Raw genomic sequence first — 123,941 nt, 5'->3', positions numbered from 1 at the left:
CGCACAGTTAACTTTATCAGAGCCAAAGGTTTGAATCACCGCCAGTTCAAGGCATTTCTGACGGAGTTAGAAACGGAGCATGGTGATTTGCCTTATCACACAGAGGTGCGATGGCTAAGCCAGGGAAAGGTGCTTCAAAGATGTTTCGAGCTTCGTGAGGAGATTTGTCTGTTCTTGGACAGCAAAGGGAAAGACACAACACAACTCCGAGACAGAAATGTTTCTGTGTGAAATGGCTTTTCTGTGTGACATTACGAGTCATCTGAATGCAATGAACTTGCAGCTGCAGGGTCGGGATCGTGTCATCTCTGATATGTACAGTACAGTGAAGGCATTTAAAACCAAACTGACTCTGTGGGAGACGCAGATGCGGAAAGAAAATTTGAGCCACTTTCCCAGCTGCCAGACCATGAAAGAGAAGCTCTCTACCAGTGCGTTCCCGAGCGCACAGTTGGCTGATAAAATAGGTATGCTTGCCGCTGACTTTCGACGCCGATTTGCTGACTTTGAAGCACAAAAAAGCAGGTTGGAACTGCTCGGTAACCCATTTGCTGTTGACGTGGAAAGCTCACCACCAAACCTCCAAATGGAGTTGATTGACCTCAATGCAATGATGCACTGAGGGCAAAATATGCGGCAGTGGGTGCTGCGGGTTCGCCCGTTTCCTCCCCGACACAATGCCCCAGCTGCGCATCCAGGCTGCTCAAACGTTGTCTATGTTTGGCAGCACATACCTGTGTGAACAACTGTTTTCTTTGATGAACTTGAACAAAACATCACACAGAAGTCGACTTACTGCTGAACACCTCCACTCAATTCTGAGGATTTCCTCAGCTCAGAGCCTTACCCCGAACATTGATGAACTTGTGGAAAAGATGGGACACCACCAAGTATCACCCTCAACCTCAAACAAGTGAACATTACTGTGCAATCACATATTTAGAGTTTTTACTCAGTTCAAGTTTAAAAGTTAAAGTTTAATATTTGTTTTCACTGCATGTTACTTCTCCTTAAACAAAGTGTTGTTTTTGATTAATAGATTTTTGCACTTTATTTTATTGTATTTCAATCCAATTATATTTTAAAAATATTTCAGTTGAGTGGATGATAGAAAATTGCTATTATTGTTTTTTTCTTTGAAGTAAATTTAGCCCACTTTTGCTAAAATAGAAAATATAGGCTACTGATGGTGCCTTGAATACCGGTTTCTTTCATTTAATGTTCATGTTATGGGGATTTTTATATAAAGGAAATTTGTCTTTTGTGTCTGTTGAAAATTAAAGATTACTGACAGAGCCATAAGAAAATATTGCTTTATTTATCTGATCATATTGGAATATATTTGTTAGGTTTTCAGTAGGTTCAATTAGGTTCACTAGACTATATGCGTCATTTAAAATTTTTTCAATGAACATTCGAACAGTCCGGCCCTCGGCTTGTAGCTAAATTTTTTATTTGGCCCTCCGTCCATTTGACTTTGACACCCCTGACTTAGTGTATGTAAACTTCTGACCCACTGGAATTGTGATACAGTGAATTATAAGTGAAATAATCTGTTTGTAAACAATTGTTGGAAAAATAACATGTGTCATGCACAAAGTAGAAGCCCTAACTGACCTTCCAAAACTATAGTTTGTTAACAAGAAATTTGCGGAGTGGTTGAAAAATGAGTTTTAATGACTCCAACCTAAGTGTATGTAAACTTCTGACTTCAACTGTATATACACACAGTACCAACAAAAGTTTGGACACACCTACTCATTCAAGTTTTTTTCTACTTCGTTGAATATTGAAGACATCAAAACTATGAAATAACACATATGGAATCATGTAGTAACCAAAAACATCTTCCAAGTACTACTTCTTCCAAGTAGCCTCCCTGTCACGGAATACCCGATACTGCTGCTCATTCCGTGTTTACCAGCTCCGGAGGTCTACCTCACTGGCCTTCTAGGAGTCACTGAACTGGATCATTACCACCAACCCCAGACTGTCTTGTCTCATTACGCACACTTGGTTCCCATTCCCCCTGATTAGTGTGTATATGTGCCCGTTGTTCCCCATTGTCCATGTTGATTATTGTTTCATGTCTGTTCGTCTTGTGAGTACCTGTGCTCTGTTGTATCGGCTTGCATGTTACCATGTTAGTGTGAACTTGTTATTACGGGTCTCGTTCCATATTTTTATTAGAGGTTTACACCTCACTCTTTGTTTGGGTTACAGCCCTGTCTTATATATATACATGTGTTTGTTTTGGGCTTCGTCTATGTCATGTTCAAGATGTACACTATTTTGGGTAGAGAAATAACACCTATTTCGTATTCCTGCGCCTATCTCCTATCATTATACAACGTGACACACCCTTTCCCTTGCTTTCCACACTCTTGCCATTTTCTCCAACAGCTTCATGAATGCTTTTCCAACAGTCTTGAAGGAGTTCCCACATATGCTGAGCACTTGTTAGCTGCTTTTCCTTCACTCCGCCGTCCAACTCATCCCAAACCATCTCAACTGGGTTGAGGTCGGGTTATTGTGGAGGACCGGTCATCTGATGCAGCCCTCCATCACTCTCCTTCTTGGTAAAATCACCCTTACACAGCCTGGAGGTGTGTATTGGGTCATTGTCTTGTTGAAAAACAAATGATAGTCCCACTGAGCGCAAACCAGATGTAATGGCGTATCGATGCAGAATGCTGTAGTAGCCATGCTGGTTAAGTGTGCCTTGAATTCTAAATAAAACACAGACAGTGTCACCAACAAAGCCCCCCACACCATCACACCTCCTCCTCCATGCTTCACAGTGCGAACCACACATGCGGAGATCATCACGTTGAAACCAAAAATCTCAAATTTGTACTCATCAGACCAAAGGACAGATTTCCACCGGTCCAATGTTAATTTCTCGTGTTTCTTGGCCCAAGCTTCTTATGTGTGTCCTTTAGTAGTGTTTTTTTTTCAGCAGCAATTTGACCATGAAGGCCTGATTCACGCAGTCTCTTCTGAACAGTTGATGCTTATGTTTCTGTTACTTGAACTCTGTGAAGCATTTAATTGGGCTGCAATTTCTGAGGCTGGTAACTCTAATGAACTTATCCTGCAGCAGAGGTAACTCTGGGTCTTCCATTCTTGTGGCGGTCCTCATGAGATCCAGTTTCATCATAGCGCTTGATGGTTTTTGGGACTACGCTTGAAGAATCTTTCAAAGTTCTTGACATTTTCCATATTGACTGACCTTCATGTCTTTAAGTAATGATGGACTGTTATTTTTCTTTGCTTATTTGAGCTGTTCATAATATTGCAAATAGGGCTATATTAGGTCTACCCCCCCTACCTTGTCACAACACAACTGATTGGCTCAAATGCATAGAGAAGGAAATAAATTCCACAAATTAACTTTTAACAAGGCACACCTGTTAATTGAAATGCATTCTACCTCATGAAGCTGGTTGAGAGAATGCAAATAGTGTACAAAGCTGTCATCAAGGCAAAGCGTAGCTTCTTTGAATAATCTCAACTATAAAATATATTTTGATTTGTTTAACACTTTTTTGGTTATTACATGATTCCATATGTGTTAGTTTTGATGTTTTCAGTATTATTTCACGATGTAAAAATGTGTAAAAATAAAGAGAATCCTTTGAATGAATAGGCGTTCTGGGACAATGTATAGTGTAAAAAGTACATTATTTTCTTTAGGAATGTAGTGAAGTAAAAGTTGTCAAAAATATAAAAAGTAAAGTACAGACAGCCAAGAAAACTACTTAAGTAGTACTTTAAAGTAATTATACTTTAGTACTTTACACCACTGCCATCAACATGTTTTCTGTCTGAGTTAGAATCAGGGGTGGACTGGGAGCAATAACAATCTCTGGCATTTCTGACAAACGGGCCAATTTTTTTCCCCCCTTGAGGCCCCCACACTGGCCCATTTTGTTCCTTGAGGCCCTGATTATTAGCCAGATAATGATTATTTTGTGCAAAAAAAACAAAACATGTTAAGACAGGCCTAGTAGGCAAAAAATGTAGCAGCCCATCTGGCATTTGCACGAAATGCCTATGGCCAGTCCAATCCTGTTTTCAAGGAAGAATAACAGAGCTTGCCTATCTTGTGTCAATGAACTCAAACATAAATACATAATTCAAGTTTCCATCTCCAATAGAATGTCCTCCCCTCAAAACATATGAAGGAAAAGAGGAAGGGGATGTAGTGGGTAGAAGTGTCAAAGAGTTTAACTGTCAAAGGCAAACTTGCATCAATAATTCTGCAAAGTTGCCTTGCACGCCTGCAGCACGAATCCATTGGGTGGGCTCTCCCATTAAGTACGTTTAGACGAATCAAGATCGTGCTGTTCCAGCGAAGCGTAGCAGTGTACTCTACGGATGAGACCTCGCTGAAGACGAAGCTTTCCTTTTACTCAATCTTACATTTTACACACTGTTAGTGTATTGAATTTTCTAACAGCCTGCCAATTTCTGAACCCCATTAACCCAATGATGGAGTTATCGTTGATGTCAGCGCAGGTAAGAAAACCTCTGCTCTAATTGTAATATTTCAGAGCTCAACGACATCACGTTGTTAAGGCTACAATTACGCTAATCAAGTAATGTAGTGAACACTTACTTATTATGAGATTTCGGACAGACTAGTGTTTTTCAAAGTATGCTACTGTTTTATCAAGGTAGCCTACGTCATAGCACGTGTGGCGCAACAGTTGCCTGCGTCTCACGTACTTCAGCACAGGTGAATGGCATTTGGATGCAGACAGGTGACCGACATGATGCGCGCTGTTGCGTCGGGTAGGCTATCAGGTGCAGCAGAGAGGAGCTGAAATGGATTCGGTTATTTCTTGCTGTTGTTAAATGAATGACTGCAGGAAAATGATCACCTCTGGCAAATGGTTCCATCTAGAATATTGTGCTTTTTTTTATTGAGTATAAACCTGGCAACTTAGTACTTTTACTAGCCTCCCTCAATCACTACTAATAACAGACTAATAATAAGCATAATCATTGTCATACATTTATAATGAGATGGAAATTATAGCCTAATGATCATGCAGATTTGTCACTGCGTTTACCTTTCACTGACATCCATGTGTGTAGGTACCCAGTGCTATTGCATTATTCCTTTTGAAGTTGAGAGGTTTCCTGGACTCCGGCTGGTTATTGCAACAATTTACATTACCTACTTCATCGTTTCTTTGAAAGGTTATGTACACAGAACAAACATAAACACGACATGCAACAATTTCAAATATTTTACAGCATTACAGTTCATATAAGGAAACCAGTCAATTTAAATAAATCCATTAGGCCCTGATCTATGGATTTCACATGAGTGGGAATACAGACATGCATCTGTTGGTCACAGTTACCTTGAAAAAAGAAGTAGGGGTGTGGATTAGAAAACCAGTCAGTATCTGGTGTGACCACCTGTGACACATCTTTGCATAGAGTTGATCAGGCTGTTGATTGTGGAATGTTGTCCCACTCCTCTTCAATGGCTGTGTGAAGTTATTGGTGGGAACTGGAACACACTGTTGTACAAGTCAATCCAGAGCATCCCAAACATGCTCAATCAATGGGTTACATATCTAGTGAGTATGGCCATGGAAGAACTGGGACATTTTCAGTTTCCAGGAAATGTGTACAGATCTTTGCGACATGGGCCGTGCATTATCATGCTGAAACATGAGGTGATGATGGCGGATGAATGGTACGACAATGGGCCTCAGGATCTCGTCACAGTATCTCTGTGCATTCAAATTGCTTATGCCTGCCTGCCTGCCCATACCATAACCCCACCGTCAGCATGGGGCACTCTGTTCACAACATTATCTGCAAACCGCTCGCCCACACAAGTCTGTCGTCTGCCCGGTACAGTTAAAACCTGGATTAATCCGTGAAGAACACACATCTCCAGCATACCATTGGCCAATGAAGGTGAGCATTTTCTCACTGAAGTCTCTTACGACGTCGAACTGCAGTCAGGTCAAGACCCTGGTGAGGACGACAAGCAGGCAGATGCACTTCACTGCGACGGTTTCTGACAGTTTGTGCAGAAATTCTTCAGTTGTGCAAACCCACAGTTTTATCAGCTGTCTGGGTGGCTGGTCTCAGACGATCCCGCAGGTGAAGAAGCTGGATGTGGACGTCCTGGGCTGGCGTGGTTACAAGTGGTCTGCAGTTTTAAGGCCAGTTGGACGTACTGCCAAATTCTCTAAAATGACATTGGAGGTGGCTTATGGTAGAGAAATGAACTTTTGAAAGAAATGCGAAAAGATGTATCCATTAAAATAACATCAAATTGATCAGAAATACAGTGTAGACATTGTCAATGTTGTAAATTACTGTTGAAGCTGGAAACGGCTGATTTCTAATGGAATATCTACATAGACGTACAGAGGCCCATTATCAGCAACCATCACTCCTGTGTTTCAATGGCACGTTGTGTTAGCTAATCCACGTTGATAATTATAAAACCCTGTTGCAGTTATGTTAGCACAGCTGACAACTGTTGTTATGATTAAAGAAGCAATAAAACTGGCCTTATTTGAACTAGTTGAGTATCTGGAGCTTCAGCATTTGTGGGTTCGATTACAGGCTCAAAATGGCCAGAAATAAAGACCTTTCTTCTGAAACTCGTCAGTGTATTCTTGTTCTGAGAAATGAAGGCTATCCCGTGCGAGAAATTGCAAAGAAACTGAAGAGCTCATACAACGCTGTGTAGTACTCACAGAACAGAACAGCGCAAACTGTCTCTAACCAGAATAGAAAGAGGAGTGGGAGGCCCTGGTGCACAACTGAGCAAGAGTACAAGTACATTAGAGTGTCTAGTTTGAGAAACAGATGCCTCTCAAGTCTGGCAGCTGGCAGCTTCATTAAGTAGTACCTGCAAAACACTGTCTCGGAGCTCTACGGACAATTACTTCAACCTCATGTCTTGGTTTTTGCTCTGACATGCACTGTCAACTGTGGGACCTAATATAGACAACAGGTGTTTGCTTTTCCAAATCATGCCCAATTAATTGAATTTACTACAGGTGGACTCCAATACAGTTGTAGAAACATCTCAAGGATGATCAATGGAAACAGGATACACCTTGGTTTAACTCCCAAAAAAGTGTTAAACAAATCACAATATATTTGATATATGAGATACTTCAAAGTAGCCACCCTTTGCCTTGATGACAGCTTTGCACACTCTTGGCATTCTCTCAACCAGCTTCACTTGGAATGCTTTTCCAACAGTCTTGAAGGAGTTCCCACACATGCTGAGCACTTGTTGGCTGCTTTTCCTTCTCTCTGCGCTTCAACTCATTCCAAACAATCTCGTTTGGGTTGAGGTTGAGGGATTGTTGAGGCCAGGTCATCTAATGCAGCACTCCATAGTTTTGATGTCTTCACTCTGAATACCAGACCTGGTTTCCTAGAGTGATCTATTGTTTCAAGGACTTGTCTTATATTATCTTCAATGTATCTTCCATTTAAAAAAAAACCTGTCTGATCAGGATGAATAATATCCGACAACACTTTTTAAAAAATTGTATGTGCTGTGCATTTTGCGAGGATGTCTGCATTACAACACTCAAGTGGCCTCCAGTTTTTTTTTGGACTGGATCTTTATACTTACCACCTCTGTCCTGTTTCAGTAATAGTGAAATCAAACCTTCTTGCTGAGTACCTGATAGTTTAGCATTTTTATAGCAGTGGTTAAATCATGCTAATAATGGATCTTTGAGTAGTTAAAAAAAAGGGTTCATATACCTCCGCTGGTATGCCATCCAGCCCTGGATTTCCCCCTGGCCTAAAGGCTTTAATTGCATCAAGAAGTTCCTCCCCTGCAATTTGGCCCTCACACAAATCTTTGTGTACAGGTCTATTATTAGGAAAAACATCCTTACAGTTAACTATAGTTAGTGGAAATGGAGGAGGCTGAAAAGAGAACATATGCTTAAAGAACTTTGCTTCTTCTTTCAAAATAATTATTTGCTTTGATAAACGTTTTGTAAAAGTTTTGAATTTTCAAAAGTTAATGCATATTAGCTCAAACAATCTCCTCCATTATTTTGATTATTTTACAGCTGAGTAAACTTGATGGAAGGGCATAAGCAGCTGGTAATAGTTTAATTAACTTCTTTATTTTGCTTTTCTTTTTAATCAAGTGGCAGAATGTCAATGAGATGCCTGAAGTAGGGCACAGGCTTGCATGTACTGAGCATCTGCTCCATTGCCAAACTGGTATAGTTATACTGTAGAAACACAATATTTGACAGTAAAAGCCACCGAGGGCTATGCTTATTTAAATGTCCATGGACACAATTTCTAACTGATTTTAGTATGTAGTCCTCATTCTTGACCTGGAAGTGAGGAAATGTTTTGGGTTTTCTTTTTTCAATATGTTTTTCTCCACGTGTGCGCACACGAGGAACAGTGGCATTGTTTTTGTATTGACAAATTGTGCTTGTATTGACAGATCATGCCAAAGTCTGATGGAAGGAAGGAATAAAGTTGAGCCAAAGAGTTTCACCATAACGTCTGTGGCACAACAAGACACACAGTAGATAAAGGTGGAGGATGATGGTAGCTGACAGAGACTGTCAAGTGCAGTGGAGTCGCTGCACTAGGTCATCCTCTTTCAAGAGATTTACTGTCACAGGCCAACAATCCCCTTCAGAATGTGCTTGCGTGCACAGATGCTTGCATTTGCGTGCATGTACATGCACATGACCAAATAAGTGCATGAGAGTGCAGAGCGTATGTGAATGAGGTTGAGTAAATAAGAAGGCAACAGCGAGGATGTGTATGTTTCAGTGTGCCGTTATCTCTCGGGTTTATGTGAACTTCTGGTCAGCTTCGTCTGTCCTTAGTTCTCAGTCCTCTGGCCATCACAGCAGATGGAGTCAATTATTGTGGCTTACAAGCATTGGACCAGACATCCCTGTTTTTGTAAGTTTTCTTTTTTGTACCATATACATCCTCTGTCCAGACTGTCATTCCTCTATGTTCCATGGACTTTTGGATGGGGGGCATAATTGAGAGGGTGGGGGAATGGGGGTGGAGGGGGTGATGAAGCATTAATAATGGAACAAAATGAGTCACATTGCAGCTGAGAAGTATTGGGATACATAGTGGCTGAACTACTGTTATCCTAATGGCCATGTAACCGGGACTCTTGAGTTAGTCATAACAGCTAATACAAATGCATCAGGGGGTGGGTTACCAGATCATAGAAATGTTTAGTGTCCACATTAACAGTGGAAATGTTCACTTGTGGTAATATCCTACTTTAAATAATAATAATTTATTCTTTATGGTCCAGTTTGACAACGACACATCCGAGTCTCCATAGAAAATGTAATTGGTTGCACTTTAAATGCTTCCGCAAGCTAATCTCATGCAAAATGACTCAGATGTTCCTATAATAACTTTAGTAAAAGAGAGCTTTGCTACTTTCAACTCGATTTGGTTAATGTCTTTGTTTTCTGGGAGCTGAACCAAGGCCATTTCCAATTTGAATAATAATGAAAAGTAAACCGCTTACGGCAATCTAACAAATCAGCCAATACAATTTTTATATTCTACCTTTTGGGAACTGTTTTATCTGAGAGTTTAACGTCTCCAGATTATTTGTAGTGGATAAAATGGTGAGAACTTCTTCAATCGAAAAAGAATGTCTGAAAGTTGTGTATTATCCACCGACTCACTGGAGAAGGGTTGGGTGACGTTGATGGGAGTGGGGGGCCACAAAAAATATGAACTCGTCATGAAGGGCTGTAGTGGTTTGCTGGTTCTGCGTACCCACATCCATACCCACGCATACTGTCGGAGCCAGCCCTACCCTTTTGGGGGCCCTAACCTCCAAGAGTGATAAAAAAAGTGTCCCCCCTCCAGTCGGTAATTCGACCACGATTGCTACAAATTTAGATTAGAGGTCGACCGATTTAGGATTTTTCAACGCCGATACCGATTATTGTAGGACCAAAAAAAGCCTATACCAATTAATTGGCCGATTTAAAAAAATATTTATATATATTTGTAATAATGACAATTTCAACAATACTGAATAAACAATGAACACAATGTTTTAGTTAATATAATACATAAATAAAATCTATTTAGTCTCAAATAAATAATGAACCTTGGCCCCTTGCTGCACTCGCGTAACAGGTGGTCAGCCTGCCTTGCAGTGTCCTCGTGGACTGCAATGTAATAGGCCATATTCGGCGTCCGATTACCGATTGTTATGAAAACTTGAAATCGGCTCTAATTATGATTAATCGGTCGACCTCTAGTTTAGATAGCTGGCTAGACTAATTTACCAATCAAAAAAAGGTTTTGCTGACATAGGCTAATTGAGTGGCTGTCAGTGACTGACATAACAACAGAAACATGATGAAATTACACCTGTGTATTCTACTATTCTAGCTCTGTTCAGAGTTTCAATAAATCAAATCAAATTTTATTCGTCACATGCACCGAATACAATAGCTGTAGACCTTACAGTGAAATGCTTAATTACAAGCCCCTAACCAACAATGCAGTTTGAAAAATATGAATAAGAATTAGAAATAAAAGTAACAAGTAGTTAAAGAGCAGCAGTAAAATAACAGAGTCAATGTGCGGGGGCACCGATTAGTCGAGGTAATTGAGGTAATATGTACATATAGGTAGAGTTATTAAATTGACGATGCATAGATAATAACAGAGCGTAGCAGCTGCGTAAAAGAGGGAGGGGGGGGCACTGGAAATAGTCTTGGTAGCCATTTGATTAGATGTTCAGGAGTCTAATGTGTTTGGGGTAGAAACTATTTAGAAGCCTCTTGGACCTAGACTTGGTGCTCCGCTTGCTGTGTTGTAGCAGATAGAACAGTCTATGACTAGGGTGGCTGCAGTCTTTGACAATTCTTAGGGCCTTTCTCTGACACCACCTGGTATAGAGGTCCTGGATGGCACGAAGCTTGGCCCTAGTGATGTACTGGGCCATATGCACTACCCTCTGTAGTGCCTTGTGGTCGGAGGCCGAGCAGTTGCCATTACCAGGCAGTGATGCAACCAGTCAGGATGCTCTCGATGGGTGCAGCTGTAGAACCTTTTGAGGATTTGAGGACCCATGCCAAATCTTTTCAGTCTCCTGAGGGGGAATAGGTTTTGTCGTGCCCTCTTCATGGCTGACTGTCTTGGTGTGCTTTGACCATGTTAGTTTGTTGGTGATGTGGACACCAAGGAACTTGAAGCTCTCAACCTGCTACGCTATAGCCCCATCGATGAGAATGGGGGCATGCTTGGTCCTCCTTTTTCTGTAGTCCACAATCATCTCCTTTGCCTTGATCACATTGAGGGAGAGGTTGTCGTCTTGGCACCACACGGCCAGGTCTCTGACCTCCTCCCTATAGGCTGTGTTGTCATTGATCATACCTACCACTGTTGTGTTATCGGCAAACTTATTGATGGTGTTGGAGTCGTGCCTGGCTGTGCAGTCATGAGTGAACAAGGAGTACAGGAAGGGACTGAGCACGCACCCCCGAGGGGCCCCGGTGTTGAGGATCAGCTTTGCAGATGTTGTTGCCTACCCTTACCACCTGGGGCGGCCCATCAGGAAGTCCAGGATCCAGTTACAGAGGGAAGTGTTTAGTCCCAGGGTCCATAGCTTATTGATGAGCTTTGTGGGCACTATGGTGTTGAGGGCTGAGCTGTAGTCAATGAATAGCATTCTCACGTAGGTGTTCCTTGTTGTCCAGATGGGAAAGGGCAGTGTCGAGTGCAATAGAGATTGCATCATCTGTGGATCTGTTAGGGCGGTATGCAAATTGGAGTGGGTGTAGGGTTTCTGGGATAATGATGTTGATGTACAATATATATTGTTTTCCTTTTTTTTGTGATATTGATCCGCGGGCAAACAAAAGGGGAGCATGGCCCGCAGGCTGACAGTTGCCCATCCCTACACTAGAGGAACCAAAGGAGACTTTTACATCCCTCTACTCTTATTGAAAACAGTCAGATGACATGCAAAGTGCCTCCCTCCCCTAAGCCACCCAGTGAGAAGAGCCCTGTTCCATCTTACCTCCAAGGGCACTGGCGCATCCGAGTTTGACGGATCCCGTCACTTTGGGATCCAAACAATGGCAATCAAATAAATACGCTCTCTCATGTCATCTGGGACGATAGTATGGCAAACCTGTCCAATTAATAGGGGATAACATAGAGGAGCAGATGAAGTTACTTATATAACCCAGAGCCCTGTTTTGAGGCGATGACAAACCCCTGTGTTAACAAAAATAATCTATGGTTAATTCCCTCTCGAAAAAAAGGATCATCCATCCACACACACACCAGATAATCTGACAGTGGCGGAGCAATGGACACAATGCTTTGTGCTGCTCACTGGGATGAGAGAAGAGATGGAGGATTTAAGAGCTATTCAGGCGTTGAAAAGATGAGGGTGCATTAGGGGAATCTGATGCCCTCAGAATGGACATTCTATCCCAGTGCTTAATACTGACCATAGGTTTACATACACACCAATAATCGAGGAGAGCTACTTTAGTACAGGATAATCACCATGGTTATCCACCATCACATGGAACAACAATTGGACATCATCACATCCTCCTTTTGAACGCACAACGTCTCCTGACCTGGAAATCAAGGGACCGTAGTGTTCCGTTCAATTATGACTAGATGAAACTCAAAACAATGCTTGTGTAGCGGCCTCATCTCCCACCAATGAAATGTATACATGTATACAAATAAGTTTCCTGCAATGCTCTCAACTCAGCCGTTCTCTCAAGCATGATCAACATACATGTGTGGAAAAGCTTAACAGTGCTGACATGTCAATTCAACAGAGGAGGGTGTAAGCAAATTGAGCTGAATAGACCATGTTCAGGGCAAGCGTGATCAAAGTGAGAGGAAAGACTGTGTGTGCGTGCGTGTGCAGAGAGCGTACTGTGAGTGTATGTGTGTGTGTGTATGGGTGTGCAGTTGAAGTCCAAGGTATAATAGCACAGTGCGTTTTTAGAAGCGGGGTAAAGCAAGTCAGACAGTTAGCACAGTGTACCCCTTCCTTTCTCCCCTCGCTCCAGGCCAAATCCAACCACTTTTTATGTTTGTAGTGCATTTCTCTTCAACTTGTCAGGGGCTCTTCAATAAAAGAGAACACACGTCCATTTGATTGTTTTTCTCAATGAATGTTCTGAAAAATAATTGCAGACAATATGGCTCACTACAAAGAGTAGGCCACACACTTGCTCTCAGTAGGGAGAACAAGTATTTGATACACTGCCGATTTTGCAGGTTTCCCTACTTACAAAGCATGTAGAGGTCTGTAATCTTTATCAAAGGTAAACTTAAACTGTAACGACGTTCGTCTGTTGTAAGAAGAGAGTCAGACCGAAATGCAGCGTGTAGGTTACTCATGACTTTAATGAATGACAACGGTACATGAAATAACTGAATTACGAAAACAACAAACGAAACAAGAACTAATTACAGCCTATCTGGTGACAAACACAGAGACAGGAACAAACACCCACAAAATACAACGCGAACTCAGGCTACCTAAATACGGTTCCCAATCCGAGACAACGAGAATCACCTGACTCCAATTGAGAATCGCCTCAGGCAGCCAAGCCTAACTAGACACACCCCTAATCATACACAATCCCAATTAATACAAACCCCAATATGAATACAACATATAAACCCATGTCACACCATGGCCTACCCAAACATATAATAAAAACACAAAATACAGTGACATAAAATGTGAGAGACGGAATCTAAAATAAACATCCAGAAAATTACACTGTATGATTTTTAAGTAATTAATTAGCATTTTATTGCATGACATAATTATTTGATACATCAGAAAAGCCGGACTTAATATTTGGTACATAAACTTTTGTTTGCAATTACAGAGATCATACATTTCCTGTAGTTCATGACCAGGTTTGCACACACTGCAGCAGGGATTTTGGCTCACTCCTCCATACAGACCTTCTCCAGATCCTTCAGGTTTTGGGGCTGTCGCTGGGCAATGCAGACTTTCAGCTCCCTCTGAAGATTTTCTATTGGGTTCAGGTCTGGAGACTGGCTAGGCCACTCCAGGACCTTGAGATGCTTCTTACGGAGCCACTCCGTAGTTGCCCTGGCAGTGTGTTTCGAGTCGTTGTCATGCTGGAAGACCCAGCCTCGACCCATCTTCAATGCTCTTACTGAGGGAAGGAGGTTGTTGGCCAAGATCTCGCGATACATGGCCCCATCCATCCTCCCCTCAATGCGGTGCAGTCATCCTGTCCCCTTTGCAGAACAGCATCCCCAAAGAATGATGTTTCCACCTCCATGCTTCACGGTTGGGATGATGATCTTGGGGTTGTACTCATCCGTCTTCTTCCTCCAAACACGGCAAGTGGAGTTTAGACCAAAAAGCTATATTTTTGTCTCATCAGACCACATGACCTTCTCCCATTCCTCCTCTGGATCATCCAGATGGTCATTGGCAAACTTTAGACGGGCCTGGACATGTGCTGGCTTGAGCAGGGGGACCTTGTGTGCGCTGCAGGATTTTAATCCATGACGGCGTAGTGTGTTACTAATGGTTTTCTTTGAGACTGTGGTACCAGCTCTCTTCAGGTCATTGACCAGGTCCTGCCGTGTAGTTCTGGGCTAATCCCTCACCTTCCTCATGATCATTGATGGACATGCTATAACAGTGAGTTTGGACTTTAAGTGGATGGAGAGACTGGTGTGATGTAGAAAAGCCCATTGTTGTGTCTGTCTGTCACCTCATGAAGACAATCCTTCACCCCCAGGGATAATTAGATGTACAATTATAATCCCCCCAAAATCAGTTTAGATCAGTGTTGGAAACTCATCACTCCGAATAGTACTTTAGACTTGTGATCTGGGATAATCTATCTGAAGGAAACATTCTGTTCTCTGAAGTAAGGAGCAAGGGACAGTATAACATGTTATGGGAAGTCAACCACCAATCATATTTAGCCGAAGATGGGCCAATGGATGCCGAGCCCGCCCTCGGAAGCCCCGCCTTCCTGGCCAAACCCCTTGATGGTGCAGGGCCAAAATGTGTTATACCCCGTTCCCTTCAGGGAACAGTAGTTATATTCATAACTGTATGTTCCCTTTCAGTTGGTCACTATGTATAACATACTATGTGGACATACAATCATGCCCCATGATGGCTCAGAGGCTACCAAACTAGGAGGCCCACAGCAGCCCAAGCACACACAGATTCCACCGGCTCCAATAAGGGTTTTACAGAAGACACATTTTCCCCTAATACTCACCCAAGAAGCCTGAACTGTCAGAGCTCCATATAGGGAACCATAACCTGCTACTTCATGGCTATACACACTGACAAGCTGCCAATAGACCCCACTGTTCCAAGAACATTACTTACCTTGTGAGCCTGAAATGTCAGAACTCGTACAAGGAACTGCAAGTCCAAAATAACAGAACTCCTGACTTGGTGAAGTGCACGGCAGCCCGAGGCTCAAACCCACTGGAAACCTGCAGTAACCCAGAAACTGTGTACTCACACATTGCCACGGCAGCCCGAGGCTCAAACCCACAGGAAACTGTGGTAACCCTGATAATGCACACATTACGCTGTGCCACACCTCAAGTCAGCCCAAGGCGCAAATCCACAGGGAACTGTGGTAACCCAGATAAGTCCGCAACCTGGAAGCTGCCTAACACATACTCCCGGACTCAGCCATAAGAACACTATGAGCCACACTGGGAGCAGTTACATTCAAGCGATTAAAATCCCACAAAGGAATGTGGGGAACCCCAACTCGCTGCGAAACAGACATCTGAACAATGCCCAATAAGCTGCCACACCCCAAGTGGAGTGGGCACGCACACTGCTAGGCAACCCTTGTCCTTTGCTGTCACGTGACAGGGAGATAGCCTCCACAATCCAATGAGAAAGTGCCCTACACCGAGCTGGATTAGCGAAAGAGACAAAAAGCTGGGCACAAACGTAGATATCCTTGTTCCTATCCATATACGCGCCTAAAGCGCTCACCGGACACAGGCGGGTTGTTCACTGGAAGCAAACGGAGGGGTGGGAAAGGGAACATCTTGACAGTCAGGTAAGACACCTGTAAGACATGGCTATTAACTTGGGAACAAAGCTGGATTCAGAAGTAACATCACTTTGAAGTTGCCAAGCGCAAACTCCAAACAGGAAGGGTGTACTGATAGTGTTGAGATATATGGAGATTCCCTACGTTCTTGGCTGACACCAAGGCCATGAGCAGGGCAGTTTTGAAGGAATGTCCTTTAGGTCCACAGACTCCAATGGTTCAAACGGAGGCTCACACAGAGTGTCCACCACCAATGCCACGGCCAAGGTCAGTGCCATAGGCTGAGACACTGGTCTGAGCCGACGAACACCTTTCAGAAACCGGACCACCAGAGGATGAGTCCCTGGGGTAGAGCCATCAAGCCCAGCATGACACGTCGAGATGGCTGCCATATAAAACTTCAATGTGGAAAAAGAAAGGCCTTGCTCAAAAAGCTCTTGCAAGAACATCAACATTACCACCAAAGTGTTCTGAAAATGAGAAACGCCTTTTACGTAACACCAACCCTCAAACGTGCGCCACTTATATACACTGCTCAAAAAAATAAAGGGAACACTAAAATAACACATCCTAGATCTTAACCTCTTGCTTCTACCTGGCACGCAGGCGTCCCATCTAGAGCTCTGGAAATGCAAATGCGCTACGCTAAATGCTAATAGTATTAGTTAAAACTCAAACGTTCATTAAACTACACATGCAGGGTATTGAATTAAAGCTACACTCGTTGTGAATCCAGGCAACAAGTCAGATTTCTAAAATGTTTTACGGCGAAAACATAGCACATATTTATGTCAAACCACCACCGCAGACATAGCTCATTAGCATAGCCAAGTAGGAAAAAATATGCAATCAACAAACGCAGGATTAAAAATAAAATCATTTCACTAACCTTTTGAAATCTTCATCAGATGACAGTAATATAACATGTTACACAGTACATTCATTTTTTTTCAATAATCTGCAATATATATCCATAAATCTCTGTTTACAATGACGCATCGTTCAAAAAAATGCTACTAAAATGTCAGGAGAAATTAAATAGCTCCGGCAGATAACGTCAGCTAACAAGGAATACACATCATAAACTTTGACTAAATATGCATGTTTTACATATGTATAGGAAGATACACTTCTTCTAAATGCAAACGCTGTGTTACATTTATTTTTAACGTTACAGTTTGCGTTTACTAGGCTATACTAGGAGTCAGCGCTCCAAATGTATCATTATGCCTCCTACATCTTGGAGTCGACAGAAACCCAAAATTAACACATAAATATTCCCTTACCTTTGCTGTTCTTCCATCAAAAGACCTGGAAGGGATTATACTTACCAAAACAGCATTTAGTTTTCAAGTCTGCGTCTTTCGGTTCTCAAAATAGCCACTTTTCGGTCGAAATGTAGGCAAAATTCACGTGGATGCGCACCAAAACGTCAAAATTATATATTATATGTCGAGTAAACTTGTCAAACTATGTTCATAATTAAGCTTTAACATGTTATAAAGGTGTACAGCAATTGTGAGGACGAAGCGAAACACACACGTCTTGTAATTGATCCTGAAGAAAAGAGAGCGCGGGAGCAGAGCGCGCATATACGTACACCTTTTTTTCGCGTGACCGAGACCTTTCGGCACGCTCAACGTCTCGTGAGCACGCGACTCACACAATGAGAAGCCCCATTGAAAGCAGGCTTCGCGCTGAACACGTAGGAACTGTTCCCAGAGCGGTAGTTGTTTGGGAAGGCGTTTAAGATGACGTCAAAGTTGGGCCAACTTTTTCCATGACAAGAGAGATTTTGGGAGAATGCATGCCCTGAGACTTCTGCTTTACATAGAGACAAAATTTAAACGGTTTTAGAAGCTTTAGAGTGTTTTCTATTCAATAATATTTTTTATATGCATATATTAGCAACTTTTAACAAAAATGTATCCTGTTTTATATGGGTACCCAATTCCTCCATTAGGGGCAGTAAACAGGGCTAGGCTTAAGAGGTTAATGAATGAAATATTCTTATTAAATACTTTTTTCTTTACATAGTTGAATGTGCTGACAACAAAATCACAAAATAATTATCAATGGAAATCAAATGTATCAACCCATGGAAGTCAGGATTTGGAGTCCTCTGATGAGGACCACCACAGGAAAGGAAGACCCTGATTTACCTTTGCTGCAGAAGATAAGTTTATTAGAGTTACCAGCCTCAGAAATTGCAGCCCAATAAATGCTTCACAGAGTTCATGTAGCAGACACATCTCAACATCAACTGTTCAGAGGGGACTGCGTGAATCAGGCCTTCATGGTCGAATTTCTGCAAAGAAACCACTACTAAAGGACACAGATAAGAACACAAGCAATGACATTAGACCAGTGAAAATCTGTCTTTTGGTCTGATGAGTCCAATTTTTTTATTTTTGGTTCCAAACTCCATTTCTTTGTGAGATGCAGAGTAGGTGTACGGAATATCTACGCATGTGTAGTTTCCACCATAAAACATGGAAGAGTGGTGGGGGTAATTTGCTGGTGACACTGTCTGTGATTTATTTAGAATTCAAGGCACACTTAACCAGCATGGCTACCACAGCATTCTGCAGCAATACGCCATCCCATCTGGCTTGCGTTTAGTGGGAGTATCATTTGTTTTTCAAAAGGACAATGACCAAGAAGGAAAGTGACGGGAGTGCTGCATCAGATGACCTGGCCTCCACAATTACCCGACCTCAACCTCAAACCAACTGAGACCGCAGAGTGAAGGAAAAGCAGCCAACAAGTGCTCAGCTAATGTGGAACTACTTCAAGACTGTTGGAAAAGCATTCCACGTGAAGCTGATTGAGAGAATGCAAAGAGTGTGCAAAGCTGTCATCAAGGCAAAGTGTGGCCAGAATCTAAAATATATTATCATTTGTTTAACACTGTTTTGGTTACTACATGATTCCATTTGTGATATCTCATAGTGTTGATGTCTTCACTATTATTCTACAATGTAGAAAATAGTAAAAATAAAGAAAAGTCCTGACTCAGTGGTTGTGTCCAAACTTTTAACTGGTACTTTGTATACTGTATATTTCTTTTTTTTTGGTGAGGGGAATTGATTGGCCGGCCTACAGAAGGGGGACATGGCCCCGGCCCACCAGTTGCCCATCCCTATACTCGAGAAACCAAAGGAGACTTAGATAATATATGATATCCCTGTAGTCTTATTGAAAACAGTCAGATGGTGTGCTCAGTGCCTTCCCTAAGCCACCCAGTGAGAAATGAAGAGCCTTGTAGCATCTTACCTCCTGTGGCACTGGTGTATCAGTTTGATGGATCCCATACAAACAATGGCAGGGCGAATAGACGAAGCTTGTTCTCATTGGACTTGCATGGCAATAAAATAAATGTGCTCTCTCATGTGACCGGGGACGATAGCATGGCAAACCAGTCCAATTAATAGGGGATAACATAGAGGAGCAGATGAAGTTACTTATATAACCCAGAGCCCTGTTTTGAGGCGATGACAAACCCCTGTGTTAACAAAAATAATCTACGGTTAATTCCCTCACGAAAAAAAAGGGATTGTCCATCCACACACACACCAGATAATCTGACAGTGGCGGAGCAATGGACACACTGCTTTGTGCTGCTCACTGGGATGAGAGAAGAGATGGAGGATTTAAGAGCTATTCAGGCGTTGAAAAGATGAGGGTGCATTAGGGGAATCTGATGCCCTCAGAATGGACATTCTATCCCAGTGCTTAATACTGACCATAGGTTTACATACACACCAATAATCGAGGAGAGCTACTTTAGTACAGGATAATCACCATGGTTATCCACCATCACATGGAACAACAATTGGACATCATCACATCCTCCTTTTGAACGCACAACGTCTCCTGACCTGGAAATCAAGGGACCGTAGTGTTCCTTTCAATTATGACTAGATGAAACTCAAAACAATGCTTGTGTAGCGGTCTCATCTCCCACCAATGAAATGTATACATGTATACAAATACGTCTCATGCGATGCTCTCAACTCAGCCGTTCTCTCAAGCATGATCAACATACATGTGTGGAAAAGCTTAACAGTGCTGGTATATCAGTTCAACAGAGGAGGGTGTAAGCAAATTGAGCTGGATAGACCATGTTCAGGGCAAGAGTGATAAAAGTGAGTGGAATTGTGTGTGTGTGTGTGTGTGTGTGTGTGTGTGTGTGTGTGTGTGTGTGTGTGTGTGTGTGTGTGTGTGTGTGTGTGTGTGTGTGTGTGTGTGTGTGTGTGTGTGTGTGTGTGTGTGTGTGTGTGTGTGTGTGTGTGTGTGTGTGTGTGTGTGTGTGTGTGTGTGTGTGTGGTTGACATTTTTAGAAGTGGGGTAAAACAAGTCTGTGTGTGTGTGTGTGTGTGTGTGTGTGTGTGTGTGTGTGTGTGTGTGTGTGTGTGTGTGTGTGTGTGTGTGTGTGTGTGTGTGTGTGTGTGTGTGTGTGTGTGTGTGTGTGTGTGTGTGTGTGTGTGTGTGTGTAAGAGCGAGTATGTGAGCAATGGTTGAAAATGTACACAGTTGTCATACTTGAGTGGAAGTAAAGATACCTTAATAGAAAATGACTAAGAAGTCTAAAACTATTTGGTTTTAAATATACTTAAGTAAGTATTAAAAGTAAATGTAATTTCAAAAATATACTTGGGTATCGAAAGTAAACATAAAAGTATAAATAATTTCAAATTGCTAATATTAAGCAAATCAGACGGCACAATTTTCTTGTTCTTTATTTATTTACAGATAGCCAACGACACACTCCAACACTCAGACATAATTTACAAACAAAGCATTTGTGTTTAGTGAGTCCACCAGATCAGAGGCAGTATGGATGTGCAGAGGTGTTCACTTGATAAGTGGTAAATTGGACCATTGTCCTGTCCTGTTAAGCATTCAAAATGTAACGAGCACTTTTAAGTGTCGGGGAAAATATACAGTGAAAAGTACATTTATTCTCTTTAGGAATGTGGGGAAGTAAAAGTTGTACAAAATATAAATAGTAAAGTACAGACACCAACAAAATACCACAAATTTCTTGTTAACAAACTATAGTTTTGGAAGGTCGGTTAGGACGTCTACTTTGTGCATGACACAAGTCATTTTTTCCAACAATTGTTTACAGACATATTATTTCACTTATAATTTGCTGTATCACAATTCCAGTGGGTCAGAAGTTTACATACACTAAGTTGACTGTGATTTAAACAGCTTGGAAAATTCCAGAAAATGATGTCATGGCTTTTTGACATAATTTGAATCAATTGGAGGTGTACATGTGGATGTATTCCAAGGCCTACCTCCAAACTTAGTGCTTCTTTGCTTGACATCATGGGAAAGTCAAAAGAAATCAGCCAAGGCCTAAGAAAAACAACTTGTAGACCTCCACAAGTCTGGTTCATCCTTGGGAGCAATTTCCAAACGCTTGAAGGTACCACGTTCATCTGTACAAACAATAGTACGTAAGTATAAACACCATGGGACCACGCAGCCATCATACCACTCAGGAAGGAGATGCTTTCTGTCTCCTAGAGATTAATGTAGTTTGGTGCGAAAAGTGCAAATCAATCCCAGAACGACAGAAAAGGACCTTGTGACGATGCTGGAGGAAACCGGTACAAAAGCAGCTATATCCACAGTAAAACTAGTCCTATATAGACATAACCACAAAAGGCCGCTCAGCAAGGAAGAAGCCACTGCTCTAAAACCGCCATAAAAAAGCCAGACTACGGTTTGCAACTGCACATGGGGACAAAGAATGTACTTTTTGGAGAAATGTCCTCTGGTCTGATGAAACGAAAATAGAACTGTTTGGCCATAATGACCATTGTTATGTTTGGAGGCTTGCAAGCGGAAGAACACCATCCCAACCGTGAAGCACGGGGGTGGCAGCATTATGTTGTGTGGGTGCTTTGCTGCAGGAGGGACTGGTGCACTTCACAAAATAGATGGCATCATGAGGAAAGAAAATTATGTGGATATATTGAAGCAACATCTCAAGACATCAGTCAGGAAGTTAAAACTTGGTCACAAATGGGTCTTTCGAATGGACAATGACCCCCAAGCATACTTCCAAAGTTGTGGCTTAAGGACAACAAAGTCAAGGTATTGGAGTGGCCATCACAAAGCCCTGACCTAAATCCTATAGAAAATTTGTGGGCAGAACTGAAAAAAGCGTGTGCAAGCAAGGAGGCCTATAAAACCTGACTCAGTTACACCAGCTCTGTCAGGAGCCAAAATTCACCCAACTTATTGTGGTAAGCTTGTGGAAGGCTACCTGAAACGTTTGACCCGAGTTGAACTATTTAAAGGCAATGCTACCAAATACTAATTGAGTGTACGTAAACTTCTGAGCCACTGGGAATGTAATGAAATAATTAAAAGTTGAAATAAATCATTCTCTCTACTATTATTCTGACATTTCACATTCTTAAACTAAAGTAGTGATCCTAACTGACCTAAGACAGGGAATTTTTACTAGGATTAAATGTCATGAATTGTGAAATACTGAGTTTAAATGTATTTGTTTCAGGTGTATGTAAACTTCTGAATTCAACTGTAAGTAGTACTTTAAAGTATTTTCACTTTAGTACATTACACCACTGACTGTGTGTGTGTGTGTGTGTGTGTGTGTGTGTGTGTGTGTGTGTGTGTGTGTGTGTGTGTGTGTGTGTGTGTGTGTGTGTGTGTGTGTGTGTGTGTGTGTGTGTGTGTGTGTGTGTGTGTGTGTGTGTGTGTGTGTGTGTGTGTGTGCAGTTGACATTTTTAGAAGTGAGGTAAAACACGTCTATGTACCCCGTCCTTTTTGCCCTCGCTCCAGGCCAAATCCAGCCACTTGTCATGTTCTGAGTGTATTTCCCTGGTCAGGGGCTCTTCAATAAAAGATAACACACGCCCATTTATTTTTCCTGTACGTTTTTGCCAGTGAATGTTCTGAAAACAAATTGTGGTCAATATAGCTCACCTCAAGAGTAGGCTACACACCGAGACATGCCAAATCAGTGAGATTGGACTTTAAGTGGGTGGATAGACTGGTGTGATGTAGAAAAGTCCACTGTTGTCTCTGTCACTTCATGAATACATCCGTTCAATTCAATTCAAGGGGCTTTATTGGCATGGGAAACGTGTTAACATTGCCAAAGCAAATGAGGACACCCTCACTGACATTTAGATGGACAATTATAATCCCCCACAAAATCTGTTTAGGTCAATGTTGGAAACTCATCACTACATATAGTACTTTACACTTGTCATTGGGGTAATCTATCTGTAGAAAACTGGGTCTGCGCTTTTCCCTATTTGTTTTGTGTATACTTTCTGTCACATTGACAGTTTAGACAACAGAATGCCACACTATTCGCCCCACGGCTTATCTCTTTCTAGCTGAAGCTGCTTGAAACATACAATATTTATATTCCACATTTTTCAACAATAAATATGCCAAAGACTCTATTGTAGACTGATGCCTTTTCTCTTGCTGATGCTCTTACCTTTAAAATGAAACATCTGCTTGCTCTGCAGCCTTTTCCCCTCGCTTCTCAGAAGGGGCAGGGGAGACAAGCCACAGCCCCTTCAATTTCTTCTACATAACAGCACTTTAGAGCTGGCTAATTACACTGTAAACTGTCTGGTTTCGGTCAAAGGGCTCTGTACTGTAGCAAATTGGGCTTGTTTTTGTGGTTGTCAATGTATTTTTAACACACGTCATAAATGTACGAGGGGTAGGAGCTGTGATGATGCTGTTCATGTGAGAGAGTTGGTCCATTGTTCCCCCAGCGTAGAATGTCATTACATAATTGGTACCTTTTGAATATTTTAGCTTCTTTGTGATGGCATCCATAATTCATGTTAATGCAGGCGCAACAGGCTGGTGGTTACATATATACAAGTCCTTATTTTCTTGTTTTGCTTCTCTCCCTCTTTTAAACACAATCTTTTACTAAATAATAGTAAAAGATTTACAAAATACAATTACAATGTACCCTAAAGCCTAATGTTTCAAAATAAAATACAAAATACTTTTGCAAGTACAGTATCTATTTTCAAAATACATTTGCAATTTTCCCCCTTAACCTCAAAAATATTCCCAGTAATGGTAGCAAAAATGTTTGACTTGCTATGACTGTGATCTGTGGTTGTTTATCTACTTTAGTTGAATGCACTGGATGTAAATCGCTCTGGATGCTAAATTAATGTAAAAATAACCAAGCTAAGCGTCAGCATAGAGACAAAGTAGAGTCGCAATTCAACGGCTCAGACACGAGGTATGTGGCAGGGTCTACAGTCAATCACGGATTACAAAAAGAAAACCAGCCCCATCGCGGACCAGGATGTCTTGCTCCTAGACAGATTAAACAACTTCTTCGCTCACTTTGAGGACAATACAGTGCCACTGACACGTCCTGCTACCAAAATCTGCGGACTCTCCTTCACTGTAGCCGACGTGAGTAAAACATTTAAACGTGTTAACCCTCGCAAGGCTGCTGTTCCCACATGCTTCAAGAGGGCCACCATTGTTCCTGTTCCCAAGAAAGCTAAGGTAACTGAGCTAAACGACTACCGCCCCGTAGCACTCACTTCCGTCATCGTGAAATGCTTTGAGAGACTAGTCAAGGACCATATTACCTCCACCCTACCTGACACCCTAGATCCACTCCAATTTTCTTACCGCCCCCATAGGTCCACAGACGACACAATCTCAGCCACACTGCACACGGCCCTAACCCATCTGGACAAAATACCTACGTGAGAATGCTTTTCATCGACTACAGCTCAGCATTTAACACCACAGTACCCTCCAAACTCGTCATCAAGCTTGAGACCCTGGGTTTCGACCCCGCCCTGTGCAACTGGGTACTGGACTTCCTGACGGGCCGCCCCCAGGTGGTGAGGGTAGATAATAACATCTCCACCCTGCTGATCCTCAACACTGGGGCCCCACAAGGGTGCGTTCTGAGCCCTTTCCTGTACTCCCTGTTCACCCACGACTGCGTGGCCATGCACTCCTCCAACTCAATCATCAAGTTTGCAGTTGACACCAAATGTGGTAGGCTTGATTACCAACAACGACGAGACGGCCTACAGGGAGGTGGTGAGGGTCCTCAGAGTGTGGTGTCAGGAAAATAACCTCACACTCAATGTCAGCAAAACAAAGGAGATGATCGTGGACTTCAGGAAACAACAGAGGGAGCACCCCCTATCCACATCGACGGGACAGTAGTGGAGAGGGTGGAAAGTTTTAAGTTCCTCGGCATACACATCACCGACAAACTGAATTGGTCCACCCACACAGACAGCGTGGTGAAGAAGGCGCAGCAGTGCCTCTTCAACCTCAGGAGGCTGAAGAAATTTGGCTCGTCACCAAAAGCACTCACAAACTTTTACAGATGCACAATCGAGAGCATCCTGTCGAGCTGTATCAACGCCTGGTACGGCAGCTTCTCCACCCACAACCGTAAGGCTCTCTAGAGGGTAGTGAGGTCTGCACAACCATCACTGGGGGCAAACTACCTGCCCTCCAGGACACCTACACCACCCGATGTCACAGGATCTTTATGATCATCAAGGACAACAACCACCACTGCCTGTTCACCCTGTTATCATCCAGAAGGCGATGTCAGTACAGATGCATCAAAGCAGGGTCCGAGAGACTGAAAAACAGCTTCTATCTCAAGGCCATCAGACTGTTAAACAGCCACCACTAACATTGAGTGGCTGCTGCCATACATGTAAAAAATGTATCACTAGCCACTTTAAACAATGCCACTTAATATAATGTTTACATATCCTACATGACTCATCTCATATGTATATACTGTACTCGATACTATCTACTGCATCTTGCCTATGCCGTTCTGTACCATCACTCATTCATATATCTTTATGTACATATTCTTCATCCCTTTACACTTGTTTGCATAAGGTAGCTGTGGTGAAATTGTTAGGTTAGATTACTCATTGGTTATTACTGCATTGTCGGAACTAGAAGCACAAGCATTTCGCTACACTCGCATTAACATCTGCTAACCATGTGTATATGACCAATAAAATTGGATTTGATTTGAATTGACCACTTTCAAAGCATGCTGGGTATTATTGTTCTAATGAGCTCCACCCCCAAATAAGTATACATTTGAATGACTAGAGATGGGCAAAGATAAATCAAAATGTATCTTATAAAATACCATAAAGAAATTATAAAAATAAAATACTAAATATTGTTGTCAACAATACATTTTTAAAATACAGAAAATATATTTAAAGTAGGCATAAAAATATAAAATAAAATATATAAAAATAATAGACTATTTAAGTAAAATATCCTCTGCAGTTGTCAAGGGAACAAATACATCAATTTCAACTTATTTTAGAAATAGACCATACATTTTTTTATCAGGACTGCTGAAAAGTATTTAGAAAATACAAAATACAGTTCTCTAGTGTATATTGTTACAAAATAAACTGAACTGTAGTTCAAGCCAGTGAATTAAAAATGGCAAAATACTCAAGTTATTTAAATACGGATTTCAAATACATAACATTCAAATACGTAGCATAATACTCCCCATCTCTGATTAGTATGACCCCACACCTTCTGCAAGATGAGCTCCCTTCATCCCTCGATTCACGATCGGCTCTTTTCATGTGTCTCCATCTCCTCTCAACCAAGTAATATTACATAAGATCATAATGCAACTACCGCTCCATTGCCTGATTAGCCACCTTCTCTCCCCTTCCCTGAATGGAACCGAGAGTTTAAACTTATTAGTCCATCAGAGCCAAGGCCCACAGGCATGTCAGGAGTCCATCGTGTCAACTGTCTTTGCAGGGTTTTGCACATTAGTGTAATAATGATATTATTTGCAAAGGGGGAGGCTGCTGGGGAAATGGTGACTTAGTGTGGCTGTACCCAGGTTAGATCCAAGGTTGGGACTGGGACCAGGTGGACTTTGTTTGTTGGGGCTTTAGATTCCCAGAGAGTTAGCTCTAAGCGACCGCATCATTCTAGATTGACCTTAATCTGTTTACTGAAGTCCCACTGCTAAATGATAGACTCACCCCTGTTTCTCTGCATCCCTTGCCCCTCCCTCATGCAGACCAGACCAACACAACCATGACTTAGTCTCTCTGCACTGGTCCAATCGCTGCTCAGTGCCGTCTGAGTAGAGCGCTCTCCTTTTAAATCCCCCTCTCTGTGGTGAATCAGCACTCGCAGCGCAGCCCTCCGGTGATACAGCAGGTGGTAGAGGAGCATACTGAAACAGCCTACAGTAGGTACTCACACCTTCTCTCTCTTCCTTTTTCCCCACTCTCTCCCCCTCCTCAAATATTACGTCTCGTCCCCATCACCCGTTCCCCTGGGTCGACTCTCGACTTTGTGTGTGTCTTTCGTTGTCCCTGCATCCTCTAACGTAGCTCAACTTTGCACTTTGCTTGTTTGGCTGAGAGTGTGGCGAATGCGGTTCACGGTGCAGTCAGTTTCACTTGAAGCGGCTCTTGCACTTTCAATCACCTTGCCTAGTGATTGTAATGCACATTGAAGAACGAACACATGGGCAGAGATTGTTTGGGACATGCTAAACAAAGTACGATTGGTGCATGTGACTTGTGAAATGCATTGAAAAGTTAATGGTGCATGGCAAAATGACCTAGGCTTTTAGCCTTCTGAGCTGGTTGACTGACTCATGACGGACTTTACATGGTTGTATTAACATTTAAGCTGATATTACCGTCACTTTCATTTTTGCTGGGTTGACAACAGCCCCATTTATGTCAGTCGTTTCTCTCCCGTGTGAGTGGAGACGTGGTAAATAAATCATTAGACCAGGGATTAAATGTTGTTCTCAGAATTATTCTGACACATCCCTATGTCTTAAGATGTTTTGGAATCGGAAGCATGACTTTGCATACAAAATGTCAACAAACAAGACCAATAGGTCACAACTGCTAGTTGTCTTACTCATTAGTTATTTCTGTCTCTTTCTTGACTACGAAAACAAAAAGGGGAACTACAGGCACTCAAATCTCTTAAACGGCCTTCCTTTATTCTCTGGAAAATCTTGGCACTAATAAAAAAAAAACATTTTAAGAGGTTTATGGAGATTTCAAACATTTTTATGTAAATGGAATGTTATACAAGGGTCCAGAAATAGTTTTGTTTTGCAATTTCACTTGTTTTTAAGAATCTTAAACACAACCAGCAATACATTTTCTCATCGTCGTTGTGCGTTATGGGGGCTCTGAAAAACCATGAACAAAGGCTCCAAAAACACGCAAATACACCTCACTCAAAAAAGCTCTCAATATAGTGATGCAGGTCTTTACATGTTGTTCACATCAAATTGTGTCATTCCAAACATTTTCCGCAACGTTATATCCATTTTGTTCGACGCAAGCCGTGACCAGCTGTCCATTCTCAGAGTAACCTGCTGCTACAGGTAACTGCCAAAATAAAGGAAACACCAACATGAAGTATCTTAATACGTTGGGCTACCATGAGCTACCAGAACAGCTTCAATGTACCTTGGCATCGATTCTACAAATGTCTGGAACTTCCTGTGTGGATGCGTCTGCTTTTCATATACTTTGTATCCCTCATTTACTCAAGTGTTTCCTTTATTTTGGCAGTAACCTGTAGACCGGACAGAGAGGTATCACTCGAGTCGCAACTAAATTGAATATAACGTCGCAGATAAGGTTTGTAATGACACAATTTCATGTGTACATCTAAAGACCTGCATCACTATACTGAGAGTGTTTTTGTTTCTAAAATGACATATTTGGGTGTTTTTGGAGCATTTGTTAATTTCTTTTCAGAGCCTCCGTTTATGAGGAAATGAATCGCTGGTTAGGGTAAGTTCCTGGAAAACAAGTGAAAGCAACAACAACAAAAAGTGGCTGGACCCCCTCATTCACTCAATTGTTTCCTTTATTTTGGCAGTTACCTGTAGACTGAACGGAGAGGTATTGCTCGAGTCACAACAAAAATAGAGATGTGGTAGTGAAAAAGCAAACGTCTCCTTTAAAGGTGGCTTAGAAATGATTGTTCCTAGTCTAAATTGCATTTTAGTTCTTCTTCTTCCCTGTCATCACTATTGGAATAAAGAGTATCTGGAGCACAGCAATTGAGTGGAGAAAAATGATGAAACTCTGTTGTAAGAGATCACTTAAGTGCTGCTATGCATACGTGAATAACTGTGACGTTCAGGATGTTTCATAGATATGTTCTCTCATCCTTCACACAGGCATCCTCTGTGTGACCATGTGAGTTGATATTTTCTATTCTCTCTTAGAAGATGATACCTAAACCATCTGGATTTTGGATATCATAATACAAATAATTTTCCACTGTGAGAAAGGTCCTTGTTTAGAACTTTCGCTTTGACACCCTGGGCTGTACCCGAGCCTTAGATTAGGTTTCGTTATCTGCACTGATAATTGGTGAGGTGAGGGAGACTTTATTTCAACCCTGCGGGCGCGACACATAACGCAGGAATAAAAAATATAATTCATGCCTTACCTTTGATGAGCTTCTTTTGTTGGCACTCCAATATGTCCCTTAAACATCACAAATGGTCCTTTTGTTCGATTAATTCCGTCAATATATATCCAAAATGTCCATTTATTTGGCGCGTTTGATCCAGAAAAACACCGGTTCAAACTTGAGCAACTTGACTACAAAATATCTCAAAAGTTACCTGGAAACTTTGCCAAAACATTTCATACTACTTTTTTAATACAACTTTAGGTATTTTTTAACGTAAATAATCTATACAATTGAAGACGGGATGATCTGTGTTCAATACAGGAAGAAAACAAACTGAAGCATGCTTTCTGGTCACGCGCCTCTATCTAACAGTACACTTCAAGTGACCCTCATTCAAGATGGCCGTACTTCTTCATTACACAAAGGAATAACCTCAACCAATTTCTAAAGACTGTTGACATCCAGTGGAACCGATAGGAACTGAAATCTGGATTCCCAATGAAATCCCATTGAAAAGAGAGTGACCTCAAAAAAACAAATCTGAATAGTTTGTCCTCTGGGTTTCGCCTGCTAAATAAGTTCTGTTGTACTCACAGACATGATTCAAACAGTTTTAAAAACTTCAGAGTGTTTTCCATCCAATACTAATAATAATATGCATATCTTACCTTCTGGGGATGAGTAGTAGGCAGTTGAATTTGGGCATGCATTTTATCCGGACGTGAAAATACTGCCCCCTGTCACCAAGAAGTTAAGTAAAATCATGAAAAACAACACAGTCGCGGAGCCTGTATGTTATTAACTTCAACATTTATTGTCCCTGTCATAACACTAGAGGTCGACCGATTATGATTTATCAACGCCGATACCGCTACCGATTTATTGGAGGACCAAAAAAGCCGATACGATTAATCGGCTGATTTCTTTTATTTATTTGTAATAATGACAATTACAACAATACTGAATGAACACTTATTTTAACTTAATATAATACATCAATAAAATAAATTTAGCCTCAAATAAATAATCAAACATGTTCAATTTGGTTAAAATAATGCAAAAACAAAGTGTTGGAGAAGAAAGTAAAAGTGCAATATGTGTCATGTAAGAAAGCTAACATTTAAGTTCCTTGCTCAGAACATGAGAACATATGAAAGCTGGTGGTTCCTTTTAACATGAGTCTTCAATATTCCCAGGTAAGAAGTTTTAGGTTGTAGTTATTATAGGACTAGGACTTTCTCTCTATACCATTTGTATTTCAAATACCTTTGACTATTGGATGTTCTTATAGGCACTTTAGTATTGCCAGTGTAACAGTATAGCTTCTGTCCCTCTCCTCGCCCCTACCTGGGCTCGAACCAGGAACACATCGACAACAGCCACCCTCGAAGCAGCGTTACCCATGCAGAGCAAGGGGAATACCTACTCCAAGTCTCAGAGCGAGTGACGTTTGAAACGCTATTAGCGTGCACCCCGCTAACTAGCTAGCCATTTCACATCTGTTACACCAGCCTAATCTCGGAAATTGATGGGATTGAAATCATAAACAGCGCAATGCTTGAAGCACAGCAAAGAGCTGCTGGCAAAACGCACGAAAGTGCTGTTTGAATGAATGTTTACGAGCCTGCTGGTGCCTACCATCGCTCAGTCAGACTGCTCTATCAAATCATAGACTTAATTATAACATAATAACACACAGAAATACGAGCCTTCCGTCATTAATATGGTCAAATCTGGAAACTATCATCTCGAAAACAAGACGTTTATTCTTTCAGTGAAATACGGAACCGTTATGTATTTTATCTAATGGGTGGCATCCATAAGTCTAAATATTCTTGTTACATTGCACAACCTTCAATGTTATGTCATAATTACGTAAAATTCTGGCAAATTAGGTGGCCCAAACTGTTGCATATACCCTGACTCTGCGTGCAATGAACGCAAGAGAAGTGACACGATTTCACCTGGTTAATATTGCCTGCTAACCTGGATTTATTTTAGCTAAATATGCAGGTTTAAAAATATATACTTCTGTGTATTGATTTTAAGAATGGCATTGATGTTTATGGTTAGGTACACATTGGAGCAAGGACAGTCCTTTTTTGCAAATACGCACCGCATCGATTATATGCAACACAGGACACGCTAGATAAACTAGTAATATCATCAACCATGTGTAGTTAACTAGTGATTATGATTGATTGGTTGATTGTTTTTATAAGATAAGTTTAATGCTAGCTAACAACTTACCTTGGCTTACTGCATTCGCGTAACAGGCAGGCTCCTCTTGGAGTGCAATGAGAGGCAGGTTGTTAGAGCGTTGGACTAGTTAACTGTAAGGTTGCAAGATTGAATCCCCGAGCTGACAAGGTAAAAATCTGTCGTTCTGCCCCTGCACAAGGAAGTTAACCCACCGTTCCATGGCCGTCATTGAAAATAAGAATGTGTTCTTAACGGACTTGCCTAGTTAAATAAAGGTGTAAACAAATATATAATTAAAACATTTTTAAATTGGCCAAATCGGTGTCCAAAAATACCAATTTCCGATTGTTATGAAAACTTGAAAACGGCCCTAATTAATCGGTCGACCTCTACATGACAACACACGTCTCTGGTGGCCCTGGGGTGCCCTTACCTGTGTGTTCCTCCCAGGGTTTAATAGCACACTGAAATAGAACTGGGATGACATAATCAAAGATTTTTAATTTTATTTATTTTTATTTAGCTGGGATCTCCTCTCGTGTTGTGACAGGAAACAGAAGCTTGTCAGTTAGGCTTCCCATCCTGCCAGTGAATGCTTGGCTCTTTTCCCATTGCCTCGTTACAGAGTATTAATTACAACTCCTAACAGCGATCGCTATTGATGAACCTCAAGTCTTAATTTGCTCCTTCCTTCTGTCTGTTTCAATGGGTTTCTCATTGGCCTCTAGGGACAGACAGAGCTCATTGTGAGCCAATCAAAGTAATTTGTGTCATTCCCTCACTGGGCCTGTGTCTCTAACAGTCTTTCACAGTAGCTCAGGGCCTTAGACACATCCTCACCATTGAGAGGCATTGGGCAGGTTTCCATTAACCCGGGTTTATTTGACAGAAGCAATCATTGCAACCCGTGTAATGGAAACGGCAGATATAGGAGACATTTTCTAAAGATTGACGACATTTGTTGTCTAACTATTTATTGTGACAAATTATAATGGAAACTGTTTTTCGAATACATTATGATTATCAAATACTTTTGAAGGTAGGTTGGGCATGTGATGTCATAACATAATTATTAGCAAATTTACCAGATATTGAAAACCAGTCTATAACTGGTGTGACCAACATTTGCCTCATGCAGCACGACTCATATCCTTTGCATAGAGTTGATCAGGCTGTTGATCATGGCCTGTGGAACGTTGTCCCATTCCGCTTCAATGGCTATGCGAAGTTGCTGGATATTGGCGGGAACTGGAACACGCTGTTGTACACATTGATCCAGAGCATCCCAAAATTACTCAATGAGTGACATGTCCAGTGAGTACAGTGGCTTGCGAAAATATTCACCCCCCTTGGCATTTTTCCTTTTTTTTGCCTTACAACCTGGAATTAAAATGTATTTTTGGGAGCTTTGTATCATTTAATTTACACAACATGCCTACAGCTTTGAAGATGCAAAATATTTTGTATTGTGAAACAAACAAAAAATAAGCCCCCAAAAAACTGAAAACTTGAGCGTGCATAACTATTCACCCCCCCCAAAAGTCAACACTTTGTAGAGCCACCTTTTCCGGCAATTACAGCTGCAAGTCTCTTGGGGTATGAGTATCTAGACTGAAACAGAATTTCCATGTATTTAGCATCATCCATCATTCTTTCAATTCTGACCAGTTTCCCAGTCCCTGCAGATGAAAAATATACCCACCACATGGTGCTGCAACCACCATGCTTCACTGTGGGGATGGAATTCTCGGAGTGATGAGAGGTGTTGGGTTTGATCCAGGCATAGCGTTTTCCTTGATGGCCAAAAAGCTCAATTTTAGTCTCATCTGACCAGAGTACCTTCTTCCATATGTTTGAGGAGTCTCCCACATTCCTTTTGGCGAACAACCATACGTGTTTGCTTATTTCTTTCTATAAGCAATGGCTTTTTTCTGTCCACTCTTCCGTTAAGCCCAGCTCTGTGGAGTGTACTGCTTAAAGTGGTCCTATGGACAGATACTCCAACCTCCGCTGTGGCGCTTTGCAGCTCCTTCAGAGTTATCTTTGGTCTCTTTGTTGCCTCTCTGATTAATGCCCTCCTTGCCTAGTCCGTAAGTTTTGGTGGGCGGCCCTCTCATGGCAGGTTTGTTGTGGTGCTATATTCTTTCCATTTTTTAATAATGGATTTAATGTTGCTCTGTGGGATGTTCAAAGTTTTGGATCTTTTTTTTTTATAACCAAACCCTGATCTGTACTTCTCCACAACTCTGTCCCTGACCTGTTTGGAGAGCTCCTTTGTCTTCATGGTTCCCCTTGCTTATTGGTGTTGCAGACTCTCGGGCCTTTCAGAACAGGTGTATATATACTGTAATCTGTGACAGATCATGTGACACGTAGATTGCACACAGGTGGACTTTATTTAAGTAATTATGTGACTTCTGAAGGTAATTGGTTTCACCAGATCATATTTAGGGGCTTCATAGCAAAGGGGGGTGAATACATATGCACCACCACTTTTCCATTTTCAATGTTTTATATATATATATATTTTTTTCTTTCTCATTTCACTTCACAAATTTGGACTATTTTGTGTATGTCCATTTACATAATAAAAATCCATTTAAATACAGGTTGTAATGCAACGAAAAACACCAAGGGGGATTAATACATTTGCAAGGCACTGTATACAGGCCATGTAAGAACTGGGACATTTTGAGCTACCAGGAATTGTGTACACATCCTTGCGACATGGGGCAATGCTTTATCATGCTGAGGTGATGGCGACAGATGAATGGCTCGACAATGGGCCTCAGGATCTCTGTGCATTCAAATTGCCATCGATAAAATGCTATTGTGTACTTTGTCCCTAGCTTATACCTGCCCATACCATAACCCCATCGCCATCATGGGGCACTCTGTTCACAACGTTGAAGTTGAGTCATCCGTAAAAAGCACACTTCACTAGCGTGCCAGTGGCAATCGAAGGTGAGCATTTGCACACTGAAGTCAGTTATGACACCAAACTGCAGTCAAGTCAAGATCCTGGTGAAGACGACGAGCACGCAGATGAGCTTCCCTGATACGGTTTCTGACCGTTTGTGACAACTCTACACAACTTTAACTGTTGATCAATTGAAACTTTGGTGGACACCAAGTTCTCCCTGATCACTCGTTATGATAGGAGGTGTAGTGGAGGGAGCCCGGTGGTTCCTCCTGGTTCCTCTCTCTTCTTATCAGTGGCAGATGGGAGTAAGAGAATGATGACCGTGTCCCCTCCTGATGGATTGAGCCTGTCCCTGTGGAGACTGTGGGGGCAATGAGGCGCGGGGACAAGGAACAGCTAAATGATTGAGCCATCACTACGTGCAGTTGTCCCGTCTGGCTGGTCCAGCCATATGTTAGAGCTGGGTGGGCCAAGTCAGACTTTAGCTGATAAATGGGTGTGTGTTTTAAGCCAGGCAAGGTGAAGAGGGGTGAAGAAAACAAACCTGGCCGTGTCCTCCGAACGTTCCTCAGAATAACAACAGGAACACTCTTGTCTGGTGAATCATTTAGCTAGTTCAAGGCTGCACATTTGCAAGGATCACAAAGAAAAAGCCACAGCAAATATATTTTCTTATCATATTGTATATGGTTATGAAATCCCGTAGGTGGTTTACTGCACCTTTTCAAAATTGTTCATGGATTTTAATCGTGAGTGTTACAGTTTGACTCGGTAAGTTATTTGAGGACGTCTTCCGTACAAACATTGGTGAGTCCCATAGGAGAGAGGGAGACGATGCCTGACTGTGTTGTACAATATAGGTCATGCAGCTGTGATCGTCAGAATAGGACACAGGGTAGAAATGCCACAGTGACTAACCAGATGCTCTGGATTGTTCTTGTTCCCCCTTCTGCCCTCACAGCACTCAGGGTATTCCCGTTCACATCATACAGTTCACATTGTACATGGCATGTTCCCATAGTAGCTACATGCACATGTCTCTCCGACGCGTTTCTATTCTCATCTCCCTCTATCGATTCCACTTGATATACCCTTTTAAAACACATTTAGTGTTCAGTACTTCATTAACTGAGTGGTGGACCATTTTATCAACCTTATGATACCTGTTACCCTCCAGATGCTATTTTTGGACAAAGGGTTTACAGAGCTACTGTACATATAGCCTGTCTCTGATATGCTATTATCCTGGCCTCGATCCAAGTCATCTTCTCATCTCGCTCTTTCTTTTGTCCCTCAGCATTTTCCGGCTGTGAGTGGGGCCTTCATGGATTCCCCGTACAATGGCAACACGTCCCTCCAGACCTCCACCTCTAACCTCAACGCCAACTTCTCCCGGCCGACCGAGGCGGAAGAGGAGGGCAAGTACTCCAGCGACGCCATCTGGCTTTGGGTGGCCGTCATTGCAACCATCGGCAACATAGTAGTGGTAGCAGTGGTTTGCGCCTGTGCCTTCTAAGACCCGTTAGTTACAAGCACACAGCCGAACCTCCCTCTTGCCACCTTTTCCCCCTCCACTTTAACCTGTCCCCTGTATTCGTTTTCATCTGGTATGTGTCCATCCGTAATATTAAAGCCAAGGGCCTGTTCGGAGGGTCGACGGAGTATGATCGTGAAAATATAGGGATTGATTTAACTGATGTTCTGTAGGACTATGAATGCGTTTGTCAGTCTAGGAATGAGAGAGAGAGACAATCCTCTGGAGTTACCATACCGTATCTTACCTAAAGCCTGTCTCCCACTGTGTTTTTTGGGGGTATTTTTATGATAAACGGGGAAGTGAGCTGATGTGGGCTGTGCCTTTGTATAATGAACATTTTGTAAATGATTTATGGAAATGGGCATTGTATAAAGCAGCCTCCCTTCTGCTTTCCAATCGGTGGGATCACCAGAGGTCAGCCTAAAGGAAGGGAAGTGGAAGTGTAGGGAAGTGGGAAGTGCACAGAGAACGTGTACAGCTGTGAGATCCCCTCTGCCTATGAACCTGAACCGAACACCACCCCATATATCTTTGTCTGGTTGATGTCATGTGCCTGTTTGTCTGAAATGAATGTGTTGATGCTGCTGTCTTGGTCCAGGTCTCTCTTGAAAATATATATTTTTTTTTTGGGGGGGGGGGGGGGTCTCAATGAGACCAACCTGGTTAAATAAGGGTGATATAAATAAACACGGAATCAGCAGTTCCCGTTGTGGTTGGCCACTGTCTCGGAGACCAGTGGAGAGATATGTGACAGATGGTGGCTGGTAGGAGTGCTGAGGGGACAGCAGAGGGGCCCAGGGCAGACTTGGCAGTACCCCCAGTACTCGGTGTTCTTTCCTGTGACTGCTGCAACACTGCACTACCATTCACCATTACTGCTCTGTCCTGTCCTCATCGGCCTCTCTGATAGAAATCTCCCGAAGCACTTTATAAAAACCCAATAAACTGAGGAGTTTTCTTCCGTCTTAACTGCAGTGTTCTGGGCTCACCTGTTGCATCTCTGCAGTGGCTGTAGACCTGTGCCAGTTGAACTATGCAGTGATGGCATCCCACTGGGCACACACTGGTTGAATATGGCACGTCATTTCAATGAAATGTTCCCCGTGGGATAGCTGTGGATAATGTTTTATAAGTGAGACCGATGTACACAAACACAGTATCACCCACAAGCCAAATGAGGGAATTAAGTTGTCAGCACACATCTTATGTTATACCACCCCTGCTGACATTATCTGCAATTACGGAGCCACCAATTACATCGCACTAAATCATTGAGCCGCCCACCATAACCAGACTATCCCAAATGACCAGACCGCCGCTACGAAGGCCCCACGCTGTTGAGCTAGCAATGAAATGGTTTCGCTCCTGTCATAAGAAACCCCATTGCTGTTAACGTTAGTTTTTTGTTGTTGTTGTGCCAGGCGGGCAGAATCTCACATTCACCTCAGATTGTCTCTCAGTAGACTAGTGTGTGTAGGTGGCAGCCTCCCCAGTAGTTCTGTGCTGTGCTGTCTCCCACCCAGCGGAGTGGGGCCACAGACTTGTCAAGCGGCAGGGCTGTAATGAGACGTAATCCCTTTCTCTCTCTCTCTCTCTATCTCTATCTCTTTCCTAAAGCGAACACTGACCTCTCAGTTGCTCTGCGGTGATCAGAGCAGATCTGATCCCCGCTGCACTGGGCTGCGCTGAACAAGGATAGTGCTTCAAAGTGCATTTTTAGTGTGTGACTTCCTCGCTTAATCAGCACTCGTTGTGATTGAAAGGGAGGGGAGGAGAAGAGAGGAGTGACCGCATGGGATTGGATTTGTAACTTCCATGTCATCGCTTTGAATTACAGGACTTTTTTTGAAGTACAACGGAAAATATATCTATTTTTTTATTGAAACCAACGAAGTGGAATAAAAGGTTTTAAGATGGAGAGATTTAGGATCAAAAGTCAGGCTGAGACATCACTCATCACAGCTAATTGCCCTGATCTCACTGTACAGTAGAGTTAATGAAAACAAGAGACAGATTCATCATGGCGTCTCTGAGCGGTCCTTTTCAGGTTCCTTAGAGAGCTTAGTCTGAAGAAACCTGAGGGAACAGTAATGCATCGTCTCTTAACCATAAACAACAACAAACCAAAAAAACGCTAGTTTCTCTATTGCACAGTATGGGGCGTCATAAGTATCTGCTGGCAATAACTCAAGATGACGCTAACAAGTTAGTATTATACATCCCCACTATATGTAGTTACTTTAATACAGTAACTATTCTGAAACAACATGCATAAGAACTAGGTGAGGAATCCCAAGTTAGCTATAATATGAATTTCTTCTACCCTTGTGTCGGCTGTGTGCTTTGACATGGGACTGGTTAAGGCTCAGGTGCCCACTGTCTACGGCTCGAATTATGTGTCTGAGCTGACTAACACAACACCTCCCCGTCAACTGCTTATTGACCATGGACGCCCCTTGACCACCATGGGACGATGGTCCTCCTCCACACGACGGGACGTCATCACAGCCTCAAGCCCAGGTACCGCGTGACCCCGTTTGCAACGCCACGTAGGCGCAGTTCACCGCACACAGGCGAATAAAAGCTAATCCTGTACTCCAAAAAACATTCCGATGGAGATTCTCTATTGAGCCTAATGTTTAATTCCAACACAAGGCTTAACTAGTGTCCGGGAAACCCTGCCCTTTTACTGTTTTTAAGATTTGTTTTTAATTACCACCTCCAGGTAAAAAAGTGAATTGTTGAGCAATACAGTATGCATCTGCCTGTTAAAGGGAACAGTTCTTTTTTTAGTGTTGGGGAACTTGGAGTGAAGCTTCATTCATGATCACATTTGTTTTCACGTACTGTTTTTTTATTTCTACAAGTCAACATTACTTCAGTCGTACTAAGTCTACTGTAGATCTTGAGTTTAAACATTCCGCTAAGCATGTCGTCTCCTTCTTCCTTCTAATGGATTAGTAGTGCGTCTCAGTGCGGTGTTAACTGAGAGCATGTGTAGACTTGTCCTCATGTATCCTCTACTGCATTATATGATAAATGTCACATTCGTAAAGAAATACTACTATGACAAAACTCATGCAGTTACAGCTGTTAAATGGGGGAGACGTGGCCATAGGGTGCTCCCTCCACCAACAGATGCATTTCACCACGTTTGACTTCCTCCCTCCATAGGCCCGGAGGGGACTGCTTAATTACAGCCCAAAGAGCACTGCACGTTCCATCCTCCTTCTCCTTTCCCCTCTGTTCTCTCTTCTTCCACCCCTCCATCCATCCATCCATCCATCCATCCATCCATCCATCCATCCATCCATCCATCCATCCATCCATGCAGAGCACTAGACCGTGGTGTCTGCGTTGGCACTGACCTCTGACTCGAGGCAGGGCACCTTATGCCCACATGCCTCTTCCTTCCCAGGCAGCAAGAAATAGTCCGGCCGTTGCTGGGGAAATGGACGAGTCACTCCTACGAGAGGAGAATTGTAGGAGCAAGGGAGCAGCTGGGTATATAAGCGAACACACACACAATGTAAATGTACCTTTCCGTAACATGGTTGTGATGACAATGCTATGATGTCATTATGTGCTCTCAGGGTTTGTATTTGTTCGTATCTTTCAATAGACTTGAAATTTTTACACCATTTTTCTCACCATGGTCCTAATTTTTCTCAGCATGGTCCTAATTTTTCTCACCATGGTCCTAATTTTTCTCACCATGGTCCTAATTTTTCTCACCATGGTCCTAATTAGCAATGAGAACATTTTATAGGGGCCATTCCAAAAAGTGGAGCAAGTCTTCCTGGGCTAAATGAGTTACGCTTCAATTTTGGGCTCTAATTCAATCTTTATCTCTGAAGCGGTACAGATTGCGCAACAGAAATGTAAAGGTCATTTCCATATGAGCCAACGTATGCAGCCTTTACCAAGAATACAGTCGCCACTAACATTGCCTTTAAATTTCAAGCACACTGCAACGCTGAACTTCCCCGATACGGATTGAATAGAGCTCTGAGGCGAATATTCTCTCCAATTACACTAGTTATAATTTCGCTTTAATTAATAAGCACTGTATTGCCTAATGTCATAGTTATTCACACACAGTCAAACATGCTTTCTGCTGAGGTATAGCCCTAGACTATGTTGCATAAATATGCTGCCCCACACTAACTTGGAAGTTCTATAATTCATAAGCATGATAGTCTTTGTAAATATTTAATAGCTTATGAATACAACAGTTCACATATCGTGATATACCCATGTATGAATTGACAAATGACCTAGCTAGCGGGGTAATGAAAATATGGTGTTGCTATGGTAACACCCTCCATAGATCACCTCACTTTTGTGGTGATCTATTGCTCTGGGGTCCTAAGCATCCCGGCCTCTCATCCTCGGCGGAGTGTTGCATTATGCAACGAGGATACTCTGCATGTTTGTTCAGTCGGAGGTATGAGAATGCTTCTTGACTTGAATGCTGCCGGACATCATATGCACTCCCTTCCCTCCTGATTCACAGCGGCTCCCTTAACCCGTGGCTTGTTTGTGTTTTTGTCTCTGCAGACTCCCAGGAATTGTCCATCCTTCCTCTGCCCCCAGGAACACATAGGCTCATTAAAGCAGACTTCCTGTATCCTCAGTACAGCAGAGACAGTATGGGTGACTAGGGGCTGTGACTTTTTTAAAAGCACATACAGGGAACCCATAAAGACTACATGGGGGCTAGGAGGGATATTTTGAGAGGTGGGACTTGAGAGGTGACGGACATCATATTCATGACTTCAGCAAATAATAGCATATCTTATCCAAGGTTACTTAGTAGTTGACTTTCTTTTAGAATGTGCTGTGACTCATAACACTCAAAAGAACGTAGAAAGTGAAACTACAGTAGGAAAGAGCAAGATCCTTCTGGAGTCCTATACGTCTTCTTTTAGAAATGGATACCTGACAGCGATTCACACATTCATTACAACGAATGGAGATGGATATACATCGACGTTGTCGACTCTGAACAGTTGGATTCTACTTTTCTGTGCATCCAGTTCCAGGGTTATACGTTCTGATTACCTCCCTGTAGGTGTCAGGGTTACCGCTATGAAATACTGATTATCAAAAGGCTATTGGCTTAATACAGTCACTGTGTTTGTTAAATTAATTCACAATGTTCATTCACAAAAGCATTCTATAACAATTACTTCATGCAAAATACTGCACAGAGTCACATTACTGCAATGTGTTGTAAATGATATTTCCCGGGGGGACCTACATTCCTTGTTTACAAAAGGAAATGAAACATTTTGGGATTTCTTTAATTTCAGTGTGTGTAATCATGATTGCAGTGTACAGTATAAGCACTATGAGAGTTATTGAAACCAGTTTTATTTTAAACCTGATATTTGAGGCTCGTTATTATTTTGTTCCCATGCTAGATTAACCAAAATACACACACACACACACACACACACACACACACACACACACACACACACACACACACACACACACACACACACACACACACACACACACACACACACACACACACACACACACACACACACACACACACACACACACACACACACACACACACACACATTGTGGCTTGCATTATATGAGCCAGGATTCAATATGATTACCTTTTTATAAGGAGAATGGTTGTGTGCACGTCAGTAAATTAGACCAGCTCTGTTGTTCATATGCTCCTCATTAGTCCCAACATCCAAGCCGTGTGTGCATGCTCATCGGAAAGACATCTTAATAGGGAAAACACTTAAATGCAGCTGGCGCGAGACCACGTGACAGTTCAACAATGATCATTTTTTTTGTGTTTTCAATTTCTATTGTGATATTTTGATTTAGTATAAGCTTACTTTCCTAGCTTGTTTGCATGTGTTGGGTTATTTTCATCCCAACATTTTGTCCGTTGACTACTCTGCAAGCTGCGTTCCAGTAAGGGATATGTAAAAAAATCATGATCTTATTTGATGGAATATTGATTGAATGATGAATTACTTTGTACATGAACAATTATGTACAACTAATGTTTATTCCTTTTGAGGAATATTTTTTTTGTAAACTTTTTATCAATCGTGTATTTTTTCCCAATGTTTTAGTAATTCAGTCCGTGCAGAAACATTGCTGCTAAAAGCCTTGATGTATTTTTTTTTTATTTTTACACACTTGCAAGCGAACAGAAAAGCGTAGAAGTAGATGTGTTTTTACCTGCATAATTCAAAATCTATATTGTCTGTTAACCTCATGGTTTTACCATCCTTTATAATTCAATTAAATTGATATGAATGTGAAAATGATGGGCTGTCCTGTTAGGTTATTCTTCATATGAATGTGAAAATGATGGGCTGTCCTGTTAGGAATTAAAATGATGGGCTGTCCTGTTAGGTTATTCTTCATATGAATGTGAAAATGATGGGCTGTCCTGTTAGGTTATTCTTCATATGAATGTGAAAATGATGGGCTGTCCTGTTAGGTTATTCTTCATATGAATGTGAAAATGATGGGCTGTCCTGTTAGGTTATTCTTCATATGAATGTGAATAATATCACAAATTCTGTCAACGTCATGCTCATATCGGGTTGAATCCACAGTGGACTAATTTCATCCTTTGAACACATGTTTTTCCCCAAAATCATTGTAATGGGTTACTCATCAGAATCTAAAGAGGGGACATGTTCTTGTTCTTTCAGAATTAGCTCTGTAATGGCAACTCCAGTTCAAAACTGAAATCAGCTTATTCATTCTGGCACATCCACACTCAAGTGGCCATCTGGAGATATGGAGTGTTATAATGCAATATGAAATTAATGTGGCTTTTTCGATTTCTCATATATACAATTAAAACGGCAATCAATTAGTGTCAGTAGCAATTTGACTGAAAATTTAATCCTGGGCTTTTTCATGGCCATTTGAGCATTTTGTCAAATATTTTTTTCTCTGAGAGCAACTGGGGTAAATCACGAGGTAAAAGCACTAAATCCAACTCAGGTTTTAGAGCTGGAACCACCTTGGATTGTGGGAACTAACTTTGCTTGGCTGATAGGTTACATAATATGTCAGGAAATGGATTTACATAGGAATTAGGAATATTAATGCCAAAAGTATTGGTGTCGACCTGACTCTGTTAGTCCACTGGAAAACCAATAAATCATCAGGATAAAGGCTAATATTAATTTGGCAACAATATCTCGATAGGTGGTAAGAATGTACAGAGTGTATATTAGATTTGAAATGCATGCTTGGATAGTTTTATAGTACTGTAAGCAATTGATGTGTATACGTAAGAGACACTGGGTGTGTGTTTCGTACTGTTTGGGATGTTTTGGCTCCTGGCAATCCATGATATATGTGTAGTCACGCCATTATGTGTCTTTGGGGAGAGAATATGCACACATTGGGAATACAATGTTAGTCCACTGGGCATTCTAAAGCTTAACAAAACATGTTCATTTGCTGCCATCCCCATGATGTCACAGCAATGTACTGTAAAGTGCCATCCTCAACCCTCAATACAGCCTCCACTGGTCCACAATGAAATATCTGTCCTTTTGTTGATTTTACCACTGAAAGGTACCTTGTAATTCAGGTCAGAGTATCTGGATTGCTACAGTCTACACAGGCACAGTAAAACCATACGTAGCTAAAAATGTTCAGTCGCTGGAGCCGGGTTCGAGACCCTGTCGGAGCTACTCCCGAACTCGCTACATTGACGTCAGAAGTCGGGATGGTGCCTGGGAGGCCATCGCAGAGGCGTGTTCACGTGGGGAACTTGGTATAGAGAAGCTTGGGGACACAGTCTCTCGAAGGAAGTGGGGGTAGTGTAGTATGATTGATCGAGACACACAAATGAACTCTAAAGGTTAATACAGTCAGTCGTCTCATACCTTTTTATCACCACTTTTATCAAGTGTTGGAATTGTGTAACAATCATGCAGTCACTGTTAATCAAACCAAAAATGTAACTTCATTAGAAATAATTGTTAGTGATGCTAAACTAAAGGGTGGATTTGGCTGTGTATCATTCTGAAAAAGCAGCGCAGTATACTGGTTTCCCCTGAACGACCCCAGACACATGACTTTCCTGTGCGAGCCGAATGCACCCTCTCCCTCCTTCACTCACACGGTCTGGCTCTTAGGTTGGAGATGGAGGGAAGCGTCAGAGCATGAAATGCACTGCTCCAGCGTTGTCTCTGGAGTTAATGGATACTCAACCCTGAGATGATACTCTGAGGCAGGCAAGGAGAGGAAGAGGGCGATAGCAAGATATACACTGAGTGTACAAAACATTAGGAACACCTTCCTAATATTGAGTTGCACACCCTTTTGGCCTCAGATCAGACTCAATTCGTCGGGTGCATGGACTCTAGAATGTGTTGAAAGTGTTCCACAGGGATGCTGGCCCATTTTGACTCCAATGCTTCCCACAGTTGTGTCAAGTTGTCTGGATGTGCTTTGGGTTGTGGACTATTCTTGATACACACTGGAAACTGTTGGGTATGAAAAATCCAGCAGTGTTACAATTCTTAACACAAACTGGTGCACCTGGCACCTTCTACCATATCCCATTCAAAGGCACTTAAATCTTTTGTCTTGCCCATTCACCCTCTAAATGGCACACATACACCATCCATGTCCCAATTGTCTCGAGGCTTAAAAATTCTAATTAAAAAAAAAACATTTTTTATAATATGTTTATTATTTTCCAATAGATTACCGGCCAAAAAAATCCTTCTTTCACCGGTCTCCTCCCCTTCATCTACACTGATTGAAGTAGATTTAATAAGTGACAATAAGGGATCACAGCTTTCACCTGGATTCAGCTGGTCAGTCTATGTCATGGAAAGAGCAGGTGTTCTTGATGTTTTGTACACTTCAGGGCAGTCTAGAGCCCCACCTGTTTAGCAAAAAAAAAAACACAACAAATAATTGTTTGCCTGTTATTTTGGCATTAATACGTGTCACATATCATTGTGCAAACAATGAACATTGAGTTATTAAAGCCGCATACAAACTCAGTCTCGTTTTTGCTTTATTGAGGAAAGCTGCTCCAAAATGCCGGTGTGTCAGCCGAGCTCAGTGCTTTCTGTGGTCCTGGGGCAGCCAGCGGAAAATATGTAGTGTAGGGGTTGGTAATGTTCTCTACTTGCGCCGTGATTGGCTCAGTATTCTGTCACTCATGGGGACACTACGTCACCGCAAGATATATGTGTAGACCTAAACTAATTCAAGCCCCTTGGATGCTGTTATAGAGTTACATTAGAAGTGTCCATCCAAGAAGGCTCAAGGTCAATGGCCATAGGTAAAATTATGTCAAATCACATTATATAATAATAATAATAATATATGCCATTTAGCAGACGCTTTTATCCAAAGTGACTTACAGTCATGTGTGCATACATTCTATGTATGGGTGGTCCCGGGGATCGAACCCACTACCCTGGCGTTACAAACGCCATGCTCTACCTATATCTACAGTAGCTTTGATTGGAATGATCATGTCAACATCATACTTTCAAAATCTTAGCTAGCAAGCTAGCAGTCATCACGAATCAAGTCAACAATCTACTGGCAAATCCTTTTCATATGACGAGAAATAATTAAGTTAAATGATAGATTAAACGTATCCGTGCTTATCGCCCATTGAACATGAACATTACACAAGTTGGAAATGGAAAATTCAATGAGTGGTTTGGAAGGAATCAGTGGCTAACTGCAAGCATCGCAAAGCAATTACTAGCCTGCTATTCAGTGCAGTGGGTGTGTGGTCCAAGTCTGGGTTTAAGGGTCTCTTTTCCAAGCTTAAAAGGAAAAACAGTCAACATTGGCCATGCTGTCAATTCAGCATGACTTCTGCCTCGCTCAAAACAACTGGAAACTCAGAACTGGGAATTGTCAGACCTTAGTGAGTTCAAGACAACTGGGAACTCCTATTTGGAAAATACGTTTTGAATGGTCATCCAACTCGGAATTTCAAGTCGGGAACTCGGGCCTCATTCTAGAGCTCCGAACTGAAGATCACTGACGTCATCATGATTCGACCTTGTTTTTTCAGAGTTCCCAATTGTCCCTGCCTTTTTTTTCACCCCCCTTTGTTGCTATAACAGCCTCTACTCTTCTGGGAAGGCTTTCCACTAGATGTTGGAAAATTACTGCGGGGACGTGCTTCTATTATTCCTCCTCCACCAAACTTTATAGTTGGTACTATGCACTGGGGCAGGTTACGTTCTCCTGGTATCCGCCAAACCCAGATTCGCCTGTCGGACTGCCAGATGGTCAAACATTATAAAACACTCCTAGAGAACACGTTTCCACTGCTCCAGAGTCCAATGGCGGTAAGCTTTACACCACTCCAGCCAAAGTTTGGCATTGCCTATGGTGATCTTAGGCCTGTGTGCGGCTGCTCGGCCATGGAAACCCATTTCATGAAGCTCCCGACGAACAGTTATTGTGCTGACCTTGCTTCCAGAGGCAGTTTGAAACTCAGTGGTGAGTGACACAGACAACCAGAGACAGACAACATTTACACGCTACGTGCTTCAGCACTCTGCGAAACAGTTCTGTGAGCTTGTGTGGCCTACCACATCGTGGCTGAGCCGTTGCTGCTCCTAGACATTTCCACTTCACAATAACAGCACTTACAGTTGATCAGGGAGCTCTAGCAGGGCAGAAATTTGACCAACTGACTTGTTGGAAAGGTGGCATCCTATGACGGTGCCATGTTGAAGGTCACTAAGCTCTTCAGTATGGCCATTGAGCATGGTGGAGTTATTATTTACACTCTGGGTGGTGGATCAATACACCCAGTCCCTACAAAGATACAGGCGTTCTTTCAAACTGATTTGCCGGAGAGGAAGGAAACCGCTCATAGATTACGCCATGAGGCCAATGGTGACTTTAAAACAGATACAGAGTTTAATGTTTGTGATAAGAGAAAACTGAGGATGGATCAACAACATTGTAGTTACTCCACAATACCAGTAGTTTAAAGTACATAAGTAAAAATAATTGAAAATACTACATACTACTAATTTAATATTTATATTTTGGACAACTTTTACTTTTACTTCACTATATTCCTAAATGTCAGGTGTGATCCCTCTCCGGCCTCTAGGTCACCAGGCTGCTCGTTTATGGCGCAAACCTGTCACCAGCGCCACGTCCATTTGCGCATAATGACACTCACCTGGACTCCATCACCTCATTGATTACCTGCCCTTTATATGTCACTACATTTGGTTTCTTCCCCAGTCGTCATTGTTTCTGTTCCTGTTCCATGTCAGTGCGCTATTTTGTTCATTTTTTAATTAAATGTATTCACTCCCTGAACTTGCTTCCTGACTCTCTGTGTACATCGTTACAGATGTACTTTTTACTCCATATATTTTCCCTGACACTCAAAAGTACTCAATACATTTTGAATGCATAGTTGGACAATAAAATGGTCTAATTCACACACTTGTCAAAAGAACATCCCTAGTCATCCCTACAACCAATTATTTAGCGAACTCACTAAACACATGCTTCGATTGTAAATTATGCCCATGGCTATCCATAAATAAATAAAAACCAAGAAGATGATGCCGCCTGGTTTGCTGTCACGATTTTCATATGATGAAGGAGAGTCGGACCAAACTGCAGCGTGTCGATTGCGATCAATGTTTATTGAAAATAAACGTAAACACGACTAAACACAAATACTACAAAACAAATCAACTAAACGAAAACCGAAAACAGCCTATACCTGTGTCAACTAACATCGAACAAGGACATCAAGACACTCAGGACAATCACCCACAATACAACCAAAGAATATGGCTGCCTAAATATGGTTCCCAATCAGAGACAACGATAAACACCTGCCTCTGATTGAGAACCACTTCAGACAGCCATAGACTAACCTAGAACACCCCACTAAGCTACAATCCCACTATCGACACACCACATACAAAAACCCATGTCACACCCTGGCCTGACCAAATACATGAAGAAAAACACAAAATACTACGATCAGGGCGTGACAGAACCCCCCCCCCCCCTAAGGTGCGGACTCCCGAATGCACCTCAAATCAATAGGGAGGGTCCGGGTGGGCGTCTGTCCATGGTTGCGGCTGCGGCGCGGGACGTGGACCCCACTTCACAATTGTCTTAGTCCGCCTTATTGTCCGCCTCCATGGCTTTCTCACCAAGGTCACCCTTATCAATGACCCCACTGGACAGAGGGGCAGAAGCTCTGGAGAGAGGGGCAGAAGCTCTGGACAGAGGGGCAGAAGCTCTGGACAGAGGGGCAGAAGCTCTGGACAGAGGGGCAGAAGCTCTGGACAGAGGGGCAGAAGCTCTGGACAGAGGGGCTCTGGCGCCGGACAGGCGGGAGACTCCGGCAGCAGCGCCGGACAGGCGGGAGACTCCGGCAGCAGCGCCGGACAGGCGGGAGACTCCGGCAGCTCAGGAGAGGCGAGGCGCACTGTAGGCCTGATGCGTGGTGCTGGCACTGGTGGTACTGGACCGAGGACACGCACAGGAAGCCTGGTGCGGGGAGCTGCTACCGGAGGGCTGGGGTGTGGAGGTGGTACTGGATAGACCGGACTGTGCAGGCGCACTGGAGCTCTTGAGCACCTTACCTGGTTGAATACTCTCGGTCGCCCTGCCAGTGCGGCGAGGTGGAATAGCCCGCACTGGGCTATGTAGGCGAACCGGAGCCACTGAGCGCAAGGCCTGTGCCATGTAAGCCGGCCCAAGGAGACGCACTGGGGACCAGATGCGTAGAGCCGGCTTCATGGCATTTGGCTCGACACTCAATCTAGCCCGGCCGATACCTGGAGCTGGAATATACCGCACCGGGCTATGCACCCGCACTGGGGACACCGTGCGCGCACCACTGCATAACACAGTGCCTGCCCGGTCTTTCTAGCCCCCCGGTAAGCACAGGGAGTTTGCGCAGGTCTCCTACCTGGCGTAGCCATACTCCCTGTAAGCCTCCCCCCAATACATTTTTGGGGCTGATTCCCGGGCTTCCATCCACGTCGCCGTGCTGCCTCCTCATACCAGCGCCTCTCCACTTTTCCGCCTCGAGTTCCTCCTTGGGGCGGCGATATTCCCCTGGTTTAGCCCAGGGTCCTCTCCCGTCGAGGATTTCCTCCCATGTCCAGAAATCATTATTGCGCTTCTCCTCTTTGGGCTGCTCCTGCCTGTTGACACGCTGCTTGGTCCTGTGGTGGGTGATTCTGTCACGGTTTTCATATGGTGAAGGAGAGTCGGACCAAACTGCAGCGTGTCGATTGCGATCCATGTTTATTGAAAATAAACGTAAACACGACTAAACACAAATACTACAAAACAAATAAACTAAACGAAAACTGAAAACAGCCTATACTTGTGTCAACTAACATCGAACAAGGACATCAAGACACTCAGGACAATCACCCACAATACAACCAAAGAATATGGCTGCCTAAATATGGTTCCCAATCAGAGACAACGATAAACACCTGCCTCTGATTGAGAACCACTTCAGACAGCCATAGACTAACCTAGAACACCCCACTAAGCTACAATCCCACTATCGACACACCACATACAAAAACCCATGTCACACCCTGGCCTGACCAAATACATAAAGAAAAACACAAAATACTACGACCAGGGCGTGACAGAACCCCCTCCCTAAGGTGCGGACTCCCGAGCGCACCTCAAATCAATAGGGAGGGTCCGGGTGGGCGTGGACCCCACTTCACAATTGTCTTAGTCCGCCTTATTGTCCACCTCCATGGCTTTCTCACCATGGACACCCTTATCAATGACCCCACTGGACAGAGGGGCAGAAGCTCTGGACAGAGGGGCAGAAGCTCTGGACAGAGGGGCTCTGGCGCCGGACTGGCGGGAGACTCCGCGAGCAGTGTCGGACAGGCGGGAGACTCTGGCAGCAGCGCCGGACAGGCGGGAGACTCCGGCTGCAGCGCCGGACAGGCGGGAGACTCCGGCAGCAGCGCCGGATAGGCGGGAGACTCCGGCAGCTCAGGAGAGGCAAGGCGCTCTGTAGGCCTGATGCATGGTGCTGGCACTGGTGGTACTGGACCGAGGACACGCACAGGAAGCCTGACGCTCAATCTAGCCCGGCCGATACCTAGAGCTGGAATATACCGCACCGGGCTATGCACCCGCACTGGGGACACCGTGCGCACCACTGCATAACACAGTGCCTGCCCAGTCTTTCTAGCCCCCCGGTAAGCACAAAATACTACGACCAGGGCGTGACATTTGCTTGGGATGAGGACTTTTAAATGATTTATACTTTTACATTTGATACTTAAGTATATAATACTTTTAGACTTTTACTCAAGTAGTATTTTACTGGGTGACTTTCACTTTTACTTGAGTCATTTTCTATCTTCTATCTATCTTTACTTTTACTCAAGTTTGGCAATTGGCTACTTTTTCCGCCACTGCACAATACTAACCTAATTGACAGAGTGAAACGGAGGAAGCTTGTACAGAGTAAAAATATTCTAAAACATACATCCTGTATGCAACAACACTAAAGTAATACTGCTAAAAGAAATGTGGCAAAGCAAATACAAAGTGTTATGTTTGGGGCAAATCTAATACAACACATTACTGAGTACCACTTTCCATATTTGTATTAATAGTGGTGGCTGCATCATGTTATGGGTAAGCTTGTAATTGTTAAGAACTGGGGAGTTTTTCAGGATAAAAAAGAAACAGAATGGAGCTAAGCACAGGCAAAATCCTAGAGGAAAACCTGGTTCAGTCTGCTTTCCACCAGACACTGGGAGATTCATTCACCTTTCAGCAGGACAATAACCTAAACACAAGGCCAAATCTACACTGGAGTTGTGTACCAAGAAGACAGTGAATGTTCCTGAGTGGAAGAGTTACAGTTTTGACTTAAATCTGCTTGAAAATATATGGCGAGACCTGAAAATGGTTGTCTAGCAAAGATGAACAACCAATTTGACAGAGCTTGAATAATTTTGAAACAAATAAGGATGAGACATAACTTTTTATCTAAAAATAGCATTCTGTGGTATTTAACTAATTCCCAGAAAGCAGATGAACTCACTTACTCTGTCTCGCAACCATTTCACCTCAATAAAGCACGAAACACGGACGACAATGCAAGGTCTGAAAACATCCTAGAAGGAATTAAAAATGATGATACCGATTTGAATAACCAATATTTGATCAATGAGCTTGTCCTCTAATTATATGGGGCTGTATTTATATCTTGGGATGCATATGGTTTAATATCCACATGTTCAAAATGTGTAATTGAAAGCGGAAATATAAACAGTTCCTAAGTTGTTACCAGAGTGTGCTCTGCAAATGTGTCACATCTGAAGCCAAGTACATGAGAGGGAGGTGGCTGAGTCAAAATGAAAGACATACAACAGTGGTATTTGTATACCCTGTAGGTCTGGGACACAACCCTTAGGAACTGTAGCAAGTCAATTCAAATGCTGTCTTGCCCCTTATCGCTCGCCTCAATTCACTTTAGGGTGGATTTTCAGTTTCAGTTGGAACCAAGTGGTTCACAAATGCCTGTTGAATAACGGCAGAAGCCTATATCAGACAGCGTTATCCATGTGTACTCCATCGTATACATACAGTTTCGTATAGGCTATGCCATTGTTTGTGGTGTGTGGAGGATCCATTGCTCTCCTCTTTCAGCACAAGGTCCCGAGTCATTCAACCACACACACCCCAAGTCTATTCCCCTCAGTGAGGCAGGGGAGAGAGGTGTGTGGGAAGTAGAGAAAAGGCGGAGTATGTAGAGGGGGAGGGAAGCTACAGCAGGGTGATAAAGATAGGCTGCAATGGGAAAGAATGCCATGTGTCTGTGGAGGACAGACAGAGAGCGAGGGAGGGAGAGTAAGGGGAGGAGGGAGCAGAGGGAGGGATGGGAATAGGATCTGAGTGGAGAGTGGAAGCAGCGTGGCTGGCCGGGTCTGACTGCTGAATGAAAGGGCCTGTTGCTCTCCACCACCGTTCGTTTTTTTTGTCCCACAAAAGAGCACATGTCCAGAGCAAACATAGGAAGGCTCTCCAACAGTCAAGCACCAGGGGGAAGGGACAGAATCACCACTATACACAGACCTTTTGGAATTCTGCATCACTCCATTACTTAGCCCTACAGGTGGCAGGGTGAACTACCATTGCTATGAGCGGGGTAAGTGTAATGGGAGTTGAGCTGATGTCCCGGTGGCTGTTGGTCCTACTGGTCCTACTCGCACCCCGACATGGGAACACACACCCCCAGTGCTTGGATTACAAGCCCCCCTTCCAGCCACGGGAGCCTCTGGTCTTCTGTAAGGAGTATGCCAAGTTTGGCTGCTGTGACCTGGAGAAAGATGACAAGATCTCCCAGAACTTCTACAAGATCATGGACTACTTTGACTACTTGGGTTACGTGACCTGTGCGAAATACATACGCACCATCCTCTGTCAGGTAAATTGAAGTCTGTCAGTAGTCAGATGTTAGCTAATGACTCCTTCTCTAAAACAGTCCACAAAATTGCAGGATATTTGTAGAATGGATTACCTTCTTGCACGGTTTTAAAACCTTTTCACTTGTTATAAAATTCTAATTCATCACAGGACATGAAAAATGTATACAGATTAAGCTATCGCATTTCATGAAACTATATTTAATTCAGATTTGTACACGCCTGCGCTAGTGAAATGTATGTGGACATCATGATAATAACATACCCCAGGCCTTTCCAAATGTGCACGCTGTAGATTGGAACAAATTATAGTTGGAGGTATTATGTAAGACCTTGAGTTGACTGTTCGAGCATGAGAAACGACAGCACTGTTAACAATGGTGGATTTAGGGTCCTGAACCACAGTACCACAACATCACTACTGTAAACAGATTACTTGTTTCTCCTCTCCAATGATGAGAATCACAGCCCCTCACAGGAGGTCGGTGGCACCTTAGCTGGGGAGGACGCGATCGTGGGAATGGCTGGAATTAGTGGAATGGTATCAAATACATGGTTTCCATGTGTTTGACGCCATTCCATGTACTCCGTTCCAGCCATTATTATGAGCCGTCCTCCCCTCAGCAGCCTCCATTGGTGGAAGTGAGCTGTTGTGCTTGGCTCTCAGCTCTCCTATCAGCCATGCTGAGATACAGGCAGCGTGGTCAGTGGCTGGAGACCCAATGCCTATGGCCACTTAGCCAGGGTAAACTCTGCTCAATGATGCCCTTTGTCCGAACAGTTATCATAGATACAGGGGGCTGCTTGTGATCTGTCAAGAGGTCCACTGACCACCAGCGAAACGTTGATTTCCTGTCTGGCCACTGAACAGGATATACAGTATCATATTTTCACTGGAGGGAGGGAGGGCAGGAGGGAGGGAGGGAGAAGCAGGTGAGGAGTTGAATCCAGCTGAAGTAGTTGAAGGAACTATACTGTCTACTTGTAGTGGGATTAAGGCTGACTATTGGAATACAAAACAATTAGTAACATTGACGTCAACCATTTAACTCAATATAGCCTTTCCTATACCTCCTTCCCAACGTTGGAAGCTGAGAAGTCTCACATTTACCGTGATCGTGGAACGTGGAACTCTGAAGGTTTGTCCTATACGATGTGGCACATGTGCACTCTCTCATTTACCGCCCACCTCTTTTGGAAGGAGGGCCTTTTTAGAGTGTTCTTTGAGTGTATTTGTGTTGACTTTTGGTGACTTATGGAGGAAAGGAAACCAACACACACAGCATTAACCCTACCAGCTCATCCTGCACTGTGTAGTTAAGCTTCTTTACAATCACAGTGTTTGTGAGTGTGCTAATCTAGGTTTGTTTCCCATGCTAAACTGTACAAATTCTAATGCCACATCTGGTTGTCATCTCTGTGAACAAAAGGCACGTGGATTTAAGTTTGACGGATTGCTGTTGTCAGAACTCCCTATCCCATCCAACGCCGGCCTAATTTACAGTATTTCCGAAGGATTTAAACAGAACGTTATAGTTCTGCATTATCAGGGCTGCCTACAGTAGAGGCCAGAGGAGTCAACACCCATTTGATGAAACGAGATGAAACAGGGCAAAGAACAATGACCAGGGTGCAGTTGTTCAAAAGTTATCTATCTGGATTAGGATTACATGCATAGAAATAGAATGGCTAGAACTGTCAAATCATTGACTTGAATGTGGACTCCAGTTCTGCTCATTCTATTTTATATGCATAGATTTTTTTATATGCATTTAACATTTTTTAAAACTTGGCCCTGTTGATTTTGGGCTGAATTACACAATAAATTATATGGTTAAGGGTAGCGCTGGTATGTTTATTACACAGAGTCATAGAAGGGTAATTGCCACCTAGAGGTTTGTGTCTCCAGTGCCTTGCAAAAGTATTCATCCCCGTTGGCGTTTTTCCTATATTGTTGCATAACAATCTGTAATTTACATTTATTTTAATTTTATGTAATGGACATACACAAAATAGTCCAAATTGGTGAAGTGAAATTTTAAAAATTACTTAAAAAACAGAAAAGTGGTGGTGCATATGTATCACACCTTTTGCTATGAAGCCCCTAAATAAGATCTGGTGCAACCAATTACCTTCAGAAGTCACATAATTAAATAAAGTCCACCTGTGTGCAATCTAAGTGTCACATGATCTGTCACATGATCGCAGTATATATACACCTGTTCTGAAAGACCCCAGAGTCTGCAACACCACCAAGCAAACGACACCATGAAGACAAAGGAGCTCGCCAAACAGGTCAGGGACAAAGTTGTGGAGAAGTACAAATGAGAGTTGGGTTATAAAAAAATATCTGAAGCTTTGAATATCCTACAGAGCACCATTAAATTAATTATTCAAAAATTGAAAGAATATGGTACCACAACAAACCTGCCATGAGAGGGCTGCCCACCAAAACTCACGAACCAAGCAAGGAGGGCATTAATCAGAGAGGCAATAAAGCCCAGACCTCACTCCAATTGAGACTCTGTGGTATGACTTAAAGATTGCAGTATACCAGCGGAACCCATCCAACTTGAAGAAGCTGGAGCAGTTTTGCCTTGAAGAATGGCAAAAATTCCAGTGGCTAGATGTGCCAAGCTTTTATAGAGACATACCCCAAGAGACTTGCAACTATAGTTGAGGCAAAAGGTGGCTCTACAAAGTTGTGACTTTTGGGGTGGTGAATAGTTATGCACGCTCAAATTTTCAGTTTTGTGTCTTATTTCTTGCTCTTTTTAAAAAATTCCAGGTTGTAAGGCAACAAAATAGGAAAAATGCCAAGGGGGATGAATAAATTCGCAAGCCACTGTATGTTTGGCGTAGTTCAATAGCATCTTAGATTCAGACTCAGATTCCCTTTTTCACCTTGGATTGAAATTGAACCAAATAAGCATGGCATGATATTAACCCTGCTTTGCTTAGCTTCACTGAACACTGGGCTCTTTGATACAATTTTATCTGGATAGTTCCAAAACATGTACAAAGGAAATGGGACTCACCATGGCCGGGTTTGTTTGTAAAGACATGAAAGGGATTGCACCCTGCTGGGAGATAGCTGGGAAACTATTTCAGATCTGCAGAAACAAATAAACCCCTCAACAAGAGCCAAATCTAGATATTTTAAGATCTAACAGAAATGATGTAAGTAAAAAAAAAAAACATTTACCACAAGGTGCTATGATGTGATATATCATACATTTTGTATATAATCAAGCATGCATGCTTTTATGTTCTTTTTAGTGGCTATATGCCCACATTTGTCAGCTCTTACCTACTAGTTTTTACTGTACCCCCAACTCAAACACACAGTGTGGCTGTGTGCATAACACATACCACCTCCAGATTGTCCCCTTTTGTTTACATTTACATTTTTTTACATTTAAGTCATTTACCGCTCTTACCTCAAATTGGTGCAGACATTGTCCCAATAGTGCATCTTTTAGTTTTACTTAACCTATCCTAGGTCTTCCTTAAAGAGGTGGGGTTTCTGCCTGACATCATGTGACTGCATAATCCACCTAACAATTTATGGTCAGCTACAGATTTCAGCCCAGAGTTGTCCAGTGCTGTTGATTTTAAAAGCTTTGATATTGAGTTTTTGAGCAGTGGTTTGAGGGTACCTTTGAGAGAGCATATCCCAGATTTAAATATAAAGAAGTAAATAAATACTCAGCAGAACTCATTATGCCCACTTTGCCTTAGACTTGGAATCATATGATATATCATTCATCAGAGTCTTTGTAACAGAACTGTCTTTTTCAGTACCAGTCTTTAAGGTGGTTTATATGTTTTGCATAATTGTCCCAACGGTTTACCAGTGTTATAAAATGAGTGTAATTTTGTGTCTTTGACTTAATAAGGGATTGGACGTTCCAAGATGCATTTAAACAGGCCTTATTTATTTTGAGAATAGTTATTACTAGCTGATCTGGTTAGTACTGGGATGAGAAGACGACATGCTGAATTACAAATGTTTTCAAGCTTAGGGAGAGTACATCATGAAAATAGCTGCACAGTATCACGAACAGACATGGCATAGTATTAACCTGTGGACTATACTTTTGAAGATTATATACGACATTACACAAATCAAGTGGCTATATACTACGGCTTAAGTGGTAGCTCATTATGAAAGTTATCAGCCGATAAGGTAGGTCTACTGATCATGAAGTTTTGCTCAAAAGCGTGTGTCGTCCAAGCCCCAAAAGCTCTGCCATTTTCAAACAAGGTTTCCTTATCCTTGCAGGAGTGCTCACCCTACTCTGCCCACCTGTATGATGCTGAGGATGCCAACACGCCCATGAGGGAGTTGCCAGGCCTGTGCGGAGGTTACTGCTCTGAGTTCTGGCACCAGTGCCGCTACACCATTAGCCTGCTCACCGATAACAACGCCACGGTGGGCATAGAGGAGGACCGCAATAAGTTCTGTAACTTCCTGGAGCTCAAAGACAGGGAGTACTGCTACCCCAACGTGCTCTCCGACGACAAACTCAATGCCAACCTGGGAGATGTTCGGGCGGACCCCGAGGGCTGTCTGCAGCTGTGTCTGCAGGAGGTGGCCAACGGCCTGAGGAACCCGGTGGCAATGGTCCATGCCGACGACGGTACCCACCGCTTCTTTGTGGCCGAGCAGCTGGGCTACGTGTGGGCGTACCTGGCCAACGGCTCCCGTATTGACCGGCCCTTCCTCAACCTGACCAAGGCAGTGCTCACCTCGCCCTGGGCGGGGGATGAGAGAGGCTTCCTCTGCATGGCCCTCCACCCGCGCTTCACGGTGGTGCGGAAGGCCTATGTCTACTACTCTGTGTCTGTGAAGAAGGAGGAGAGGATCCGCATTAGTGAGTTCACACTGTCCGCTGATGATATGAACCAACTAGACCACTCCTCAGAGAGGTAAGAGAAGTATCACCAAATGGCATGGACTGAATCAGAACCTGTGGTGTCATCGGCTCCATTCACATGAATGCATTTGACATTTTGAAACAAATCTGAACGAACCAGCTGATTTGAAATAGAGATCTGCAACTACACTCATCCCATCAGATGTCTAATTCAGTGATGTTTAGTCATGAGTGGTTTTCTTTGTAGAACTATTTTGGAAGTGGTGGAACCTGCCTCGAACCACAACGGGGGCCAGCTTCTCTTCGGGCACGATGGCTACCTCTATATCTTCATCGGTGATGGCGGAAGAGCAGGGGACCCCTTTGGCAAGTTTGGGAACTCCCAGAATAAGTGAGTCCCCGTGCTCTATACATTTCAAACACATTCAGGGGAAACAAATTAGTGGATGACATTTTAGTAATTTAGTGTATTTCTAGCCTTCACCCCATGTTGATGTTTTTGGAAGGTCAGAATGATATGTTTGCTTTGGAGACGTCCATTTTTCAAGTGTTGAAGGTACAGTTATCATTCAACTAAGGACACCTAAACAGTAGTGTTGGAGTATTAGAGATAGTAGTGGATGGAAACGCTTAATGTGATGCGCTGGCTCTTTAAAGTATACTTATTTACAGACAAGAAATTACGGGAAAAATAAGGGTTCAAAACATTCAACCTATAGCGTGACATATTTTTTTATGCCAGGAGAGTTCTAAAGCTACAGTAAAGGGACCATAGGGCACAGTTAGTATTTTAGTGTGTTTGTAAACTGTAGTACTCAACTCTCACACTATGTGACCTTCTCATATGATACTACAGTGATACATGATTCTATAATTAGGGCTAGGCGTCCCGCTAGTGGGACAACTTCCGGTGAAACTGGAGGACGGCGCAATTCAAATAAGTAATCATAAAAATCATGGATTTTAAAAATGTAGGTACATACAAGTGTCTTATATCGGTTTAAGTCTTGAATTCTTGTTAATCTAACTGCACTGTCCGATATACTGTAGCTATTACAGCGAAAGCATGCCATGCGATTATTTGAGGATGGCGCCCCACATCAAAATATTTTTCCACAGGCACAGGTTTCATAAATTCACAAATAGCGATGAAATATTCACTTACTTTTTGAAAAATGTCCTCTGATTTGTCATCCAAAGGGTCCCAGCTATAACATGTAGTGTCATTTTGTTAGATTAAATCCTTATTTATATCCCAAAAAGTCAGTTTAGTTGGCGCCATCGATTTTACTAATCCACTCGTTCAACCTGCAGAGAAAAGAATCCGAAAATCTACCCCTGATCTTTGTTTCAACATGTCAAAATACATTTCTATTCACTCCTCAGATACTCTAAAATGTAATCAAACTATAATATTTCTTATGGAAAGAAGTATGTTCAATAGGAAATCAATTTTAGCAGGTGTGTCTTGTCTTCATGGCGCGCCCAAACACAAATTGCCAGGATTGTGTCCCTGTACTAAAACTGATATTTCTTATTCGTTTTGGAAGTTACAAGCCTGAAACCTTGAACATAGACTGCTGACATCCTGTGGAAGCAATAGGAATTGCATAATGGGAGCTAGAATTCAGTATGCCCCTATACTTTCCATTGTAAGAGCATGATCTCTCAAAAACAAAAAGGATTCCGGTTGGTTTTTCTTTGGATTTTCTCCTACCGTATCTATTGTGTTATATTCTCCTACATTATTTTAACATTTCTACAAACTCCGAAGTGTTTTCTTTCCAATGGTACCAATTATATGCATATCCTGGCTTCAGGGCCTGAGCAACAGGCAGTTTACTTTGGACACGTCAATCAGACAGGAAGTGGAGAAAAAAGGGGCCTAGCCCAAAGAAGTTTTTTAAAGAATGGAAAATCCTGTTGCCATGGTAAATGTCTAGTAATTATTATATTTATGGTTGACTAATACACATCATAGATTAACTTTATGTCTGAGTTGTCACAAGTTTAATATTACAGAATATTAATTGACTCCAGAGGGTAGAAGAATATTTTACTAGAAACTTTGACGAGACATTTCTCTAGGCCTTGAGGGAGTGACACATTTATGGATTTAAGCTCAACATTTTCCAATTAAATTTATACAGGACCTTCAGCAATGCCACTCAGCAGCTATTCATGAAAGTGCGATTTTTATGACGGTACTTGTCAGTGGTGCCAACGCTTTGGCAAAATTGGGAGAGAATCGCCATGTATGACCTCAACCCCCAAGCATTTGACATGACAAACATTCAGCTCAACGTTATGTGTGCATTTATGCAGACAGAGACGGTACAGTTGTTCAAAATATTAGCCTTGTAGGTTTAGCTTTCTCCTGGCAGGGGCAGGGGTTGGCTGTGCCCAGAGTCTACAGAGTGTCGCAGGGCCATTCAGAAATGACTCAAAGCCTCTATAGTTATAACACAATGGCAGAATTGTAAACACAGTGATATTATGAAAAAAACATCACTGAGCTTTGGACAGTCTGTGTCTTAGAAAGCATTTTTATTTTGAACCATGGGTAAGGACAGGGCATAACATTGCCAGTCAGGTTCTAAGGGAGTGCCACCCCCACAGAGGTCAGTGGCCAGTGTCTGGACCTGCAGTGCCAGGCCAAAAATAATACTTATGGGGAATGTTGTCAGACGATGTCTGGCCTTTTCGTACCATGTGATAATCACTACAGTCTTGTGTAGTTGAGCTTTGAAAGGGAAGTTTACCTCTCCTTTCAAAGACCTGAGTGGAGGTAAAATATCTGCTGGAATGGAATAAATGGAACAGTATCAAACAAATCACAAAAAATATGGAAAATGCATGATTGATTCCAGCCATAACAATGAGCTCATCCTCCTATCTTCAACAGCAGCAAGACGTACAGTAAGAGCAGGTGCTCTAAATCAAACCTTGTTATGTGTTATTCTCAGAAGAGGGTTATGTCTAGTTTATAGTTGGGTAGCTCTAGTGTATAGCAGAATGCATGCATGCGGAAATAAGGGGATCTTTACATCACAGCTTTACCACGGGGGGCGGTACTTACGGTAAAGGCATTCTATTGAGTTCCATTGGGTGGAAACATCCCTTTCAGTTCATCGCAGGAGAAGAAAGATGAGCAGAGGGTTTCTTGACAGCCAATGAATGGGAGGCCAGGGATATGAGAGTTGTGGAACCTGCCAAGGATAATATTTACACAAGACGTGACGCTGTGGGCCGCATAATAGTATGTGTGTATGAGAGAGAGAGAGAGAGACATTGTTACAACACTGTATATATACATAATATGATATTTGTAATATCTTTATTATTTTGGAACTTCTGTGAGTGCAATGTTTTCTGTTCATTTTGATTGTTTATTTCCCTTTTGTATATTATTTACTTCACTTGCTTTGGCAATGTTAACATCTGTTTCCCATGCCAATAAAGCCCCTTGAATTGAATTTGAATTGAATTGAGTAAGAAATTCCACTATTTATTTGGACAGTGAAGCTAAAATTATTAATTTGGCTCTATACTCCAGAATGTTGGATTTGAGATGAAATATTTTATATGAGGTGACAGTACAGAATGTCAACTTTTATTTGAGGGTATTTTCATACATATCCGTTTTATCGTTTAGAAATGCAAGCACTTTATGTATTTAGTCATAAGTATTTGGATACATCCACTTATAGTGTTAAATATAGTCAAAAGTTTAAAATTAGGTCCCATTTTCCTAGCACACAATGACTACATCAAACTTGTCTACTCTACAACCTTGTTGGATGCATTTGCAGTTTGTTTTGGTTGTGTTTCAGATGACGTTGTGGTCAATAGAAATGAATGGTAAATAATACAAAAATAATTATTGTAAATAAGATTAGAATATGTTTCTGGATACTTCTACATTAATGTTGATGTTTCCATGATTACGGATAATCATGAAGGGAATCATGAATAGCATCTGCCTCTAACCCTAGGAAGCTCTTTGCCACATTCTCCTCCCTCCTGAATCCTCCTCCCCCTCCCCCCCCTCCTCCCTCTCTGCAGATGACTTCGTCAACCATTTTGAAAAGAAGATCGACGACATCCGATCCTCGTTTGCTAAGTCAAACAACACCGCTGGTTCTGCTCACACTGCCCTACCCTGTGCTCTGACCTCTTTCTCCCCTCTCTTTCCAGATGAAATCTCGCGTCTTGTGACGGCCGGCCGCCCAACAACCTGCCCGCTCGACCCTATCCCCTCCTCTCTTCTCCAGACCATTTCCGGAGACCTTCTCCCTTACCTCACCTCGCTCATCAACTTATCCCTGACCGCTGGCTACGTCCCTTCCGTCTTCAAGAGAGCGAGAGTTGCACCTCTTCTGAAAAAACCTACACTCGATCCCTCCGATGTCAACAACTACAGACCAGTATCCCTTCTTTCTTTTCTCTCCAAAACTCTTGAACGTGCCGTCCTTGGTCAGCTCTCCCGCTATCTCTCTCAGAATGACCTTCTTGATCCAAATCAGTCAGGTTTCAAGACTAGTCATTCAACTGAGACTGCTCTTCTCTGTATCACGGAGGCGCTCCGCACCGCTAAAGCTAACTCTCTCTCCTCTGCTCTCATCCTTCTAGACCTATCGGCTGCCTTCGATACTGTGAACCATCAGATCCTCCTCTCCACCCTCTCCGAGTTGGGCATCTCCGGCGCGGCCCACGCTTGGATTGCGTCCTATCTGACAGGTCGCTCCTACCAGGTGGCGTGGCGAGAATCTGTCTCCTCACCACGCGCTCTCACCACTGGTGTCCCCCAGGGCTCTGTTCTAGGCCCTCTCCTATTCTCGCTATACACCAAGTCACTTGGCTCTGTCATAACCTCACATGGTCTCTCCTATCATTGCTATGCAGACGACACACAATTAATCTTCTCCTTTCCCCCTTCTGATGACCAGGTGGCGAATCGCATCTCTGCATGTCTGGCAGACATATCAGTGTGGATGACGGATCACCACCTCAAGCTGAACTTCGGCAAGACGGAGCTGCTCTTCCTCCCGGGGAAGGACTGCCCGTTCCATGATCTCGCCATCACGGTTGACAACTCCATTGTGTCCTCCTCCCAGAGCGCTAAGAACCTTGGCGTGATCCTGGACAACAAACTGTCGTTCTCAACTAACATCAAGGCGGTGGCCCGTTCCTGTAGGTTCATGCTCTACAACATCCGCAGAGTACGACCCTGCCTCACACAGGAAGCGGCGCAGGTCCTAATCCAGGCACTTGTCATCTCCCGTCTGGATTACTGCAACTCGCTGTTGGCTGGGCTCCCTGCCTGTGCCATTAAACCCCTACAACTCTTCCAGAATGCCGCAGCCCGTCTAGTGTTCAACCTTCCCAAGTTCTCTCACGTCACCCCGCTCCTCCGCTCTCTCCACTGGCTTCCAGTTGAAGCTCGCATCCGCTACAAGACCATGGTGCTTGCCTACGGAGCTGTGAGGGGAACGGCACCTCAGTACCTCCAGGCTCTGATCAGGCCCTACACCCAAATAAGGGCACTGCGTTCATCCACCTCTGGCCTGCTCGCCTCCCTACCACTGAGGAAGTACAGTTCCCGCTCAGCTCAGTCAAAACTGTTCGCTGCTCTGGCTCCCCAATGGTGGAACAAACTCCCTCACGACGCCAGGACAGCGGAGTCAATCACCACCTTCCGGAGACACCTGAAACCCCACCTCTTTAAGGAATACCTAGGATAGGATAAAGTAATCCTTCTCACCCCCCTTAAAATATTTAGATGCACTATTGTAAAGTGGTTGTTCCACTGGATGTCATAAGGTGAATGCACCAATTTGTAAGTCGCTCTGGATAAGAGCGTCTGCTAAATGACTTAAATGTAAATGTAATGAAGGAATTGTGAATAATGATGAGTGAGAAAGTCACGGAGGCATAAATATCATTCCCCCAAAAATGCTTTAGGGTCATGACCTTTGTGCATCTATAACTTATCATTACACTAGCCTGGTCTCGTAGACTAGACGCAACATAGTAAACAGAAATCCGAGACACTCAAATTAGCATGATATGTTACGTTTCGTTAAGGTTACATAAGACAGATGGTTACTTAAAGCAAGAATTAAAGTATGGCAGTATGTATGATGCGAAAGTCTAGCAACAAAGGTTGTGAGTTTGAATCTCATCATGGACAACTTCAGCATTTTTGCTAATTAGCAACTTTTCAACTACTTACTACCTTTTCAGCTACTTTGCAACTACTTAGCATGTTAGCTAACCCTTTCACCAACCCTAACCTTAAACCTTTTAACTAACCCTTCCCCTAACACTAACCTTAATCCTTGTCCGTAATGAATTTGAATCTCATCCTGGATAACTTCAGCATTTTAGCTAATTAGCAACTTTTCAAATACTTTCTACATTTCTTTCTACTTTGCAACTACTTAGCATGTTAGCTAACTCTTCCCCTAACCCTAACCCTTTAACCTAACTCCTAAACTTAACCCTAACCCATAGCCTAGCTAATGTTAGCCAGCTAGCTGGAATTCATTATATCATACATTTTGCAAATTCGTAACATATTGTACATTTAGCAAATTCACAACATATTGTACGTTTTGCAAATTCATAACATATAATGCAAATTGTAAATTGTGACATACCATATGAAATGAGTGATGAACAAATTAATACATGTCATATGAAATGTAACATACAGTGCCTTGATAAAGTATTCACCCCCTTGGCATTTTTCCTATTTTGTTAAATTACAACCTGTTGTCACGCCTTGGTCATTGTATTTTGTGTTTTTGTTATATGTTTGGGTAGGCCAGGGTGTGACATGGGTTTATATGTTGTTTTCGTATTGGGGTTTGTATTATTTGGGATCGCGGCTGATTAGGGGTGTTGTTAGGCTTGGCTGCCTGAGGCGATTCTCAATCAGTCAGGTGCTTATCGTTGTCTCTGATTAGGAACCGTATTTAGGGAGCCATAGTTTTGCTTTGTATTTCGTGGGTGATTGTTCCTGTCTTTGTGTAGTATTCACCAGATAGGCTGTAATTAGTTTTCACTTTCCGTTTGTTGTTTTCGTCTTTCAGTTGTTTCATGTACCGCATTTTTCATTCATTAATGTCATGAGCAACCAACACGCTGCATTTCGGTCCGACTCTCTTCCTTCAACAGACGAGCGCCATTACACCTGTAGATTAAATGGATTTTTATTTGGATTTCATGTAATGGACAAACACAAAATAGTCCAAATGGGTGAAATTGTTTTTTTTAATCTAAATTTTAAAAGGAAAAGTGGTGCGTGCATATGTATTCACTCCCTTTACTATGAAGCCCATAAATAAGACCCGGTGCAACCAATTACCTTCACAAGTCACATAATTAGTTAAATAAAGTCCAAATAAAGTGTCACATGATCTGTCACATGATCTCATTATGGATACACCTGTTCTGAAAGGCCCCAGAGTCTGCAACACAAGTAAGAAAGGAGCACCACCAAGCGAGCAGCACCATGAAGAACAATGAGCTCTCCAAACACGTCAGGGACAAAGTTGTGGAGAAGTACAGATCAGGGTTGGGTTATAAAAAAATATTAGAGACTTTGACCATCCCACCATTAAATCCATTATAAAAAAATGGAAAGAATATGGCACCACAACAAACCTTTTAGCTCACCAGAACTCACGGATCAGTCAAGGAGGGCATTAATCAGAGAGGCAACAAAGAGACCAAGATAACCCTGAAGGAGTTGCAAAGCTCCACAGCGGAGATTGGAGTGTCTGTCCACAGGACCACTTTAAGCCGTACACTCCACAGAGCTGGGCTTTATGAAAGAGTGTCCAGACAAAAGCCATTGCTTAAAGACAAAAATAAGCAAACACGTTGGTGTTCGCCAAAAGGCATTTGGGAGACTCCCCAAACACATGGAAGAAGGTATTCTGGTCAGATGAGACTAAAATGTAGCTTTTTGGCCATCAAGGAAAACGCTATGTCTGGAGCAAACCCAACACCTCTCATCACCCCGAGAACATCATCCCCACAGTGAAGCATGGTGGTGGCAGCATCATGCTGTGGGTATGTTTTTCATTGGCAGGGACTGGGAAATTGGTCAGAATTGAAGGACTGATGGATGGCACTAATTACAGGGAAATTCTTGAGGGAAACCTGTTTCAGTCTTCAAAAGTTTTGAGACTGGGACGGAGGTTCATCTTCCAGCGGGACAATGAACCTAAGCATACTTCTAAAGCAACACTCGAGTGGAAATGTCTTGCAATGGCCTAGTCAAAGCCCAGACCTCATTCCAATTGAGAATCCGTGGTATGACTTAAAGATTGCTGTACACCAGCGGAATGTTGTGTAAATAAAATGATACAAACCCCTTAAAAAAATCTATTTTAATTCCAGGTTGTAAAGGCAACAAAATAGGAAAAATGACAAGGGGTGCGAATATTTTGCAAGCCACTGTATCATACTAGAGTGTCTCAGATTTACAAAATGGTCTGAGACCAGGTTGGATACACAAACACAAATGAAAAACAACGACAGAAGCACAAACAACAATGACAGAAGCACACACTAAAACGCTCGCACATTTTCATATGAATAAACTCCACCCCATGTGTGCGTAGGTCCACTCTGTTGGGCAAAGTGCTGCGTCTCGATGTGGACAACAACGATGACATGGACCCCTACAGTATCCCGTCGGACAATCCTTTCCTGGGGGAGAAGGACTCACTGCCTGAGATCTATGCCTACGGGGTGCGTAACATGTGGCGCTGCTCCATCGACCGGGGCGACCCCATCACCGGGCAGGGCCGTGGCCGACTGTTCTGCGGGGACGTGGGGCAGAACAAGTTTGAAGAGGTGGACCTCATCGTCAAGGGTGGCAACTACGGCTGGAGAGCCAAGGAGGGCTTCTCCTGCTATGACAACAGGCTGTGTCGCAACTCCTCTCTTGGTAAGTAGGCTACTCCTCCTACAGGCTTGGTAGAAGTGGCAGGCTGATTCTCTATCAAGCATCAGTTCATTTTAAGTTCAGATATCTATTAAATCTCTTAAGCGGTGAAAACATTCTTGCAGCATGTTTCCAAAGCGAGATGTATTGTATTACATTTTTTTCTCCTCAGATGACATTCTACCTATTTTCGCTTACCCCCACAAACTGGGGAAGTCGGTCACTGGAGGCTACATATACCGAGGCTGCCAGATGCCTAATCTCAATGGCCTCTACATATTCGGGGATTTTATGAGTGGGTGTGTGTTTATACAACATAACCTACATTTATCCAATGTTATACCGATTAATATGCTTAAAATGTTCCATAGATTGTCATGCCTAGAAAAGAAGTTGATAGACAAATGTTCTTAATTAACATTGAAAGATCATTTCCAAATGTTTCAAATGCATAAAAACAATAGCATTACAATAGTTTTTTTGCCCTAACACTCACTTGACACATGCACAATCTGAGTGACTACTTGTCTGCCTAGGCGCCTAATGTCACTGAAGGAGAACCAAAGCACTGGGAAGTGGGAGTACAAGGAGATCTGTATGGGAAAAGGCCAGACGTGCCGATTCCCCAAACTCATCAACAGCTATTACAAATACATAATCTCCTTTGCTGAAGATGAGGCAGGTAACCTTGACAACTAGCTTTGCATGTTTTTGTGTCTCTTTGTGTTTTGTTCGTACTGATCCGTACATGAAAAGGCCATTAGGGGATGCATGCTGCTTGTGAATTCACTCACCCAAGGCAACCATGACAAATTCCTTCTCTGAGTTATTTCATGATGAGCGTCTGCTGCTTTTGAACAGCAATAAAGAAATAAAGACACCCAGTTCAAACCCAGTGGTGCACCACTTAGTGCATGCTCTTTAACTTCAGATACGTTTCAAAAAGCAATCTTGTTCAGAATTCCTGACTTCAAAGCTGATTAGAGTGGGAAGAGGTTCAAAAGAAACAGTCTGTCTTCATTTCACTTTGAAAGTGTTGCATATCTTTGTGCTGGGTCTTAGATCCCTTTCCCCTCTTGTTTCTAGGGGAGCTGTACTTCCTGGCAACGGGAGCTCCCAGTGCGTCTGCCAGAGCGGGGGTGATCTATAAGATAGTAGATCCATCCAGGTAGGGTCCCAATGTAGATCCATCCAAATAGGGTCCCAATGTCCCAACAGCCAGGGGGCTCTGGGAATTAATCTTGAATTAATGAAAGATTCCCAAAACAGACATACCTTTGCCAGATATACTAATGTCTATTGTCCATCCAATTATTTATGTGGTCTTCAATCCCCCTGTGTTTGTTTAGTACATATCTTACTTTAACTATGTAATCACAAATGTAATCGCTCTGTGTCACGCTAAGGGAATATCTGCTAAATCCTTTACCGTGAAATGCAATTTACTGAATATAATGTGCTTGTCTATGATAATTGATTTTTTTTCATGTGGTTATGATAACGTATGATTAAAATCACACAATACTGTATTATTAGGAGAGTTATCATGAGCAGCTTTGGAATCAATGGATTTCTCTCACCATCTAGGAGAGCACCTCCAGGCAAGTGCAGCTTCAAGCCCACACTTGTCAAGATTAAGGGCAAGCTGATTCACTTCCACCCAACGGAGGGTAAGGGACACCACAAACAAACACGAGTTGCTCTGTGTTTGCGGGCTATCATGAGTCATAGTGCAACACATCTCGGTCAGTTGGAGTGCTCTAAAGGGCTGTTTCTCTCGCTTGACTTCCTCTCTACAGAGTTTGTCATTGACAAGAAGCCGATGACCACCACTGTGCCCACTACTACGGCTAGAACAACAGCTACTACCACTCTCCGTACTCCTCCGACCACCATGCGTTCTACGACGACAAGACCTACCTACAGACCGCCAACTGCAACCCTGAAGGCTACCGCTAAACCTGCAACGACGCGGGCTACAGTTAAACCTTCAACGATGAGGGCTACTATTAAACCTGCAACGACGCGAGCTACAGTTAAACCTTCAACGATGAGGGCTACTATTAAACCTCTGACGACGCGGGTTACAGTTAAACCTTCAACGATGAGGGCTACTATTAAACCTGCAGCAACACCTTCCAACGCCACCTCAATGCAGCAGAGGCCTACTGGTACCGCTACACCTGCCCTGACCACCTCATGGAGGCAGGTAGTGACGGCCAGGCCAGGTCATGCCACCACTCTTTCCCGGCAGAGAATGTCGTTGTCCTACACCAGGCCCACTGTTACCCCGAAGCCCCGACCACGGTTGACAACTGGAGCCAGAAGGCCCTCTCCACCAACAGCACGACCCTTGACCCGACCACACGACACGGTCAGACCCCCACCACTAGGGGATACGACCAACCGGCCCCAGACCACACCAAGGCCCATGTACTGTACAGCTTCAACAAAGCCCACCACCCAGAGGCCTAACTTCACCCTCTCAAAGGTCCAGGACAAGCTCCTGAAAGGCCAGAGTGACAAGATAGACCGTTCCACAAGGAACCGGTTCAACAAGAAGGACCGGGGCTCCCAACCTGGGAAGCAGCGGCGCCGGAAGCACCGGGCCGGGTCTGTGAGGCTGATCAGTGCAGAGCAGCTATCGGACCGTGGGCGGGTGGAGATTTACATACGGGGGGAGTGGGGTACAGTGTGTGATGACTTGTTTAATAGTAAAGCGGCTACGGTGGTCTGCCAGCAACTAGGATTCCCTGTAGCCCTGCGTGTGGCTAAACGGGCGGAGTTGGGGGGCGGCAGTGGCAGTATCCTGCTAGATGATGTGGAGTGTGAAGGCACAGAGAGGACGTTACTGGACTGCAAACGGGCAAAGGTGGGCAAGCACAACTGTGCACATGATGAGGATGTGGGGGTGGTATGTGGCTACCACCACAATGAGGATAAATAATGAGCCAAAAGACGCCTAACTGGGGGATCATTGCTACTCTCCTGTGCATGAACAGAATCTTCCTCTATGTACTGTACATCAGGGCACAAATTGTGGTCAGACACATCTCGCCCTTCTACTCCCCCACACATACTCACACACACTGCGAATTCAAGATGATTAACAACAATTGTTGATTGTAGACTAGACATCCTGATACTTTACTTCAGAGGCAGAATCCCTTTCCTTCCTTGCCTCTCTTCCAGAAAAAAGTGTATCACTTTACAATACTGTCCTCTGCTGGAAGAAATGGCATATATTTTGTTGAAATTATAATTTTTTACATTGTAGGAATTGATAATTACATATATATATATATATATATATATATATATGTATATGTGTGTTTTCTTTTTCATAAAACAAAATTCTACATGTGAAGAAGTGATGTCAAAATAATAATTATAATAATGATAATGAAAATGCTGGACATTGTGTGCTTTATTATGGATTATATACAGTATGTAAACTGTTAAGGCCATTGAGACGAATAAATAGAGATTTCAATTGAATTCTTGCTCCTCATTTCTACTATTTCTAAGCAAGCATACCCATGGACAACCTGATAAAACGATACTGTTATTCAGAGGACTAATGGCTGTGTTCACATGCTAGTCGGAACTAGGAAACTCCACTTGCTAATAGGTTGTAGTTATACATGTTTCCGACTAGCACGTGAACGAGGCATAATGCTGGACGAGAAGGGTGGTTTCATGTGCTCATGGTAAATGGAAAACTGGAAGTCTAAATCCGACATGAAAGCACCATTTTCTTGTTTTTATTTACGGCTAGCCAGGGGCACACTCCAACACTCAGACAATCATTTACAAATGAAGCATTTGTGTTTAGTGAGCCGGCAAGAACAGAAGCATTAGGGATGACCATGGATGTTCTCTTGATAAGTGCTTAACTTTGACAATTGTTCTGTCCTGCTAGGCATTCAAAATGTAAAGAGTACTTTTGGGTGCCCAATGCTGCCCCTCATCTCTGATTCTCTGCTGGGTGGGCTATATCAAGTGTGCCTATAGGCTAGTGTGGTCCCAACCAAATTATCCATAGCCTATAAACTATAGGCTACGAAATGCATGCCTGGAGAAGCACAGAGCAAAGTTATATTTCTAAGATGGCTGCTGGGATTGTGTAAATAAAACTGGGGTGCATTACACACTGCAATGGATATTCCAACACTGAGTCCAATGTCTGCTCTGCTCTTGCTGATCAAAAAGTTGTGTTTTGCCTAACCAATGGCTGTCCTGTGTATGCATATAGTGGCAGTCCAGGAGAGTCAAAGGCTTTCAAAAAATAGGCCTAGTCCATCTTGCGCATGGACAAGCCTATAGCCTATGTTCTGTTCAGTTTGAGAAAGAGAGCAGGAAGATGAGGAGGACCTGAGATAGCTTGCTACTACTATAATTGATTTCATTAAAAGCAATATGTTTCTTGCCCATGTCAGCCTATTTATCAGAGTTATTGACCTCACAATAAGCCATATTTGAGTAATTTACATTGTGGTGCTGAAGCAGAAGCCGTGGCACAATCAGTCAGAAATGGACAGCTCATGATGCTGAAAGTGGGCAACTGAGTGGGCATAATTCATTTAATCCATCTTCATTTGAGATCTTACTAACAAGATTTTACTAGTTTAAGATTTTGAAGAAAATAAAACGAATGAGATTAAATAAAGTGATATGTAACATCGCTTTGTTCCGATGCTTTTTAAATAGGAACAAGCTGTAAAATACCCATGAAAGACATGAATCCGATACATATGGGGATATCATTGTTCCGTTTCTTGGATATTCAGAGGCTGAGCTACAACCTTCAATAGCCGAGGAGACAATACATTTACTTTGCTTGAGAATTAATCAAATTCTGTCACTATCAATTGAGTAAACTGTTTAAACCAAGAGAGCTGGGTTTACTTGTGACCTCTCATTGGGTTATGCCATGGAAGAAGAGTAGCCCGCAATTAAAGCTTATATTTGTTCTGCGTTGGTATGCCTACTCTGTCTGGGGTGGAAAGGTAGGCCTAACTTTTGAAAGTACAGCACCATGCTCAGATTGTATTATTTGCAAACAGGGACAGTTTCATTGCAAACAAGACACACTGATTTGGCGTTGGAGAAATATGATAAAATGAACAGATGCCTAACCTCTTTGTCCATTCTTATCTTGTAATCTCAGGTAACGTGTGGTATTAAAAAAAGTTTCCTCTATTATATAACATAAAGTAGAATTGCATGAAATGTTTATAAAAGGCTATTTTTCATGTTACTATATAGGAGATCTTTCCATCCCTACTCTTGTCTATGGTAGTCTGCAAACCCACAACGGTTTGGCCCGCAGCCCTGTGCGCTATCAAAATGGCCATGTAATGTTTACAGGACAAATAAGTTTCCAAAACTGCATATCTAAACCTCTGGACTGTCCAAGAAGTGATGGTAAATGGTAGACGTTCACTCCTATGCACATGTTTTAAAAATTATTTTGAGTATAGGGGAGGGTCATTTTTTTCAAGCATTCAGGGAGGGTTTAGGTAAAATATATATTTTATTAATATGATTAACGTTACCTCCCTTAAGTATATTGTATATTAAAAAATATATTTGTACTCAAGTAGTATTTTACTGGGTGACTTTAGTCTCTACTTGAGTCATTTTCTATTTTATGTATCTTTACGTTTACTCAAGTATGACAGGTAGGTACTTTTTCAACCACTGCTTGCAATTCCTATTTGGGGGATCGTTTAAGTGAAATGTCCCACTGGGAACTAGGAGCTTCCAATAACTCAGATGGCAGATGAACGCGGCAAGAGACTAGAACACCATTCGTCATGAGAAACCGATTCACTTTCCCACTCTATATCAGAACCTGATGGAATCTAAATATCCGTGCTAAGGGTGCAATACAGGTACATATTACTGTGCAAGAGATGTAGTGTGTCAAAAAACATAGGTGAAAATCAGTGGTGTAAAGTACTTAAGTAAAAATACTGTTATGTACTGTAATTAACGACCGATTACTATGACATTTAAAAACGTTTCCGCTATTATACAACAAAGTAGAATTGCATGAAATGTTTATCAAATATTATTTTTCATGTTACTATATAGGACATCTTTCCACCCCTATTCTTGTCTATCTATGGTAGTCTGCAAACCCACAACGGTTTGGCGCGCAGCCCTGTGCGCTATCAAAATGACCATGTAATGTTTACAGGACAAATACGTGTCTAAAACTGCATATCTAAGACTATGTATGGTCTGTCCAGAAGTGATGATAAATGGTAGACGTAGAAATAAATGAATTATAGTGGATTATTTCGATTGGTCCACATTTTTCCTGGAACAACTTCGTCTTGTCTTTTACGATTCTATCATTGGCCAGTTGACACATGGGTGTGGCTGTGTACAAATTTTGTAGGAAGCATATTGAATGGTTTCATATCAGCGTTTTTATAGACGATATCCGAAACTACCTGTAATAATTGATGGACATGGATTACACCGCAACCCAAAGTGTGTCCAGACAGCGTAAGTTAACGTACGTTGATCAAACTATTGGTAAGATGTCTGAACTTTTTGGCCTAGAAATGTATCTAACCGGCATGCTAATACTAATAGCTAGCTAACAAGTTAACCCACTCGATGGCTGCTCTTCAAGCCAAAGCTAAACTAACTATCTGGAAAATGTTGCTAGCTAACTTGCTTTTTGTGTGTCATATGCGGTGTGTTATCAATCATGACAGCTAATGTCTTACTAATATGGCTAGCTAACGCCATATTGCACAAGACTGAGCTAGCTAGCTGGCTGGCTGTTAGCCACGTCATTAGATAAACTATCTGGTGACGTTGTCATATTCCATGTAGACAGCGAATCTGAAACATGTCTGATCAGTTTCGGGCCACATTATTCAGGTGAAGGTTAGAAGGTCGCGCTATTCGCACTCAAGAGTTACGATTTCAAGCCTTCACGTATTACCTTGCTTCTAAATTGGGACATGGGACTGTGTCTCTTGTTTTGTTAGCTTCTTGTTGGTCTCCGCCCAGTGTTCAATCAGTACTTGTTCCCAATACACAGTATTCTATTTACGTCATTTAGCACCCATTGCTTGTTCCATATTTTGTTGCGTTACATCCTGAATACAAAATGGATTCAATATTTCTTTCCCACCCATCTACACACAATACTCCATAATGACAAAATTAATACATGTTTCAAATAAGCACCTTTGGCGGTGATTACAGCAGTGAGTTTTGGGGTAAGTCTCTAAGAGCTTTGCACACCTGGATTGTACAATATTTGCCCATTTATTAATTGTTAAATTCTTCAAGCTCTGTCAAGTAGATTGTTGCTAGACAGACATGTTCAAGTCTTGCCAAAACTGTAACTAGGCCGCTTGGGGACATTCAAGTCAAATTGTATTAGTCACATGCACCAAATACAACCGGTGTAGACCGTCCTTACAGTGAAATGCTTACTTACGAGCCCCTAACCAACAATGCAGTTAAAAAAATGTAAAATAAAAGTAACAAGTAATTAAAGAGCAGCAGTAAAATAACAATAGCGAGACTATACACATGTGGGTACTGTTAGTTGTGGTAATATGCTCATGTAGGTAGAGTTATTAAAGTGACTACATAGATAATAACGGAGAGTAGCAGCAGTATTCTAGAAGGGGGGCTTCCTTTTAGGGCCTTCCTCTGACACCGCCTGGTATAGAGGTCCTGGGTGGCAGGGAGCTTGGCCCCAGGGATGTACTGGGCCGTACGCACAACACTCAAATTTGATTTGATTTGCGGTCGGAGGCTGAGCGGTTGAGATCCTCTCGATGGTGCAGCTGTAGAACCTTTTGAGGATCTGAGGACCCATGCCAAATATTTTCAGTCTCCTGAGGGGGAATAGGTTTTGTTGTGCACTCTTCATGACTTTCTTAGCTACAAACGTGAGTGCTACGGGTCGGTAGTAAATTTAGGCAGGTTACCTTAGTGTTCATGGGCACAGGGACCATGGGGGTCTGCTTTAAACATGATGGTATTACAGACTCGGAGAGGTTCAAAATGTCAGTAAAGACACTTGCCAGTTGGTCAGCACATGCTCGCAGTACACGTTCTGGTAATCCGTCTGGACCTACGGCCTTGTGAATGTTGACCTGTTTAAAGGTCTTACTCACATCGGCTGTGGAGAACGGGATCACACAGTCTTCCGGAAGAGTTGGTGCTCTCATGCATGTTTCAGTGTTATTTGCCTTGAAGCGAGCATATAAGTAGTTTAGCTCATCTGGTAGGCTTGCGTCACTGGGCAGCTCTCGGCTGTGCTTCTCTTTGTAGTCTAATGGTTTCCAAGCCCTGACACAACCGATGAGCATCAGAACCAGTGTAGTGCGATTCGATCTTAGTCCTGTATTGACGCTTTGCCTGTTTGATGGTTCGCCAGAGGGCACAGCGGGATTTCTTATAAGCCTCTGGGTTAGAGTACCGCTCCCTGAAACTGGCAGCTCTAGCCTTTAGCTCTGTGCGGATGTTGCCTGTAATCCATGGCTTCTGGTTGGGGTATGTATGTATGTACGTACGGTAACTGTGGGGATGACATCATCGATGCACTTATTGAAGAAGCCAATGACTGATGTGGTGAACTTCTCAATCAAATCAAATCAAATGTATTTATATAGCCCTTCTTACATCAGCTGATATCTCAAAGTGCTGTACAGAAACCCAGCCTAAAACCCCAAAACAGCAAGCAATGCAGGTGTAGAAGCACGGTGGCTAGGAAAAACTCCCTAGAAAGGCCAAAACCTTGGAAGAAACCTAGTGAGGAACCAGGCTATGAGGGGTGGCCAGTCCTCTTCTGGCTGTGCCGGGTGGAGATTATAACAGAAGATGGCCAAGATGTTCAAATGTTCATAAATGATCAGCATGGTCAAATAATAATAATAATCACAGTAGTTGTCGAGGGTGCAACAAGTCAGCACCTTAGGAGTAAATGTCAGTTGGCTTTTCATAGCCGATCATTAGGAGTATCTCTACCGCTCCTGTTGTCTCTAGAGAGTTGAAAACAGCAGGTCTGGGACAGGTAGCACGTCCGGTGAACAGGTCAGGGTTCCATAGCCGCAGGCAGAACAGTTGAAACTGGAGCAGCAGCCAGGCCAGGTGGACTGGGGACAGCAAGGTGTCATCATGCCAGGTAGTCCTGAGGCATGGTCCTAGGGCTCAGGTCCTCAGAGAGAGAGAATTAGAGAGAGCATACTTAAATTCACACAGGACACTGGATAAGACCGTAGAAGTACTCCAGATAAAACAAACTGACCCTTGCCCCCCGACACAAACTACTGCAGCATAAATACTGGAGGCTGAGACAGGAGGGGTCGAGAGACACTGTGGCCCCATCTGATGATACCCCCGTACAGGGCCAAACAGGAAGGATATAACCCCACCCACTTTGCCAAAGCACAGCCCCCACACCACTAGAGGGATATCTTCAACCACCAACTTACCATCCTGAGACAAGGCTGAGTATAGCCCACAAAGATCAGTCCAAAATCTCTTTATATCTGAAAACCTCTGTTTTGTCTGCACGTTTTCTTCAGTAATCCACAGGCACAAACACAGTCACAACAGGCAGACAAAAAAAAATCCAAATTGTATTTGTAAAGTTCATAGAAACATGTCAAACAATGTTTATATTCAATCCTCAGGTTGTTTTTAGCCTAAATTATCGATAATATTTAAACCGGACAATAACGTTGTCAATATAAAAGGTAAACAAGAAAGGCACTCTCTGGTCGCGCGCATGAAAAAAGCTCTTTGACACGGCAGGGTCCACTCATTCAGACTGCTCTTACTCCCTCATTTTTCAGAATACAAGTCTGAAACAATTTCTAAAGACTGTTGACATCTAGTGGAAGGCATAGGAACTGCAATTTGAGTCCTAAGTCAATGGGTTCTGTCATGGCATTGAGTAGAAAATGAAAAAGTTCTGTTATACTCACAGACATTATTTTAACAGTTTTGGAAACTTTAGAGTGCATACACTTTCTTCTGGGCCTGAGTAGAAGGAAGTTTATTTTGGGCATGCTGTATATCCAAAATTCCAAATGCTGCCCCCTACCCTTGAAGTTAAATCCATTATTAAAAAATGGAAAGAATATGGCACCACAACAAACCTGTAAAGAGAGGGCCGCCCACCAAAACTCACGGACTAGGCAAGGAGGGCATTAATCAGAGAGACAACAAAGTGACCGAAGGTAACTCTGAAGGAGCTGCAAAGCTCCACAGCGGAGATTGGAGTATCTGTCCATAGGACCACTTTAAGCCGTACACTCCACAGAGCTGGGCTTTACGGAAAAGTGGCCAGAAAAAAAGACATATATGATATGCTTATGATTAGTAGGTGTGGATAGAAAACACTGAAGTTTCAATCATGTCTGTGACTATAACAGAAAGCGTCAGAGCTATGGGCCATTTCACTAACAAGGCAAAATGGGACATGGATTGGCTCCACTGTAATGGAATGGAATTGTAGTCATGAGAACGGCTAAGAGTACCATGGTAAACTTACTGATTTGGTAAAGGATATGAAACATTAGGACTACCCATTTCAATAGGTCAGAAATAGAGAATCAGAGATGTGCTTCTAATGAATGACAAACATTGTATTTCATTATTTAGGCCTATAGGCTTTTTTGAGACAGACTAGAGCTGGACGATATGGACAAACATCTATATTGCGATAAATTGGCACGATAATGAGAAATTGAATAACTTTAAAACAGTGTGCAGCAGTTACTTTTGTTATATGGCGCTTAACTACTACTGCTACTTGTAATATTGTACCATTTGTCCAGTTAGCAATAGCCCATATTAGCAGACTTATTTCATTTCAACCTTCACATTCCTATACTTAAAGTTATTGATATCTGTAAAATCCTCGGTTTGGTTGGTACCGATCATTTTTGGTTTATCGTCCCGGCTCTACAGTAGACCACGAGTGGAGATCTATAAGTGTGTCCGTTTTTGAAGTTTAATTTTGAAATAGAGCCTACTTGTCCTGGTTGACCTCTCTCTCTTTGAGAAAGAGGTTCCTAATCTCAATTGATCTCGTTGTTAAGTATTAATAATAAGATTAGTCTACGGTGCAGGCCAATGCATGTCTGTGAAAGGACAAAGTATACATTGATAGGAAGTGGCTGGGGTGACATAAGGGTGTCCATCTGCTTAGTGGGCGATGTGATTCTGCACTCGGGATAAAACACACCCAGAATTGATGACTGAGAACAGGGTTTATCTTACACATGGAGTGAAGAGACCCCGTTATAGGCACTGTCTGCTTAGGCCAGGCTATTTGTTGAATTGTGTCAATGTGCACTGCATAGCTCCTCCTTTTGCGGCTACATTTTGGGTTGTCCTTCAAAATGCATTGGACGTTTGTCGTTCGCCACCTTACAGCTTCACGTAACATCACAGGTATTAACGATGCATGCTTGTGTTGCACAGTACTTGCAGCCTGTATTCCCCACTCCGCTGACCAGAATGTGCTTTCATCCACCTCTGGTGTGACAGATCCCGAAACGAGGAGCATGTCAATGGCCAGGACAGACCCCAGTCAGCTGTTTGATGACACCAGTGCAGCGCTGGGGGGGCAGCCCACTGGGTTCCAGGGCCAGGGTGTTGGAACGATGGGCCACCCCGGCCGGACCCTCCTCTCAGACCCCATGTCCAACTTGGCCATGGCTTACGGGAGCAGCCTGGCCAGCCAGGGCAAAGACTTGGTGGACAAAAATGTAAGACTCATGGTAGTGACGGTACATAGCTGTGGTACCAGTTAGTAAGTAGCAACATGATGTGTCATTAAGTGGGCCTAAATTGTCTTGGTTTTGCTCCGTTTCATCTACAGCTGGATCGTTTCCTCCCCATCTCTAAGCTGAAATATTACTTTGCCGTGGACACAGTTTACGTGGGCAAGAAACTCGGCCTGCTAGTCTTCCCCTACATGCACCAGGTACTGATGCCATGTCACCCTGTGTTACTATGGTCACCATCTGTTGGTATTGCTTGTGTCCATGTCCAGACTCAGAGTTACCAAGCTGATACTGAACTTATGCCCTAGGATGACTCTCATTGAATGGGTGACTGAAGAAGGTGTATGTTTTTGTTTTGCTTTTGATTAGAACTGGGAAGTGAGCTACCAACAGGACACCCCAGTGGCTCCACGCTTTGATATCAACGCTCCTGACTTGTACATTCCAGGTAAAGGAGATTTGGTCAGGTCTACCACCCTGACTGAAACTAAACAAATAAAACCTGCAACTAGCCTATTATTGTTTTAACATTGCTTTATATTATTTTGCAGCAATGGGTTTCATCACATACATCCTGGTGGCTGGGTTAGCGCTCGGAACACAGAACAGGTAAACTGGTCCACTTTGCAACTTTCTTCCCAGTTTTCTGTATAAAGAGTATCCTGAAACGTGTATCTCCCCTCTAGGTTTACCCCTGAGATCCTGGGAATGCAGGCCAGCTCAGCCCTGGTGTGGCTCATCATGGAGGTGCTGGTTGTCCTCCTCAGTCTCTACCTGGTCACAGTCAACACAGACCTCACCACTATCGATCTTGTGGCCTTCTCCGGATACAAATATGTGGGGTATGGCTGCTCTCTCTCTCTCTCTTGCTCTCTCTGGCATGATTAGTATGCCATTGCGGTTTGTGTTTCTGGATTTCCCTGTCTTTCAACATGGAAGTTGTCTTAAGTATATACTAAAGTTGTAAAGACATGATGACACATCGACTACTCGGATGAATTGTGAAAGATTCCCTTGTGTGTGCAGGATGATTGTAGGGGTCGTGGCAGGGTTACTATTTGGTCGAACGGGATATTACCTAACGCTGCTGTGGTGCTGTATATCCATCTTCGTCTTCATGGTGAGTAGCAGGAAGAGCGGACGATTAGAATCGGATTTACTCCACCCAATGTCCCCTGCTAGCGCCTTGACTACTGTACGTAGGTTCACAAGCTTGATTTTGGCTCCCTCTGTCTTGGTCCTCTCTTCAGATCCGCACGTTGAGACTCAAGCTCCTGTCTGAGGCAGCAGCCCAAGGCGTGTTGGTTCACGGGGCCAGGAACCAGCTGAGGATGTACCTGACCATGTCCATCGCAGCCGCCCAGCCCATTTTTATGTACTGGTTGACCTATCACCTGGTCAGGTAAGACCACGAGCTGATCAGGAGTGTTTCATCTGACAAGACACTACCTCTCTATGGAAAAATAAGACTGTTCACTGACCATCACTTCTCCCCACCATTCGCTGCAGAGGTGCGGGACACATGCACGGATAAATAAAACCACACACAAATGGCATTGTAGAATTAGCATTGCGAAGTCTCACAGTACAAGTGTAACAGTAGTGTTGACCTGTCTTTTTGTATTGTTTTTTTTAAATGTAATTGTCTAAGAAGGATAATTGACTTGTGACATGTTTTGTATACTGTAATTAGTTATGTTTTCTAAGTATTTGTGAACATATGGTTGTATATTAGCAATCCAGCTCGCAAAAGCTTTGACTGAGCCAAGGATGGAAGCACAGTTAAGGCAAATTCATAGCCTACGTAAGTAGGCAACGCAAGAACGAAGTTAGCTCCATAAAATGGCTGTCCTGCGGCATTGCATTGCAGAATTTGCAGCCCACAATTTGTAATGTCACAACTACGCAGAGAAACCATTTCATGTGGCTTATTGTGTTCTTGCGTTACATACTTACATTGACTCAAAGGCTTTAGCATAATTTGCCTGCGCCGTCCAGTGAACACAAAAAAAGCGCTCTTAATGTCCTTAATCACAGGATGATGTCTGTAAACAGATTTGTGGCTGTGTGATTGTAAATACGAAAAATGCTTTTTGTACATGTCTTGGTGCCACGAACTGAAGCCCAAACAAAAGACTTTCAATCATGTAACAAAGTCATTAAGTCATCTTAAATTACAGCTGATGCTTTTTTAAACAAGCTTGACAAAATTACATGAGCATATGACACTGTAATTGATTTTCAGGCTTCAAACTGGAAAAAATATTTAATGGTTTAAGATGTTCAAATACTGGCCTCTATTTCAAATGTAGGCCTAATTACTAGAGATATCACGCTAAAATGGTGTTGCTTGCCATGCCTCAGTTGCTTTTATGAATATTTGATATACAGAGGCGGAATAACATGGATCCTCTAATGCTCTCTTCAACTTGATAAATAAACTGAAACTGGAGTACAAATTTGATATGGCTTTTTTAAAATGAACTGTTATGAAGCTGAATATGTCTTGTCCGGTATCACTAACATACACTCAAACTTTGCTTCCTATTGCTACAATTTTTTTCCCAACGGGAAATAAGCTTTAATGGACAATGTCTACATTGTATCTATGTAAGATTAACACCTTAGCCCTTTTCCCTCTCTGCCCCAGGTTAGGATGATATGGTAATCAATAAGGAAAGCCGGTGTGTATGATAAAGCCTGCTTACCTTGACATTAGCAGATGTCAGATATTCCTGTCAATCTTGATCCAACACTCCTGCTCTGTCCCCACTGTCACATGGCACAATCAGATAACAGAAGTTGTGGTTTACACCTTGGATTAACATGTGGTTGTCATCTGTTCTTGATCGGATCACTATCTAATCGAAATGTGTTGCGTTACACATGGTAATAAAATGTGTCTTATCCACCGCTGCTTCCACATTGTGCCCAGATGCCATGGTCCCTCCCTGTATGTGAATGAATTCAACCTGTCTTGGACCTCCCATTATGAAACAAGCTGTATAAATTGAAAGGAAAAGGCACGTTTTGTTTAATACTCATAATAATAATCATTAGACTACTTTTTTTATCCAATGATATAAGACTGGCCATAATAGCCTACTGTCCCAATTAACCTTGACCTGTCCACGGCCGTACAAATAAATATTCTGAGAATCTCTCCCATCCCTAAAAAAGTCACCACGCAAACAAGCTGAGTATCTGGATGGGTGTACAAAATATATTGAACAGTATAAATAGAAATGACACAGGCCCTAATGCCCACAGTAAAAACCAAAACAAGTTAAAGTAGGCTACAAAGTGCATCTCAGAGTGGCGCAAAGCATTATCCAAACAGGTTTGGACAGGGTTGTTCTTTACACATGGATGTTGTCTTTATATTATTGTAATCTTGTATTGAAAATAACCCCTATATAGGCCTAAAAAGCACAACAACAAAAAAGCGACAGGCTGGGAGTACAACTGTGGTTTAGTTCCCTCCAAATAATTGATCAGTGATAAATCGCTAACGGAACCTGAATATGATAACCTATAGCGAGACGTGGTCAAATTACGAAAATGCTTAGATAAAACCTGCAATCGATATATTGGACAGTGGCCTTGTTCATGCTTACAGAAAGCTGTGACTTATAAAATCAAAAAGGATTGGATTGTAATACCAATGTATTATTTTCATATCTGATAGGCCAATAGCAACTGAAATGGACTTTTCATTCTGGCTAGATTTAAATGTACAGGTGGGAAAATTTGGCCTACACATTACACTTTGCCATACACAGTTCTTGTCATACGCTGAGCTTTTCTGCCGCGACCCAAAGATTGTAGTTGTATTACGGTTTTATCTTTTAACATTGTGTTATATTTAAACTGTGCTACTTTAGTATTTTACTATTTGTTAATAATCGATGATTGAACATTTATTTACAATTTAGTCTTTGAATGCGAGAAACCAATAAAATCTACTTGCACTACTACATGGGTTTCTGACAATGTTCTGAGAAAGACCAATCTACATATTTCAGGTGATCTCTGTATAAAACTATTATTTGGTATTATGTTCACAATTAAATGTGTAAAATGAGGTCAGTTTATGTCTCATGAAGATGGCTGTCCGTAGTCTGATTGGGTAGCGACAATATAGAAGACACAGGTGTGGTTTTACTTCGCAGACAAATATTATTCTCTATATGGCTGTCGACAAACGACCACAAATAATTTATCCATCTGGTTTGAAGTTTTCCTTTTGAGTTGTCAAAGAAAATAGACAAGTGGTGCCAAGTATTGCACGACAGTGTATTTCCAGATTCATAGCTAAGTTCATATGTTCAAACAGTACTCAGACCCCTTCACTTTTTCCACATTTTGTTAGCCTTATTCTAACATGCATTTAAAAACTAATCTACACATTACACCATAAAGTGAAAACAGGTTCAGAAATGTTTGCAATACCTTATTGACATAACGATTCAGACGCTGTCTAATATAAAGGTCCCACAGTTGACAGTGCATGTCAGAGCAAAAACCAAGCTGAGGTCGAAGTAATTCTCCGTAGAGTTCCGAGACAGGATTGTGACGAGGCACAGAACTGGGGAAGGGTACTAAAAAGATTATGCAGCATTGTAGGTCCCTCAAGAACACAGTGGCCTTGATCATTCTTAAATGGAAGTTTAGAACCACCAAGACTCTTCTAGAGCTGGCCTCCCTGCTAAACTGAGCAATTAGAGGAGAAGGGCCTTGGTCCGGGAGGTGTCCAATAACCAGATGGTCACTCTGACAGCACTCCAGAGTTCCTCTGTGGAGATGGGAGAACCTTCTAGAAGGACAACCATCTATGCAGCACTCCACCCATCAAGCCTTTATGGTAGAGTGACCAGACGGAAGCCACTCCTCAGTAGAAGGCACATGACAGCCCACTTGGAGTTTGCCAAAAGGCACCTACAAGACTCTAGTCTGATGAAACCAAGATTGAACTCTTTGGCCTCAATGCCAAGCATCACGTCTGGAGGAAACCAGGCACCGCTCATCACCTGGCCAAAACCATCCCTATGGTGAATCATGGTGGTGGCAGCATCATGCTGTGGGGATGTTTTTCAGTGGCGTGAACTGGGAGACTAGTCAGGATCGAGGTAAAGATGAACGGTGCAAAGTACAGAGATCCTTGGTGAAGACCTGCTCCAGCGCGCTCAGGACCTCCGACTGGGGTGAAGGTTCACCTTCCAAACGGGACAACAACCCTAAGCACACAGACAAGACAATGCAGAAGGTGCTTGTAACGTCATACCCAAGACTTGATGTTGTAATCGCTGCCAAAGGCCCTTTAACAAAGTACTGAATACTTATGTAAATGTGATAGTTTGTTATTTGTAATACATTTGCAAAAATTCTAAACCTGCTTTTGCTTTGTCATTATGGGGTACTGTGTGTAGTTTGAGGGGGGGAGGGGACTATTTAATTTCAGAATAAGGCTGTAACGTAACAAAATGTGGAAAAAGTTAAGGGGTCTGAATACTTTCTGGAAGGCACTGTTTGTAGTATGCCATGGGGACACTTATGGCAAGGATACATTTTGGACAGTATACATTGTGTACAAAACATCAAGAACATCTTCCTAATATCCTACTTTCGGTTGAAAGTTAAACGTTTTTTCAGGTCGTTTCAATGACTTGAAAACAAAGTCATTTCAATGTAGTTTCATTCAAATGGAAACAGTATCAAATTGGTCAATGAACAATTGTATTAATAATCACAGATCAATTCAGTAAGTACACAGTATTAAGAACATTCAAGTGCTAATGGTCTTTATTCCACTACTAAAGAAGTATGACTAAAATCACCTGCTCATATTTCAAACATCCAGTGTGAGAAAAGACATGTATTATTCTATGCCTCACCCTTAAGTGAATTATTGCCAATACATATTAAACAAAGGGGTTTTCATTCGGTTTAAATATTTCTTAATTACATATTTCTTAATTACATTTCATGTAACATTTAGTCATTATTTATGCAACCAACAATGTATTTGTACAATTATATTAGTTTACAAACAATGGCGTTAAAACAAGCTTATATTTTGGGGTGGACTTTGCATCCTATTCTTAATCAATGGCATCAACCTACTCAAAAACCAACTGACCCATCAACCAACTCTTGCAAAACCAATGAACAAATATGTGAAAAAGCAACACATCTTAGTATGAAAAACAGTATAAATTCAGTACGTATCGTCCACCTTGTCAAAACTGTGCATGGTATATGTGTACAAAACGTTGTGGACACCACGACAGACTGACCAGGTGAACGTTATGATCCCTTATTGATGTTAAATCCTTGAGACATGGATTGTGTATGTGTGCCATTCAGAGGGTGAATGGCCAAGGCAAAAGATTAGAGTGCCTTTGAACGGGGTATGGTAGGTGCCAGGCGCACCGGTTTGTGTCAAGAATTGCAATGCTGCAGTCTTAAGCACTAATATTTATTTTCAAGGATCATCAATTTGTAATAGTTCCTATTATGCAAATGTTTTTCGTCGCCAACAGATTGCAGTATATCAACCACATGAAAAACAATACGTACTATTCATCACTACCTTACAAGTTCTACTCAATAATACGTTTCACTACTTATTTTTACTACACAAGAGTGGTAAGTCAGTACTGATGATGTTGACTGATTTTCTCATATGAACTAACCCAGTATAATCCTTGACATGTTTGCATGTTGCATTTTTATTTTTGTTCAGTGTACATGATAATAATATTTAAATTCTTTATAAGTCAACATGTTGGGTCCCACAAGCTGTCCCAACACAATGACATGAATTCTGACCGTGTAAAATGCCCTTCCTTTAGTTGACTCTAAAATGTTGCATTCTATACCCATTTGAAGAGACACAAGTTATTAATGTGTTTAATAAGATTAAGAACTCTCAGGGGGACCCTATTTAAAATTTTGGGGACCCCAAGTTTGGGTACAACTGTAATACTGTCCTCCGTCCCTGCTTGCTTCAATGCTTCCTCTCTTTGCCTCCTTCATTGCAGCCTGACTTACCGCTTGTCTGTCTCACTACCCTCTGTAAATAAAATGTATTTTGTTTAGAGAAATTGTATTAGCCCATCTTTTGATGATAGCCATCTTCATTTCAGTCAACTGCTCCTGCTGAGGTTAGAACTCTGATCAACAATCCTTCTGAGCATTCATCAATGCTGGGAACGTAATAATAAGTGGGTAAACTATAATACAAAAATACATTTTAAAAAGGTGAGTAAACGCTATTTCACGAGTAAAAATGTGCGTAAAACGGCGTTAACACTCCTCTACATCCCTGGTTGTCTGGTAAAACCCATTCATTAACATCAGTATCCTGCCAGGCAGGAATACATCTACATTTGCCCGGCCTTTTAGCTATCGATGTGATGTTTGGCGGCGCTTAATCAATCAATTCTGTACCTGCCTGGCTGAGTGCCATTGTGGTGAAAGGAAAACACGTAAGGAAATAACATATTTGATCATGTTCTGTTCTGCTCATTTTAATTCAAGTACCCTGCACTCAACCGTTTCCTGTGTGTATCAAGAAAGATACATCACCCAAAGGCCAGCCAAACAACTTCACAACTGTGGGAAGCATTGGAGTCAACATGGGCCAGCATCCCTGTGGAACACTTTCAACACCTTGCAGAGTCCAATGTTTCATTTAATCCATTTTAGAATAAGGCTATAACGAAATGGGGAAGGGGTCTGAATACTTTCCGAATGTACTGTATCTTACTCTCCAAGACTGTCTCGGAGGTAGCAAGGCGGGGCGGCTTATCTCATCTCCTGGTCAGTAGGGGGTGAGCGAATCATCACTGGTTCATACAAACACAGGACAGGGACATAGAGCCTAGTTAATACAGCACTGCTGTAGAGAGAAATAGAAATGGCGTCTTTTTGTAGGCACTAGCTCCACCATGGTTCGTTGGACAAGGTTATGGGGAAATTAATGGCGTTCTTGTAGGGTTTTTGGATAAACACTGAAAATAAGGTCTGTGGTAAACACAGTCACACACAGCAGCAGTGTCCGGCTCACATAGAGCTGCTGCTCCAGAGGGGGTTGGCTCAGGCCTGGCACAGCAACCGCAGCACCTGGACACACACGCAGTCACACACACACAATCAACATTGTCAAGAAAATACACACATATCATCACAACACAAAAGACTCTGTTGTACACTCACGTGTATAAGTAGTGGCCTCTCCCTGTCCTGAGTCGGGTAGCCCAGAAGAATCCTCAAAACAAGTCTGAAGTTGAAGACTAACTATAACAGCTTTTTAAGTGGACTTTCTGTCCTTCAACACCAGGTTCCCCATGATCCTGGACCTCTGTCAGGCTTAGAGGAAAAAGAACACTTGCATTACGAGAAAAAGACATGGGACAAAGACAAAGTTTGACACCTTTTTATAACCTCTAGCAATATCCCCTTCCCTTACCTGTTGACAGTCCACACCAGCCTAGTGAGAACACACTCCAGCCAGCACTCTGGGACAGTCTCCAGCAGCTTCCAGCGCACCTTCTGCCAGACCATGTCTGAGCATGTGCAGGAGGAGAAGCGAGCGGCCAGCACCTCAAACACTAACCCTGCAGAATGAGACGCACAATGATGAAACTCTGCTGATGAACGGAAAAGTGTTGCGGTAGACCATCACTGAAGGAGGAACACACGTTGAATGCAGCCTTGCTTAACACGGTGTCCCTGAACACAAGCCTTTCCCAGGGCATTGGCCACAGAAGTCAGGGAGCAGTCTTTTCCATCTGGTAACAGCAGCAGTTTTTTAAAATCCGATTTTACTCCTTGTGTGTAGTCTGTTCTGGACTTGGAACGGTGAAGAGACCTCTGGTGGCATGTCTTGTGGGGTATGCATACATTACATTACATTTAAGTCATTTAGCAGACGCTCTTAGGTGTCCGAGCTGTGTGCTAGTAGTTTAAACAGCTTGTTGCATTTAACATGTCAACACTTCTTAAAAAACAAGTAGTAATGAAGTCAATCCCTGCTTTACTTTGAGCCATGAGATATTGACATGCATATTATTAATGTACATTTAAGGGCCATCCGTGCCACCGTGTTCTGGGCCAGTTGTAATTTTCCCAAGTCCCTCTTTGTGGCAGCTGACCACATGACTGGGCAGTAGTCCAGGTGCTACAAAACTAGGGCCTGTAGGACCTGCCTTGTTGATATTGTTGTCAAGGAGGCAGAGTAGCACTTTATTATGGACAGACCTCTCCCCATCTTAGCTACTGTTGAATCAATATGTTTTGACCATAAGTTTACAATCCAGGGTTACTCCTGCAGTTTAGTCTCCTCAACGTGCTCAATTTCCACATTCATTACAAGACTTAGTTGAGGTTTAGTGAATGATTTGATTTATTTCACCTTTATTCAACCACGGAGGCAAGTTGAGAACAAGTTCTCATTTACAATTGCGACCTGGTCAAGATAAATCAAAGTAGTTCGACACATACAACGACAGAGTTACACATGGAGTAAAACAAACATACAGTCAATAATACAGTAGAAAAATAAGTCATATACGATGTGAGCAAATGAGGTGAGAAAGGAGGTAAAGGCAAAAAAAAGGCCATGGTGGCAGAGTAAATACAATATAGCAAGTAAACACTGGAATGGTAGATTTGCAGTGGAAGAATGTGCAAAGTAGAAATACAAATAATGGGGTGCAAAATAAATAAATACAGTAGGGGAAGAGGTAGTTGTTTGGGCTAAATTATAGATGGGCTATGTACAGGTGCAGTAATCTGTGAGCTGCTCTGACAGCTGGTGCTTAAAGCTAGTGAGGGAGATAAGTGTTTCCAGTTTCAGAGATTTTTGTAGTTCGTTCCAGTCATTGGCAGCAGAGAACTGGAGGAGAGGCGGTCAGAGGAAGAATTGGTTTTGGGGGTCTGTCTCAAATACAATGCTTTACGTTTTTTGAAATAGTTATGACGTTTTTTTGTGTATTCTTTACAAAAAATATTCAAACATAAAATCTATTTGCAGTGAAGCCACAACATTTACATTACATTCAGTCATCTAACAGACTCCCATCCAGAGTGACCAATAGAAGCAACCAGGATAATCATCCTGTCCAAGGGCATGTTGACAGGTCTCCCAACTGGTCAAAACAGGGACCGGAACCAGCGACCTATCGACCACTGGGCACAAGCTCCCAACCGCCGGGCCACCAACCCTCCAAGATCCCCCCCACAGTTCCCTGAGAGCTGCCACTCAACAATTTACTTCAATACAAAACCTAGGAGGCTCACGTTTCTCACCCCCTTCCATAGACTTACACAGTAATTACAACAACTTCCGGAGGATGTCCTCCAACATATCAGAGCTCTTGCCGCATTAATTGACATGTTGTTCATCCAATCAAAGGATCAGAGAATTAATCTAGTCCTGAAAGCATAAGCTACAGCTAGCTAGCACTGCAGTGTATACAATGTGGTGAGTAGTTGACTCAAGAGAAAGAAAATAGTTGAACAAATACATTTCTTCCTAAATAAAGAAGAAAGAGTGAGCGAGAGTGTCATTTCTTTTTGCTTTCAGTTTCACCTATTTAGCTAGCAAATGCAGCTAGCTAGTTTAGCCTCCTGAAAGACCCTGCTCAAACAGCCAGCTAGCTATGTTAATTACTATCCAACACAACACTGGAACTCTTCCAAGTAGAAGGTGAGCTTTTGGTTTTACAAATGTATTGCCACCGGTGCAACTGCTTGCTGATGGACACTAACGTTACCGCATGATTTAGCGGGTTTACTAACGTGTTAGTTTTATTAGCTATGCTGATTATGTTAATTTTGCTAATATGGTGATAATGATGTAGGCTGTGTGTAACTTGGAAAGGATTTTTCGCCTTGTCACATACAGCTGATGTGTTGTACATTGAAGTCCACAAGCGAAGGGAAGCGGTGAAAATAGGAGAGCGCATAACGTAGATGTGAGAAGGAATACATCGTGGCAGCTATGAAACTGAACTGTGTTTACGTATGATCAGTGGTGTATTCAATCTGCCCATTCTGTTGAAAAATGTTTCTTAAACAGAAGCAAACTGAACAAAACGGGGATAAACATACCTGAATTTGTCCAGGTATAGAAACTCTTGTTTGCAACTGTTGGACTAACATTATCAGCTAGAGGCGGTATTGAATGTCACTGTCTGTCCATGTGTCACTGTCTATCACATCAAATAGGTCTCTCGACCTGTGTGGACATTGTAAACGTTCATTCATAGGCTAGGTTGAAGCAACTTTATGATGGGTATAGGGAAAATGTTAGTATCATGTTGTAGCCTAAACCTATCGTTGTTACGTTTAACTGGGTGAATGGAATATGAATGACAGTCAACCAATGTGCTGTAAAACGCTAACGTTACTTTGCTCCATGTCAACTTTAAGGTTTTTACTTTCAAAATGTTTAATAACCGTTTTATATTTTTATTTTTCCCCCTCGTACAACTTTTTTCATTCAACTTTTTCACCTCGGATGCTTTATCTGGATATGGTTCTACAGGACCTCCACCAGCCGAAGCTAAGTAGTAACATTATGCCATCTAATTGCAGTCGCTGTATTCATAAGAACTATCGCCTTATGGTGACAATAACCGTGCTCCAAGCCCACCTTCAGACGCCATCGTTAGGCAAGGGTGTAGGAAATTTAATTTAAGTGTAGGAAAGGATGAAACAGCGTCTGTGCCACCAATAAGTACAGATACTAGTACATTTTCTCATGGCTTCTGGAAGGAAATGCTGTCAGAATGCTCAACTGGTGTCGCTCATTCAGCCGACAAAGTTTCAACCGGTTCTCCCCATTAAACAACGAGTCGGAGTCAGAGGCTGAGCATTCTCACGTTTCTCCTCCACCCGTTACGGGGTCTGAGCCGCCAAATCCTCCCACCATTAGCCCTGACAAATTTAAAACCCTAGTCATTTTCAACTCCATTACCTGCAGTATTAGACTTAAAACGAATCATCCAGCGATCATGCACTGTTTACCAGGGGGCAGGGCTACTGACATAAAGGCTAATCTGAAGACGGTGCTGGCTAAGGCTAAAACTGTAGAGTGTAGAGATAGGGATATTGTTATCCATGTCGGCACCAACGATGTTAGAATGAAACAGTCACAGGTCACCAAGTGCAATATAGCTTCAGTGTGTAAATCAAATAGAACAATGTGTCGGCATTGAGTAATTATCTCTGGCCCCTCCCAGTGAAGAGCTCAAAAGCCGAGTCTCAACTCAATTGCTGATTGAAAACGGTTTTCTGCCACTCCAAAAAGACAGAATTTGGAGATAATTGGCCCTCTTTCTGGAACTCACCCACAAACAGGACCAAGCCTGGCCTGCTGAGGAGTGACGGACTCCATCCTAGCTGGAGGGGTGCTCTCACTCCTCTAGCTCCACAATGAGATAGGGTGCAGCTTAGTGGAGTCTGCCACTAGCACAGTCAGTGTAGTACGCTCAGCTATCCCCATTGAGACCATGTCTGTGCTTCGATCTAGCTTGAGCAAAACATGGCGGTATTCGCTTTAGCAATCTCATTGGAATAGAGATCTCCTCCAGTCCTGTCATTATTGAAAGAGGTTGTGATCTCACATCTCAAAATAGGGCTACTTAACGTTAGATCCCTCACTTCCCAAGGTGGTCATAGTCAATGAACTAATCACTGACCATAATCTTGATGTGATGGCCTGACTGAAACATGGCTCAAGCCTGATGAATTTACTTTGTTAAATGAGGCTTCTCCCCATGGTTACACTAATGTCCATATCCCTGCGCATCCCGCAAAAGGCAGAGGTGTTGCTAACATTTCCGACAGCAATTTATTTTTTTATTACCGCGTTTTTGTCTTTTTAGCTTCTAGTCATGAAATCTATGCAGCCAACTCAATCACTTTTATAGCTACTGTTTTCAGGCCTCCTGGGCCGTATACAGTGCTCCCCACCGAGTTCCCTGAATTCTTATCAGACCTTGTAGTCATGGCAGATAACATTGACATTTTTTACGACTTTAATATTCCCATAGAACAGTCCAGACCCACTCCATCATTGAATCAGTGTGTTTTGTCCAAGGGTAGCCTAGTGGTTAGAGCGTTGGACTAGTAACCGAAAGGTTGCAAGTTCAAATCCTCGAGCTGACAAGGTACAAATCTGTCGTTCTGCCCCTGAACAGGCAGTTAACCCACTGTTCCTAGGCCACAATTGAAAATAAGAATTTGTTAACTGACTTGCCTAGTTAAATAAAAAGGTTAAAAAAAAAAAAAAAATGGCTCCGGACCAACTCATTTCCACTGTCACACCCTTGATCTAGTTTTGTCCCGTGGAATAAATATTGTGGATTTAAATGTTTTTCCTCAATCCTAGACTATCAAACCGCCATTTTATAACATTTGCAACCACAACAAATAATCTGCTCAAACCCCAACCAAGGATCATCAAAAGCCGTGCTATAAATTATTGGACAACCCAAAGATTCCTAGATGCCCTTCCAGACTCCCTCCACCTACCCAAGGACGTCGGAGTACAAAAATCAGTTAACCACCTAACTGAGGATGTCAATTTAACCTGGAATATTACCCTAGCGGCAGTCGCACCCGTAAAAACAGTTGTCACTAGACATTTGGTCTCTGGTACACAGAAAATACCAGAGCAAGCTTCCAGAAAATTGGGATGGATATGGCGCTCTACCAACTACCTTGGAAGCCTGTGTTTCCAACTACCTTGGAAGCCTGTGTTTCCAACTACCTTGGAAGCCTGTGTTTCCAACTACCTTGGAAGCCTGTGTTTCCAACTACCTTGGAAGCCTGTGTTTCCAACTACCTTGGAAGCCTGTGTTTCCAACTACCTTGGAAGCCTGTGTTTCCAACTACCTTGGAAGCCTGTGTTTCCAACTACCTTGGAAGCCTGTGTTTCCAACTACCTTGGAAGCCTGTGTTTCCAACTACCTTGAAGCCTGTGTTTCCAACTACCTTGAAGCCTGTGTTTCCAACTACCTTGGAAGCCTGTGTTTCCAACTACCTTGGAAGCCTGTGTTTCCAACTACCTTGTGTTTCCAAGCCTGTGTTTCCAACTACCTTGGAAGCCTGTGTTTCCAACTACCTTGGAAGCCTGTGTTTCCAACTACCTTGGAAGCCTGTGTTTCCAACTACCTTGGAAGCCTGTGTTTCCAACTACCTTGGAAGCCTGTGTTTCCAACTACCTTGGAAGCCTGTGTTTCCAACTACCTTGGAAGCCTGTGTTTCCAACTACCTTGGAAGCCTGTGTTTCCAACTACCTTGGAAGCCTGTGTTTCCAACTACCTTGGAAGCCTGTGTTTCCAACTACCTTGGAAGCCTGTGTTTCCAACTACCTTGGAAGCCTGTGTTTCAGACATAGTGAAGTGGATGGCGGCAAATGGTTTTACTTTTAAACTCTGACAAAACAGAGATGCTAGTTCTACTGTAGTTCCCAAGAAACAAAGATATATGATGTTGGATCTTACAATTAATCTTGATGGTTGTACAGTCATCTCAAATAAAACTGAAGGACCTCGGCGTTACTCTGGACCCTGATCTCTCGTCTGACTAAAACAAGTCGGAAACTTTTTGTCCTAAAATGATACAGAAAAGCTAATCCATGCTTTTGTCGTCACTTCTAGATTAAGACTACTGCAATGCTCTACCCGGATAAAACACTAAATAAACTTTAGTTAGTGCCAAACACTGCTGCTAGAATCTTGACTAGAAATTGATCATATTACTCCAGTGCTAGCCTCTCTACACTGGCTTCTTGTTAAGGCTAGGGCTGATTTTCAGGTTTTACTGCTAACCTACAAACATTACATGGGCTTGCTCCTAACTATCTCTCCGATTTGGTCCTGCTGTACATACCTACACATACGCTACAGTCACAAGACGCAAGCCTCCGTATTGTCCCTCCGCCTCAACCTTTAAGCCATTACTGAAGACTCATCTCTTCAGTAAGGTCCTATGATTGAGTATAGTATTACCCAAGGGTGCAAAGTTGAATGGCAAAGAACTGGCACGACGAACCGCCCTTGCCGTCTCTGCCTGGCTGGCTCCCCTCTCTCCACTGGGATTCTCTGCCTCTGACCCTATTACGGGTCTGAGTCACTGGCTTACTAGTGCTCTTCCATGCCATCCCTAGGAGGGGTAGTTCACTTGAGTGGGTTGAGTCACAGAATAGATCTTCCTGTCCGGTTTTGAGTCCCCTCCGGCTCGTGTGGTGGAGGAGATCTTCGTGGGCTATACTCAGCCTTGTCTCAGGGTAGTAAATTGGTGGTCTGTTGATATCCCTCTAGTGGTGTGGGGGCTGTGCTTTGGCAAAGTGTGTGGGATTATATCCAGCCTGGCCACCCCTCAGAGCCTGGTTCCTCTCTAGGTTTCTTCCTAGGATCCTACCTTCCTAGACAGTTTTTCCTAGCCACCATGTTTCTACATCTGCATTGCTTGCCGTTTGATGTTTTAGGCTGGGTTTCTGTATAGCACTTTGTGACATTGACTGATGTAAAAAGGGCTTTAGAAATACATTTGATTGAATTGAAGTGGTAGGGTCTAGGGACTAGTTTGGAAATAAGCCCTAAACCCTGGTGCTGAGAGCACAGCAATCAGATTTAGCCTTCCGCCAGAAAATGAGAGTTTGAACTATTTTTTAATTAGTGGACAGTGCAACAGCCCGATAAAGGCATATGCCAAAACAGTGACAGTGTAAGTTAATGTTTGACAAGATTTAAATGTGTTGTTTGTAAACAGAGTATAAAGCCTACTTACATGCTTCATTTACCATCAACCTGCTCTTCACTCTCTGGGGTGCTGGATCTAAATTGGGACTTGTCAAGAAACACCGTGGAGCCACTAGAACTGCAGTGATAGTCATCAGTCCAGATCCAAACTCGAGGCGCCTTCTCTTCTCCCATTCAGCATCCTTGGGCTTTCTGCCCTTGGTCTTTTGAGGGGTCCGCACATTCTGTAATCTCTTCATCAGTAGTCTGGAGACAGTTTCCTGTTAGGACACATATGTAATGTCTCCCTTTAAAGGGATACTTTGGGATTTTGGCAATGAGGCGCTTAATCTACTTCCCCAGAGTCAAATGAACTTGTGGATAATATAATCGTATCCAATAGTTAATCTAACTCAGGGGAAGTAGATAATGGGCCTCATTGCCAAAATTCCAAAGTATCCCTTTAAATGCACATGACACAACAATGCAGAGATTACCGCTGTTAATTACTGAATAGCAAAAGCCACAATGGTTAGACTAAAAGGAAGTGAACAAGATGATCACTCACCCATTCATATTTATAATGCACCGAATTGTCCCGCAGCATATGGTAATATTCTACCAGTCGTTTGGCCATAGAATTTACTTCACGCTTCAATGGACACTTTAAGTCCTCCATTGTGGCTCTCATTATGGATCTCATGTTGGTCATCGTGTTATGGAGTAGTCGACAGCGAAGTTCTTTTGAGAGTGTGTAATCTTGCGCTTGCCCAACGAGCTGCTTTTTAAAATAATATATTCTGGCTTGTTCTAACTCACTTTCTGTGAAGATGACATATTACAGTGGGGCAAAAACATATTTAGTCAGCCACCAATTGTGCAAGTTCTCCCACTTAAAAAGTAATTTTCATCATAGGTACACTTCAACTATGACAGACAAAATGAGAAAAGAAAATCCAGAAAATCACATTGTAGGATTTTTAATGAGTTTATTTGCAAATGGTGGAAAATAAGTATTTGGTCAATAATACAAAAGTTTCTCAAAACTTTGTTATATACCCTTTGTTGGCAATGACAGAGGACAAACGTTTTCTGTAAGTCTTCAAGGTTTCCACACACTGTCGCTAGTATTTTGGCCCATTCCTCAATCTCCTCTAGAGCAGTGATGTTTTGGGGCTGTTGCTGGGCAACACGGACTTTCAACTCCCTCCAAAGATTTTCTATGGGGTTGAGATCTGGAGACTGGCTAGGCCACTCCAGGACCTTGAAATGCTTCTTTCGAAGCCACTCCTTTGTCCGGGCGGTGTGTTTGGGATCGTTGTCATGCTGAGACCCAGCCACGTTTCATCTTCAATGCCCTTGCTGATGGAAGGTTTTCACTCAAAATGTCACGATACATGGCCCCATTCATTCTTTCCTTTACACGGATCAGTCGTCCTGGTCCCTTTGCAGAAAAACAGCCCCAAAGCATGATGTTTCCACCCCCATGCTTTACAGTAGGTATGGTGTTCTTTGGATGCAAGACGGGCCTGGACATGTACTGGCTTAAGCAGGGGGACACGTCTGGCACTGCAGGATTTGAGTCCCTGGCAGCGTAGTGTGTTACTAATGGTAGGCTTTGTTACTTTGGTCCCAGCTCTCTGCAGCTCATTCACTAGGTCCCCCCGTGTGGTTCTGGGATTTTTGCTCACCGTTCTTGTGATCATTTTGACGCCACGGAGTGAGAGCCCCAGATCGAGGGAGATTTTCAGTGGTCTTGTATGTTTTCCATTTCCTAATAATTGCTCCCACAGTTGATTTCTTCAAACCAAGCTGCTTACCTATAGCAGAGTCAGTCTTCCCAGCCTGGTGCAGGTCTACAATTTTGTTTCTGGTGTCCTTTGACAGCTCTTTGGTATTGGCCATAGTGGAGTTTGGAGTGTGACTGTTTGAGGTTGTGGACAGGTGTCTTTTATACTGATAACAAGTTCAAACAGGTGCCATTAATACAGGTAATGAGTGGAGGACAGAGGAGCCTCTTAAAGAAGAAGTTACAGGTCTGTGAGAGCCAGAAATCTTGCTTGTTTGTAGGTGACCAAATACTTATTTTTCCACCATAATTTGCAAATAAATTCATTAAAAAATCCTACAATGTGATTTTATGGATTTTTCCCCCTAATTTTGTCTGTCATAGTTGAAGTGTACCTATGATGAAAATTACAGGCCTCTCTCATCTTTTTATGTGGGAGAACTTGCACAATTGGTGGCTGACTAAATACTTTTTGCCCCACTGTATGTGCTGGGTAACTTCAGGATTTTGGAGGGACTCCTTTCGTGATCACTGAGCCTAGATGCAAAACAGAACCTGGGCTTGGAGACACTCTGGTTCCAGCCATTTGCTCTGGTGAAGGTATTTGGGTTACTGGATCAGGGACTACTAGGGTCACTGCCATTAGTTCTGTAGGTGCTGGGATTACTGGACCGGAGAGTGCTGGGGTCACATGATCTGGTACTGGAGGTGCCTGCCTTGTGCACAAGGTCTCAATTTTAGCTGATCTGAATCTTGTTCCTGTAAACACATGCATCAGATAGACATTGCTTTCGAGGCAATAAATGCCCATTTATACTTTGTTCGCAATTTGAAAAATATCAAATTAAGAGCTGCAAATATTTACACCAATATTACGTGTACTAGCTAGTGTAAACTGAAATCCTACCTCATGATCCTGATGAGCAACTTGCCGTATAGCTTTACTCCTTATGAAATGTTCTAGACCCAGTAAGAGATCCCTGATATCAAAGGAGAAGCTAAGACTGGGCAAAAGACATGCAGGGTGAAAGGTTGTGGCCTTACCATCAAAGACATATCCTTTCATTACATATCTTTTGTGAAAAGGTTGGCACAGTTAGTGTCACCCGAAAATACTAGCCAAGATTGAAGATGGACCTCAGAAATGCACATATGGACTCTTAAATTTAAAAAAACTGTGAAGGACCTCGGCGTTCGTTACTCTGGACCCTGATCTCTCTTTTGAAGAACATATCAAGACCATTTCGAGGACAGCTTTTTTCCATCTACGTAACATTGCAAAAATCAGAAACTTTCTGTCCAAAAATGATGCAGAAAAATTAATCCATGCTTTTGTCACTTCTAGGTTAGACTACTGCAATGCTCTATTTTCCGGCTACCCGGATAAAGCACTAAATAAACTTCAGTTAGTGCTAAATACGGCTGCTAGAATCCTGACTAGAACCAAAAAATTTGATCATATTACTCCAGTGCTAGCCTCTCTACACTGGCTTCCTGTCAAAGCAAGGGCTGATTTCAAGGTTTTACTGCTAACCTACAAAGCATTATATGGGCTTGCTCCTACCTACCTCTCTGATTTGGTCCTGCCGTACATACCTACACGTACGCTACGGTCACAAGACGCAGGCCTCCTAATTGTCCCTAGAATTTCTAAGCAAACAGCTGGAGGCAGGGCTTTCTCCTATAGAGCTCCATTTTTATGGAACGGTCTGCCTACCCATGTCAGAGACGCAAACTCGGTCTCAACCTTTAAGTCTTTACTGAAGACTCATCTCTTCAGTGGGTCATATGATTGAGTGTAGTCTGGCCCAGGAGTGGGAAGGTGAACGGAAAGGCTCTGGAGCAACGAACCGCCCTTGCTGTCTCTGCCTGGCCGGTTCCCCTCTTTTCACTGGGATTCTTTGCCTCTAACCCTGTTACGGGGGCTGAGTCACTGGCTTGCTGGGGCTCTCTCGTGCCGTCCCTGGGGGGGGGTGCGTCACCTGGGTGGGTTGATTCACTGTTGTGGTCGGCCTGTCTGGGTTCCCCCCCCCTTGGGTTGTACAGTGTCGGAGATCTTTGTGGGCTATACTCGGCCTTGTCTCAGGATGGTAAGTTGGTGGTTGAAGATTTCCCTCTAGTGGTGTGGGGGCTGTGCTTTGGCAAAGTGGGTGGGGTTATATCCTTCCTGTTTGGCCCTGTCCGGGGGTGTCCTCGGATGGGGCCACAGTGTCTCCTGACCCCTCCTGTCTCAGCCTCCAGTATTTATGCTGCAGTAGTTTGTGTCGGGGGGCTAGGGTCAGTTTGTTTATCTGGAGTACTTCTCCTGTCCTATTCAGGTGTCCTGTGTGAATCTAAGTGTGCGTTCTCTAATTCTCTCCTTCTCTCTTTCTTTATCTCTCTCGGAGGACCTGAGCCCTAGGACCATGCCCCAGGACTACCTGACATGATGACTCCTTGCTGTCCCCAGTCCACCTGGCCATGCTGCTGCTCCAGTTAACTGGCCTGGGCCCTAGGACCATGTCCCAGGACTACCTGACATGATGGCTCCTTGCTGTCCCCAGTCCACCTGACTGTGCTGCTGCTCCAGTTTCAACTGTTCTGCCTTATTATTATTTGACCATGCTGGTCATTTATGAACATTTGAACATCTTGGTCATGTTGTTATAATCTCTACCCGGCACAGCCAGAAGAGGACTGGCCACCCCACATAGCCCGGTTCCTCTCTAGGTTTCTTCCTAGGTTTTGGCCTTTCTAGGGAGTTTTTCCTAGCCACCGTGCTTTTACACCTGCATTGTTTGCTGTTTGGGGTTTTAGGCTGGGTTTCTGTACAGCACTTTGAGATATCAGCTGATGTACGAAGGGCTATATAAATAAATTTGATTTGATTTGATTTGATTTAAATTACATTGTAGATGGGGACCTTATAAGATCACATCCATTGTTTTCATGAAACCCACTGCTTTACAGATTTTATATACACAGACTAAATTTAGCTGTGTAATCCTTTAGGCTCCCATGCCCCAAAGAACAAATTACACATGGTTTATTATGTTGGGAAATATCAACCATAAATAAAGATCCAAGCTGTCTGCTATCCAACTTGTTGCTATAGCAACATCACGTGACCTTTCTCAGTGTGGGGTTGATGCGATATTGAAAGACATCAAGAGGACCTGGTACAATGGAGTTCAAATTCAAACTTCCAATGGGGAGAGAGTGCATTGGTTTCTCTCCGCTGAGACAATTTAGCCCAACATGAGCTGTGGGGATTTAAAGAGGGGTGGGGTTTAACAAATATAGACAATGTGAATGTACTTTGACATTGATTGAGATGGTTCATATTATCCTGTTATTACTCAAACTGTATCAGATTTGAAATGCCTTATTGAGCAGTATTTGAAGTATGTGAAAAAGCTTTTCCCTGAAAACAATATTACATAAAAGCAACATTATTTGATTCATGTTCCATCTCAGATTAAATTATTGGTTCCAATGGTCAAAATGCAGTGCATTCAGAAAGTATTCAGACCCCTTCACTTTTTCCACATTTTGTTACGTTACAGACTTTTTAAAATGGCTAAAATTATATATTTTTTTTTTACATACAATATCCTATTATGACAAAGTGAAAACAGGTTTTTAGAATATATATATTTTTTACAAATAAAGAACAGAAGTATTATATAAGTATTCAGACCCTTTGCTATGAGACTCGAAATTGAGCTCAGGTGCATCCTGTTTCCATTTATCATCCTTGAGATGTTTCCACATCTTGATTGGAGTCCACCTGTGGTAAATGATTTGGAAAGGCCCACACCTGTCTATATAATGTCCCACAGTTGACAGTGCATGTCAGAGCAAAAACCAAGCCATGAGGTCGAAGGAATTGTCCATAGCACTTCGAGACAGGCTTGTTTCAGCAGCATTGAAGGTCCCCAAGAACACAGTGGCCTCAGTCATTCTTACATGGAAGAAGTTTGGAACTACCAAGACTCTTCCTAGAGCTGTCCGCCCGGCCAAACTGAGCAATTGGGGGAGAAGGGAGGTCACCAAGAACCTAATGGTCACTTTGACAGAGCTCCAGAGTTCCTCTGGGGACATGGGAGAACCTTCCAGAAAGACAACCATCTCTGCAGCACTCCACCAATCAGTGCTTTATGGTAAAATGACCAGAGGGAAGCCACTCCTCAGTAAAAGGCACATGAGAGCACTTTTGGAGTATGCCCAAAGCCACCTGAAGGACCCTCATACCATGAGAAACAAGATTCTCTGGTCTGATGAAACCAAGATTGAACTTTTTGGCCTGAATGCCAAGCATCACGTCTGGAGGAAACCTTGCACCATCCCAACGTGAAGCATGATGTTGGCGGCATCATGCCGTGGGGATGTTTTTCAGCAGCAGGGACTGGGAGACTAGTCAGGATTGGGGGAAAGATTAACTGAGCAAAGTACAAAGAGATCCTTCATGAAAACCTGCTCGGGACCCCAGACTGGGGCGAAGGTTTGTCCTTCCAACAAGACAAAAAAAAAACAGTTTTTGCTTTGTCATTATGAGGTATTCTGTGTTGATTGATAAGGGGAAGAAAACGATTTAATCCATTTTAGAATAAGGCTGTAACATAAAATGTGGAAAAAGTGAAGGGGTCTGAATACTTTCCAAATGCACTGTTTGTGTATGACGGTCCTCAATGGTGAATTTCAGAAATGTATGAAAGTCTTTGATAAAACATAATCAAATGTTTGAATGTTGTCAGAATGCTAGACGGGTCTCAATACCCTATTTTTTTCCAATGAGCGGGAGTTGGGACCAATGTCAGAGGTGAAGAATATGAAATATCTGCAAACAAAAGTGAGGGATTTCCTTGGGTCTGGTTCTTAAAAAACAAGAGAAACAATCCTGATTTAAATATCATCAAAACTGACGGCATTACATGATAACTTGTTGATTGCATAGCTGTGCTAGTTTCACATGAAGTACCTAGAATTCGATCTAACATCTAAATTAGACAACTCAAGACCAATTTTCTTAAAACAAGCCGAATAATCTAACACATACAGTGCTTGGTAAAAATGACTTCCAGTATCTTATTGGGGGGGGGGGTGTTGATTTATTGCCTTAATGCAAGATTTATTTACTTCCTAGGATTTCATTTTTTTGCAGTACATACGAGTTTATCATCAAGTCAGATTAAGCATCACTTCAAAAATGTTGAGTAAGGTAAGTCACAGCAGGTGTCTGCACTTTTTCCATTCAACAACATCAAATAATTCAGCACCTCTGACGGATGTGGCGTCTGTAAATCTCTATTGTGCAGATTCATGACTGGATTAGAACATTTTCCTTTTCTCACAACAGCATTATATTTATTTCCTGATAAGAGGCACAACCAATGACGGTACTTTGTGCAATGGTGAATGGGATATCTTAAGAAAAGTCTAATTGCTGCCAGTCACGTTGCACAGTGAGGTTTATGATTTAGCTATCAAATATCATGCAATGAATCAGCTTTAAACACCTAAATGAAGAACTGAAGAGAAACCATGATTAAATGTAGAGACACTAGACGAGAGCGTTTACTGTTTCTGGGAGGGCAGGTTCATTTTTCTGAGGGAGTGTGCTACCTTTCTGATCATTTGTGGGGCGAACCTCAATAGTCCCTCATCCCTGACAAAGTCTCTGCTTTTAAGCTTGGTGTTCTTCCGCCGGCGGATATGATATAGCCTGCCGAGATGGGAAGACACTTCTACTGTCCGGCTGTTCTGCCTCTTCACGCCATGCACTGAGATCTCAAACACAGTCCTGGGGTTGATGATCAGCTTCCCCGTTTTGTAGTGGGATTTGAGAATGGGTTCTCGCAGGACATGCAGAAGGAAGTTAATGCCAGGAATGGTGGCCCACTCTGACAAGTTGAATCTGCTGCTTTTGTCAGTCTTCTCGATTGGGAAAACATTGTTTTCAAAGTAGAAGTTGGCCTTGTTGCCGTATTTGATCTCCAAAGTGCTCAGGAGCTCCCCCCAGGTGTTGTTGTCCACGGGGAGGATGATCTCATCAGGGTCATGGAGGAGGAGATACTTAGTCTGGTACATGTTCCTGTACAGACAGTCGTTGAGCGCAGGGATCTGGCCATAGTAGTGCAGGTCACCGGGCGACTTGATGGCAAGCCAGCTGGAGGACACCTTGATGTGGGTGTCAATTGGCCAGGGAACTACTTCCACCAGACCAACTTCATCTTTATAGTAATACAGTACCTCCTCCATGTCACGGCTGCAGGTGGTCTTATAGACCACCACCCTCTGGGCCCCCAGCAGGCGATACATCTCCATGGCCTGCACAAATTGCAGCACGTTGTTGTACCCCCCGAACATGGTAGAGAGGCACACAGTGAAGTTGACAGGAAAGCTGGACTCCCTTGGTACCCTGTTCAAGATTGGGACAAAGGTGACGTGCTCAGGATCAAAGTCCTCAGACACCAAGCCAGCGTGTGTGGGCTCACAGTCCTCCGGGATGTCACACAGGAAGTCCCCCGTGCCGTAAGGGAACCCGAAGTGGGAATTGTGGATAGTCCGCTTGGCCAAAGAGGTGAACAGACGGTCTTGGCAGCATAGTAAGCAGTGATGGATGGTCTTTTCTGGTCGCCACACGATAGAGATGAGACGAAGGCTCATGTTATGGGTCCGGTGCTCAAAGAAAGCATTCAGCACAAATGTTTTGGACCCTTGGATCGGGATGAAGGGGTCAGTGCTCAAATTTGGAAAGCAGGTGTCCATTTCCCAGTCCTTCCTCCTAAACAATTGCTCTACAGACCATTTCTGAGTAATAATAATGATACATCCCATGGTGAACAGAGTCAAACCAAGAAATATCTTCATCAAATTCTTCTTTGTCATGGTTATGAGGGGCTGATGAGGGTCTCTCTGAAGAAAGCTGCAGAACACAAATAGCAATTACCATCTCAGTTTTCCTGTACAATAAACACAAATATAAATATTTTGATGTCAAGGGTCAGAAAGCAGTGTGCAAACAAAAAAATATTTAAAGACGCAATCTGAGATTGCAACGTCAAAATTGGATGTACCAATGAATTATATATAACTCAGCAAAAAAGGAAACATCCTTTTTCAGGACCCTGTCTTTCAACGATATTTTGATTTTTACTAATTAACTTCACAGATCCTCATTGTAAATGGTTTAAACACTATTTCCCATGCTTCTTCAATGACCCATAAACATTGGGGCGGCAGGGTAGCCTAGTGGTTAGAGCGTTGGTCTAGTAACCGGAAGGTTGCAAGTTCAAACCCCCGAGCTGACAAGGTACAGATCTGTCGTTCTGCCCCTGAACAGGCAAGTTGACGGCCTAGGAACAGTGGGTCAGTGTTCTTAACTGACTTGCCTAGTTAAATAAAGGTTAAATAAAAGGTAAAATAAAGAAAATAAATAAACAATGAAGGCCACAGTTATGAAAACTTAGGACACTAAAGAGGCCTGTCTATGGACTCTGAAAAATACCAAAAGAAAGATGCCCAGGGTCCCTGCTCATCTGTGTGAACGTGCCTTAGGCATGCTGCAAGGAGGCATGAGGACTGAAGATGTGGCCAGGTCAATAAATTGCCATGTCTGTACTGAGACGCCTAAGACAGAGCTACAGGGAGACAGGACAGACAGCTGATCGTCCTCGCAGTGGCAAACCACGTGTAACAACACCTGCACAGGATCGGTACAACCGAACATGGCAACCACCGACAACAACTGCCGAGTTACACCAGGAACACACAATCCCTCCATCAGTGCTCAGACTGTCCGCGAGAGGCTGGGCTTGTAGGCCTGTTGTAAGGCAGGTCCTCACCAGACATCACAGGCAACAACGTTGAGCACAAACTCACCGTCGCTGGACCAGACAGGACTGGCAAAAAAAGTAGTCTTCACTGACGAGTCGCAGTTTTGTCCCACCAGGATTGATGGTCGGATTCGCATTTATCATCAAAGGAATGAGTGTTACACCGAGGCCTGTACTCTGGAGCATGATTGATTTGGAGGGGGAGGGTCCGTCATGGGGGTCTGGGGCGGTGTGTCACAGCATCATCGGACTGAGCTCGTTGTCATTGCAAGCAATCTCAACGCTATGCGTTACAGGGAAGACATCCTCCTCCCTCATGTGGTACTCTTCCTGCAGGCTCATCCTGACATGACCCTCCAGTATGACAAAGCCACCAGCCATACTGCTCATTCTGTGCGTGATTTCCTGCAAGACAGGAATGTCAGAGTTCCGCCATGGCCAGCGAAGAGCCTGGATCTCAATCCCATTGAGCACGCTTGAGACCTGTTATATTGGAGGGTGAGGGCTAGGGCCATTCCCCCCAGAAATGTCCGGGAACTTGCAGGTGCCTTGGTGGAAGTGTGGGGTAACATCTCACAGCAAGAACTGGCTAATTTGGTGCAGTCCATGAGGAGGACATGCACTGCAGTAGTTAATGCAGCTGGTGGCCACACCAGATACTGACTGTTACTTTTGATTTTGACCGCCCTTTGTTCAGGGACACATTATTCAATTTATGTTAGTCACATGTCTGTGGAAGTTGTTCAGTTTATGTCTCAGTTGTTGAATCTTGTAATGTTCATACAAATATTTACACATGTTAAGTTCATTGAAAATAAACGCAGTTGACAGTGAGGACATTTCTTTTTTTGCTGAGTTTATATATTAGTAGTTTTTTTACTTTTAATTTAAAGTGGAACTGACAGCATTTTAACAACATAAAATCTTATTCAAATCTGTACGCACACCCAGGAAGAATGACACCTTTTTTTCTAACAAGTGAGCACTTCACATTTTTATACTTTCATAAAAATGTTTGGGAATTAAATAGAGCACGGTTTACCAAACTAGGACCTCAGTACCCCAAGAGCTGCACATTTAGATATTTGGCCTAACACTACACAGCTGATTCAAATTACCAAAGCTTGATGATTAGTTGATTATTTGAATCAGCCATGTAGTGCCAGGGCAAATAACTAAAATGTGCACAGAGTTTGGGAAACCCTGAGTAAGGCATTTGTGAAAAATCTATGTGGGAAAATGTCTGTGCAATTGGACAACAAATAGACACTGCAGGAAATAAGACATCTCAGCCTTGTCTAGGACCAGACTTTACACAGACCCATGTACCATTAGAGGCCTAAGTTATATCCAAATAAGACATTTTATACATGGACCTTCCATCCTTGACTTTGAACTGGACTGTGTTTTTGCAGGCATATATCAACAGAGGGACTTTAGATCATTAGAAAGCATTTGCCAAAAGCCATAAAATACACCTGAATGGAATTCAGCATATTTGCATATAGAGCGAGTGACGTCACCGATGTGAAATGGCTAGCTAATAGCGTTTCAGTCGGTTACAACAGCCTAATCTCGGGAGTTGATAGGCTTGAAGTCATAAACAGCTCAATGCTTGAAGCATTGCGAAGAGCTGCTGGCAAAACGCACGAAAGTGCTGTTTAAATGAATGTGTACGAGCCTGCTGCTGCCTACCATCACTCAGTCAGACTGCTCTATCAAATATCAAATCATAGACTTAATTATGACACAATAACACACAGAAATACGAGCCTTTGGTCATTAATATGGTCGAATCCGGAAACTATCATTTCGAAAACAAAACGTTTATTCTTTCAGTGAAATACGGAACCGTTCCATATTTTATCTAACGGGTGGCATCCCTAAGTCTAAATTTTGCTGTTACATTGTACAACCTTCAATGTTATGTCATAATTATGTACAATTCTGGCAAATTAATTACGGCCTTTGTTAGGAAAAATTGGACTTCACCCAGTTCGCAACGAGCAAGGCGGCCCAAACTGCTGCATATACCCTGACTACGTGCACGGAACGCAAGAGAATTGACACAATTTCCCTAATTATAAGAACTTCATGTTAGCAGGCAATATTAAATAAATATGCAGGTTTAAAAATATATACTTGATAATTGTTTTTAAAAGAAAGGCATTGATATTTATGGTTAGGTTTGGTGCAACGACAGTGCTAAATCATCACCCGTTTGGCAAAGTAGGCTGTGATTCGATGAGAAATTAACAGGCACCGCATCGATTATAGATAAACTAGTAATATCATCAACCATGTGTAGTTAACTACTTATTATGTGAAGATTGATTGTTTTTTATAAGTTTAATACTAGCTAGCAACTTACCATGGCTTCTTGCTACCCTCACGTAACAGGTAGTCAGCCTGCCACACACGCTCCTCGTAGAGTGCAATGTAAGGCAGGTGGATAGAGAATTGGACTAGTAACCGGAAGGTTGCAAAAACGAATCACCGAGCTGACAAGGTAAAAATCTGTCGTTCTGCCCCTGAACAAGTCAGTTAACCCACCGTTCCTAGGCCGTCATTGAAAATAAGAATGTGTTCTTAACTGACTTGTCTAGTTAAATAAAGGTGTAAAAAATATATATAATAATATATAATATATTTATATATTTTTTTAATTACCGATTTCCATAGCTGTTTTACATACCATCACAGTCAGAGGCTGACACTAAGAACGCATTGAATGAGCTGTAATCCGCCATAAGCAAACAAGAAAACGCTCACGCTGAGGCGGCTCCTAGTAGCTGGGGACTTTAATGCAGGGAAACATATCCATTTTACCAAATTTCTATCAGCATGTTAAATGTGCAACTAGAAGGAGAAGAAGAAAAAAAAAAAGCTCTGGACCACCTTTACTCCATAACACAGAGACGCCTACAAAGCTGTCCCTCGCCTTCCATTTGGCAAATCTGACCATAATTCTATCCTCCTGATTCCTGCTTCCAAGCAAAAATTAAAGCAGGAAGCACCAGTGACGAGATCAATAAATAAGTGGTCAGACGAAGCAGATGCTAAACTACAGGACTGTTTTACTAGCACAGACTGGAATATGTTCCGGGATTCATCCGATGGCATTGAGGAGAACACCACATCAGTCTTTGGCTTCATCAAAAAGTGCATTGATGACGTCGACCCCACAGTGACCGTATACCCCAACCAGAAGCCATGGATTACAGGCAACATCCGCACTGAGCTAAAGGCTAGAGCTGCCGCTTTCAAGGAGCGGGACTCTATCCCGCAAGCTTATAAGACATCCCACTATGCCCTCCGACGAACCATCAAACAGGCAAAGCATCAATACAGGACTAAGATCGAATCATACTACACCGGTTCTGACGCTCTTCAGATGTGCCAGGACTTGCAAACCATTACAGACTACAAAGGGAAGCAAAGCTGAGAGCTGCCCAGTGACATGAGTCTACCGGACAAGCTGAACTGTTTAGAGGCAAATGGCACTGACACATGTACGAGAGCGCCAGCTGTTCCGGAAGACTGTGATCACGGTCTCCGCAGCCGATGTAAGTAAGACCTTTAAACAGGTCAACATTCATTTACAAGGCCGCAGGGCCAGACGGATTACCAGGACGTGTACTGTGAGCATGCGCTGACCAACTGGCAAGTGTATTCACTGACATTTTCAACCTCTCCCTGTCCAAGTCTGTAAAACCAACATGTTTTAAGCAGACCATCATAGTGCCTGTGTCCAAGAACACAAAGTAACCTGCCTAAATGACTACCGACCCGTAGCACTCACGTCTGCAGGCATGAAGTGTTTTGAAAGGCTGGTCATGGCTCACATCAACACCATTGTCCCAGAAACCCTAGACCCATTCCAATTTGCATACAGCCACAACAGATCGACAGATGATGCAATCTCGATTGCACTCTACACTGCCCATTCCCACCTGGACAAATGAACACCTATGTGAGAATGCTATTCATTGACGACTGCTCAGCATTCAACACCATAGTGCCCTCAAAGCTCATCAATAAGCTAAGGACCCTGGGACTAAACACCTCCCTCTGCAACCGAGTCCTGGACTTCCTGACAGGCTGCCCCCAGGTGGTAAGTGTAGGTAACAACATATCCACCACACACCCTCAGGGGTGCACGGCCAGGTACGACTCCAACACCATCATTAAGTTTGCTGATGACACAACAGTCGTAGGCCTGATCACCGACAACGACGAGACAGCCTATAGGGAGGAGGTCAGAGACCTGGCCATGTGGTGCCAGGACAACAACCTCTCCCTCAACGTGATCAAGAAAAAGGAGATGATTGTGGACTACTGGAAAGAGGACCGAGCACACCCCCATTCTCATCGAAGGGGCTGCAGTGGAGCAGGTTGAGAGCTTCAAGTTCCTTGGTGTCCACATCACCAACAAACAAACAAACAAACAAACATGGTCCAATAACACCAAGACAGTCATGAAGAGGGCACGACAAAACCTATTCCCCCTCAGTAGACTGAAAATATGTGGCATGTGTCCTCAGATCCTCAAAAGGTTCTACAGCTGCACCTTCGAGAGCTTCCTGACTGGTTGCATCACTGCCTGGTATGGCAACTGCTCGGCCTCTGACCGCAAGGCACTACAAAGGGTAGTGCGAACGGCCCAGTACATCACTAGGGCCAAGCTCCCTGCCATCCAGGACCTCTATACCAGGCGGTGTCAGGCCCTAAAATTTGTCAAAGACTATGCCACCCTAGTCATAGACTGTTCTCTCTGCTACCGCATGGAAATAGGTACCGGAGCGCCAAGTCTAGGTCCAAGAAGCTTCTAAACAGCTTCTACCCCCAAGCCATAAGACTCCTGAACACCTAATTGCTACCCAGACTATTTGCATCCCCCCCCCTTAAACACTGCTGCTACTCTCTGTTATCATTTATGAATTATCACTTTAATGACTACCTTCATGTACATATTACCTCAACTAACCGGTGCCACCGCACATTGATCCTTTACCGGTACCCCCCTGTATATAGTCTCGCTATTGTTATTTTACTGCTGCTTTTTAATTCACTTGTTCCTTTAATTTCTTATTCCTATCTGTAGCTTTTAAAACTGCATTGTTGGTTAGTGGCTCGTAAGTAAGCATTTCACTGTACTGTTGTATTTGGCGCATGTGACTAATAAAATTTGAATTCCACTAAGGGTCTGTATGAAGCCAAACGTAGCAGCTGCTCATCAATTATTTCAGCAAAAGGAATAAATGGTTAAAAAAGTAAGGCCCGCGTCCATAGAGACACATACCACCTCTACTGGTAGTTCTGCTACCGGCCATTTGAAAAATAAGCCAAGGGAGTTTTTGAGCGAGAATTTAGACGACTTTCGAGTAGTAAGACATGTATAAAAGCAACAGATACCATTAATAAGGAGCTAGAAGCGTCTTATATGGTGAGCTACAGAGTGGCTTGGACAAGCCCATACTATTGTGTAGGACTTAATTCTGCCGCAGATATGGCTGGGACAATGCTGGGGGAAAAGGCCCCAAAAACTATACAGACAATGCCTTCAAACAACACAGTTTCACAACGCATCAGTGACATGGCAGGATATGTTTTGAAACAATTACTGCTTTGCATACAAGCCAGTGAATTCTATGCGTTACAGTTGGATGAGTCAACAGACGTTCCGGGCTTGGCACATCTCCTGGTATATATGGCGCAGGTCCTAATCCAGGCACTTGTCATCTCCCGTCTGGATTACTGCAACTCGCTGTTGGCTGGGCTCCCTGCCTGTGCCATTAAACCCCTACAACTCATCCAGAACGCCGCAGCCTGTCTAGTGTTCAACCTTCCCAAGTTCTCTCACGTCACCCCGCTCCTCCGCTCTCTCCACTGGCTTCCAGTTGAAGCTCGCATCCGCTACAAGACCATGGTGCTTGCCTACGGAGCTGTGAGGGGAACGGCACCTCAGTACCTCCAGGCTCTGATCAGGCCCTACACCCAAATAAGGGCACTGCGTTCATCCACCTCTGGCCTGCTCGCCTCCCTACCACTGAGGAAGTACAGTTCCCGCTCAGCTCAGTCAAAACTGTTCGCTGCTCTGGCTCCCCAATGGTGGAACAAACTCCCTCACGACGCCAGGACAGCGGAGTCAATCACCACCTTCCGGAGACACCTGAAACCCCACCTCTTTAAGGAATACCTAGGATAGGATAAAGTAATCCTTCTCACCCCCCCTCCCTCCCCCTTAAAATATTTAGATGCACTATTGTAAATTGGTTGTTCCACTGGATGTCATAAGGTGAATGCACCAATTTGTAAGTCGCTCTGGATAAGAGCGTCTGCTAAATGACTTAAATGTAAAAAATAAAAAAAAATGTAATGTCCTTTATGTTTAGGGTGGGGGGGGGAGTCAATTAAGGAAGACATCATCTTCTGCAAACCAGGACAACAGAAGAGGATCTTTTCAAGTACAGGACAGCTTTGTGACATCAAATGGACTTTGGCAGTCAAGGTGTTTTGGTATCTACACTGATGAGGCAAAAGTCATGACACGGAGACATAGTGGAGTGGTAACACGCGTGCACGCAGTTGCTCCCGACACAACTTGGGTACACTGCATCGTCCACCGAGAGGCTCTTGCTGCCTAAGGAATGCCTGACAGCTTGAAAGACGTTGTGGACACTACACTACAGTTGTTAAAGAAAAGCCCCTGAACTTGTGTATTTTCTGCACTATGCAATAATATGGGCAGCGACCATGTAACGCTTTTACAACCTACAGAAGTGCGCTGGTTATCAAGGGGCAAAGTACTGACACGTTTTCTTTACTGACCATCATTTTCACTTGTCTGATCGCTTGCATGATGACTAGTTTCTCACACGACTGGCCTACCTGAATTATCTGAATCTAGGAATCTAGGGACCCCCCGCAACTATATTCAATGTGCGGGACAAAATTGAGGCTATGATTAAGAAGTTGGAGCTCTACTCTGTCTGCATTAACAAAAACAACACACAGGTCATTCCATCATTGTATGATTTTTTTGTGTGCAAATGAACTGAAGCTTACGGACAATGTCAAATGTGATATAGCGAAGCACCTGAGTGAGTTGGGTGCGCAATTACGCAGGTACTTTCCCGAAAAGAATGACACAAACAACTGGATTCGTTATCCCTTTCATGCCCTGCCTCCAGTCCATTGACCGATATCTTAACAAGAGAGCCTCATCGAAATTGCAACAAGCGGTTCTGTGAAAATTTAATTTAATCAGAAGCCACTGACAGATTTCTGGATTGGGCTGCACACAGACTATCCTGCCTTGGTAAATCCACTGTTAAGACACTGATGCGCTTTGCAACCACATACCTATGTGAGAGTGGATTCTTGGCCCTCACTAGCATGAAAACTAAATACAGGCACAGACTGTGTGGAAAATTATTTATAACAGACTCTCTCCAATACAACCCAACATTGCAGAGTTATGTGCATCCTTTCAAGCACACCCTTCTCATTAACCTATGGTGAGTCATTCATAATTTTCAATAAACAAATAAAGTTTTATATGTAAGATGGCTAAATTATGAGCAACATCATTGATTATTATTATTTGTGCCCTGGTCGTATAAGAGCTTTGTCACTTCCCACGAGCTGGGTTGTGACAAACTCACACACATTCTTATGTTTAAGAAATGTATCTATTGTGTGTGTGTTGCAGGCTGACAATGATGGCAAAAAAAACGACATTTGAGAGTGCGTTGACCCTGGTGCTAGAGGGGGTACGCAGCTGGAGGTTGAATGTTTGAGGTGGTACGGAACTATAAAACATTTGGGAATCACTGAGCTAGAGCAAGATAAGCTAAAAATCAAACGAGGGAACAGCTTGTAGTTGGCCGTCAAAATTGCACTAATAGATAATGACATCTGAATGGGAACTTGCCTGCTCGCCAATTTGACAAATAAGACATGCAAATAAGACCTTCGTTCAAGTTCAGCATAGCTAACTAGCTAGCAAAGCGATTCACATGTCTTCCTAGCTAACCAAATGATAAGGTACAGTAATGAACCATGGTAGTTTGAGATTCCACAGACATTCAGACCTTCAAACTTCAATAGCTCACGAACGATTTCTACTACATACCTTAAATTAGGCTCTTTATGGCTGTAAAAAGTGTACAGCGTTACACAGGTCTTATTTGTCCGATTCCAACTAGTTTCATAATTAAAGGCAGCCTGATGCAGTCAACGTAACTAGTTAGGGATCATCAACAAACTGCATAATCACAATATTAAAATTTAAAATGTGACTTACATTTACATTTACATTTAAGTCATTTAGCAGACGCTCTTATCCAGAGCGATTTACAAATTGGACTTAGCAATCTAATTTCAACGGTCCATTATTCCTGACACAGAGAGATAAGTTGAATTTATAAATAATTTAAAGTTCAATAGCTCTTTGACCATGTGACCTAGACACCTCAAACCAACTTTGGAATATTATTATATATATTTTTTGATTAACCTTTATTTAACAAGGCAAGCCATTTAAGAACAAAGTCTTATTTTACAATGAAGGCCAAACCCGGACGATGCTGGGCCAATTGTGCGCCACCCTATGGGACTCCCAATCAAGGCCGGATGTGATGCAGCCTATTCACAGGATAGAGACACATATCACACACCCTTTGGTTTGCTGAGAAATGGTTTAATGGTATTTTATCTTACTTCATTAGTTACATTTTGTACTTAGAATTTTAATAAATCTTTGATCACATGACCTAGGCACCTTAAGCCAACTTTTTTTGTTCAAAGGTTACGGACACACATTGCACACCCTTTGGTTTTCCCATAAAGCAGTTACACGATTAATATAAATATATGAAACTGTAAAATAGAATTATCTCTTCAACCATGTAACTTAGCAGTCTCATTTCAACTGTCCATTATTCATTACATTTACATTTACATTTAAGTCATTTAGCAGACGCTCTTATCCAGAGCGACTTACAAATTGGTGCATATATCCATGTGTGTGTGTGTGTGTATATATACACTGCACACAAAAATAAAGGGAACACTAAAATAACACATCCTAGATCTGAATGAATGAAATATTCTTATTAAATACTTTATACTTTACATAGTTGAATGTGCTGACAACAAAATCAAACAAAAAATATCAATGGAATTCAAATTTATCAACCCATGGAGGTTTGGATTTGGAGTCACACTCAAAATTAAAGTGGAAAACCACACTACAGGCTGATCCAACTTTGCTGTAATGTCCTTAAAACAAGTCAAAATGAGGCTCAGTAGTGTGTGTGGCCTCCACGTGCCTGTATGACCTCCCTACAACGCCTGGGCATGCTCCTGCTGAGGTGGCGGATGGTCTCCTGAGGGATCTCCTCCCAGACCTGGACTAAAGCATCCGACAACTCCTGGACAGTCTGTGGTGCAACGTGGCGTTGGTGGATGGAGCGATACATGATGTCCCAGATGTGCTCAATTGGATTCAGGTCTGGGGAACAGGCGGGCCAGTCCATAGCATCAATGCCTTCCTCTTGCAGGAACTGCTGACACACTCCAGCCACATAAGGTCTAGCCTTGTCTTGCATTAGGAGGAACCCAGGGCCAACCATACCAGCATATGGTCTCACAAGGGGTCTGAGGATCTCATCTTGGTACCTAATTGCAGTCAGGCTACCTCTGGCGAGCACATGGAGGGCTGTGCGGCCCCTCAAAGAAATGCCACCCCACACCATGACTGACCCACCTCCAAACCGGTCATGCTAGAGGATGTTGCAGGCAGCAGAACGTTCTCCACGGCGTCCTCAGACTCAGTGTGAACCTGCTTTCATCTGTGAAGAGCACAGGGCGCCAGTGGCAAATTTGCCAATCTTGGTGTTCTCTGGCAAATACCAAACGTCCTGCACGGTGTTGGGCTGTAAGCACAATCCCCACCTGTGGACGTCGGGCTCTCATACCACCCTCATGGAGTCTGTTTCTGACCGTTTGAGCAGACACATGCACATTTGTGGCCTGCTGGAGGTCATTTGTCAGGACTCTGGCAGTACTCCTCCTGCTCCTCCTTGCACAAAGGTGGAGGTAGCGGTCCTGCTGCTGGGTTGTTGCTCTCCTACGGCCTCCTCCACGTCTCCTGATGTACTGGCCTGTCTCCTGGTAGCGCCTCCATGCTCTGGACACTACGCTGACAGACACAGCAAACCTTCTTGCCACAGCTCGCATTAATGTGCCATCCTGGATGAGCTGCACTACCTGAGCCACTTGTGTGGGTTGTATACTCCGTCTCATGCTACCACTAGAGTGAAAGCACCGCCAGCATTCAAAAGTGACCAAAACATCAGCCAGGAAGCATAGGAACTGAGGAGTGGTCTGTGGTCACCACCTGCAGAACCACTCCTTTATTGGGGGTGTCTTGCTAATTGTCTATAATTTCCACCTGTTGTCTATTCCATTTGCACAACAGCATGTGAAATCTACTGTCAATCCGTGTTGCTTCCTAAGTGGACAGTTTGATTTCACAGAAGTGTGATTGACTTGGAGTTACATTGTGTTGTTTAAGAGTTCCCTTTATTTTTTTGAGCAGTATATATATATATATATATATATATATATATATATATATATATATATATATATATATATATATACACACACACAGTTCCAGTCAAAAGTTTGGACACGCCTAATTAAAGGGCTTTTCTTTATTTTTACATTACGGCAAAATCGATCCCTTATCAAACCCTTCATTTGATCCCCTTGAGGATGTTGATTTAGATGTTCACAGATTTTGACATACAAATGTAATGATAAATTTGGTAAAGTAATAAAGAAGGTTGGAATATTTAGGGTAGATGTTTTTAAAACATTTTATTACTACATATGGACATATTATAAAGTATGAAAATACTTTCCCCCCAAAATTTTTTTTAATGTTTTTATTTATTATACTTTCCCCCCCCCAATTTTTTTTAAATGTTTTTATTTATTATACTTTTATTGTGTACTAGATCATATAGGTTGAAAACTACGACATTAATCAAATGTTGCCCTCTTGCTACATTGGGCTCCCGAGTGGTGTAGCGTTCCTAGGCACTGCATCTCAGTGCTAGAGGTGTCACTACAGACACCCTCGAATCCAGGCTGTATCACAACAGGCCATGATTGGGAGTCCCGTAGGGAGGCTCACAATTGGCCCGGGTTTGGCCAGTGTAGGCCGTCATTGCAAATAAGAATTTGTTCTTAACTGACTTGCTTTCAGGTCATTGAAGTAGTAGCAAAAAGGCAGAACTAGACAACAACTGATCAAGACAACAATTGTACTTATCCCTCCTGGAGATATCAGTGGCATCAGAAAGTATTCACACCTCTTGACCTTTTCCAGATTTTGTTGTGTTACAGCCTGAACTTAAAATTGATGAAATTTAGATTTTTTAAAACTGGCCTACACACAATATCACATAATGTCGAAGTGGAATTATATTATTTATATATATGCTAATTAATAAAAAATAATAAAAAATGAAATGTCTTGATTCAATAAGTTTTCAACCCCTTTGTTGTGTCAAACCTAAATAAGTTCAGGAGTAAAGATTTGCTTTATAACTCACAATAAGTTGCTTGAACACACTGTGCAATAACCGTGTTTAACATGATTTTTGAAGGACTACCTCATCTCTGTACCCCACACAAACAATTATCTGTAAGGTCCCTCAGTCGAGCAGGGAATTTCAAACAGAGGTTCAATCACAAAGACAATGGAGTTTTTCCAATGCCTCACAAAGAATGGCACCTATTGGAAGATAGATGATAAAAAAAATACATTGAATATCCCTTTGAGCAAGTTATTAATAACACTTTGGGTGGTGTATCAATACACCCTTTCCAAACAAAGATACAGGAGTTCTTCCTAACCCAGTTGCCGGAGAGGAAGGAAAACACTCAGGGATTTTACCACGAGGCCAATGGCGACTTTAAAACAGTTGCAGAGTTTAATTGCTGTGATAAGAGAAAACTGAGGACGGATCAACGATATTGTAGTTATTCCACAATACTAACCAAAATAACAGAATAAAAATATTACTAAACATGCATCCTAAAGTAATACTGAAAAAAAATGTGTCAAAACAATTACATTTTTGTCCTGAATTAAAATAGTTATGCTTGGGGCAAATCCAATGCGACACATTACTGAGTACTACTCTCCATATTTTCAGGCATAGTGGTTGCTGCATCATGTTATGCGTATGCTTAGGGAGTAGGGAGTTTTTCAGGATAGAAAATACATGTAATGGAGCTAAGCATAGGAAAAATCCTAGAGGAAAACCTTCTTTGGTCTGTTTTCCACCAGACACTGGGAAATTAATTCACCTAAAACAATAACCTAAAACATAAGTCCAAATCTACACTGGAGATGCTTACCAAGACAACTGTGAATGTTCCTGAAGGGCCTAGTTACAATTTGGACTTAAATCTACTTGTTAAATGTTTTATTTTTATTTAACCTTTATTTTACTAGGCAGGTCAGTTAAGAACAAATTCGTATTTACAATGACGGCCTACCCCGTCCCTATGGGACTCCAAAGCACGGCCAGGTGTGATACAGCCTGGATTCAATCTCTTGCACTGAGATGCAGTGCCTTTGACCGCAGCGCCATTCAGGAGCCCAGTCTACATAAACTTTGGCAAGACCTGATGGATGTTGGATGTCTAGCAATAAACAAACAACCAAATTGAAAGAGCTTGAAGAATTTAAAAAAGAATAATGGACAAATGATGCACAATCTACTCTTACCCAGAAAGATTCACAGCTGTAATCGCTGCTTCTACAAAGTATTCACCAAGGGGTGTGAATACTTATGTAAATGAGATATTTCTGTATTTCATTTTCAAGAAAATAGCAAAAATATCAACAACAAAAAATCGTAGGTATTCTGTGTAGATGGGTGAAAAAAAAATATTAAATACATTTTTAATTCAGGCTCTAACAAGAAATGTTAAATAACTCAAGGGGTATGAATACTTTCTGAAGGCACTGTAGCTAGAGATTGAAGCTATATTTGGAAACTAGTAGTAGACATGGTAAATGGGTGATCATCAGCATAGGGGCTGGAAACATAGAATAAAGATGCATGACAAATTGGTAATAAATGCGTAATAGACATGTAACAACAAATAAAGAGTTATACATAATTCACATAAGACACAAAAAATACATTATGAAACATTGCAAATCCCTGTGTGGAGAAAGCATGTTTTCATTACCACAGCTGACCCTCAATTGTGAACAGGTAGAAGTTCAGCAGTTTCAATTACTTAGGTACTATTACAGGTAGAAGCCTCAACTTTACTGAAAACACAGTACATTTTACACTTACCTGCTATGGAGACTGAGGCGTTTCAACGTAGTTCCCTCAATCCTGCGGAGCTACAGTGCCTTGCAAAAGTATTCATCACCCTTGGTGTTTTTCCTATTTTGTTGCATTACAACCTATGATTTAAATGAATTTTTATGTGGATTTCATGTAATAGACATACACACAAAAAAGCGGAAAAGTGGTGTGTGCATATTATTCACCCCTTTGCTATGAAGCCCCTAAATAAGATCTGGTGCAACCAATTACTTTCATAAGTCACATAATTAGTTAAATAAAGTCCACCTGTGCGCAATCTAAATGTCACATGATCTGTCACATGATCTCAGGATATATACACCTGTTCTGAAAGACCTGCAAGGTTTGCAACACTACTAAGCATGGAGGGCCACCAAGCAAGTGGCACCATGAAGACCAATGAGCTCTCCAAAGAGGTCAGGGATCAAGTTGTGGAGAAGTACAAAACAGAGATGCTTGTTCTAGGTCCCAAGAAACAAAGAGTTGTACAGTCGTCTCAAATAAAACTGTGAAGGACATCGGCGTTACTCTGGACCCTGATCTCTCTTTTGACGAACATATCAAGACTGTTTCAAGGACAGCTTTCTTCCATCTACGTAACATTGCAAAAATCTGAATCTTTCTGTCCAAACATTATGCATAAAAATTAATCCATGCTTTTGTAACTTCTAGGTTAGACTACTGCAATGCTCTACTTTCCGGCTACCCAGATAAAGCACTAAATAATCTTCAGTTAGTGCTAAATACGGCTGCTAGAATCCTGACTAGAACCAAAACATTTGATCATTTTACTCCAGTGCTAGCCTCCCTACCCTGGCTTCCTGTCAAGGCAAGGGCTGATTTCAAGTTTTTACTGCTAACCTACAAAGCATTACATGGGCTTGCTCCTACCTATCTCTCTGATTTGGTCCTGCCGTACATAAGTACACGTACGCTATGATCACAAGAGGCAGGCCTCCTAATTGTCCCTAGAATTTCTAAGCAAACAGCTGGACGCAGGGCTTTCTCCTATAAAGCTCAATTTTTATGGAATGGTCTGCCTACCCATGTGAGAGATGCAAACTCGGTCTCAAACTTTAAGTCTTTACTGAAGACTCATCTCTTCAGTAGGTCATATGATTGAGTGTAGTCTGGCCCAGGAGTGTGAAGGTGAACGGAAAGGCTCTGGAGCAACGAACCGCCCTTGCTGTCTCTGCCTGGCCAGTTCCCCTCTTTCCACTGGGATTCTCTGCCTCTAACCCTATGACAGTGGCTGAGTCACTGGCTTACAGGTGCTCTTTCATGCCGTCCCTAGGATGGGTGCGTCACTTGAGTGGGTTGAGTCACTGATGTGATCTTCCTGTCTGGGTTGGCGCCCCCCCTTGGGTTGTGCCGTGGCGGAGATCTTTGTGGGCTATACGCAGCCTTGTCTCAGGATGGTAAGTTGGTGGTTGAAGATATTCCTCTAATGGTGTGGGGGCTGTGCTTTGGCAAAGTGGGTGGGGTTAAATCCTTCCTGTTTGGCCCTGTCGGGGGTATCATTGGATGGGGCCACAGTGTCTCCTGACCCCTCCTGTCTCAGCCTCCAGTATTTATGCTGCAGTAGTTTGTGTCGAAGCGCTAGGGTCAGTTTGTTATATCTGGAGTACTTCTACTGTCTTATCCGGAGTCCGGTGTGAATTTAAGTATGCTCTCTCTAATTCTCTCTTTCTTTCTCACTCTCGGAGGACCTGAGCCTTAGGACCATGCCTCAGGACTACCTGGCATGATGACTCCTTGCTGTCCCCAGTCCACCTGGCCGTGCTGCTGCTCCAGTTTCAACTGTTCTGCCTGCGGCTATAGAATCCTGACCTGTTCACCGGACGTGCTACCTGTCCCAGACCTATTATTTGACCATGCTGGTCATTTATGAACATTTGAACATCTTGGCCATCTTCTGTTATAATCTCCACCCTGCACAGCCAGAAGAGTACTGGCCACCCCTCATAGCCTGGTTCCTCTCTAGGTTTCTTCCTAGGTTTTGGCCTTTCTAGGGAGTTTTTCCTTGCCACCGTGCTTCTACACCTGCATTGCTTGCTGTTTGGGGTTTTAGGCTGGGTTTCTGTACAGCACTTTGAGATATCAGCTGATGTACGAAGGGCTATATAAATACATTAGATTTGATTTGAATAGAGTTACCAGCCTCAGAAATTGCAGGCCAAATAAATTATTCACAAAGTTCAAGTAACAGACACATCTCAACATCAACTGTTCAGAAGAGACTGCTTGAATCAGGCCTTCATGGTCGATATGCTGCAAAGAAACCACTATTAAAGGATATCAATAATAAGAAGAGACTTACTTGGGCCAAGAAACACTAGCAATGGACATTAGACCGGTGGAAATCTGTCCTTTGGTCCGATGAGCTGTACAGGGAAAATTACGTATTTACCTGCTTTGTTGAATATTGATAGTTACCAATTATATGCTTAACAATAGCAATAGATTTTTACAACTACTAATACTGTGCTTCTGTAAATGGATGGTTCCCCTCTAGCTCCCCGCAGCTGGTCTGTGTGTGTGTGTGTGTGTGTGTGTGTGGGGGGGGCTGACATTTCTTGAAAACAATTATACATATTTTTCAAGGAAAATTGAGTTGAGGGAACTGCCATTTGTCTGTGTTTGTTAGACTTGAAAAGACACGTTTATAATGGGGTTCTCAGGGAACTGCCATTGACAAATATTTGTGTTACCAGCATCCAAATTTGTGGATTGGAGAAAAATGGGGCTCCGTCTGTGTTTGTTAAAGTTGAAAAGTTTATAATGAGGTTCTGAGGGAACTGCCATTGACAAATATTTGTGTCACTTGCATCCGAATCTGTGGATTGGATGAAACCAGGATCTGTGTGAACTAGTTTGACTTTATAAAGCAAAGAATTCTGATGGAATTCAAAGTCCTCGTGTGGACAGAGAGCGCCAATGAAATAAAAGAGAGTGCATTATAGAAAAGTGTAAATAGTTATTTGGAGTCCTGCGTGGTACTGCCAAGACAGAGTCCTGCGTGGCACTGCCAAGACAGAGTCCTGCGTGGCACTGCCAAGACAGAGTCCTGCGTGGCACTGTCAAGACAGAGTCCTGCGTGGCACAGCCAAGACAGAGTCCTGCGTGGCACTGCCAAGACAGAGTCCTGCGTGGCACTGCCAAGACAGAGTCCTGCGTGGCACTGCCAAGACAGAGTCCTGCGTGAGCTATGAGCTATGAAGTCCTGCGTGGTATAAAATGATATGGTATAAGATAGTAAGCTGCACCTGTAATTGTTTTAAACCAAACCCCATTTTAGTAGTAAGAAAACACTTCTGTAGAATTGAAGCCCACAGCCAACAGACAGCCCTAATAGATTAGTGGACAGGAATAATAGTGGGACATAGTTGGAGAACTTATTATAAAAGTTATACTGCAATGTGTCTAGGTAGGAGATGATTCACTCTGGACCGCCCCCCCCAAAAAATATATATATATGAGAAAAGGTGAAGGATAACTGAACTCTTAGAACACAAAGCCTGAAGACTACTGGACGAAGGAAAATAATGACACTGATGATAAGTGGAAATTGGTTGAAGGAGATTCTAAAAGTATGAAGGACTGACATAAATTGCGACTAAATTAAAACTATCAATCATCAATCAAATGTATTTTTAAAGCCCTTTTACATCAGCTGATCTCACAAAGTGCTGTACAGAAACCCGGCCTAAAATCCCAAACAGCATGCAATGCAGAGGTAGAAGCACAGTCGCTAGAAAAAAACTCCTTAGAAAGGCCAGAACCTAGGAAGAAACCAAGAGAGGAACCAGGCTATGAGGGGTGGCCAGTCCTCTTCTGGTTGTGCCAGGTAGAGGTTATAACAGAACATAGCCAAGATGTTCAAATGTTCATAGATGACCAGCAGGGTCAAATAATAATAATCACAGTGGATGTAGAGGGTGCAACAGGTCAGCAACTCAGGAGTAAATGTCAGTTGGCTTTTCATAGCCGATCATTCAGAGTACCTTTACCGCTCCTGCTGTCTCTAGAGAGTTGAAAACAGCAGGTCTGGGACAGGTAGCACATCCGGTGAACAGGTCAGGGTTCCATAGCCGCAGCCAGAACAGTTGAAACTGGAGCAGCAGCACAACCAGGTGGACTGGAGACAGCAAGGAGTCATCAGGCCAGGTTGTCCTGAGGCATGTCCTCAGGTCCTCCGAGAGAGAAGGAAAGAAAGAAAGAAAGAATGAAAGAAAGAAAGAAAGAAAGAAAGAGAGAGAGAGATTGCAGCATAAATACTGGAGGATGAGACAGCAGGGGTCGGGAGACACTGTGGCCCCGTCCGACAATATCCCTAGACAGGGCCAAACAGGCAGGGTATAACCCCACCCATTTTGCTAAAGCACAGCCCCCACACCACTAGAGGGATATCTTCAACCACCAACTTACCATCCTGAGACAAGGCCGAGTATAGCCCACAAAGATCTCCCCCATGGCACAAACCCAAGGGGGGTCGTCAACCAGGACAGGAAGATCACGTCAGTGACTCAACCCACTCAATTGACGCACCCCTCCTAGGGAAGGCATGGAAGAGCACCAGTAAGCCTGTGACCCAGCCCCTGTAACAGGGTTTGAGGCAGAGAATCCCAGTGGAGAGAGGGGACAGACAGAGACAGCAAGACAGAAAAAGCGAGAACACACAAAGCGAGAAAATATAATCATTTGGGATATACTGTTGCATGATGAGCGAGGAAGAGGGCTGGTTAGCCTAATACATGGAAAATAAGAAACTGCACTGGGCTGGCAGTGGAAGTTGCAGAGAGAAAGATGGACTTTGGATAATTAACAAGACAAGGACATGAGGCTTAAAGCTGAAGACAAATATCTCATTAACGAGGCTTGCGTGTGGACTTCCATTTACAATTACAAGATGACAGACTGAATTGGCTTGACTAAGTGAAATTTAGGAAATGTGTGGGTGTTGTGACAATCCTTCGCCAAGTTCCTGACCAAAAAATACATGGCGAAAGTATTTTGCATTTACAACTTACTTGTTTAAGGTTGCTTTAGATGTGATTTCATTTGATGATTGTTTTTGTAAGGGAAATGTACTGCTTTAAATGCATTTACTGATGTTAGCGGGTTATAGTTGTTTAAGGTTGCTTCAGATGTGATTTCTTTTGATGACTGTTTTGTAAGGGAGATGTAATGCTTGAAAAGCATTTCCTGCTGTTTTATATAAGATTAATGGAAAGTTATACTTTTTTTCCCCGAATTGTCTTGAAATTATAGGTTTGAAGACGATTAGAAAATTTGCGTCGAACTATATGAAATTAGTTTAAGGCGAATTCATTTGGTATAGGAATCAATACGAGTACTGTTGTAACTCAGTAGACTCATTTAGACCTTCCTAAATTTGATAAGATCTACAATTGCTGTATACTGTAGTTTTACAAAATTATAACTAAGCTACAGATTGAAGGAGTTGTGACTGATTTCCAACAACACCATTTCAACAACCTCTAACCTTTGCTTTCACAGCACTACCAGTGAAGACTTTCGAGGTCAATTTTTTAACAGTTAATGCTTTGAGCCGTGTGTAGAGAAGGTCTGTGTACACAATTTGAAAAGGTGCTCTTGATGTAAGTTGACACGTGTAGTAAGAATACCTGAACTCTCGGGAACTGAATTTAAGTAGTGAGAATTGAGTTGACTCATCTTTGGAATTTATTTTAAAATAGGCCTGGAATTAGTTAACTGATTGATCTAAGAGTTGACTGCTGTTAAAGAACTACACAAATAAAGAGGGGTACATCATGAATTACGGTGTGGACGCACACAATACCAGAATGATTGTGAATGAACGTTTAACACGGATCTCACCCACTAGATGGCGATGAATGGCAAGATAAGGTGGACTCCTGAGGGTTTGCAGGCAGTTGACAAATTGCAACAGTTGCTAACCTCTTCACCCGTGTTTAGGATTGCCTGATCACTCCAAATCTTTTAACCCTTTTCTTGGTGAAATGTGCCAACTAACTGTTTATGTCCATCATGCTGTTCATGCTCTCATTTCACATACACCTACTGCTCACTTCACCCCAGCAAGGCTGCTCCATTACCAGAATGTGCTGTTAACAATGTCTCATGTCACATGAAACGCTGTACCATTCTTAACGCTGCCACTCTTTACCAACTGATGATGATGGTGAGTCCTATGATTGTGCTCTCCTAGTTGACCAGTTCTGTAAGCCACACTCTGATTTATCTGACATACCTTTAATGAATGCTGATCTGGAACTATTTGTTGATGGTTGTGCTCAAAAATCACCTCAAGGCGAACCATTAGTGGCTTATGCAGTAACTTCGGCTGCCACTACCTTAGAAAGTGCTAAACTACCAACCCACCTGTCAGATTAGGCTAGGAAGAAAACTTGTATGATTTATGCTGATAGCAGGTATGCATTTGGGGTTGTGCATGCCTTTGGCACACTCTGGAAGGAATGTGGGTTCCTCACCTCGTCTGGTAAGACAATTTCGCATTCTATTCACATTCTATTTCACATTGGTTGAAAACTTGGAGGCTATTTTGTTGTTTTTAACAGAGACCGGAAGTACATGTTTTTCCCTACAGGATGTTTCTGATCTGCAATCAGGTGCAGGGCCTGGGGAAGTGAGATTGTCGAAAGAAGGCCAAGACCATGTGTCAAAGGGGGGAGTTGTAGAAATTGTATTTGAGGAGCAATTTTGTGGCAAATGTGTAAACCCCTTTTCCACAGAACAGATTGACCCTGATGGGCCGTGAAGACCAAATGGT

General features: G+C 42.7%; 3 protein-coding genes and 1 long non-coding RNA gene across 10 annotated transcripts; 3 read left to right on the top strand and 1 right to left on the bottom strand.

Annotated features, from left to right (window-relative positions):
- Positions 1-4,341: 4,341 nt before the first annotated feature.
- Positions 4,342-44,923, top strand: LOC124006287. Of its 3 annotated transcripts, none has more exons than XR_006833756.1 (4): positions 4,342-4,521; positions 36,030-38,789; positions 40,830-42,596; positions 42,669-44,923. It is a non-coding gene; the product is annotated as an uncharacterized LOC124006287 (long non-coding RNA). The 3 variants fall into 3 exon arrangements; XR_006833755.1 differs by lacking the exon at positions 4,342-4,521 and adding an exon at positions 27,257-27,395; XR_006833754.1 differs by lacking the exon at positions 4,342-4,521 and adding an exon at positions 27,262-27,391.
- Positions 44,924-52,217: 7,294 nt separating this feature from the next.
- On the top strand, positions 52,218-70,044 carry LOC124005802 (HHIP-like protein 1). The gene is made up of 9 exons (XM_046315364.1): positions 52,218-52,746; positions 57,030-57,676; positions 57,872-58,015; positions 66,261-66,589; positions 66,759-66,885; positions 67,123-67,268; positions 67,673-67,754; positions 68,174-68,256; positions 68,386-70,044. The coding sequence occupies exons 1-9, from the start codon at positions 52,459-52,461 to the stop codon at positions 69,531-69,533; spliced, it is 2,994 nt and encodes a 997-aa protein (XP_046171320.1). The 5' UTR covers positions 52,218-52,458; the 3' UTR covers positions 69,534-70,044.
- Positions 70,045-72,364: 2,320 nt separating this feature from the next.
- Positions 72,365-80,824, top strand: LOC124005801 (protein YIF1B-like). Of its 4 annotated transcripts, none has more exons than XM_046315363.1 (8): positions 72,365-72,483; positions 78,131-78,351; positions 78,465-78,569; positions 78,739-78,817; positions 78,921-78,978; positions 79,056-79,211; positions 79,396-79,489; positions 79,620-80,824. In XM_046315363.1, the coding sequence occupies exons 2-8, from the start codon at positions 78,148-78,150 to the stop codon at positions 79,773-79,775; spliced, it is 852 nt and encodes a 283-aa protein (XP_046171319.1). In that variant the 5' UTR covers positions 72,365-72,483; positions 78,131-78,147; the 3' UTR covers positions 79,776-80,824. The 4 variants fall into 4 exon arrangements, with proteins under 4 accessions (XP_046171319.1, XP_046171317.1, XP_046171318.1 ...); XM_046315361.1 differs by lacking the exon at positions 72,365-72,483 and adding an exon at positions 72,947-73,105; XM_046315362.1 differs by lacking the exon at positions 72,365-72,483 and adding an exon at positions 72,959-73,115.
- Positions 80,825-84,158: 3,334 nt separating this feature from the next.
- LOC124005881 lies at positions 84,159-117,265 on the bottom strand. Of its 2 annotated transcripts, none has more exons than XM_046315514.1 (6): positions 117,131-117,265; positions 101,521-102,823; positions 94,177-94,408; positions 86,843-86,990; positions 86,590-86,742; positions 84,159-86,496 (listed from the first exon to the last, which is right to left on the bottom strand). In XM_046315514.1, exons 2-5 carry the CDS (start codon positions 102,784-102,786, stop codon positions 86,667-86,669), a joined length of 1,722 nt encoding a protein of 573 aa, XP_046171470.1. In that variant the 5' UTR covers positions 102,787-102,823; positions 117,131-117,265; the 3' UTR covers positions 84,159-86,496; positions 86,590-86,666. The 2 variants fall into 2 exon arrangements, with proteins under 2 accessions (XP_046171470.1, XP_046171469.1); XM_046315513.1 differs by lacking the exon at positions 117,131-117,265 and adding an exon at positions 111,871-112,006.
- Between the last annotated feature and the right edge of the window lie 6,676 nt (positions 117,266-123,941).

The sequence above is a fragment of the Oncorhynchus gorbuscha genome, linkage group LG19, assembly GCF_021184085.1.
Source record: "Oncorhynchus gorbuscha isolate QuinsamMale2020 ecotype Even-year linkage group LG19, OgorEven_v1.0, whole genome shotgun sequence".
Lineage (NCBI taxonomy): Eukaryota > Metazoa > Chordata > Actinopteri > Salmoniformes > Salmonidae > Oncorhynchus > Oncorhynchus gorbuscha.
Note: the sequence above shows the minus strand (reverse complement) of the source record. Positions and strands in the feature narration are given on the sequence as shown.

What these genes read in the sequence shown, in the direction of transcription:
- LOC124005802 (XM_046315364.1), top strand. Translation starts at nt 52,459, where the DNA reads ATGAGCGGGGTAAGTGTAATGGGAGTTGAGCTGATGTCCCGGTGGCTG. An exon ending in GTGTCGCAACTCCTCTCTTG is followed by an intron (nt 66,590 to 66,758) that starts GTAAGTAGGCTA and finishes TTTTCTCCTCAG; the next exon opens with ATGACATTCTACCTATTTTC. An exon ending in TCACTTCCACCCAACGGAGG is followed by an intron (nt 68,257 to 68,385) that starts GTAAGGGACACC and finishes TCCTCTCTACAG; the next exon opens with AGTTTGTCATTGACAAGAAG.
- LOC124005801 (XM_046315360.1), top strand. Translation starts at nt 73,063, where the DNA reads ATGGACATGGATTACACCGCAACCCAAAGTGTGTCCAGACAGCGTAAG. An exon ending in TCTTCCCCTACATGCACCAG is followed by an intron (nt 78,570 to 78,738) that starts GTACTGATGCCA and finishes GCTTTTGATTAG; the next exon opens with AACTGGGAAGTGAGCTACCA. An exon ending in TATCCATCTTCGTCTTCATG is followed by an intron (nt 79,490 to 79,619) that starts GTGAGTAGCAGG and finishes TCCTCTCTTCAG; the next exon opens with ATCCGCACGTTGAGACTCAA.
- LOC124005881 (XM_046315514.1), bottom strand. Translation starts at nt 102,786, where the DNA reads ATGACAAAGAAGAATTTGATGAAGATATTTCTTGGTTTGACTCTGTTC. An exon ending in CCCCACAAATGATCAGAAAG is followed by an intron (nt 94,409 to 101,520) that starts GTAGCACACTCC and finishes GTGTCCTAACAG; the next exon opens with GAAACTGTCTCCAGACTACT. An exon ending in CTGGTGTGGACTGTCAACAG is followed by an intron (nt 86,743 to 86,842) that starts GTAAGGGAAGGG and finishes TTTTCCTCTAAG; the next exon opens with CCTGACAGAGGTCCAGGATC.